This window comes from Phyllobates terribilis, unplaced genomic scaffold (genome assembly GCF_046119375.1).
Source record: "Phyllobates terribilis strain yellow unplaced genomic scaffold, ASM4611937v1 Scaffold_2__4_contigs__length_985480577, whole genome shotgun sequence".
Taxonomy (NCBI): domain Eukaryota; kingdom Metazoa; phylum Chordata; class Amphibia; order Anura; family Dendrobatidae; genus Phyllobates; species Phyllobates terribilis.
In genome coordinates this window covers 277923601-278067779 of record NW_027362762.1, presented here as the reverse complement: position 1 = coordinate 278067779, position 144179 = coordinate 277923601, and the positions used below count along the sequence as shown (strand labels likewise).

Here is a 144179-nt window from a genome sequence, read left to right as displayed (position 1 = left end):
GCCAGAGGTGTAATTGGAGCAACTTTAATATCTGTAGTAGTGACAATGTGGACAGAGCAGGAGAAATTGTCGTCCGCACAGCAGGGGAACAGCTGACGTTACTGAACCCCAATAACACGGCAGCAAGTGTTGACTGTGCAGACGGCACTTCCGAGTGCCAACTGGCGGTGTTGGAGCTCAGGGATTACAGTTCAGGTGGTAGAAACATGAACAGAACAGAAGACCTGGATACTTTTGCCAACCAATTATTTATTCTGGAAGAGGACTGGCAAATTCATGAGAGATCCAGGCCTTGTTCATTTAGAGAAAAGTAAGCCGGTCAATGTTATCGGAGGATAGTCGCATGCGACGGTCTGTTAGTACACCACCTGCGGCACTAAAGACGCGTTCCGATAATACACTAGCAGCAGGGCAAGCTAGCACCTCCAATGCATACTGACTAAGCTCTGGCCATGTATCCAGCTTACAGACCCAAAACATGAAGGGAGAAGAGCCGTCTGGGAGTACACTAAGAGGGCAAGACATGTAGTCTGTCACCATCTGACGGAAACGTTGCCTCCTGCTGACTGGAGCCGTCTGTGATGGTGTAGACATTTGTGGCGGCGGGGACACAAAACTTTGCCACATTTCGGCCATACTGGTCTTGCCTTGTGCTGAGGCGCTGCTTCTGCTCCCTCTTTGTGCAGAGCTTCCTCCACTGCCTCGACTCACTGAGCTGCTTTGTAAAGCACTAGCAGCACTGCTCTCGGTTGGAATGGAGAACATGATGGAATGCACCAGTGCGTCTTGGTACTCCCGCATTTTACGCTCCCGGTTCAACGGTGTTATGAGGCTTTGTAAGTTGTCCCGGTAGCGAGGATCTAGGAGGGTGGACACCCAATAATCAGCCGTGTTGAGAATGTGGGCGATGCGGCGGTCTTTTCTCAGGCACTGCAGCATGAAATCAACCATGTGCTGCAGACTGCCAACTGGCCAAGAAACGCTGTCCCCTGCTTGAGGCGTGATCTCTGCCTGCTCTTCATCACCCCACCCTCGCTCTAGATACTGACTACTAGAGCATTGTGTACCTCCCTCCTCTGGACAGATGTCTTCCTCATCCATTGACTCCTCCTCATCCTCCTCACAAAGTGTCCCCTGCCTAGGCCTTTGTGAGGAACCACGTTGCGCAGACTATAGAGAAGCAGATGGCATTTGTGACTCCTCATCCTCCACCTCTTCCAAAACCTCGTCCCTTAGTGCTTGCAGTGTTTTTTCAAGCAGGCAGATAAGGGGGATAGTCATGCTGACTAGTGCATCATCTGCACTCGCCATCCGCGTGGAATAATCGAAGGCACGCAAAACGTGGCAAATGTCCTTCATAGAGGCCCACTCAGTGGTGGTGAAGTGTGAACGGCGCGCACTGCGACTTGTTTGCGCCTGCTGCAGCTGATACTCCATTACTGCTGCCTGCTGCTCACACAACCTCTCCAACATATGTAACGTTGAATTCCACCTGGTGGGTAGGTCACATATGATGCGATGTTCCGGAAGACGTAATCGGCGCTGCAGAGCTGCAATGCGTAATCTTGCATTGCTGGAACGCCGCAAGTGAGTGCACTCTATGCGGACCTTGTGAAGCAGTGCATCAAGATCCGGATAGTCCCTCAAAAAACTCTGCACGATCAAGTTGAGCACATGTGCCAGACATGGGATGTGAGTGAAGTTGCCTAGGCCCAGAGCTGCCACCAGATTTCGGCCATTGTCACACACTACCATGCCTGGCTGGAGATTAGCTGGCACAAACCACACGTCGCTCTGCTGCTTGATGGCATTCCAGAGCTCCTGTGCTGTGTGGCTTCGATTCCCCAAAGAAATTAATTTTAATACGGCCTGTTGGCGTTTGGCCACGGCTGTGCTCATATTGGTCACCATAACAGGTAACCGTTCACGGGTCGATGTGGAGGTAGACCGTGACGGCTCCTGCAGCGCTGATTCAGAGGAACTGGAGTATGAGGAGGAGTCAATGTGTACAGACTGGATTCCTGCAATCCTTGGAGTTGGCAGAACACGTACAGCGCCACTCTCAAGATTTGTACCTGGCTCCACAACATTTACCCAATGGGCAGTGAGGGAAAGGTATCGTCCCTGTCCATGCTTACTGGTCCACGCATCGGTGGTCAGGTGGACCTTGCTACTGACGGCGTTTTGTAGCGCATGTTTAATTTTTCCCTCCACATGATGTTGCAGGGCAGGGACGGCTTGCCTGCTGAAATAAAAGCGGCTGGGCGCGTTGTATTGTGGGACTGCCAATGCCATAAAGTTACGGAATGTGTCAGTCTCCACCAACCTGAATGATAGCATTTCAAGGGCCTGTAGTTTAGCAATGCCAGCATTCAGAGTCTGTGCTCGGGGGTGGTTTGCCAAGTATGGGTGCCTTTTCTCCCATGCCTGTGCTAACGATGGCTGTAGACTGGCCTGGGAGTGTGAGGATGACTGGGAAAGTGGTGCTGTGGGTGGAATTACACTGTGTCTCTGTACAACAGTGCCAGAGGTTCTTCCATGGCGATCCTGTGAGGAAGCCGAACCAGCTGTGTGTGAGCTGGAGGAAGAGGCTACAACATGAGCTGAAGAGGTGGTAGGTGGCGCTGTAGGTTGGCCTAGGTCTTCAGTGTGTTTTTGTAACTCCACCACATGCTTGGTCCGCACATGTTTCCACATATTTGTGGTATTGAGGTTGCTGACACTTTTCCCTCTTTTCACCTTCTGATTACACAGCTTGCATTTGACAAAGCAAATGTCATCTGCAACTGTGTCAAAAAAGGACCAGGCACTGCAAGTCTTGGGAGCGCCCGCTTTGGATTTTGGAAGAGCCATGCTCCTAATGGGTGCCGAAGTGGAGGCTACAGGCAACCAAGTCTGCCCCCTCCCTCTCCCTCCTTTTTGGGCCGTTCGGGGAATCTCTTCCTCAGAGCTGCTCCCACCACCTTCCTGTCCATCACGCCATGATGGGTCAAGGACCTCATCATCTACACCACCCTCTTCAAACAACTGCTTCTCCTGGGTAGTCTCGACAGCACAGTACGCACCAGAAAGTGGCACCTGAGTCTCATCATCAGATGCGTACTGAGGTGTGCTGCTGACCATAGGCACTGGCCCACCCGCCTCTTCAGATTCAGAGAGACAAAACGGTTGCGCATCACTGCATACTACCTCTTCTTCAAATTCTCGAATGCTGCTTGGCTGGCCCCCTCTTTCCAAGCCAAGAGATTCAGAGAACAGAAGTAGAGATGGCTCCTGTCCAGGGCTCTCTGACTGCCTGGGCAATTTGGCAGGTGGTGAAGAGACAGATGGGTGCTCTTCAGTGCTCAGGACCTGAGAGGATCTGGAACTAATTGAAGTCGATGCGTTAGCTGCCATCCATCCGACAACGGCTTCAATTTGGTCCTCGCACAGCAGTGCGTACGGCTAGCTCCTACAAAGCTGCGCATAAAGGACTGTTCCCTGGTAAAACTGGGGAATGCTGAGTCACTGGTGCCCGCAGCAGGCACAGAATCCCCACGTCCTCTCCCTGCAGGCACAGAATCCTCACGTCCTCTCCCTGCAGAAACTCCACGCCCACGCCCACGACCACATGCCTTACTCCCTGCCTTCTTCATCTTGGTAGACTGATAAAGATAGGCAGAAAAGTACTAAGGGCTTAGTGTGCTTATTCCTGAACAGCTGCTAACAGGTATAAGAAACACTAATTTTATAAAGTGTGGACTAGACTTTAATATGAGCTAATGTGGCCTACACAACTGTAAAGTGGAGTGTTTGGTGAACTTTATTTAGGTTTTTTTTGTCACAAAAAGACACTGGATGTGCCTAAAGATGTAATAACGATAGTATCACAAACTTTTTGTAGCTATTACAATTTAGGAAGGTAACCTACAATGCAATAGATGAGGCTGCAAAAAATAGGCTAATACTAATCTGGCTGGGGCTGCAGGGCCCAATGCTGCAGAAAGGCTCCTCTAACTACTCCTATATAGTGTGTTTGGAACCAATTTAGCTGAATACGGATGGAACCACCACACTAATAGGAGAAATCAGGAAAAATTATGAATTGGCAAAAAATTACAATGCATGAGGCAGTGACACACACTGAGTGCACTACAACCAGACGTGGTTGAAGCACACACTACAGGGTGAGCTGCACTCACACACCAGACCTTGCAGACAGCGGTGAACAGTACAGATGCAGAGCACTGTGCACTAGCGCTGCAAGACCAAAAAAATTTCTCTATCTACTCCTATATAGTGTGTTTGGAACCAATTTAGCTGAATACGGATGGAACCACCACACTAATAGGAGATATCAGGAAAAATTATGAATTGGCAAAAAAGGACAATGTATGAGGCAGTGACACACACTGAGTGCACTACAACCAGACGTGGTTGAAGCACACACTACAGGGTGAGCTGCACTCACACACCAGACCTTGCAGACAGCGGTGAACAGTACAGATGCAGAGCACTGTGCACTAGCGCTGCAAGACCAAAAAAATTTCTCTATCTACTCCTATATAGTGTGTTTGGAACCAATTTAGCTGAATACGGATGGAACCACCACACTAATAGGAGATATCAGGAAAAATTATGAATTGGCAAAAAAGGACAATGTATGAGGCAGTGACACACACTGAGTGCACTACAACCAGACGTGTTTGAAGCACACACTACAGGGTGAGCTGCACTCACACACCAGACCTTGCAGACAGCGGTGAACAGTACAGATGAATAGCACTGTGCACTAGGGCTGCAAGACCAAAAAAATTTCTCTATCTACTCCTATATAGTGTGTTTGGAACCAATTTAGCTGAATACGGATGGAACCACCACACTAATAGGAGATATCAGGAAAAATTATGAATTGGCAAAAAAGGACAATGTATGAGGCAGTGACAAACACTGAGTGCACTACAACCAGACGTGTTTGAAGCACACACTACAGGGTGAGCTGCACTCACACACCAGACCTTGCAGACAGCGGTGAACAGTACAGATGAATAGCACTGTGCACTAGGGCTGCAAGACCAAAAAAATTTCTCTATCTACTCCTATATAGTGTGTTTGGAAACAATTTAGCTGAATACGGATGGAACCACCACACTAATAGGAGATATCAGGAAAAATTGTGAATTGGCAAAAAAGGACAATGTATGAGGCAGTGACACACACTGAGTGCACTACAACCAGACGTGGTTGAAGCACACACTACAGGGTGAGCTGCACTCACACACAGAGACCCTGCAGAAAGTGGTGAACAGCAGAGAACTGTGCACTAGCACTGCAAGGCACAGCGATTTATAAAGTAGCTTGGGTAAAGCAGAATAGACCAAATAGGTAGCTAAAACTGTCCCTCAGAACAACAGCGTCCTATCCCTAACTGAATTCACAGCAGAGTGAGCTCAAAATGGCGGCGGCGGCTTTTATAGTGCATCATGACATCATTTCAGCAGCCAATCACAGCCATGCCATTAGTTCAGATGCCTACATGCCTAACAGGATGTGCCCACACTTCTTAGGATCCTCATTGGCTGAATAAAATGAAAATGGCTCATTGCATTATGGGAACTTCCGATTCCGGTATACGATATTGCAAAAGTATCGGAATTAAGTATCGGAATTCCGATACCGTGAATATCGGCCGATACCCGATATTTCAGTATCGGAATGCTCAACACTACCCGTGAACCAAATCTGTCTCGTAGTGTAATTATATTTGGCCAGCGAGGAAATAATCAATCTCTACTTGACCTAGCTTGCTCAATTAGACAGCACATGCTAATACGTCAAATCCATAACCAACGTCCTCCTACTCTATCACAATCTGCCACCACACCCATACCAACAATGCTGAGCACCTGTTTCCTCCCCTGCACATGCCTCCAATACCTTACATCACTCCCTTGATGATGCTGAACCACAAGTGCTTTTGTACCCCAAATGTGTCAAAACCCTAAAGCGACACACCAGGAATGCAGCAGAAGCTGGAACTTTACTGGGGGTGTCTAAACCCATAGTGGAGGTGCTGGGCACCAAGAAGGGTAAGGCCAAAAAGGTTGCGATTAAGAAAAAGGTGGATGATGCAGCATGTATAGTAACAATTGCTTTTCACTGCTGGACCTGAGGGAGTAGAAAGATTGCAGGGTCAGCTTCATCAGATATCAGAGCCTCAGCACCAAAGACATGGCCAAACTTCTGCTGGACTCCATGTAAGTAACCTGGGGGCACTGAGAACTTACCATGAATATGATGAATCCTATGTGCTTCTTTTGTACAGATACTTGCAGCTGACGATCAGATATTGGCACATGGCACTGTAGGATATTACATGACTGATCAGACAAGGGTCTCTTCTTCTTGGTTACGGGGTCTCAGGTGTCTTTGTCCTGGGGGCTGATACTATAATTGAAAATCCACCGATGTCGACTTTGAACATGGTTACGTTCTTGCATATTATTGTATCAGGATTACAATGCTCATATTTACTGCATATTTCTATTTAAATCCATTCCATTCTTTACATTTATTTCTTTACATAGAATTTACTTATTAATTGTATATCATCATATAGATCTATTAATTAAATTGTACTTTGTTCATAGGACAACATCGTTATATTTGCTGATAAGTAAAAACTTCCTCAATTATAGACATTTTTTTAATAAATATCAATGTTGGCTCATTATTGGACCCCGACTTTGTCCATGCTTTTAATTTTGGCCCACTGTGTATTTGAGTTTGAAATTCCCAGACTCTAAACCATGATTTCAATACAATCACAAACTTAACTTCTTTAATATTCTGCTATCAATACATACTGCTTCTAAGGTTGGATTCTGCTGGAGTCTATAATCTATCCACACCTTTATATGCAGAACATTTTGTGCAAATGTTTGTAGATTATAGATAATAAAAATACTTGTTTAAACTTATTCCATTAAACTAACACAAAATACAGCAACTTATGTATTTATTTTAGTTGCACAGTGCGTAATGCATACATAATAGTTCAATAAATATAGAAAGATAAAAATAATTTGCAGTGAAATAAAGAGAAGAAAGGAAAAGAAAAGAAAAACAGATGACATGAAAGGGAAGGAAAAGAAGAAATAACTAGCTGGAGACTATAACTTTTAAAAAGGCATACCACTTGAAAGAATAGTCATCCTCGTCTATACTTCCCATCTGGCTTCTGTTCTTTCTGCTAACTTTCCTCCCCATACAATGCTGGTATTGTAGGTAACAATTTACTTTGCTTTTTCTTCGTTGCTAAAAAAACAAGACTACAAGGAGGACAGCAGTGTGTTAATTTTTATACTTTGTCTTATATACTACCTATAGAACACCCTCTTTATTCATAGATAACATAAAATACCCATCACTTTAGGACCAATTGTGTTTCTCAGCTTCTCAAATGAGTATAGTTAAGCTTATGCATAAATCTCCTTTATATAACATATGCGCACATCCGCATGCACTAGCTTCTCTTCCATTTCCTCTTACTCTCTCTTGTCCACATTGCTATTCTTCCTTCATTTCCTGTTACACCATGGAGTGTTTGCCTAGTCAAAGCCCAGACCTTGATCCAATTAACATCCTGTAGTCAGACTAATAGATTGCTCTTTACCAGAGGAAATCATATAACTTGAAGGAGCTGGAGCAGTTTTGCCTTGAGGAATGGGCAAAAATCCCAGTGGCAAGATGTGCAAAACTCATAGAGACTTATTCAAAGTGACATGCAGCTGTGATTGCCATAAAAAGGGGCTCTACAAAGTACTGAATTTAGGAGGATGAATAGCTATGCACACAAAAGTTTTCATTTTTTAAATTCTATTTGTTGTTTGCTTCACAAATACAAAGAAAACCAAATGTTCACAGTTGTAGGCATGTTCTTTACATGAACTGTTGCAAACCATCAAAAAACTGAAATTTCAGGTTGTGAGGTAGCAAAACACAAAAAATGCCAAGAGGAGTGAATACCTTTGCAAGCCACTGTACCCGCCATCTGTTGGGAGAAACTAATGTAACTCCCAGTCACATAGGCATCATCATCTATCCTTGCTACAATGGTGTATCACTGCCAGTGTGATGCAGTGGGGGGGAATTATATGAGTGGGAAGGTATGTATCTCCCAGACTGCGCATTGAAGCATATTGAACTTGCTGGAGTGCTTTGCAATCACAGACATAGTTGTGGTTGCAGGGCAGAATAAAAGTAAGTTTGGACTTGGTCAAGCTATTTGAGTAAGGCAGATTTTGTAAAACCCAGCATGGGCTTTTATTCTTGGAGTGGACTACAGGATGGCAGTGGGGCAGTCCACTCCCTCCTGCCCAGGTCTTACCAGTGACTCATGTCCACAGTTTTCATTTAAAAACCTGCATCAAAGGTTTGGGTGTGTCTGTCTTTAGTTTGCAAGCTGCAGAGGTGGAGGCTGTGTGCTAAAGAGGCCTTTGTGGAGTGAACACAGAGCCCCAGGAAGGCAAAGCTTCTGACACACTTTGGAGTAATATGAAGGTGCAATCGCCCACGGCAATGGTGTTTAATTTGTATGGACTATTGTGAACAACCCAGCTGTGATAAGGAGGATAAAGCTGCCTTCACTGTGTGAGTTATTTGGACAATAAAAACTTAAAGTTGGACATTCTAAGGTCACTGCCTGTTAAATCGCACTGTGTGCACACCACTGCACCACACGGTCAAAATATTTAACCAATGTGCAGAGAAAATCATGTATCGCACTGCGATAGTTTCTGCTCAAGGTGTCTATGGTGCAGTGCACTTTCTAGCCTGAAGAAAAGTTGAAAGAGTGGATCTCGATCTCCTGCATGTAAGAACAAAGAGTGGGCATCCTTTTCTGTGATAATGGTGCAAACAATCATTTTTGGAAAAGACAGCCAACTCCAATAGGTGGTATGGTTGTGACTGCAACATCAAAAACATAATGAAGTGAGAATTTATAATGGATAATAAGTGTAGCTCAACTGTACTTGAAAGGGTGCTCAGAAGTATGACAAGAACAAGAAGTCATATTAAATTGAGAATTTGTGTCTGTAAATACAAGTTAATATATAAACTTTCATTTTACTTACAACTTGGAGTGCCAAAGTTTATTCTCAAGTGAGAATTTAGTTGGCACAAAAGCTGACTACTTGGAGTGTATTCCTGTTTCTATGACAGACAATCAAGAATGAATATCTACCGGCACGATTACTTGGTGTATGACAAGCAGTAGAGGTGGAAGACTTTGATGGCGATGACACTGACTCGGTGGTGATAGGTCATACAGCCTGGCTGACTGAAAGTTGAGTGTAAATAGGAGGAAAACTTGAGGCTTGCTCAGATTGTTGGCCTGCTGGTTTTTGCTAAATGAGCAAGGGATGTTGCTTCATGTGCTGATGGAGAGTCACTGTTTTTTGTTTATTATCCTGGATCCTGAGCCTGCAGACCGCAAAATAACTTACACAAATCAGATGACAACACATGATGATTTTATTTCCGGAAGTGCGGTCCACCATGATACGCATGCCAGCAGTGTATGACTCCATCTATATGATTGTCCTGCATAGCGGTCTATTGTGACACACATGCAGCTGATACATTCCCCTACCTATGGGAACCCCCTGGTACGAACCTCAGTCTCATGCCATTTTCCTTGGTAAATCCTTATTTAATTTTTTACATGTGTGACTCTCCCTATTTATACCACCCCAACAAAGCACTAGAACTTTTACCCCTGAGGAAGCCACATGTATGTGGCGTGATGCGTAGGGTTGGCTACTATCTCCTTCTCCTACTGTATATTGGTTATTTGTATGGATAACGTATTATTCAAAATCTAATATATGTAGCTGTTATTTAGCCTTGTTGCATAATATGCTCAATATGCTCTGTGTTTTATAGAGTTCTTTATTATAATTAAGCATTGATTATTGGTATGGGTATTTTCCTATGGCTACTATCTTATGTCTGCTGCCTGCTATACACTTTCTCTTCTCCCCTACATACTGGCTTTCCTTAGTGTTTGAAACAGCATTCTGAGAGAGAATTTTTTTTTGTGGTGCCAGTTCACCATAGCTCTTAATTAGTCTTTCCAGGAGGGGTTTCTGACCTCCTTTCTGAACCAGGGCACACGTCTGTCTGACGGCATCTATTTACAGGTATTTTATTATCCTATTGTTAAATTATTATTTTTTCATATATATGTCTTATAGCTTTTATACTTATTTAGGTAAACACCCATAATGGCATTTGACTTTGAGGCTATGGAAACATCTCGGAAAAACAAATGTCGTTAGTTTTCCAAACGTCTGTTGCGTCTAGTTCCAATTAGTGTTGAGCCACCCCCGTAGTGTTCGAGTTCGGTTCGGTTCGTCGAACAACCGTGTGTTCGCCGAACTGTTCGTCGAACTGTTCGTCGAACACCTTCGAACACCGTTAAAACCAATGGCAGGCAAACAAAAACACATAGAAACACATAGAAAACACCTTCAAAGGTGTCCAAAAGCTGACAAACTGCTCAGAAGACATAACTAACACATGGAAAAGTGACAAGTACATATAGTCATGCGAAAATAAAAGAGGTGGAGGAGTAAAAGGAGGGGGAGACACAGATATAGGCATGTCATGCCCTTCTAAAATCCAAAAAGTGAGAAGCCGACACGGCCAGTGCCCTCCTGCCCGTGCCACCTCCGTGTCGCCGGGTTTGTGCCAGAGCCGCGGTGAACCCTGATGGCCAGCCCCCCTCTCCCAATACTGGTGCCTGTCCGTTGGTGGGTCGAGCGAGCCCCCCTGTGGTGGAGGCAGCTCTAAGCTTTTTAATTTAAATTGTCTCTCTAATTTGAATGAATACACTTTATATCCATTTACAAGGATCTATTGGAGGGCAAGTCTCATGCCAGCAGCCGCGTAATTCCAGCTCCAGTAGCGTCCACTAAAGCTGCTGCAGTTAAAAAGCTTTTATAAGGATCGAGCTCGGCTGTCCACCGCAAGGCATCCTACTGCCAGTCCCAGCCCCTATGCCTTGGGGTGCCTCCTGATGCTCTTCACTGAGTATCCCGTGGTCCCGAAGCATTTCCTTTGAAAAAATGAACTGTCCAAACTACAGGTGGTGTAGCTTGCTTAACAGCCGGGATAATCTGCTGACTAGCAGACCCTGCTACTAGGCACAAAGTATTTCCTGGGCTAGATGCAGTTAAAAATTTGTAATTAGATACTCTCGTTGGATGCTGAGAAAGCATTCCATAGAGTCTCCTGGCACGCCATATATGATTCTCTTAAAAAGCTTGGGGTAGGGGTCTAGGGGACCCTTTTATAGCCAAAATCACGGCCCTGTATCGCAATACGTCACCTAGGCTGAAGATAAATGGAACTGTAGCACCCTGAGGGCTCGGTTGCTACAGAGGTATTGCACCTCACCCAGAGGTGTGATATCTCACTCTCAGGTAAGGATGTAGTGTGGATCAGGACCCGACACCTGCATGCATTACACCACATTGCCGTGGGGCAGGGCGACCAATATGCCCCTGAGATGGGCACGACAGTCCCTGTCCCTGGCTGGAGTGGGGGGAGGGAACACTGAGGAAGGGGAACCCTGTAGTGCAGGAGCAGGGAGGAAGCAGTTCCTGGGTGCATTGAGAAGGGAGTATAAAAGGTGGGCACCATCTTAGTTCAGTGCAGAGAAGTCTGAGCAGAAGTGGCAGGGAGCAGGGGCTCTGCATGAGCTCTGCTCCGGAGGCGGGCCTAGTAACAGAGGCCCAGGCCTGGAAGAGGGAGAAGGAAGGAAGAGGAGCGGAGAAGGCTCCAGGAACGAGGCACCACATAGGGTCAGGGAAACTGGCGCCAAGTTTACCAAGAGGAGGCCCGAGGCAGCCGGACAGAAGGGTTGGTAAGAAAGGCCAGACAAAGGACACACAAAGGGGGTCCTGTGAAGCACTACAAAGTTATCTGGGAGTTGTCTGAGCCCCTCACCTGGTGAGCACAGTACGACGTGGGCAGCAGTTACCTGCAGACGTGGTCTGGATAATAAGAACTGTGAGTAAAGGCCCTGGACTGCATCACTGACTCCGTGTCATTACTGCTGCTGCCCTGCACCATCACCCCCATCCTCCGCATACACTGACCTGAGGCTATACTCCTCCCGTGGGGAGTTATGCTACGCTCTGCTGCACCCACAACACCAGCCTCAGCGGTCTGCCCTGGAGCGGCGGTTCACTCTGACCGCAATCCACGGGTGGTGTAGTCGGACATTTAAACATCAAAACCACATAAATAGTTCCGCCACTGGTTTGACCGCCCTGAGCCACGGAACCGGGTTGCCGCCACGGAGACTACAACCACCAGCATCCACCAAAAAGGGTCCGGCTCCGGGTGTCCCAAGGCCCAGGGGGCGCGTCAGAACATTTTCATCACCTTTCACAATCACCAATGGGACAAGGCAGGGATGTTCTCTGTCCCCTCTTTTATACATCCTAGTGACGGAGCACCTGCTCTCATCAATTCGCCATAACCCCAATATTAGGTGGATTGAGGTGGGAGGCACCGAGTACAAGTGCTCTCTATTTGCTGATGATGTCCTAGTATATATCACTCAATCACATATATCCATCCATGCTGTTATGGCTGAAATAGATCACTTTGTTACATGGTCAAATTTTAAAATCAATGCAGCAAAGTCTGAGGCCCTCGATGTCTCCCTCCCCAAATCCATATAGGATTCCATCCAGTCCAACTTTCCCTTTGCCTCGCCCTCACAGTGTATCAAATACTTAGGAATTCCTATTCATAGAGACCTCTCCCATCTATGTTATCTTAATTTTTTGCCCTTTATTGAACAACTCCATACAGACCACGGTTGGCAAGTTAGAACTGTAAGATTCACTACGTGAACCACTGGTGTTTTGTGGAAAAGCACATGTACACTGTGTTCCAAATTATTATGCAAAAAGTGTTTAGGAGTGATAAGGGAAGAATTTGTTTGTTTGTCAGTTAAACTCATTGATGGTGATGTGTGTCAGGGCTCTTTATATCACTGTAAGCAATTGCAGACACCAGTGCTAATTAGTTTGTCAGGTGTGTCCAATGAAAGGCAAGACTACTTAAGAAGGCTCTCTCACATTATTCAGCAGCCTACATCTTCTGCCAAAATGGGAAAGAAAAAGGATGTGTCGGCTGCTGAGAAGCAACAAATTGTGGAGTGTTTAGGTCAAGGCATGACTACAATCAACATTGTGCGATGATCAGGATGAAGTGTCTTGGCAATCAAGAAGTATGTAGCTGATTCACAGTACACACGTGTGCGTGCTGATAAGGGCAAATTGAGGACTCTTTCCTACAGGCAATTACGTCAGGTTGAAAGAGCAGCGGCAAAAAAGCCTTGTCATAGCAGCAGACAAGTTTTTGAAGCTGCTTGTGCCTCCAACGTCCCCCGAACAACAAGATGCAGGGTCCTTCAGAGGTTTGCAGCTGTGCATACGCCATCCTGTCGACCTCTTCTATCCACTTCACACAAGCAGAAACGGCTCCAGTGCGCCAAACATTACATGAAGACTGATTTCAAAACTGTTTTGTTCACGGATGAGTGCCGTGCAGCGCTCGATGGTCCAGATGGATGGAGTGGAGGATGGCTGGTTGATGGACACCCCACGCAAACACGGCTACAGCGCCAACAAGGAGGAGGTGGAGTAATGTTTTGGGCTGGAATCATGGGGAGAGAGATTGTCGGCCCCTTTAGGATCCCTGAAAGCGCTAAAGATGAACTCCATAATGTATGTGGATTTTCTCAAACAGCACTTCCTGCCATGGTTCAAGAAGAAGAACCGTGTATTTCACAGCAAGATCATTTTTCTGCATGATAATGCACCATCTCATGCTGCACATAAAACATCTGCATCTCTGGCTGATATGGGCATAAAAGGGGACAAACTTATGGTGCGACCCCCATGCTCCCCTGACCTCTACCCCATTCAGAACCTTTGGAGCATCATTAAAAGGAGTGTCTATGATGGCGGGAGGCAGTTCACATCTAAGCAACAGCTCTGGGAGGGTATTCTGTCCTCATGCAAAACAATTGAAGCAGAAACCATCCAAAACCTGACAAATTCAATGGACGAGAGAGTTCAGAAGCTCCTTTCGAACAAGGGGTCCTATGTGAAAATGTAACATCACCTAGAATAAAGTTTTGAGTTGAAAACTGTTTGATTTCAGTTTCTAACAACCTGCTAATGCTTATAATTTCAAAAATGACCATTTTTTTGGTCTTTATTAAAATGAAAAGGTTGATCGAAAGAGTGTGGGGGATCTAAGAGTGTGGCAACCCAGTAGTCATGATTACTTCGAATTCTGACAATATGAGGGTCATGCTGCAGGTAGTGCAGCAAGAAGGCACTTATGTGTCTTGCGCATCTCGGAGCCCCAAAATTATTTTCCGGGCTAGATGCAGCTAAAAATTATTTTTAATTTTAAATCTGGTGGAGCTTATTATAGATGGCCTAATAGGATCAGTGCTGCACACTGCTACAAAGCCCAAATTATTTTCCAGTCAAGATACAGATAAACATGATTAGTAATTTGAAAGCTTAAAACGGTTGGTAGGGTGATTTTAAACAATCATCAAGCTTTTACTCTCCCCAGGATGACACAGGGGTAGAAAAGTCGTTTCGGATCCATGATTTGTTCATCTTTATGAACGTGAGTCTGTCTACATTATCAGTGGAGAGCCGCGTGCGCTTATCTGTCAGCACACCACCAGCAGCGCTGAACACACGTTCAGACAGAATGCTGGCTGCGGGGCATGACAAGATCTCCAAGGCGTAAGTGGCTAGCTCCGGCCATTTTTCCAGATTGGAAGCCCAAAAAGATCAAGGGTCCAGTGACACAGTCGTGGCTTCAATGTTTACTTGGAGATACTCCTGTACCATCGTCTCTAGGCGTTGACTATGTGTCAGACTTCTTTTCTCCTGTGGCCTTGCAAAGGTGGGCTAAAAAAGTAGTGAAATGATTCCGCAAAATTGATGTTACCACCAGATACTGTGGTTCTGTTACGGTTTGAGTGCTGAACACTTGACGGTCCCACGGTTGGCAAGTTGGAACTGTGAGATTCACTACGTGCACCACTGGTATTTTGTGGAAAAGCACATGTAAGATTCTGCAACAGTCTCTGCTGATACTCCTGCATGCGTGCATCCCTTTCTATGGCATGAATAATTTCTGCAAATTTACTTTTGTACCGGGGATCTAACAGTGTGGCAACCCAGTAGTCAGGATTATTTCTAATTCTCACAATTCGAGGGTCATGATGCAGGTAGTGCAGCAAGAAGGCACTCATGTGTGTTGCGCATCCAGGAGCACCAAGTCCCTGTTGTGTTGGTGGCGAGGTAACAATCATGCTTCCTTCCTCTGTCCTCTCCCCCCAACCTCGCAAAACAGAAATGTGATCAAGGTCTCCCTCATCTGATGAGTCTTCCATCAGTTCGTCCTCCACTTCTTCCTGGGCTCCTGCACCTTCCTCACTAGTTTGGCTGCTACCATGCGCCCTGGTAAAACCATCTCCCCCACCCTCACATGCCTGCCGCCTTGGTGCTGCCGACCGTCTGGACCTTGCAGATGTTAGCCCTTCCGCATACAACTCCTCCTCCTCTACTTCCTCCACCTCCTCTTGTGCCACCACCTGACTCCGAATTCTGTTTAACATGTGCTCCAACATGTAAATCACCGGAATAGTCATGCTGATAATGGCATCGTCAGCACTAAACATCTTCGTCGCCATTTCAAAACTGTGCAGAAGGGTGCATAGGTCCCTGATCTGAGACCACTCCTCCAGCGTGATTTGCCCCACCTCTGAATCTCGTTGGCCCAGGCTATACGTCAGAACGTATTGCACCAGGGCTTGTCGGTGCTGCCACAGTCGCTGCAACATGTGCAGAGTTGAATTCCAGCGGGTAGGCACATCGCATTTTAGCCGGTGAAGTGGCAGGCCCAACGACTTCTGTAGAGATGTAAGTCGCTGAGCTGCGGGATGCGAACGGCGGAAGTGAGCACACATCGACCGTGCACTCTGCAGAAGGCCATCTAGTCTGGGATAGTGGGCTAAAAATTGCTGGACAACCAGGTTCAACACGTGAGCCATACAAGGCACGTGTGTGACATTGCCCCGGCGAAGGCCGCACCCAGGTTTGCAGCATTGTCGCACACGGCCTTCCCTGGTTTCAGGTCCAGTAGAGACAACCATTCATGAAATTGGTTCTCCAGAGCTGACCACAACTCCTCAGCTGTGTGACTCACATTTCCCAGACATTTCAATGTAAAAACCGCCTGATGACGTTGAGCCCTACTGCCAGCATAGTAAGGAGGTGTGCAGGATCCCTTCTGCGCAGTTAGAAAGCTTGTGGCATGACCAGACAGGCTTTGGGTGCAGGTGGAAGACCGAGAGGAGGTTGAGGAGGCAGAAGCAGTGGAGGAACTTTGACATAAAGAGGATTGACGCACAACTCGTGGGGACGGCAAGACTTGGACAGCAGCCCCTTGTCCTGCTGTCACCATAGTTACCCAGTGCCCAGTCAGCGACATGTAATGCCCCTGTCCATGCCTACTCGTCCAAGTGTCTGTGGTGAAATGCACCCTGTCACACACAGAGTTTCTCAAAGAAGCGGTGATGTTGTGTGTGACATGCTGGTGGAGCGCAGGCACACCTTTCTTTGAGAAGTAGTGCCGACTGGGCATCTGGTACTGGGGCACTGCGACGGACATAAGGTTTCGAAAATCCTCTGTGTCCACCAGGCGGAAAGGCAGCATTTCTGCAGCCAAGAGCTTGCAGATGGTGAAATTCAACCTCTTAGCTTTCTCATGGCTAGGAGGAAATGGTCTTTTACTTGTCCACATCTGAGGGACCGAGGGCTGGCTATTGTGCTTAGACGGGGTTGATAAGGGTGTCTCCGGCAAACTGCCGGTCTGTGAGGAAGATGCAGGCGGACATGTTAGGTTGCCTTGATCCAAAGGTGGTGCTATCGATGTCGGACAGCACTCAACACCAGCTGCTGTTACCCCCTCCAAAGAAAATGATGACCTGCCAATCACGCTGGCTGTTGCGGGTAAAGAGGTGGCAGGTCTGCGCCCCAAAACAGGTGTGACTGCTGTCCCCCCAGTCACAGAGGATGAAGAGGCCGCGGATGCACAAGATATGGCAGACGGTGGTTGGCCCGGCCGGCTAGGCCGCATTGTAGCACACTGAGCTTCCCACTGCAACTTATGCTTCATGTCCATGTGCCGGTTCATGCATGAAGTACTCAAACTATGTATTTTTTGGCCTCTACTTAGCTTTTGCTGACAAATGTTACAGATAACACGAGTTGGGTCATCTTTATCGATCTGAAAAAATGCCCAGGCTATGCAAGGCTTAGCACCCATGCGACCTGAAGAGCCACCACGACTTGTGGTGAGAGGCAGAGTTGTGTTTGAGGATGCAGTTGTTGACGTGCTTCCAGTACTACGTCTCTGTCCAGGAAGGCGCAACCTGACCTCGTCGTCACTAGCATCTTCCTCCACCTCCTCTGCTGACCTCATCTCTTGGCTGACTGTGGGTTGACAGTAAGTGGGATCTCCAACCTCATCATCATCACCCTGTGTGTTATCACACCCGTCGTCCTCAGAGCCAACCTGTTCCTGCCCTGACAAAAAACTAAAGTTGTCGCTCCAATCAGGTATTTGAGTCTTATCATCGTCTTCCTCATTGTCTCTACCAACAGGAGTTACAGTTTGGGAATGAGGGTCTACATTATGGTCAGAACCTTCTGCGTCTGGTCCTGGATCCGACTCATAAAGATTCTGGGCATCAGTGCAGATCATTTCCTCGTCTGGATACACAGAAGCGCAGGAGTCGACCTCTGATTCCCAGGCTATAGTATGAGTAAACAGCTCTGCAGACTCAACCATCTGTTCTACCTCATACTCAGACGGGCAGCTGGAGATTTGGGAGCTGTGAGGAAGCAAGTGCGATTTGGGTGACACCTCTGAGGACTGGAGTATTTGTGATGTTGAAGTTGATGTGGAGGAGAGCCCACTTAAAGGAGCACTTGATATCCGTTGAAGCACCTGCTGTTTTTGTGCCTCATCTGGAATTTGTAGCGATTGGCGTGGCCGTAAGAAAGGGATCTTATCACATTGTCCGCTAAAAGAAGTAGACATTTTAGTTTGGCTGGAAGATGGTCTTTCTTCTGCAGATGTTACTGTTGCTTTAACACCTACCCCACGGACACAACCTTTTTTCCCCTTCCCAACACGCCTATTCCCCTTTCCACCAGCAGCAGGCCTTTTTCCACTCATTTTGGTGGTTAACTAATTCACAACTCTGGAGTTGTTTGCACAAAAAAACAATGGATGGTAACCGAGCAGAGCTGAGTGGGCAAACTGTGGTATTAGGCCAAAACTATTGGCTGGGTTAGATGCAGAAAAAAATATATTCAGTTTGCAACCTGATGGAGGTCAGTATAGATGGACTAATACAACAAGTCCAACACACAGCTAGAAGCCCAAATATTTTTTCAGAGGTAGATGCAGAAAAAAATATATTCAGTTTGCAACCTGATGGAGGTCAGTATAGATGGACTAATACAACAAGTCCCACACACAGCTAGAAGCCCAAATATTTTTTCAGAGGTACTGTAGATGCAGATACAAATTATTTTTAATTTGCAACCTGATGGAGGTCAGTATAGATGGACTAATACAACAAGTCCCACACACAGCTAGAAGCCCAAATATTTTTTCAGAGGTACTGTAGATGCAGATACAAATTATTTTTAATTTGCAACCTGATGGAGGTCAGTATAGATGGACTAATAGAGAAAGTCCGACACACTGCTAGAAGGCCAAATATTTTTTCAGAGCTAGATGCAGAAAAAAATTATATTCAGTTTGCAACCTGATGGAGGTCAGTATAGATGGATTAATAGAACAAGACCCACACACAGCTAGAAGCCCAAATATTTTTTCAGAGGTAGATGCAGAAAACAATATATTCAGTTTACAACCTGATGGAGGTCAGTATAGATGGACTAATACAACAAGTCCCACACACAGCTAGAAGCCCAAATATTTTTTCAGAGGTAGTGTAGATGCAGATAAAAATTATTTTTAATTTGCAACCTGATGGAGGTCAGTATAGATGGACTAATACAACAAGTCCCACACACAGCTAGAAGCCCAAATATTTTTTCAGAGGTACTGTAGATGCAGAAAAAAATTATTTTTAATTTGCAACCTGATGGAGGTCAGTATAGATGGACTAATACAACAAGTCCCACACACAGCTAGAAGCCCAAATATTTTTTCAGAGGTAGATGCAGAAAAGAATATATTCAGTTTGCAACCTGATGGAGGTCAGTATAGATGGACTAATACAACAAGTCCCACACACAGCTAGAAGCCCAAATATTTTTTCAGAGGTACTGTAGATGCAGATAAAAATTATTTTTAATTTGCAACCTGATGGAGGTCAGTATAGATGGACTAATAGAGAAAGTCCGACACACTGCTAGAAGGCCAAATATTTTTTCAGAGCTAGATGCAGAAAAAAATTATATTCAGTTTGCAACCTGATGGAGGTCAGTATAGATGGATTAATAGAACAAGACCCACACACAGCTAGAAGCCCAAATATTTTTTCAGAGGTAGATGCAGAAAACAATATATTCAGTTTACAACCTGATGGAGGTCAGTATAGATGGACTAATACAACAAGTCCCACACACAGCTAGAAGCCCAAATATTTTTTCAGAGGTAGTGTAGATGCAGATAAAAATTATTTTTAATTTGCAACCTGATGGAGGTCAGTATAGATGGACTAATACAACAAGTCCCACACACAGCTAGAAGCCCAAATATTTTTTCAGAGGTACTGTAGATGCAGAAAAAAATTATTTTTAATTTGCAACCTGATGGAGGTCAGTATAGATGGACTAATACAACAAGTCCCACACACAGCTAGAAGCCCAAATATTTTTTCAGAGGTAGATGCAGAAAAGAATATATTCAGTTTGCAACCTGATGGAGGTCAGTATAGATGGACTAATACAACAAGTCCCACACACAGCTAGAAGCCCAAATATTTTTTCAGAGGTACTGTAGATGCAGATAAAAATTATTTTTAATTTGCAACCTGATGGAGGTCAGTATAGATGGACTAATACAACAAGTCCCACACACAGCTAGAAGCCCAAATATTTTTTCAGAGGTACTGTAGATGCAGATACAAATTATTTTTAATTTGCAACCTGATGGAGATCAGTATAGATGGACTAATACAACAAGTCCCACACACAGCTAGACGCCCAAATATTTTTTCAGAGGTAGATGCAGAAAAAAATATATTCAGTTTGCAACCTGATGGAGGTCAGTATAGATGGACTAATACAACAAGTCCCACACACAGCTAGAAGCCCAAATATTTTTTCAGAGGTACTGTAGATGCAGATACAAATTATTTTTAATTTGCAACCTGATGGAGGTCAGTATAGATGGACTAATACAACAAGTCCCACACACAGCTAGAAGCCCAAATATTTTTTCAGAGCTAGATGCAGAAAAAAATTATATTCAGTTTGCAACCTGATGGAGGTCAGTATAGATGGATTAATAGAACAAGACCCACACACAGCTAGAAGCCCAAATATTTTTTCAGAGGTAGATGCAGAAAAAAATATATTCAGTTTGCAACCTGATGGAGGTCAGTATAGATGGACTAATAGAATGATGCTATGCCCAAAAGATTTTACTTCACTACGTGCAGTAAAAAAATTGGTATTCTATACACAGTTGGTATATCTTGCAGCACAGATAGGCTACTCCACTGACTAACACACTCTGCAATAGGCCAAAAAGGATTAGCTTTGCTAGATTCAGCCAAATGCTGTGAAAAAAACTTGCACAGCACTGGCACAGACCTGCCTGGCAAAAACTGATAGGAACTGATGTAACCTAGTCCTGAAAAGGACTCCAATTACAATTAGTCTTTACTCCCACAACCTATCTATTTAAGAGCACAGACCTCCCTGATAAAAGTCGTAGGAAATGCTGTAACCTAGTCCTTAAAAGGACTGCAATCACAACTATTCCCTACTCCCAAGCTATCTGTATATTTGTGCGAAAATTGGCTTGAAATTAACAAGGTATAGCGCACACAGCAACAGCGGTGCCGTCTAACACGCAGCTGCAGCAGTGAGAAAATGGTGGCGACGGGGAAAATGGCTTGGTCTTATAGGGCAAGGACATGTGACATACACTGCCAATGACACATGCCCTTGCTTGTGTGAAAAAAAGCACTTCGCTCCGTGTGTGCACTGCTGATAGGCTGACAGATTGCACCTCCCCACTGCAAATGCGGGAAAGAGAGAAAAAAATGGAGATCTTCATTGTTCCTGCAGAGATCCATCCCCTGCCCCTCCCCCCACCCCGCTGTACACTCAAACTGCGTATTAACATTAATTTTCATCATTACTGAGAAATAATCCAGTTATGATTTTGGTGCACGAACAGTTATCGAACATAACCTCGAACAGCCGAATTTTTATCAAATTGTTCGTGTTCGCCGAACGGCTCGAACACCGCCCAAAACAGCTCGAATTTGAGATTGGCGAACAGTTCGAGTAGAACAACGCTCATCTCTAGTTCCAATGTTGATTTCCTAGCAGTTTCAGAAGAACTCTGTAGACTGCAGAAAACATGTATACGTGTGTGGTGGAACCCAAATAGCTTGAAGGAATATTCTAAACTGTCTATAATTCCCACTGGTTTGTGGGTGCAAATTTTCCCGGCCTGGGAATGCGATCAACAATTCAAGGAGACTTGGGAGATTGGTTTAATACAATGTTCCCAAATTATTTCAAAAATGCTCATTGATCATGATAAAACACTTTTGATGCAATTGAAGGAACAGATCAATAATAACTGTGAGACTAGGATTAACTTATTTGATAAGGTTTCACTTGTGCAACCTTTTCTTACTAAATTAAAAGAGTCTGTTGACCGTTATGAGAAAGAGATAATTGCTGGTAAAAAATGGAAATTCCTGAGAGATAAATTAGACTTTGATAATGAGATAGCCTTCAAGTAGACTCACTCTGGTAATAGAAGAACACGCTCCACTACAGTTAGGATTGACAGTAACATCAATGATGGAGAGGGTACCGGCTACCTCCAAGCGATTTTTTTCTTTTTTTTTGTCCACAGACGCCAGCGATTTGGAAGGTGCACCAGATGTGGGGGCGAGGTAGAGATCGAAGAATCACAAAAAGGACCAGACACAGAAATCTCTCACCCTTCCACAACCGCCTGAGGCGCAGGAACAGATGGCACAGCCGATCATCCAGCAGAATTTTGGATCATCATTCTGTCCAATCATGTATTGTCCAATGCTGAAAGGTCAGTCCTGGAAAAGGGGCTTACTTTTTCTCCAATGCAAACTTTGGACAAGTTTACCTTTATTAAGGATCTGTATTTGTTTTGCAGAAACTTGACCTTTAAGTTTATGTATCAACAACCTTCCGTGGATGTGGATGATCAGCCGTTAGACGAACGGCAAACATTTCGCGACCTTTTAGATCTATTGAAATAAAATGAGGATCCAAGAGATAGGAGAAAGTCAAACTCATGCCTTCCCTCACAGTCAACGCCCTCTTTTGGTTTTTTTCCCCACCATTCAAACCTTTTTTAGAGTTGTGGTACATGACGTTAAGAATCTAAATTGAAACTAAAATAGTAAGAACAACTTGTCCTCTGAAAAAAAACATGCTATAGTTTCCCTAAGCGTAATCCATTATCCACCATTAAATAGGCGGCTAAAGGGGGAAATGTAGTGCTTTGACCTATTGAATCCTTTCTTTCTGAGGCAAAGAGACAGATAAACAACAAAGAATTTTACATGACTCTTCCCTCGGATCCAACACCAACATTTAATAAGAAATTGGACTCCCTTCTGGAAGAAACATATAGACATGATATTATAGGTAAAGGTGAGCATGATTTTCTATTGACAGCAAAACAGGTTATTCCCACCTTTTATTTACTGCCTAAAGTTCATAAGTGAATTTTGGCTCCCCCGGGTACGCCTATTGTGACAGGCATTGGGGGTTTAAATGAGAGACCCTATGAATACGTTGATTATTATCTTAAGCCAAATGTGCTCAAATTGAGTTCTTATGTTCGTAACTAGAGATGAGCGGTGTTCGAATAGAACTGTTCGCCAATCTCAAATTCGAGCTGTTTTGGGCGGTGTTCGAGTTGTTCGACGAACCTGAACGATTTGCAAAAAATTCGGCTGTTCGAGGTTATGTTCGATAACTGTTCGTGCACCAAAAGCTTGTCCTGCATGTCTGGCGCTATTTAGAGCACCAATCATGCAGGGATTGCCTGCCACTCACTGTAATGCCACAGCCATGGTGGTTGTGGCATTACAGTGATTGCCCAAATCGATGGGAACAGTGCCAACAGTGAAACATGAAAAGCCGGCAATTCAGCAGCGGCATACACCGGTACCCGACAATTTAGAACCGAAAGAATAGAGCTTCACACATAGATTAGATAGATAGAAACATGTCAGTCACATATATATGAAGTACAGTGACAGTGTTGCTTACTGTACTTGTCATTTAGTGTAAAGGATTTATTAAAAAAAATAATAGTGTTTTCATGCACTGTCTCTTTAAAAAAGCCGGCCGGCAATTCAGCATCTGTACCCGACAATTTATAACAGAAAGAATAGAGCATCACACATAGATTAGATAGATAGAAACATGTCAGTCACATATATATGAAGTACAGTGACAGTGTTGCTTACTGTACTTGTCATTTAGTGTAAAGGATTTATTAAAAAAAATAATAGTGTTTTCATGCACTGTCTCTTTAAAAAAGCCGGCCGGCATTTCAGCATCTGTACCCAACAATTTAGAATAGAAGGAATAGAGCATCACACATAGATTAGATAGATAGAAACATGTCAGTCACATATATAAGAAGTACAGTGATAGTGTTGATTACTGTACTTGTCATTTAGTGTTAAAATAAAGGATTTATTTAAAAAAAAATTGGCGTGGGGTTCCCCGTAATTTTAGTCTCTAGCGGAGGTTAAGCAGACGGCTGGGGCAGATGTTTGAAGCCTGGGAAGGGGTAATACCCACGGAGCTTCCCAGGCTACTAATATCAGCCCCCAGCGGAATACCTAGCCTTTACTAGCTATTAAAATGGGGGACCCCCCAAAAAAATGACGTGGGGGTCCCCCCTATTTTAATAGCTAGCAAAGGCTAGGCAGACAGCTGGGGGCTGATATTAATAGCCCAGGAAGGGTGCCATGAATATTGGCCCCCTCCCAGGCTAGAAACACCAGCCGTCAGCCGCCCCAGAAATGGCGCATCCATAGGATGCGCCAATTCTGGCACTTAGCCTCGCTCTTCCCACTGCCCTGTAGCGGTGGCAGTGGGGTAATAGGGCTGGGGTTGATGTCAGCTTATAAAGCCAGCTGACATCAAGCCCAGGTTAGTAATGGAGAGGCGTCTATAAGACACCCCCATTACTAACCCCATAGTCAAAGTTAAAAGAAAACACAAACACCCAGAATAAAGTCCTTTAATTGAAATAAAGACACAATCCTTTATTGTTCTAAATTAAACCATACTTACCACCACGCCCATTCCAGCTGAAGCCAACGATCTCCTGCAATAAAAGTAAAATAATAAAGCAACCTCATCCTTACCTTTCCATGGTTCCCATGACAGCTTCAGCTCTGCTACATTGAGATGACAGGCTGGACCGCAGCAGAACGCTGCCATCCAGCCTGTCATCCCGCAGACACTGAGAAGCGCAGGCATGCTTGCGCTCCTCAGTGTCTCGCTGTGACGGCATAAAGATGAGCCGAGGTCATGTCCAATGAACTCGGCTCACCTCATGCACGTCACTGACAGCGTGGGAGAATACTCCTGCACTCAGCGCTTCAGCGTGAGAATTTTCCCACGCTGTCAGTGACGTGCATGAGGTGAGCCGAGTTCATTGGACATGAATGAGCTCACCTCATGCACGTCACTGACAGCGTGGGAAAATTCTCACGCTGAAGCGCTGAGTGCAGGAGAATTTTCCCACGCTGTCAGTGACGTGCATGAGGTGAGCTCATTCATGTCCATTGAACTCAGCTGACCTCATGTACGTCACTGACAGCGTGGGAGAATTCTCACGCTGAAGTGCTGAGTGCAGGAGAATTCTTCCACGCTGTCAGTGACGTACATGAGGTGAGCTGAGTTCATTGGACATGACCTCGGCTCATCTGGATGCCGTCACAGTGAGACACTGAGGAGCGCAAGCATGCCTGTGCTTCTCAGTGTCTGCGGGATGACAGGCTGGATGGCAGCATTCTGCTGCGGTCCAGCCTGTCATCTCGATGTAGCAGAGCTGAAGCTGTCTGGGAACCATGGAAAGGTAAGGATGAGGTTGCTTTATTATTTTACTTTTATTGCAGGAGATCGTTGGCTTCAGCTGGAATGGACGTGACGGTAAGTATGGTTTAATTTAGAACAATAAAGTATTGTGCGTTTATTTCAATTAAAGGACTTTTTTCTGGGTGTTGTGTTTTTTTTAAATACTTTACTAGAAATTCATAGTGGTCATGTCTAATATTGGCGTGACCCCATGAATTTCGGGCTTAGGGACAGCTGATAATGCCAAGCTGGCCCTAACCCCTATATTACCCAGTGAGCCACCGCACCAGGGCCCTGGATGAGTTGGGTACAGCGCCAGAAGATGGCGCTTCTATGAACGCGCCATTTTCCGGGGTGGCTGCGGACTGCAATTTGCAGCTGGGGTGACCCAGAAAGCTTGGGTCTCCCTGCGCTGCAGATTCCAGCCCCCAGCTGCCTAGTTGTACCTGGCTGGACACAAAAATAGGGCGAAGCCCCACGTATTTTTTTTTTTAATTATTTCATGAAATTCATGAAATAATTAAGAAAAAAAGGGCTTCCCTATATTGATGTGTCCGGCCAGGTACAAATAGGCAGCTGGTGGTTGGGGGCAGCCGGTTCCTGCCTGCTGTACCTGGCTGGACACAAATATAGTGCGAAGCCCCACGTCAATTTTTTTTAAAATTATTTCATGAAACTAGATGGTAGCCCGATTCTAACGCATCGGGTATTCTAGAATATGTATGCGGCAGACCCGGTGCAATCAGCAGAGCGGTGTTTAAATTTGGCGCCAAAATCGCTGACTGGTCGCGGCCAGCAACCGCGACCAATCAGCAAAGCGGTGTTGAAATTTGGCGACTATATCACTGATTGGTCACGGCCGGCGGTCGCGACTAATCAGCAGAGCGGGGTTTAAATTTTGCGCCAATAATGCTGATAGGTTGTGGTCGCGACCAATCAGCAAAGCTTTGTTTAAATTTGGCACCAATAATGGTGATTGGTCACGACCTCGACCATTCAGCAGAGCGGTGTTTAAATTTGGCGGCAACAATGTTGATTAGTCGCGGCCGGCGGTCGCGACTAATCAGCAGAGTGGGGTTTAAATTTTGCGCCAATAATGCTGATAGGTTGTGGTCGCGACCAATCAGCAAAGCGGTGTTTAAATTTGGCGCCAATAATGGTGATTGGTCACGACCTCGACCATTCAGCAGAGCGGTGTTTAAATTTGGCGGCAACAATGTTGATTAGTCGCGGCCGGCGGTCACGACCAATCAGCAGAGCGGGGTTTAAATTTGGCGCCAATAATGCTGATTGGTCGCGGCCGGCAACCGTGACCAATCAGCCGAGCAGGGTTTAAATTTGGCGCCAATACTACTGATTGGTCGCGGACGGCGACCGCGATCAATCAGCAGAGCGGTGTTTAAATTTGGCGCCAATAATGCTGATTAGTCGCGGCCGGCATCCGCGACCAATTAGCAGAGCGGGGTTTAAATTTGGCGCCAATCTCGCTGATTGGTCGCGGCTGGAGTCCGCGACCAATCAGCAGAGCGTTGTTTAAATTTGGCGCCAATCTCACTGATTGGACGCGTCTGGCGTCCGCGACCAATCAGCAGAGCGTTGTTTCAATTTGGCGCTAAGCTCGCTGATTGGTCGCGGCCGCTATTTAAATGTGGCGCCCAAATCGGTGATTGGTCGCGGGCAGCGTCCGCGACCAATCAGCAGAGCAGTGTTTAACTTTAGCGCCAAGATCACTGATTGGTCGCGTGCGGAGAGCGCGACCAATCAGCTAATCGTATTGGTGAGGACCGGGGAGCGCCGCTGTCTGGTCGGATACTTCCGTTGCGAGAAGCCGGGAGATGAGCGACTGCTCGCAGCAGAAGTATCCCGACCCGCAGCGCCGCTCCCCGGTCCTCCCTTGACACCCTAGCCGCTGATTTCCCCACAGTATCCGCATGGTGTTACAAAGATCCGGACATTTGTGTTAAAAATCGCTGATTGGTCGCGGGCGCTGCCCTCGACCAATCACCGATTTGGGCGACAAATTTAAATATCGGCCGCAACCAATCACCAATCTTGGCTCCACATTTAAACACCGCTGTGCTGATTGGTCGCCGACGCTGGGCGCGACCAATCACCGATTTTGGCGCCACATTTAAATAGCGTCCGCGACCAATCAGTACAGCGGTGTTTAAATGTGGAGCCAAGATGGGTGATTGGTCGCGGAGGATATTTAAATTTGGCGCCCAAATCGGTGATTGGTCGCGGCTGATATTTAAATTTGGTGCCCAAATCGGTGATTGGTCGCGGGCAGCGCCAGCGACCAATCAGCGATTTTTAACACAAATGTCCGGACCTTTGTAACACCATGCGGATACTGTGGGGACATCAGCGGCTAGGGTGTGAAGGGAGGACCGGGGAGCGGCGCTGCGGGTCGGGATACTTCTGCTGCGAGCGCCCGCTCATCTCCCGGGTTCTCGCAGCGGAAGTATCCGCACAGGCAGCGCCGCTGACATCCATGCGGCTAGGGTGTGAAGGGAGGACCGGGGAGCGGCGCTGACATCCAATTGGTCGCGGCCGCTATTTAAATGTGCGGCACAAATCGGTGATTGGTCGCGGTCAAGACGGCGACCAATCACTGATCTTGCCGCCAAAGTTAAACACTACTGTGCTGATTGGTCGCGGACGCTGCCCGCGACCAATCACAGATTTGTGCGCCAAATTTAAATATCAGCCTCATGCACGTCACTGACAGCGTGGGAAAATTCTCCTGCACTCAGCGCTTCAGCGTGAGAATTCTCCCACGCTGTCAGTGACGTACATGAGGTGAGCTGAGTTCATTGGACATGACCTCGGCTCATCTTTATGCCGTCACAGAGAGACACTGAGGAGCGGAAGCATGCCTGCGCGTCTCCTTGTCTGCGGGATGACAGGCTGGATGGCAGCGTTCTGCTGCGGTCCAGCCTGTCATCTCGATGTAGCAGAGCTGAAGCTGTCGTGGGAACCATGGAAAGGTAAGGATGAGGTTGCTTTATTATTTTACTTTTATTGCAGGAGATCGTTGGCTTCAGCTGGAATGGGCGTGATGGTAAGTATGGTTTAATTTAGAACAATAAAGAATTGTGTGTTTATTTCAATTAAAGGACTTTATTCTGGGTGTTTGTGTTTTTTTTTAACTTTGACTATGGGGTTAGTAATGGGGGTGTCTTATAGACGCCTCTCCATTACTAACCTGGGCTTGATGTCAGCTGGCATTATAAGCTGACATCAACCCCAGCCCTATTACCCCACTGCCACCGCTACAGGGCAGTGGGAAGAGCGAGGCTAAGTGCCAGAATTGGCGCATCCTATGGATGCGCCATTTCTGGGGCGGCTGACGGCTGGTGTTTCTAGCCTGGGAGGGGGCCAATATTCATGGTACCCTTCCTGGGCTATTAATATAAGCCCCCAGCTGTCTGCCTAGCCTTTGCTAGCTATTAAAATAGGGGGGACCCCACGTCATTTTTTTGGGGGGGTCCCTCATTTTAATAGCTAGTAAAGGCTAGGTATTCAGCTGGGGGCTGATATTAGTAGCCTGGGAAGCTCCGTGGGTATTACCCCCTTCCCAGGCTTCAAACATCTGCCCCAGCCGTCTGCTTAACCTCCGCTAGAGACTAAAATTACGGGGACCCCCACGCCAATTTTTTTTTTAATAAATCCTTTATTTTAACACTAAATGACAAGTACAGTAACCAACACTGTCACTGTACTTCATATATATGTGACTGACATGTTTCTATCTATCTAATCTATGTGTGATGCTCTATCTTTCTGTTCTAAATTGTCGGGTACAGATGCTGAATTGCCGGCCGGCTTTTTTAAAGAGACGGTGCATGAAAACACTATTATTTTTCTAAATAAATCCTTTACACTAAATGACAAGTACAGTAAGCAACACTGTCAATGGACTTCTTATATATGTGACTGACATGTTTCTATCTATCTAATCTATGTGTGATGCTCTATTCCTTCTTGTCTAAATTGTCGGGTACCGGTGTATGCCGCTGCTGAATTGCCGGCCGGCTTTTTTAAAGAGAGCGTCTTCTGAGCAGTTTTTCAGCTTTTGGACACATTTGAAGGTGTTTTCTATGTGTTTCTATGTGTTTTTGTTTGCCTGCCATTGGTTTTAACGGTGTTCGACGGTGTTCTAAGGTGTTCGACGAACAGTTCCTCGAACATCCCGGTGTTCGACGAACCGAACCGAACCCGAACACTACGGGGGTGGCTCAACACTATTCGTAACACCATGAACTCATTGGACAGTCTGGGAGGGCTCCATGTCCCACCAGTTACTCTTTTGGTCTCCTTGAATGTGGAGTCCCTTTACACTAATATACCACATGACCTGGGATTGCGGGCAGTGGCATTCTTTCTACAAGACTCAGAATCAATGGATCAAGTTATCCTTCATACTCCCATATAATTATTTTGTGTTTGACCGCACTTGCCATAGGCAGGTCTCTGGCACTGCAATGGGTGTGCGTTGTGCCCCCTCCTATGCCAAGCTCTTCCTTAGTTGGTGGGAGGGTGCACCCATGTATCCATTGGATTTGTTTTGGAGATGTGTCTATAGATGGTATAGATACATCAATGATGTCCTTCTGCTCTGGACAGGCCCTAGGATCTCTGTAAAGAGTTCATTTCAATTCTCAACTGTAAAACATTCAATATACATTTAACTTCCCATATTTCATCTACCTTCTTGAGCTTTCTAAATGTAAAACTTACCTTGGTCGGTCAGAGCATTCGCTCTAACTTATATAGAAAAATTACATCTACTAATAGTTTATTACATTATAGTAGCTGCCATCCAATGCATCTAAAGAAGGGCATTGCATACAGTCAATTTATTAGAACTAAACGTAGCTGTAGTAGCACTCTTGATTTTATTTCTCAGGCGGATGATCTTGCATCTCGTTTTAATGCCAGAGGATACCACATAAATGTTATCAATAATGCCCTGGGTTGAGTGAGACATCTTGAAAGAGTGGATCTACTACGATCTAAACCAAAAAAGGAAGACCGGGCTGTTCTATTGGTTACTATTTACAATAACCAGTGGAGGGATCTTCATAATATTCAAAATAAGAACTGGTCTATCTTCCTATCGGAACCAAAGCAGAAACAGATTGATTCGGCAAGGCCATTGCTTACGGCAAGGAGAGGAACCTTAAGGATAATCTTGTGAGAAGTCATTCTATATGCCCCACGGTCTAATTGGAAAGAAAGGGGTATTTCCTTAAAAAGTTCACATGCCTGTGGCGACTGCTCAATTTGTCCCTTTATGCCTTCTATCTATGTCTTTTCAAATCCAATGGATCATAGTGAATTTACGCTTGACAAGTATATTAATTTCCGGTCCAAAAACAATTTATGCTCTAATCTGTCCATGTCCACTTCTGTATATAGGCCAGACCTCACAAGAGGTGCGAAAAAGAATATAGCAGCATTTCTCCAATATTGCTCTGGCGGAAATACACCTCAAAGCCGGAAAACAACTCTCGACAGTTGCTATGCACTATATGCTACATCATTGGTGCAAAATTAGTGGAACTACTGTCTTTGGCTTAGATCTTGTACCTTCCAATACTCGGGGAGGAGACATAACTCTGGCATTATTATGCTTAGAATCTCGTTGGATCTACAATATGAATTGTGTATCTCATAGAATCATAGAATCATAGAATCATAGAATGGTAGAGTTGGAAGGGACCTCCTGGGTCATCTGGTCCAACCCTCTGCTCAAAGCAGGATTCACTAGATCATCTCAGACAGATGTCTGTCCAGCCTCTGTTTGAAGACGTCTATTGAAGGGGAACTCACCACCTCTCGTGGCAGCCTGTTCAACTCATTAATCACCCTAACTGTCAAAAAGTTTTTTCTAATATCTAATCTGTGTCTCCTCCCATTTAGTTTCATCCCATTGCTTCTAGTCTTTCCTTGTGCAAATGAGAATAAAGATGATCCTTCTACAATGTGACAGCCCTTGACATATTTGTAGACAGCTATTAAGTCTCCTCTCAGTCTTCTTTTTTGCAAGCTAAACATTCCCAAATCCTGCAACCGTTCCTCATAGGACATGGTTTGCAGACCAGTCACCATTCTGGTCGCTCTTCTCTGAACTTGCTCCAGTTTGTCTATGTCTTTTTTAAAATGTGGTGCCCAAAACTGTACACAGTATTCCAGATGAGGTCTGACCAAAGAGGAGTAAAGACCGATAATGACTTCACGTGATGTAGACTGTATGCTTCTGTTAATACATCCCAAAATTGTATTTGCCTTTTTTGCTGCTGCATCACACTGTTGACTCATGTTCAGTCTATGATCTATTAGTATACCTAAGTCTTTTTCACATGTACTGTTGCTTAGCCCTTTTCCTCCCATTCTGTATATGCTTTTTTCATTTTTATTGCCCAGATGTAGTACTTTGCATTTTTCCCTGTTAAAAACCATTCTGTTGGTTGCTGCCCACTGCTCCAGTTTATTTAGGTCTTTTTGAATCCTCTCTCTCTCTTCTCTAGTATTAGCTATCCCTCCTAGCTTTGTGTCATCAGCAAATTTAATCAGTTTAACCTCAATTCCTTCATCTAAATCATTGATAAAGATGTTGAACAATACAGGTCCCAGGACGGAGCCCTGTGGTACCCCACTTGAGACATTCATCCAGCTGGATGTGAAGCCATTTACAACCACCCTTTGAGTCCGATCACTAAGCCAGTTATGAATCCACCTAACAGTTGCCTGGTCCATTCCATACTTGGTCATTTTTTCAATAAGGATGGTGTGAGATACTTTGTCAAATGCTTTGCTGAAGTCAAGATATACTATATCTACAGCATTTCCCTGATCCACCCAGTCAGTGATTCTGTCATAGAAGGAAATTAAGTTAGTCTGACATGACTTGTTAGTTACAAACCCATGCTGACTCTGGTTAATCACTTCATTCTTATCCATGTACTTACATACATGTTGTTTAATAATTTGTTCAAAGATCTTTCCTGGTATAGAAGTCAGACTCACCGGCCTATAGTTCCCTGGGTCCACCTTCTTCCCCTTTTTGAAGATAGGAACAACATTTGCTCTTCTCCAGTCTTCTGGGACTTCTCCTGTTCTCCAAGAATTTTCAAAGATTATGGAGAGTGGTTCTAAAATTTCTTCTACGATCTCCTTCAGTACTCTGGGGTGTAATTCATCTGGACCTGGAGACTTGAACTCATTTATGTTAGCTAAATATTCCCTCACAATCTTTCTGTTTACAGATAACTTGGATTCCTCTATTCCTTTAAAAGGACAGTGAAGATAAGTTGATGTTACATTTTCTTTCTGAGAGAAAACAGATGCAAAATAGGAATTAAAAAGTTCGGCCTTCTCAACATCCTCTCTTACCATTTCTCCATTTTCATCCTGTAAAAATCCTATAGCATCTTTGACTTTTCTTTTACTTTTGACATACCCCCAAAATCCTTTTTTATTGCTTTTGACATCTCTTGCAAGCCTTAATTCATTGTCAGCTTTAGCTAACCTTATACGTGCCCTACAGGATCTGCAGACTGCATTATAATCTTCTTTAGATATGCCTCCCTCTTTCCATTTAATAAACATTTCTTTCTTTCTTTTTAGCATGTGTTTAAGTTCTGTGTTCATCCATCCTGGTTTCCTTAAATGCTTCCCATTCTTCCTACTTTTCGGGATTGTTAACGATTGTGCTTTGAGAATCTCATTTTTAAAAATTTCCCATCCTTCCTGGACATTTTTGTCCTTAAGGACATCCAGCCATTGGATCGCTCCTATTCTCTTTCTGAGTCTCTTAAAATCTGCCTTTCTAAAATCTAACCCTGAAGTTTGAGTCTTCACATGTCTTCCTCCTCTAGTTATCCAAAATTCTATAATAGCATGATCGCTGCCTCCTAGGGTCCCAGCCACCTTTACCTCCTCAACCATTTCCTCCCTGTTTATAAGGATTAGATCCAAAGTAGCAGATCCCCTTGTTTTCTCCCCTACCTTTTGGAAGATAAAGTTGTCAGCAAGAGAGGATAAGAATTTGCTTGACCTGTTAGTTTTACCTGAGAGAGATTCCCAACAAATGTCTGGATAGTTGAAATCTCCCATGACCACTACGTCATATTTTTTGGAGAACTTGGTCATTTGATACATAAAGAGTTCATCCATATCTTCAGCTTGCCCAGGTGGCCTGTAGTAAATGCCTACAATGGTGTCCTTTCCGTTGTTCTCTCCTTGTATTCTTACCCAAACAGTTTCCACAGAGCTCCCAGTCTCTGAAGCTTCAATCTCTGTGCAGATATACGCTTTTCTAACATACAATGCAACACCTCCTCCTCGTTTATCAAGTCTGTTTCTTGCAAATAAGTTGTATCCTTTTAGCCTTTTATTCCAATCATGTGTATCGTCCCACCAAGTTTCAGTGATTCCAATGACATCATATTCCTTTTCCTGCATTAGTAGTTCCAATTCTCCTTGTTTGTTGCCCATGCTTTGTGCATTTGTATAAAAACATTTTAGTTTGTGATTGGTTTCTCTTCCTCCCATATTTTTATTATTTAAATTGTTTTGTCTTTGTTCTTCCTTTCCACTTCCAGTAGCAGAGATCTCAATAGTATTTGTCAGCTGTATGGCTTTTTCTGGCCTTTTGCTTCCCTTCCCACATTGTTCTAGTTTAAAGCTCTTCTGATGAGTGTAGCAAGGCGACTTCCAAATACATGTTTTCCAGTCTTCGTAAGGTGCACCCCATCTCTAGCAAGTAGTCCATCGTATAGGTAATTCATTCCGTGATCCAGAAATCCAAATCCTTGTTGACGGCACCATCGACGTAGCCAGTTGTTCACCTGTAGAATCTTATTCCACCTCATTGTTCCATGGCCATCCACTGGGAGGATGGATGAGAAGACCACCTGCGCTCCCAATTCTTTCACTTTCTTGCCTAAGTCTTCAAAGTCACTGCAGATGGTTTCCAGGTCCTTTCTTGCGGTGTCATTTGTCCCCACATGTATTAGCAGGAATGGGTAGTGATCTGTAGGTCTGAAGAGTCTTGATATCCTGTCAGACACATCTTTAATTTTTGCTCCTGGAAGACAGCACATTTCTCTTGAGGTTATGTCTGGTCTGCAGATAGCGGCCTCTGTTCCTCTTAACAGGGAATCCCCCATGACCACCACTCTCCGTTTTTTCTTCACAACATTCTTCTTTCTCCATCCAGGAGGATTCTGAGGGCTTACAAGGTTATTCATTGCTGGCAAAGTCTTATTTTGCTGTGGCTTCAATGAGGAGCTATTATTCACAGGCTTCTACTAAAAATAAGGACTAATACATATATTATCCTACGTGTATTTGATGCATCAGTACTGATCTTATTTGGTAAGCATGTCAATTGACATCTGAAACAAATATTTGAATTTTATCTCTACTTGCTCTAAATAACGGTCTTGCTAACAAACATATTTTTCTTCAAATACTGATTAACTATGGCTGTTATTGTATATTACGTAAATCATGACAATGAGAGTTTTTCAGGATTTCATGTTAATTTTTGATTTTGTTTTTTTCAGTAGTCGCATTGGTGTTAGACTGTGTCAGTGTGGGCCTCTGTATATCTCTTCCCTCCCCCTTTTTTTCAGAGTGTCATGTTTAATTCACCTTAAAACATTTCCATGCTACATTGGTGGCCACAATGAATTTCTATGCTGCTACGGTATATTTACAAGATGTATTCTGTCATCTGTGACCTCTTTCTTGCTGGTCAGCGGCTCTTGCATCTCACCGAGGAGTGCACAGTATTTCCATGCGTTTCGATGTGACACGCAGAATGCCCTATCCCCTCTCCCTATTGTGTGAGCCGTGATGACCATGTCTACACTTCTGGTCATGCCGCTCACACGATTTTGCTGGAGGAAAAAGAAATTTGCCTGCGGCAATATGGCATCGCCGGACGTGCTTGTGCAGTAGCATCTCTCCGCATCAGAGAGATGCTACTGCATATGGGTGCATGGGGGAAGCCGTTTTACTGCATGTAAATTTCAGGTTTGGAATACAATTGCACAGGCAGTATTTAAAATAGTAGGCAGGTCACTGAAAGCACAGTGAGCTGTCATAAGAGCATACAGATGAATATGTATGCAGAGCACCAGTTAAACCCCCTCCCCGAAGGCCGCTCCGAAACACAAGCATATAATTATCTCCGAAATGAAAATAAATCTTATAAAAGAACCACAGCATGGATTTCATCTACAAAGGTATCATTTTAATCAGTGTAACAGCGCCCACCTGTCAGTATATATGGTTTACTGCGCACAGTCCTGCTGACAGGTGTTCTTTAAGGCACTGTTGCGTTTCCTTATTTTGTCCCAGAAGATCTTTTAGTAATGGGTTGCCTCTGTATCATCAACACCCTCATAATCAGCATACCTATCTGGTTTCACAGAATCATCATCATCATCATCAATGTCATCATCATCCCTGACTAGGCTGACAATTGCCTCTGTGTGGAAAATGTCCTGAGTTCCTATTTTTGCAGTTCTTGTGAATTAAGTCACAAATTGTTTGAATTCATGAGGACCTTAAAATTTCATGAAATTCAACTTAAATTTGATTAGTAACAGACTGATTCAATCATGTGTAATGGTGACGGACTCTCTTTAATGTACATCCTCTTGAAGCATGCTCTTTCTCTGTCCTCTCTTTCATACTCTCTCAGAGTGTCATTGTAATATTATGTTATAAAATTATCACTGAACTATTATTTGTGAATTTATCCATGGTTACTTCTTTGTTTAGCTTATGCAAATTGTATAGAAAAATAAAAATCACCACTATTTCCTCTAAAGCAATATGACAAATATGCATAACAATAGTGAAATCACATATTAATATCATACATTTGCTTTTACAGATTTAAAGGGAATCTACAACCATATTTTGGTCACTTAACTTAAATTAAGAGAAGCATGATGTAGGGGCAGAGACCTTGATGCTGATCCGAAGATGTGACAATGACCAAATGGGTGACACTTAGAAGCGTAGGGGTCGGCAAAGTGAGTGATGAGGTGACATGAAAATTTTCATTATTTGTTTTACATATTACATTTATTATTCTCTTGGAACTCTTCAGACCCCAGAGTATAATAAAGGACATTATATTCTCTGAAAAAATATGAACACAGGTGATTTTGAATGTTGCTTGATTCGCTCATCTCTAATGCTCATTGTTAAGCTGATATGATCTGTAATGACAATGGAGCACCATTATTGTGGCTGCTAATTCTGGTGTTCACTGGCAAATTCCTATTGGACTGCATGATGCTGCCAGTGGGCCCTCATACAACCCTTATAAAGTCTGTCTGTGACAGTTTAGTCTGAAACCTGCACAACTGCTGACCCATAGAGGTAATTTTGTAGGTCTTTGACAGTGTTCCTCCTAGCACGGAGGAGCAGATCCTTCTGCTGGGTTGGAGACTTTCAACGTTTTTTTCCGTCTCTCTTCACGTAACAGCATGTGTCCTGGTATCAACTTCCTGTTCTTGAGAGTGTTCTGGGAGACACATCAAACCTTCTTGCACCAATATTTATGAATATGCTATGCTGCAGGGCATGGACTATCTGTGCAATCTACGCTGGCTGCAGTTGCTGACCTCATGTTATCAGTAGTGATGAGGACACTAGAAAAGCACAAAATGAAAGAAGAATAAGGAAATGACGAGTGTCTGGGCTACCACCTGCAAAACCATTCCATTTTTTGGGGTTGTCTTGTTGATGCCTCTCCAGTGCACCTGTTATCACTTTAATTTGCACCAAAACAGGTAAAATTGATTAACAATCTCTTATGATTCCTGACTAGACAGACTGACCATGACGAGCATTTGCCAAATTTTTGGGAGCAAGGTAGTATATCATTCTTCCTGTGAGTAAAATATTAAACTGCTAATCCATTAATCTATAGAAAGCTATAAATATTAATTAAATATTTAAATATATATAAATAATTTACATCCAACATTTGTTTTCAAACAAGAAGTGCATACTTTATTTTCACAAAGAGTTGTAGTCTGCTTTTCATTAACCAGGGGAGGTCTATGCAGATTTTTATTTGTCTGACACAATAAATATTTGAGGTTGCCTTTTTTTGGCAATGCATAGGAAATAATAATATAGAAAAAAAAAGAAATGCTCCTTTCCTTCTTAATACTGTTGTCAGCAACCCAGAGTAGGACTCATAGCACAGTATTTTATGACACATACACACATAACTTACAGTATACACTCATTAAATGCATTATTATTTCTTGTGACTTCAAGTTTGGAAATAAACTTTCAAGGCTGCAGTATTCTCTACAGATTATATTTGAGGTTGGATAGGCACGCCCAGCTATGCTATGCATGTAATGTTGACTGTCCTCAGGCTTTAAAGCACCTTTCAAGAGCAAAATATCAATGTTTGGAGAATTATGTTCTTACTATTTGCTACTGTCAACAATGTGTATTATTGTTTTTTTTAATGTAATTATGTGTTTTTCTTTTTCTCACCTTACAGGCTTATATAAATTTTCAATAATACAATATTACACAAATCTGTTATTGTAAATCTAGTTAAACACTGAATAATTACAAAGGTATGTATGTGTCTTTGGTTCTTGCTCAGACCTGAGATAGTAGTAACAATGATCTATTATGAAACATGTAAAAATGTAAAGGAATCATATTCATTATTGGCAGTGACCATGATGCTAGACAAAGAGTACAGACAGTTCTTTGGTCTATGAACACAGAGATACCATTTATTTCAATTTATTATTATTATTATTATTATTATTAGTGATGTTCGACAGCCGCAACACAAGCGTTGATTGCCTGATAGGCAATCCCCGCATGTGTTGCAGCTGTCTAACCGCCGACTCAAACCTATTTTTCGAGTACGCCGAAGATACTCGGTTACCACACGAGCGTATTCAGATAACACCTTATCCTGAGCACATTCACTAATTATTGTCTTATTTGGTAAAACTGCATGAGCATTTTGCAGTGTTCTATAATTCAAATACTGTATGTATTTACATTGCACATAATACACAGGAACCCAATATTTTTTTTTATCATGTGATACTAATCTTGGCGTCAAAGTGGATCTGGACGCCAGTATTAAAATCAGATTTATAATGGTATTTTTTTTCTAAATCTTTAATAGTATTATCCTCATTGTCTCAAGCTAAACACCTAATACATTTTTCTCATAAGAGCAAATAAGATTTAACCAGCTGTAAAATATTATGTTCAAGCTATCAGTTTCGCTCAGCTTAAATTCTTATCTCTATCCAATGAATTTAGAATTTACTAAGCATTATATTTCTAATACTCTATCTAGTTTGGTTGACGCAATACTTTTAGACCAAGTGGTAGGCTAGCATGCATTCACAGAACCAATGCTTATATACACAACCCATATTACAATCCTATACAGTGTCTTCAAAAAGTATTCATACCTAGTGAAATTTCCCACCTTTTTTCACAATACACACACAAACTTAAATGTTTTAATTTGATTTTATGTGAAGGGTAAAGGCAATGGTTTTCACAATACAGCTACTATTTGTGAAGGGTATTGAAATGGTTTTCTAATTATTTTAAAAACATAAATCTGAAAATTAGGATGTGCATTTGTATTCAGACCCCCGAGTTAATATTTTGCAGGGTCACCATTGTAAATCTCTACCAGCTTTGAACATCTAGAGGCTGAAATGTTTGTCCATTTTTCTTTGGAAAATAGCTGTAGCTCAGTGAGATTGGATTTAGAGCATCTGTCTTGAAACAGATTCTCAATGGGATTTAGGTCTGGACTTTAACTGGGCCATTCAAACCCATGAATATTCTTTGATCTAAATTATTCCATTGTAGGTCTGGCAATATGTTTAGAGTCCTTGTCTTGCTGGAAGAAGAACCTACACTCAATTCTCAAGTCTTTTGTAACCTCTAACAGGATTTCCTTCAACTCTGTTCAGCTTCACTGTCCCTGCTGAAGAAAAGCATCCCCACAACATGCTGCTGCCACCACTATGTTTGACTGTGGGCATGATGTTTTCAGGATGTCGTGCAGTGATAGTTTTCTGCCACAGGTTTTCTGATACGTTTTTGCATTTAACCCAAAAAGTTCTACTTTGGTATCATATGACCAGAGCACTTTCTTCCACATGAAGCTGTGTCCCCTACATTGCTTTCAGAAAACTACAAGTAACAGTTCTTATGGCTTGCTTTCAAAAATGGCTTTCTTATTGTTACTATTCCATAAAGGTCAGATTTGCATAGTATATGACTAACCGTTGTCCTGTGGACAGATTCTGCCACCTGAGCTGTGGACCTCAGCAGCTCCTCTAAAGTGACCATGTGCCTCTTGGTTGCTACTCTAGTTAGTACTCATCTTGCTTAGGATGTCAGTTTAGGTGGACGGCCATGTCTTGGTAGGTTTGCAGTTGTGTCATATTCCAATCCATTTTTGGATGATGAATTGAACAGTGCTCCATAAAATGTTCAGAGTTTGGGCCAGTGGTATACCGCCAATGGCTGGAGGGCACGCGACTGCTATGGGGCCCATGAGCCAGAGGAGACCTGGTGTCACTGCCCGCACTGGGTCCTCCCCTTTGCTCATCAGTGCCCACATTCTGCCCATTAGCACCTGCACTGTGCCCCTACTTCAGCCATCAGTTCAACCAATGATGATGGAGACGCTTCCACCCTCATCATTCTGCCTCTGCGTCTGGCGTGACAGAGCAGCAGGCGCAATGTCATCATTACAGCAGGCCTGCTGTACTGAGATGTGTGTTGCTTCACACCACACGCTCTGGAGACCGGATGGAATGAGCAGAGATGGGTATTGTATTTATTTTTTAGATTAGAGACTTTTGGCCATAATAGAGTATGGAGGCCCACGGAGGGGCATTATAGCCTATGAAAGACCATGGGGAGTGCATTACTTTGTATAGAGGACAATGTGAAGTGCATTATATTGTATGGAGGACCAAGGAGGGTGCATTATATTGTATGAAGGACCAAGGCGAGTACATTATATTCTATGGTGGACCATGAGGAGTGCATTATACTATAAGGGGAATTATGGGGGGCGCATTATACTATATGGAGGACTATATGGGGCCCATTGTACCAAATAGAAGGCTATGAGGGGTCATTATAATATTTGAAGGGCTATGTGGGGGGCCATTATACTGTATTCAAGCAATTATACAGTGGGAAGGTTTGTGTGTGGTTCATCATACTGTGTAGAGGGCTTTGTGGGGCTATTATACTGTTTGTATGACTAGTGCGGGCCATTATATAGTGTGGAGAGGTGTGGGGCCATTATACTGTATGTAGGCCTATTATACTGCATGAAGTGGTATGTGGGGGTCACAGTTGGGGGATCATACTGTGTTGGGATCATCATACTTTGCCTTGGGAGTTGAGGTGGGGTACAGTAGGGCATCATACTGTGTTTGGGGGGGGCACTTTTGTTGGCATCATACTTTGTAGAATTACTATGTAAAGGCTGGAAAGTTGTGAAATAAGCTCTTCTTTGATCCTGACAATTATTTATTTATCTTTTTATTTTTTTATTTTTTTTGTTTGGGGGCAAATTAGAACTTCTGCTATGGGGCCTCATGATTTCTATGCACGACCCTGGCTTGGGATATTATTTTTATAACTTAATCCTGCATTACTCTTTTCCACAATTTTTTCGCTGAGCTGTGTGGTTGGTTCCTTGATTTTAATGAGGAGGATTTTCATCCCTGATGTGCTCAATCAAACCACAGAGGCCTTCACAGAAAAGCTGTAGTTATACTGAGAATAAATTATATTATATATTGGACTCAATTTACTAATTAGGTGACTTTTGAAATTGGTCACTCAGGATTTTATTTAAGGTTATCAGATTGCATGGCACTGAATACAAATGCACAACACAATTTTGGGTTTACATATTTAAAATATTTAGAAAACCATGCATACTTTAATTTCCTTTATACTTCACAAACACTTGGTACTTTGTGTTGGTATGTCACATAAAATCCCCAAAAAAAGAAATTTAAGTTTTTGCTTCTAATGTAAAAAATGTAGAAAAGTTCATGAAGTCTGAATACCTTTTCAAGGCACTGTATGCACCGAGTATCACGGGTGCTCGAGTGACATGCTCGAATCTCTGCCCCATATGCTTTGAGGCCAAAAATAACTCACTGTGATTGCCGGCCATGCACGAGCGATACCTGCATGTTTTTTTGGGGTGTCTAATAACCTTGAAACATGTGGGGTGGGGACTTGAGCATGTCACTTGAGCACCCGCGATACATGGTGCATACCTGAGTACCCGATGCAAACTCATGTAGTGAGCACTTGCGCTCAAGACTAAAGACAACTTATTCAGTATGATGACCTAATGTTATCAAATTCGGTGTCGTACCTCTGGGTTAAAAACTTTCACTATATCCCTTGATAAAATACTTGAGGGGTCTAGTTTCCAAACTGGGGTCGCTTGTGGGGGGTTTCCACTATTTAGGTGCATCATGACGTCTGCTCTCAACTCCAGCCAATTTTGCGTTCAAAAAGTCACACCATGCTCCTTCCCTTCCGAACCCTGCTGTGCGCCCAAACAGTGAATTTTCCCCACGTATGGGGTATTGTCATACTTAGGGGAAATTGCGCAAACGTTTTTGGGCTCCATTTTCTCCTCGTTGTGAAAATAAAAAATTTGTGGCTAAAACATCATTTTTGTGGAAAAAGTTTTATTTTTTTGTTTTTATGGCTCCATGTCATAAACTTCTATGAAACAACTGGGGGTTCAAGGTGTTCACCACACATCTAGGTAAGTTCCCTGAGGAGTCTAGTTTCCAAAATGGTGTCTCTTGTGGGGTGTTTCCACTGGTTAGGCACATCAGGGGCTCTCCAATTGCAACATGGCATACGCTAATTATTCAAGCAAATTTTACATTAATAAAGTAAAATGACGCTCCTTCCCTTCCGAACCCTGCCATGCGCAGTGGTTTTCCCACACATATGGGGTATCGGTGTGCTCAGGATTGCACAAAAAATGGTGTCCATTTTTTCCTGTTACCCTTGTGAAAATAAAAAAAATATATATTATTTTTTCTGAAAAAATGTAAATGTTAATTTAAATGTTAATTTTTTTCTTCCATATTCCAAAAATTCCTGTGAAGCACCTGAAGGGTTAATAAACTTATTGAATATAGTTTTGTGTAGTGTTGAGCGAATTTGTTCAGCATTTCAAATTCTTGTTCATGTTCGGGGTTTTCGACTTGTTCACAACAAAAAAATCGGCTCCGCCCATGAACATCCCTGAATTGCAGAGGGGTGCAGTTTTTAGAATAGTGTCACTTTTGGGTATTATCTGTCATAAAGGCCCCTCAAAGTCGCTTCCAATGTGAGAAATCGCTGGTCATCTTTTAACCCTTATAACTTCCTAACAAAAAAAAATTTGGTTCCAAAATTGTGCTGATGTAAAGTAGACATGTGGGAAATGTTATTTATTAACTATTTTGTGTGACATATCTCTCTGATTTAAGAGCATGGAAATCAAAGTTTGAAAATTCCTTAATTTTCAACATTTTTGCCAAATTTCCATTTTTTTCACAAATAAGCGCAAGTGATATTGAAGAAATTTTACCACTATCATGAAGTACAAGATGTCACAAAAAACAATCTCAGAATCAGGGGAATCCGTTGAAGCGTTCCAGAGTAATTACCTCATAAATTGACAGTGGTCAGAATAGTAAAATTGGACTGGTCATAACATGCAAACCACCCTGGGGGGGAATAGGGGTTAACATCACCATTGCTTACACAGGTTTAATACTATTTGTTTCAATATAAATTATTTCTGCTTTTGTAGGTAAATATATGATTTTGGACAATTTTTAAAACTCCAAAAAGATATTTTGAATATAAAAGAAAAAAAGTGTTTAATGTGTTTAAATGTATAATCACTTAATCAGATATAACCACTACTAGTGAGTATTAATAAATATTTTGTTTCATGGCGGGATTCAGGTCTATATGGTTTCTTGAGCAATAGAATGTGTGTACCTCCTTGAATCCAAAAGTGTCTACTGGATTTTTCAATTACACTGTGCTCCCATCATTGTCAGTATTTGTCCCATACTCATGTTTCCCTCATGTACCTATTCTCCCCATCCTTTTGATTGCCCTTCTATGATGGATTTATGGTTATAAGTATTGACAAAGAAAGAGTCTATTGACTAGAGGTGGTGGATAGCAAGGACACTGTCTTGCCATGACTCTTAGTGCCTTGACATATAGAAGAGAGGGAGAAGGTAAGCAGCAGTTGTTAATGTCAAGCAGAAGCTACAAAATCAAACTCAATTTTACGGTATATAAAGAGATAAAATCCTCTGATCTAAATGTACTATTACCTATCTACTATATAAATCACTAATAAAGCCATATTTGACAAATAGGATCCAGTTTTGGACTCCACATTTTAAAGAGGAAATTGGGAAGTTGGAGTCAGTTCATAGTCAACTAGATTATAACATGGGAATAAAGACCTCTCATATAATGAAAGGTTGGCCTTGTTTATCTTAGAAAAAAAACATTAATTTATATATATACAAATATAAATACATATATGGTTAATATAATAGCCTAGCACATGATTTATTCCTCCAAGGACATCGCAAGGAGCCAGGGAAGATAGCATGTGTGGAGGAAAGGTGACTCCAGCATCTAAATATTAAAGGTTTCTTTACAGTTAGTGTTTTCAAAATATGGACTGCTCTACTACAAAAGGTAGTAATGGCAAATCCTATATAGGCATTTAAAAAAGGACTAGATGCTTTTATCCTAACAAAGTGCATTGTGAGTTAAAATAATATAGAGATAGAGAATGTATTAATGGTGGAGAAAGGTTAAACTTGATGCACCCATGAAATTGTTCTACTTATGTAACTGTGTAACCAAGTTAATAACCAATAGCATGTGGAGCATTGGAATAAAACTGTGAATTTGATATTACTGGGGCCCCTCCTATAACGAGAGATTGGCCTTGTTTAGCCTGGAAAAAAGATCTAATTTATATCACATTGGTCCATAGAATATGGAGAATCCGATTATAATGCCAGGGTGTGTTGCTGGTTCAGCAAGCCAGTGTTAGGAGCACTGACAGTGTAGTAACACTGAGACAGAGCAAATCACAAAGTGGGAATCAGGTGAGGCAAGGAGCTCAGGCTGTTTTCCTCACACAGGTAACTGGCGGTAAAGTCCTGGAGAATACTGCTGATAACTGGAAACCAAATAGAGGTGTTAAGGAGGAGATGTCATCAAAAGTGGAGAGTGTAGAGTCAGCATTCAAGAGCAAAGACGATGTCCAGCTAAATAATATTGTGGGCGTAGATGTTTCTTTTGCTGAAAACTCGGTGGCAGATCACATCTTGATTGATTTTGGTGTAGATGGTTTTAAGGTGCAATCCGGAACTATTTCATTTTTTTTTCATGGAGCTAAGAACTGACAAAAAGGTAGTTAGTAACTACCTGCCTGTTTTACCCAGCGCCGACGCAAATGGTCACAGACTGCAGGTGCTGGCAATTCCACTGGCTTATTTGATCTCACAATAACAGAGCAACTCTTCTGGGCTGCTCTCTAGTAGTGTTGAGCCACCCCCGTAGTGTTCGAGTTCGGTTCGGTTCGTCGAACACCCGTGTGTTCGCCGAACTGTTCGTCGAACACCTTCGAACACCGTTAAAACCAATGGCAGGCAAACAAAAACACATAGAAACACATAGAAAACACCTTCAAAGGTGTCCAAAAGCTGACAAACTGCTCAGAAGACACAACTAAAACATGGAAAAGTGACAAGTACATATAGTCATGCGAAAAGAAAAGAGGTGGAGGAGTAAAAGGAGGGGGAGACACAGATATAGGCATGTCATGCCCTTCTAAAATCCAAAAAGTGAGAAGCCGACACGTTCAGTCCGCTCCTGCCCGTGCCACCTCCGTGTCGCCGGGTTTGTGCCAGAGCCGCGGTGAACCCTGACGGCCAGCCCCCCCTCTCCCAATACTGGTGCCTGTCCGCTGGTGGGTCGAGCGAGCCCCCCTGTGGTGGAGGCAGCTCTAAGCTAGTTAATTTAAATTGTCTCTCTAATTTGAATGAATACACTTTAAATCCATTTACAAGGATCTATTGGAGGGCAACAAAGAAAATGACGGCACTTCCACTACAAAAACTAGGTGTGATCAGGTGCTTACTAAGAGCAGCTACCTCCATATATAATGAACAAATAAAGAAGCACACTGTAACACTGAGTATATAGATACGAAATATGAAATATGAATAGCTTAACTGCTGTAGAAAATAGAAATAAATGAAAAAAATTTTTTGAAAAGTTTTTTTGCGCATGTAAATATGAAGTATGGAAAATGAATAGCATTACTGCTGTAAATAAATGAGAAATCTTAGCGCATAAATTGGCCAATTCATGTGTACCTGACAGCCGCGGTAAGGCGTTTCTCGATGTCAGGACCTATAATGTGAATACCTCTCTAAGAGACCTCCGTCTGCTTATGTGTGGGAAAGACAGATCCTGATGCATTTAAAACCACCTGCGGCATGGGGGTGGGGGTGGAGTGCTCAGTCAACGCTAAATCTAGTAACAAAGAAAATGACGGCACTTCCACTACAAAAACTAGGTGTGAACAGGTGCTTACTAAGAGCAGCTACCTCCATATATAATGAACAAATAAAGTAGCACACTGTAACACTGAGTATATAGATACGAAATATGAAATATGAATAGCTTAACTGCTGTAGAAAATAGAAATAAATGAAAAAAAATTTTTGAAAATTTTTTTTGCGCATGTAAATATGAAGTATGGAAAATGAATAGCATTACTGCTGTAAATAAATGAGAAATCTTAGCGCATAAATTGGCCAATTCATGTGTACCTGACAGCCGCGGTAAGGCGTTTCTCGATGTCAGGACCTATAATGTGAATACCTCTCTAAGAGACCTCCGTCTGCTTATGTGTGGGAAAGACAGATCCTGATGTATTTAAAACCACCTGCGGCATGGGGGTGGGGGTGGAGTGCTCAGTCAACGCTAAATCTAGTAACAAAGAAAATGACGGCACTTCCACTACAAAAACTAGGTGTGAACAGGTGCTTACTAAGAGCAGCTACCTCCATATATAATGAACAAATAAAGTAGCACACTGTAACACTGAGTATATAGATACGAAATATGAAATATGAATAGCTTAACTGCTGTAGAAAATAGAAATAAATAAAAAAATTTTTTTGAAAAATTTTTTTGCGCATGTAAATATGAAGTATGGAAAATGAATAGCATTACTGGTGTAAATAAATGAGAAATCTTAGCGCATAAATTGGCCAATTCATGTGTACCTGACAGCCGCGGTAAGGCGTTTCTCGATGTCAGGACCTATAATGTGAATACCTCTCTAAGAGACCTCCGTCTGCTTATGTGTGGGAAAGACAGATCCTCATGCATTTAAAACCACCTGCGGCATGGGGGTGGGGGTGGAGTGCTCAGTCAACGCTAAATCTAGTAACAATGAAAATGACGGCACTTCCACTACAAAAACTAGGTGTGAACAGGTGCTTACTAAGAGCAGCTACCTCCATATATAATGAACAAATAAAGTAGCACACTGTAACATTGAGTATATAGATACGAAATATGAAATATGAATAGCTTAACTGCTGTAGAAAATATAAATAAATGAAGAAAATTTTTTTTGCGCATGTAAATATGAAGTATGGAAAATGAATAGCATTACTGCTGTAAATAAATGAGAAATCTTAGCGCATAAATTGGCCAATTCATGTGTACCTGACAGCCGCGGTAAGGCGTTTCTCGATGTCAGGACCTATAATGTGAATACCTCTCTAAGAGACCTCCGTCTGCTTATGTGTGGGAAAGACAGATCCTGATGCATTTAAAACCACCTGCGGCATGGGGGTGGGGGTGGAGTGCTCAGTCAACGCTAAATCTAGTAACAAAGAAAATGACGGCACTTCCACTACAAAAACTAGGTGTGAACAGGTGCTTACTAAGAGCAGCTACCTCCATATATAATGAACAAATAAAGTAGCACACTGTAACACTCAGTGAATTGGCCAATTTATGCGCTAAGATTTCTCATTTATTTACAGCAGTAATGCTATTCATTTTCCATACTTCTTATTTACATGCGCAAAAAAATTTTTCAAAAATTTTTTTTCATTTATTTCTATTTTCTACAGCAGTTAAGCTATTCATATTTCATATTTCGTATCTATATACTCAGTGTTACAGTGTGCTACTTTATTTGTTCATTACTATTGGAGGGCAAGTCTCATGCCAGCAGCCGCGTAATTCCAGCTCCAGTAGCATCCACTAAAGCTGCTGCAGTTAAAAAGCTTTTATAAGGATCGAGCTCGGCTGTCCACCGCAAGGCATCCTACTGCCAGTCCCAGCCCCTATGCCTTGGGGTGCCTCCTGATGCTCTTCACTGAGTATCCCGTGGTCCCGAAGCATTTCCTTTGAAAAAATTAAGTGTCCAAACTACAGGTGGTGTAGCTTGCTTAACAGCCGGGATAATCCGCTGACTAGCAGACACTGCTACTAGGCACAAAGTATTTCATGGGCTAGATGCAGTTAAAAATTTGTAATTAGATACTCTCGTTGGATGCTGAGAAAGCATTCCATAGAGTCTCCTGGCACGCCATATATGATTCTCTTAAAAAGCTTGGGGTAGGGGTCTAGGGTACCCTTTTATAGCCAAAATCACGGCCCTGTATCACAATACGTCACCTAGGCTGAAGATAAATGGATCTGTAGCACCCTGAGGGCTCGGTTGCTACAGAGGTATTGCACCTCACCCAGAGGTGTGATATCTCACTCTCAGGTAAGGATGGAGTGTGGATCAGGACCCGACACCTGCATGCATTACACCACATTGCCGTGGGGCAGGGCGACCAATATGCCTCTGAGATGGGCATGACAGTCCCTGTCCCTGGCTGGAGTGGGGGGAGGGAACACTGAGAAAGGGGAACACTGTAGTGCAGGAGCAGGGAGGAAGCAGTTCCTGGGTGCATTGAGAAGGGAGTATAAAAGGTGGGCACCATCTTAGTTCAGTGCAGAGAAGTCTGAGCAGAAGTGGCAGGGAGCAGGGGCTTTGCATGAGCTCTGCTCCGGAGGCGGGACTAGCAACAGAGGCCCAGGCCTGGAAGAGGGAGAAGGAAGGAAGAGGAGCAGAGAAGGCTCCAGGAATGAGGAATGAAGGGATCCCAGGGGTGCGGACGGGCCAGTCGCCACCGCACGCCCGAATCCACCTGCGTGGAGGGGTCAGGCCAAAGGGGGAGACCGGTCCCCGAAACTAGTGGAGGCAGGAAATGACCCTCAGCTAGAAACCGGAGGCTGTGACATTTTATGTGGCGCAGCCCCTCGCTACACCCGCTAGGAAGGCACCACATAGGGTCAGGGAAACTGACGCCAAGTTTACCAAGAGGAGGCCCGAGGCAGCTGGACAGAAGGGTTGGTAAGAAAGGCCAGACAAAGGACACACAAAGGGGGTCCTGTGAAGCGCTCCAAAGTTATCTGGGAGTTGTCTGAGCCCCTCACCTGGTGAGCACAGTACGACGTGGGCAGCCGTTACCTGCAGACGTGGTCTGGATAATAAGAACTGTGAGTAAAGGCCCTGGACTGCATCACTGACTCCGTGTCGTTACTGCTGCTGCCCTGCACCATCATCCCCATCCTCCGCATATACTGCCCTGAGGCTATACTCCTCCCGTGGGGAGTTATGCTACGCTCTGCTGCACCCACAACACCAGCCTCAGCGGTCTGCCCTGCAGCGGCGGTTCACTCTGACCGCAATCCACGGGTGGCGTAGTCGGACATTTAAACATCAAAACCACATAAATAGTTCCGCCACTGGTTTGACCACCCTGAGCCACGGAACCGGGTCGCCGCCACGAAGACTACAACCACCAGCATCCACCAAAAAGGGTCCGGCTCCGGGTGTCCCAAGGCACACGGGGTGCATCAGAACATTTTCATCACCTTTCACAATCACCAATGGGACAAGGCAGGGATGTCCTCTGTCCCCTCTCTTATACATCCTAGTGACGGAGCACCTGCTTTCATCAATTCGCCATAACCCCAATATTAGGTGGATTGAGGTGGGAGGCACCGAGTAAAGGTGCTCTCTATTTGCTGATGATGTCCTAGTATATATCACTCAATCACATATATCCATCCATGCTGTTATGGCTGAAATAGATCAATTTGTTACATGGTCAAATTTTAAAATCAATGCAGCGAAGTCTGAGGCCCTCGATGTCTCCCTCCCCAAATCCATATAGGATTCCATCCAGTCCAACTTTCCCTTTGCCTGGCCCTCACAGGGTATCAAATACTTAGGAATTCCTATTCGTAGAGACCTCTCCCATCTATGTTATCTTAATTTTGGGCCCTTTATTGAACAACTCCATACAGACCACGGTTGGCAAGTTAGAACTGTAAGATTCACTACGTGAACCACTGGTGTTTTGTGGAAAAGCACATGTACACTGTGTTCCAAATTATTATGCAAAAAGTGTTTAGGAGTGATAAGGGAAGAATTTGTTTGTTTGTCAGTTAAACTCATTGATGGTGATGTGTGTCAGGGCTCTTTATATCACTGTAAGCAATTGCAGACACCTGTGCTAATTAGTTTGGCAGGTGTGTCCAATGAAAGGCAAGACTACTTAAGAAGGCTGTCTCACATTATTAAGCAGCCTACATTTTCTGCCAAAATGGGAAAGAAAAAGGATGTGTCGGCTGCTGAGAAGCAACAAATTGTGGAGTGTTTAGGTCAAGGCATGACTACAATCAACATTGTGCGATGATCAGGATGAAGTGTCTTGGCAATCAAGAAGTATGTAGCTGATTCACAGTACACACGTGTGCGTGCTGATAAGGGCAAATTGAGGACTCTTTCCTACAGGAAATTACGTCAGGTTAAAAGAGCAGCGGCAAGAAAGCCTTGTCATAGCAGCAGACAAGTTTTTGAAGCTGCTGGTGCCTCCAACGTGCCCCAAACAACAAGATGCAGGGTCCTTCAGAGGTTTGCAGCTGTGCATATGCCATCCTGTCGACCTCCTCTATCCACTTCACACAAGCAGAAACGGGTCCAGTGGGCCAAACATTACATGAAGACTGATTTCAAAACTGTTTTGTTCACGGATGAGTGCCGTGCAGCGCTCGATGGTCCAGATGGATGGAGTGGAGCATGGCTGGTTGATGGACACCCCACGCAAACACGGCTACAGCGCCAACAAGGAGGAGGTGGAGTAATGTTTTGGGCTGGAATCATGGGGAGAGAGATTGTCGGCCCCTTTACGATCCCAGAAGGCGCTAAAGATGAACTCCATAATGTATGTGGATTTTCTCAAACAGCACTTCCTGCCATGGTTCAAGAAGAAGAACCGTGTATTTCACAGCAAGATCATTTTTTTGCATGATAATGCACCATCTCATGCTGCACATAAAACATCTGCATCTCTGGCTGATATGGGCATAAAAGGGGACAAACTTATGGTGTGACCCCCATGCTCCCCTGACCTCTACCCCATTCAGAACCTCTGGAGCATCATCAAAAGGAGTGTCTATGATGGCGGGAGGCAGTTCACATCTAAGCAACAGCTCTGGGAGGGTATTCTGTCCTCATGCAAAACAATTGAAGCAGAAACCATCCAAAACATGACAAATTCAATGGACGAGAGAGTTCAGAAGCTCCTTTCGAACAAGGGGTCCTATGTGAAAATGTAACATCACCTAGAATAAAGTTTTGAGTTGAAAACTGTTTGATTTCAGTTTCTAATAACCTTCTAATGCTTATAATTTCAAAAATGACCATTTTTTTGGTCTTTATTAAAATGAAAAGGTTGATCGAAAAGTTTGGGGGATCTAAGAGTGTGGCAACCCAGTAGTCATGATTACTTCGAATTCTGACAATATGAGGGTCATGTTGCAGGTAGTGCAGCAAGAAGGCACTTATGTGTCTTGCGCATCTCGGAGCCCCAAAATTATTTTCCGGGCTAGATGCAGCTAAAAATTATTATTAATTTTAAATCTGGTGGAGCTTAGTATAGATGCCCCAATAGGATCAGCGCTGCACACTGCTACAAAGCCCAAATTATTTTCCAGTCAAGATACAGATAACTGTTACAACTCTCCTGTTAGTTTTTTTTTAGTTTGCTGGTCACATGACCATTTTGCCTATTTAATCCGGCTCCGCCCTCCTGGCTTTGCTGGACTTCATTTGTATTTACTACTGTTGAGCTAGCTTGTTGCTCTGTTGCCGTTCTCTGTTAGTTTTGCTAGGTCTTCTGACCCCTATGCCTTTTTGTTGTGTGCTTGTCTTTGACTGTTACTATTTCTGCTAGGAGGTGTCCAACTTTTCCCAGTCCCTAGATCTTGTAGGGATCCCTCCCTCACATCTATAGGTCTGCGTTCAGACTAGCCGAGGACTTTAGCGGGTCTGATCGCAGGATCAGGTTCCCCGTTACATCGTAGGGATCTAGTTTAGTTCTATTGTAGGGACAGATCTCCTCTCTTTCCTTAGTCTCTGTAGCAGATCACAACAGTAAGTCCAGCCATAAAAAAAAAAAAAATTTCTCTAAGGAAAGACCTCCAGTTTTCCATCATGGTCTCGGTGCAAGATTTGGCTCAACGCTTGCAGGGACTCTCTCTGGAGGTGACCAAGCTCCAACAACACGTGAGTAGCTGTTCTGGAGCGCATTTTGTGGAACCTAAGGTACGTCTGCCTGATCTATTTTTTGGCGAACAACAAGATTTTTTTTCTTTTAAAAATGCTTGTCTATTATATTTTCGTTTGAGACCCGGATCCTCTGGTGATGAATCACAGCGCATAGGGATCATAATGTCACTTTTGCGCAAAGATCCTCAGGGATGGGCCTTCTCTCTCCAACCTAGTGTTCCGTGCTTTAGATCAGTGGATAGTTTTTTTTCTGCTTTGGGTTTGTTGTACGATGATCCTGATCGTGTCTCATCTGCTGAGTCTGAATTAAGACGTTTGAGGCAGGGATCAGGTAATGTGGAAAAATATTGTTCTCACTTCGGTCGGTGGTCTGTCCAGGTGGGGTGGAACGATTCTGCTTTGAAAAGCTTGTTTCTTGCAGGGCTATGTGAAAGGGTAAAGGATTTACTGATTGCTTATCCCACACATGGAAACTTGCAGGAGGCAATGCAATTAAGCTATACGGGTGGACAGGAGACTGTGTGAAAGGGTTAATGAGAGCAAATCCTCTGCTATGTCAGCTTCGAGTCCTGAGAGGTTCTGTGCTGACAATGGAGAGCCGATGGAAATTGGGGCGATGGCACCCCGCTCTCAGGAAAAAGACCGCCGACTTTCTGAAGGCTTCTGTTTCTATTGCGGAAATTCTGGTCATTTTATTAAGAGCTGTGTGCTTCGTAAGAAGAAAGAAAAAAAAATGGTCAGTCATGCCCGTATTGCCTGTTTAAATTCTAAGGGAGTATTCCTATCTGCCACTACTGCTGCTCAGGATGAATTAATTGAATTTCGGGTATTTGTGGATTGTGGATCTACTCTGAATGTGATTGATGGGGGATTCTTGGAAAAACTTAGATTAGAACCTAAAACTTTGTCATCCCCTATTGCTGTGGTTTCTGTCGATGGCTCTCCCTTGAAGAGTGCTACTCACAAGGTCTGTGAATTTCCCCTCACTATTAATGGTATTCATCAAGAGAATTTGGATTTGGTGGTATTGGATAATTTGCCTTCACCAGTAATATTGGGGTTACCCTGGTTAAAATTGCACAATCCTGTACTGGATTGGTCTACCAATGAAATTAAGTCCTGGAGCCCTAAGTGTTATGACAAGTGTTGTAACGGGCGCATTGCTGCTGTGGATAGAGGGGAATTGCCTGTACCTATTCAGGATTTTTGGAGAGTTTTTTCTGAGGAGGAGTCGCAGGTTTTGCCTCCCCATAGAGACTATGATTGTACCATTGAATTTGTCCCTGGCGCGACTCTTCCTAAGAGTCGTTTATTTAATCTTACTATTCCTGAAAGAAAGGCTTTGGAAGAATACATACAGAAAAGCTTGGCCGCCGGTCACATTAGGCCTTCCAAGTCTCCTGTGGCTGTTGGATTTTTTTTTGTAAAAAAAAAGATGGCGGTTTACGTCCTTGTCTGGACTTTCGTGAGATTAATAAAATTACTGTACGCAATCCTTACCCACTGCCATTGATTCCTGATTTATTTAACCAGTTAGTGGGGGCCAAGTGGTTCTCTAAAATTGATCTCCGGGGGGCATACAATTTGTTGCGCATGAAGGAGGGTGATGAATGGAAGACTGCTTTTAACACTCCTGTGGGTCATTTTGAGAATCTGGTTATGCCTTTTGGTCTCACCAATGCTCCAGCATTTTTTCAGAATCTTATTAATGATATCCTTAGACCTTTAATCGGCAAAAATGTGGTTGTGTATTTGGATGACATTTTGATTTATTTGCCGGATCTGGAGTCTCATTGGCGGAGCGTACGTGAGGTATTACAGTTATTAATGGACAATTCGCTTTTTGCTAAGCTGGAGAAATGTGAGTTCGCTGTACAGAGAATTAGTTTTTTGGGCAACATTATCTCCAGTGACGGTTTTGAGATGGACCCGGTTAAAGTTCAAGCTGTGCAGGAATGGCCTAGGCCTATTGGTTTGAAATTGATACAGAGGTTTTTGGGTTTCGCCAATTATTACAGAAAATTCATAAAAAAAATTTCTATTATTGTCAAACCGCTGACCGATCTCACCAGGAAAGGTGCTAATGCGGTTCAGTGGACTTCTGAGGCCATTGAAGCTTTTGTGTTTCTAAAGGAGAGGTTCACCTCTGCTCCCATCCTTATGCAGCCTGATGTGACTAAGCCGTTTTTGGTAGAGGTTGATGCTTCTTCGGTGGGTGTTGGTGCGGTGTTGTCTCAGGAAAACAAGGATGGAGTACATCCCTGTGCCTTTTATTCAAAAAAATTTTCCGAGACTGAACTTAATTACGATATTGGTAATCGGGAATTGCTGGCGATTAAACTCACATTTGAACACTGGCGTCATCTCTTGGAAGGTGCTGAATTTCCCATTCAGGTTTTCACTGATCATAAAAATCTAATCTATCTTGATGCTGCCTAGCGCTTGAATGCCCATCAGGCTTGGTGGGCACTTTTTTTCTCGCGGTTTAATTTGTCCGTTACTTACATCCTGGGTACCAAGAATGTTAAAGCGGATGCTTTGTCTCGCAGCTTTTCTCCCATGGTCGGTGTTGAGGAGGAAGAGGAGACCATTTTACAAGAAGGTGTTGTGATTGCTGCTTTGGACTCCGTTTTGGAGGATGAGATTCTTAAAGCACAGGAGAATGCCCCATCTAACACTCCCCATGGGAGGTTGTTTGTGCCTAGGACCTTTAGGAGAGATTTGTTTGTTGAGTGTCATGAGTCTCGGTTGGCAGGTCATTCAGGAATTTCTGAGACCAAGAGACTTGTGGGTCGCAGTTTTTGGTGGCCTGGATGGCAGAAGGAAGTCATTAAGTGGGTGCGCCAATGTACTGTGTGTGCAAGATCCAAGTCTTCGCATGCTCCTGCTGAGGGGTTGCTTTGCCCTCTGGAGGTTCCTAGTGAAGCTTGGACACATCTGGCTATGGCCTTTCTTACTGACCTTCCTCCCTCTGAAGGTTTCACGGTCATCTGGGTGGTCGTGGACCGTTTTAGCAAGATGTGTCACTTGGTTCCCTTCATCAAACTGCCTTGCGCTAAGACAATCGCCAAGGCCTTTGTCAAGGAAATTGTCAGACTACATGGTGTTCCTACTGACATTGTTTCTGATAGGGGACCTCAGTTCGTGGCTCGTTTTTGGCGTGCCTTTTGTGACAGGTTGGGAGTTCATTTGTCGTTTTCATCCGGATATCATCCTGAGTCTAATGGCCAGACAGAAAGAAAGAACCAGGATGTTGAGCAGTTCTTGCGTTGTTTTGTGGCAGACAATCAAGAGGGGTGGTCTGAGTTTCTGCCACTTGCTGAATTTGCTCTTAACAACCATACATCCTCTTCTGCTGGATGTTTGCCTTTTTTTTGTTGTTCTGGGAGACATCCATCTTTTGGGTCATTTTCCAAATTGGTTTCGGCTGTGCCTGAGGAGGAGAGTTTTTCCGGTGATTTGGAGAGAGTTTGGACGGATGTGCGTGGTAATCTTCAGGAGGCTAACAAGAAATCTAGGAGGTACTTTGATAGGAAACGGCAAGAGGTTTTGTTTGCTGTTGGTGACATGGTTTGGTTGTCCTCTAAGAATCTGCGATTGAGGATTCCTTCTAAAAAATTGGGTCCAAAGTTCGTAGGGCCCTTTAAGGTACTTCAGATAGTTAACCAATCTGCTGTTAGGCTGGAGGTTCCTACGTCCTGGAGGATTAATCCGGTGTTTCATGTTTCTCTGTTGAAAAAAGCTGATGTGTTGGATGGTGACGCCTCTGTCACTGTTCCTCCGGTGGTGGAGGACGGGGAATATGAAATTTCCCGCATCCTAAATTCTAGACGGTATAGAGGGAGTTTGCAGTATCTCGTCGCTTGGAAGGGTTTCGGACCTGAGGATAACTCATGGGTGAGGGCGGATGATGCTTCTGCTCCCAGACTTGTCCAAGCGTTTCACAGGAGGTTTCCTGGTAAGCCTGGGCCTAGGGGATCCGGAGGATCCTCTTAGAAGAGGGGGTACTGTTACAACCCTCCTGTTAGTTTTTTTTTAGTTTGCTGGTCACATGACCATTTTGCCTATTTAATCCGGCTCCGCCCTCCTGGCTTTGCTGGACTTCATTTGTATTTACTACTGTTGAGCTAGCTTGTTGCTCTGTTGCCGTTCTCTGTTAGTTTTGCTAGGTCTTCTGACCCCTATGCCTTTTTGTTGTGTGTTTGTCTTTGACTGCTACTATTTCTGCTAGGAGGTGTCCAACTTTTCCCAGTCCCTAGATCTTGTAGGGATCCCTCCCTCACATCTATAGGTCTGCGTTCAGACTAGCCGAGGACTTTAGCGGGTCTGATCGCAGGATCAGGTTCCCCGTTACATCGTAGGGATCTAGTTTAGTTCTATTGTAGGGACAGATCTCCTCTCTTTCCTTAGTCTCTGTAGCAGATCATAACATAAACATGATTAGTAATTTTAAATCTGGTGGAGCTTATTATAGATGGCCTAATAGAATCAGTGCTGCACACTGTAACAAAGCCCAAATTATTTTCCAGCCAAGATACAGATAAACATGATTAGTAATTTGAAAGCTTAAAACGGTTGGTAGGGTGATTTTAACCAATCATCAAGCTTTTACTCTCCCCAGGATGACACAGGGGTAGAAAAGTCGTTTCGGATTAATGATTTGTTCATCTTTATGAACGTGAGTCTGTCTACATTATCAGTGGAGAGCCGCGTGCGCTTATCTGTCAGCACACCACCAGCAGCGCTGAACACACGTTCAGACAGAACGCTGGCTGTGGGGCATGACAAGATCTCCAAGGCGTAAGTGGCTAGCTCCGGCCATTTATCCAGATTGGAAGCCCAAAAAGAGCAAGGGTCCAGTGACACAGTCATGGCTTCAATGTTTACTTGGAGATACTCCTGTACCTTCTTCTCTAGGTGTTGACTATGTGTCAGACTTCTTGTCTCCTGTGGCCTTGCAAAGGATGGGCTAAAAAAGTGGTGAAATGATTCCGCAAAATTGATGTTACCAGCAGATACTGTGGTTCTGTTACGGTTTGAGTGTTGAACACTTGACGGTCCCACGGTTGGCACGTTGGAACTGTGAGATTCACTACGTGCACCACTGGTGTTTTGTGGAAAAGCACATGTAAGATTCTGCAACAGTCTCTGCTGATACTCCTGCATGCGTGCATCCCTTTCTATGGCAGGAATAATTTCTGCAAATTTACTTTTGTACCGGGGATCTAACAGTGTGGCAACCCAGTAGTCAGGATTATTTCTAATTCTCACAATTCGAGGGTCATGTTGCAGGTAGTGCAGCAAGAAGGCACTCATGTGTGTTGCGCATCCAGGAGCACCAAGTCCCTATTGTGTTGGTGGCGAGGTAACAATCATGCTTCCTTCCTCTGTCCTCTCCCCCCAACCTCGCACAACAGAAATGTGATCAAGGTCTCCCTCATCCGATGAGTCTTCCATCAGTTCGTCCTCCACTTCTTCCTGGGCTCCTGCACCTTCCTCACTAGTTTGGCTGCTACCATGCGCCCTGGTAAAACCATCTCCCCCACCCTCACATGCCTGCCGCCTTGGTGCTGCCGACCGTCTGGACCTTGCAGATGTTAGCCCTTCCGCATACAACTCCTCCTCCTCTACTTCCTCCACCTCCTCTTGTGCCACCACCTGACTCCGAATTCTGTTTAACATGTGCTCCAGCATGTAAATCACCGGAATAGTCATGCTGATAATAGCATCATCAGCACTAAACATCTTCGTCGCCATTTCAAAACTGTGCAGAACGGTGCATAGGTCCCTGATCTGAGACCACTCCTCCAGCGTGATTTGCCCCACCTCTGGATCTCGTTGGCCCAGGCTATATGTCAGAACGTATTGCATCAGGGCTTGTCGGTGCTGCCACAGTCGCTGCAACATGTGCAGATTTGAATTCCACCGGGTAGGCACATCGCATTTTAGCCGGTGAAGTGGCAGGCCCAACGACTTCTGTAGAGATGTAAGTCACTGAGCTGCGGGATGCGAACGGCGGAAGTGAGCACACAGCGACCGTGCCCTCTGCAGAAGGCCATCTAGTCTGGGATAGTGAGCTAAAAATTGCTGGACAACCAGGTTCAACACGTGAGCCATACAAGGCACGTGTGTGACATTGCCCCGACGAAGGGCCGCACCCAGGTTTGCAGCATTGTCGCACACAGCCTTCCCTGGCTTCAGGTCCAGTGGAGACAACCATTCATGAAATTGGTTCTCCAGAGCTGACCACAACTCCTCAGCTGTGTGACTCACATTTCCCAGACATTTCAAAGTAAAAACCGCCTGATGACGTTGAGCCCTACTGCCAGCATAGTAAGGAGGTGTGCAGGATCCCTTCTGCGCAGTTAGAAAGCTTGTGGCATGACCAGACAGGCTTTGGGTGCAGGTGGAAGACCGAGAGGAGGTTGAGGAGGCAGAAGCAGTGGAGGAACTTTGACATAAAGAGGATTTACGCACAACTCGTGGGGACGGCAAGACTTGGACAGCAGCCCCTTGTCCTGCTGTCACCATAGTTACCCAGTGCCCAGTCAGCGACATGTAACGCCCCTGTCCATGCCTACTCATCCAAGTGTCTGTGGTGAAATGCACCCTGTCACACACAGAGTTTCTCAAAGAAGCGGTGATGTTGTGTGCGACATGCTGGTTGTAACATACCTGGCGGCGTCCTTGCATAGTGGTCCATCTCCCACTGTGCAAGAGCGCGCACTTGATCTCCAGTCCAGGGTGTCTCTCTGGCTTCCCTCCATGCTGTCTGTTTGCTTCTGTGTCTGCTGCTTATGGGCGGCGCCCGATCACTTCCTGCTTTTTGTACCTGCTGCAGGCACACCCTTTGTGCGTCCTCAGCCTATTGCTGTCTGTCACCTGGTATTTAAACCAGCTGCCCCATTAACCCATGCCTGAGCATCTTGCCCTGTCAGTTGGCTTTTGTCTCTGACATGCCAGGTCCTGTCTATGTTACCTGTCTTGCAGTATCTGTTCCCATGTCTGTACTGTGTCCTATCTGTGTACCTTAACCTGCAGTCTGTACTCGTTCCTTGCCTGTTCGTTCCGCCTTCCTGGAGGCTGTATTTCCAGGCCAGTCTGAACACGCTCCTTGCCTGTTCGTCCCGCCTCTCTGGGGGCCGTATTCCCAGACCCGCTCCTGTATCCCGCTGCAGTGTCGGTCTCCTCCGTACACTCAGTTCCAGTCTGAACTCTCTCCTATCTTTTACCTGTTTTTTCTCTATGTCCGTTCCTTTCCTTTTTCTGCAGAGTCTGAACTCGTACCTACTCCTGCTCGTTGTCACTGTACTTCCGTTTGTGAGTTTGTGGTCCACTCGCTACTTCTCTGCAAGTACCCTGTGGGTATCTGGTTCTGCCTTTCCCTTCTAGTCTGTTCCGTGTGAACAGAGCCCTGTTCCTTCCGCGTCTGCGGTTTTCGCTTTGCTCTGCTCTGTCCACCGCGTCTGCGGTTTTCGCTTTGCTCAGCTCTGTCCGCCGCGTCTGCGGTTTTCGCTTTGTTCAGCTCTGTCCGCCGCGTCTGTGGTTTTCGCTTTGCTCAGCTCTGTCCACCGCGTCTGCGGTTTTCGCTTTGCTCAGCTCTGTCCACCGCGTCTGCGGTTTTCGCTTTGCTCAGCTCTGTCCACCGCGTCTGCGGTTTTCGCTTTGCTCAGCTCTGTCCACCGCGTCTGCGGTTTTCATTTTGCTCAGCTCTGTCCACCGCGTCTGCGGTTTTCGCTTTGCTCAGCTCTGTCCACCGCGTCTGCAGTTTTCGCTTTGCTCAGCTCTGTCCACCGCGTCTGCGGTTTTCGCTTTGCTCAGCTCTGTCCACCGCGTCTGCGGTTTTCGCTTTGCTCAGCTCTGTCCACCGCGTCTGCGGTTTTCGCTTTGCTCAGCTCTGTCCACCGCGTCTGCGGTTTTCGCTTTGCTCAGCTCTGTCCACCGCGTCTGCGGTTTTCGCTTTGCTCAGCTCTGTCCACCGCGTCTGCTGTTTTCGCTTTGCTCAGCTCTGTCTACCGCGTCTGCGGTTTCGAATTTGTCTCCCAGTCTGTACTGGACCCTACCCAGCTTGTGCTCTAGTCTGCCTGTTCCTGTATTCCCCGGTGTGGGTCAACAGCCGTGTCCGGAGTCTGACCTGGAGTAGACCCTGGTTCCTCTGCTCGGTTCCTCCCTGGTGCACTGGCGTCGTATGCCGTCGTGCGACCTTGGTCGGATCCGGCAGATACTTACTTACGCCCCTCCAGGCACTCTCCGGTTCATGGCACAGTGGAATCACTACATAAACACGCACATGCCAGTCAGTCCGGGCGTGTGCATTACAGCATGCTCAGGCCATGGTTCCCGTTGAGCCCCACGGCCTTCGCTCTCTGAGAAGTTTTCCAGCGAATACATGCATTAAAATAAATAAAAAAAATTTTTTTCCCTTTAGCTGAGTTCCAGGCGAATTACGCACCCGTCCAGATGGATCTATCTGCTCTCGTTCCTGCGGATCCGCTACGTTATTATGGGGATCCAAGACAAAGTCGTGCATTTGTGGAGCAATGCATGCTACCCTTCAAGTTCTACCCTCTATGTTTTCCCACCGATCGGGTTAAGGTGGCGTTCATTATGTCTTACCTGGCGGGTGATGCCTTGGAATGGATCAACCCCCTATATGAAACACAGGATCTGATCCTCCTGGACCTAATGGCCTTCCTGGTGGCCTTTCTAATGGTCTTTGATGATCCTAACCCGGAGGCTCCTGCTGAAGCTTCACTTCCCAATATCCCGGAGCAGCCCCAATGGGTAATGTGTGTGGGTAGCGCAATAGTCCTCCAGCCCAATGAGACTACTGCCCACCCAGAATCCTCACAGGGTGACTACGCTTTCCGGAATACTTCTCCCAACCTCAAGAGGCAGTCCAGACGTGCTAGGCGTAGAGGCAAGCCATCACGCCAGGGTCTGTCCTCCCTGAGACCTCCTGACCCCAACCTTGAAGTCCCTACTGAAGCTTCATCTCCCTGTATCCCGGAGAAGCCCCAACGGGTAATGTGCGTGGGTAGTGCACCAGTTCTCCTGCCCGAAGAGACTTCTGCCCATCCAGACTCCACACAGGAGAACTTCCTGCACCCGGCATCAGATGCTTCACCCACTTTAACCGGTGTGCATGTCCAAGGATGCTCCAAAGCTGTGGTTACCTCAGAGTCTGTGCACCTCTACTACCTGGCGGAGGACCCCCTGTTGCCTCCTGAATCCTCCGGGATACCACTCGATGACAAATGGAGAGAGACTTCTCTACACCCAGTACTCGATACTTTGTCCGCTTCGTCCTGTGAGCCTGATAATGGGTACCCCAAAGTGGTAGTTACCTCCGAGTCTCTACACCCCTCCGACCAGGCGGAGGACCTCCAGTTGTCTCCAGAACCCTTCGGGGTGCTACCTGGTAGCGAAAGGACAGAGACTCTCCTATACTCTGTACCTGATACCTCGCTCGCTTCGTCCAGTGAGTCCAACCTAGTGTACTCCGAAGCAGAGGTTACTCCCGAGTCTCTACACCCCTCCGACCAGGCGGAGGACCTCCAGTTGTCTCCAGAACCCTTCGGGGTGCCACCTGGTGGTGAATGGATAGAGACTTTCCTATATCCTGGATCTGATACCTCGCTTGCTTCGTCCAGTGAGTCCGACCTAGGGTACTCTGAAGCAGATGTTTTCCCCGAGCCTCTGCACTCTTCTGACCCGGCAGAGGACCTCCAGTTGTTTCCTGACTCCTCCGGGGTACCACCAGATAACAAAGAGACAGTGACTTTTTTTCACCCTGTACTTGATAACCTGTCTATTTCTTCCTGTGAATTTGACAAGATGTACCTCGAAGCAGAGGTTATCCCCGAGTCTCTACACCCCTCCGACCAGGCGGAGGACCTCCAGTTGTCTCCTGAACCCTTCGGGGTGCTACCTGATAACGAATGGACAGGTACTCTTCTATATTCGGTACCTGATACCTCGCCCGCTTCATCCAGCGAGTCCGACCTAGTGTACTCCGAAGCAGAGGTTACCCCCGAGTCTCTGCACTATTCCGACCCGGTGGAGGACTCCCAGTTGTTTTCTGAATCCTCCTGGGTACCACCAGATAACAAGGTAACAGGGACTTTTCTACACCTTGTACCTGATACCTCGCCCATTTCATCCTGTGAGTTTGACAAGATGTACCCCGAAGCAGAGGTTACCCCCGAGTCTCTGCACTCCTTCAACCCGGTGGAGGACTTCCAGTTGTCTCCTGAACCCTCTGGGGTGCTACCTGATAATAAGTGGAGAGAGACTTCCCTGTGTGCTGTTCCTGGTACTCCACCTGTTTCGTCTGTTGCTGAGGATGGCTGGATAGGAGGTAGCATCCTAGCTACCCAGATGAGACCAGTTTCTCCAGTGGACAGTGGAAGTGATCTACTTGAAGTAAAGGATTGGCCCTCGAATTCCCTGCGGAACATTCTGGCAGGCCTGAAGAAGAGGGGGCGTAAGGGGGGGGTACTGTAACATACCTGGCGGCGTCCTTGCATAGTGGTCCATCTCCCACTGTGCAAGAGCGCGCACTTGATCTCCAGTCCAGGGTGTCTCTCTGGCTTCCCTCCATGCTGTCTGTTTGCTTCTGTGTCTGCTGCTTATGGGCGGCGCCCGATCACTTCCTGCTTTTTGTACCTGCTGCAGGCACACCCTTTGTGCGTCCTCAGCCTATTGCTGTCTGTCACCTGGTATTTAAACCAGCTGCCCCATTAACCCATGCCTGAGCATCTTGCCCTGTCAGTTGGCTTTTGTCTCTGACATGCCAGGTCCTGTCTATGTTACCTGTCTTGCAGTATCTGTTCCCATGTCTGTACTGTGTCCTATCTGTGTACCTTAACCTGTAGTCTGTACTCGTTCCTTGCCTGTTCGTTCCGCCTTCCTGGAGGCTGTATTTCCAGGCCAGTCTGAACACGCTCCTTGCCTGTTCGTCCCGCCTCTCTGGGGGCCGTATTCCCAGACCCGCTCCTGTATCCCGCTGCAGTGTCGGTCTCCTCCGTACACTCAGTTCCAGTCTGAACTCTCTCCTATCTTTTACCTGTTTTTTCTCTATGTCCGTTCCTTTCCTTTTTCTGCAGAGTCTGAACTCGTACCTACTCCTGCTCGTTGTCACTGTACTTCCGTTTGTGAGTTTGTGGTCCACTCGCTACTTCTCTGCAAGTACCCTGTGGGTATCTGGTTCTGCCTTTCCCTTCTAGTCTGTTCCGTGTGAACAGAGCCCTGTTCCTTCCGCGTCTGCGGTTTTCGCTTTGCTCTGCTCTGTCCACCGCGTCTGCAGTTTTCGCTTTGCTCAGCTCTGTCCGCCGCGTCTGCGGTTTTCGCTTTGCTCAGCTCTGTCCGCCGCGTCTGTGGTTTTCGCTTTACTCAGCTCTGTCCACCGCGTCTGCGGTTTTCGCTTTGCTCAGCTCTGTCCACCGCGTCTGCGGTTTTCGCTTTGCTCAGCTCTGTCCACCGCGTCTGCGGTTTTCGCTTTGCTCAGCTCTGTCCACCGCGTCTGCGGTTTTTGTTTTGCTCAGCTCTGTCCACCGCGTCTGCGGTTTTCGCTTTGGTCAGCTCTGTCCACCGCGTCTGCAGTTTTCGCTTTGCTCAGCTCTGTCCACCGCGTCTGCGGTTTTCGCTTTGCTCAGCTCTGTCCACCGCGTCTGCGGTTTTCGCTTTGCTCAGCTCTGTCCACCGCGTCTGCGTTTTTCGCTTTGCTCAGCTCTGTCCACCGCGTCTGCGGTTTTCGCTTTGCTCAGCTCTGTCCACCGCGTCTGCGGTTTTCGCTTTGCTCAGCTCTGTCCACCGCGTCTGCTGTTTTCGCTTTGCTCAGCTCTGTCTACCGCGTCTGCGGTTTCAAATTTGTCTCCCAGTCTGTAATGGACCCTACCCAGCTTGTGCTCTAGTCTGCCTGTTCCTGTATTCCCCGGTGTGGGTCAACAGCCGTGTCCGGAGTCTGACCTGGAGTAGACCCTGGTTCCTCTGCTCGGTTCCTCCCTGGTGCACTGGCGTCGTATGCCGTCGTGCGACCTTGGTCGGATCCGGCAGATACTTAGTTACGCCCCTCCAGGCACTCTCCGGTTCATGGCACAGTGGAATCACTACATAAACACGCACACGCCAGTCAGTCCGGGCGTGTGCATTACACTGGTGGAGCACAGGCACACCTTTCTTTGAGAAGTAGTGCCGACTGGGCATCTGGTACTGGGGCACTGCGACGGACATAAGGTCTCGAAAATCCTCTGTGTCCACCAGGCGGAAAGGCAGCATTTCTGTAGCCAAGAGCTTGCAGATGGTGAAATTCAACCTCTTAGCTTTCTCATGGCTAGGAGGAAATGGTCTGTTACTTGTCCACATCTGAGGGACCGAGGGCTGGCTATTGTGCTTAGACGGGGTCGATAAGGTTGTCCCCGGCAAACTGCCGGTCTGTGAGGAAGATGCAGGCGGACATGTTAGGTTGCCTTGACCCAAAGGTGGTGCTATTGATGTCGGACAGCGCTCAACACCAGCTGGTGTTACCACCTCCAAAGAAAATGATGACCTGCCAATCACGCTGGCTGTTGCGGGTAAAGAGGTGGCAGGTCTGCGCCCCAAAACAGGTGTGACTGCTGTCCCCCCAGTCACAGAGGATGAAGAGGCCGCGGATGCACAAGATATGGCAGACGGTGGTTGGCCCGGCCGGCTAGGCCGCATTGTAGCACACTGAGCTTCCCACTGCAACTTATGCTTCATGTCCATGTGCCGGTTCATGCATGAAGTACTCAAACTATGTATTTTTTGGCGTCTACTTAGCTTTTGCTGACAAATGTTACAGATAACACGAGTTGGGTCATCTTTATCGATCTGAAAAAATGCCCAGGCTATTTAAGGCTTAGCACCCATGCGACCTGAAGAGCCACCACGACTTGTGGTGAGAGGCAGAGTTGTGTTTGAGGATGCAGTTGTTGACGTGCTTCCAGTACTACGTCTCTGTCCAGGAAGGCGCAACCTGACCTCGTCGTCACTAGCATCTTCCTCCACCTCATCTGCTGACCTCATCTCTTGGCTGACTGTGGGTTGACAGTAAGTGGGATCTCCAACCACATCATCATCACCCTGTGCGTTATCACACCCGCCGTCCTCAGAGCCAACCTGTTCCTGCCCTGACAAAAAACTAAGGTTGTCGCTCCAATCAGGTATTTGAGTCTCATCATCGTCTTCCTCATTGTCTCCACCAACAGGAGTTACAGTTTGGGAATGAGGGTCTACATTATGGTCAGAACCTTCTGCGTCTGGTCCTGGATCCGACTCATAAAGATTCTGGTCATCAGTGCAGATCATTTCCTCGTCTGGATTCACAGAAGCGCTGGAGTCGACCTCTGATTCCCAGGCTATAGTATGAGTAAACAGCTCTGCAGACTCAACCATCTGTTCTACCTCATACTCAGACGGGCAGCTGGAGATTTGGGAGCTGTGAGGAAGCAAGTGCGATTGGGGTGACACCTTTGAGGACTGGCGTATTTGTGATGTTGAAGTTGATGTGGAGGAGAGCACACTTAAAGGAGCACTTGATATCCGTTGAAGCACCTGCTGTTTTTGTGCCTCATCTGGAATTTGTAGAGATTGGCGTGGCCGTAAGAAAGGGATCTTATCACATTGTCCGCTAAAAGAAGTAGACATTTTAGTTTGGCTGGAAGATGGTCTTTCTTCTGCAGATGTTACTGTTGCTTTAACACCTACCCCACGGACACAACCTTTTTTCCCCTTCCCAACACGCCTATTCCCCTTTCCACCAGCAGCAGGCCTTTTTCCACTCATTTTGGTGGTTAACTAATTCACAACTCTGGAGTTGTTTGCACAAAAAAACAATGGATGGGAACCGAGCAGAGCTGAGTGGCCAAACTGTGGTATTAGGCCAAAACTAGTGGCTGGGTTAGATGCAGAAAAAAATTATATTCAGTTTGCAACCTGATGGAGGTCAGTATAGATGGACTAATAGAACAAGTCCTATACACAGCTAGAAACCCAAATATTTTTTCAGAGGTAGATGCAGAAAAAAAATATACTCAGTTTGCAACCTGATGGAGGTCAGTATAGATGGACTAATAGAGAAAGTCCCACACACTGCTAGAAGGCCAAATATTTTTTCAGAGCTAGATGCAGATAAAAATAATATTCAGTTTGCAACCTGATGGAGGTCAGTATAGATGGACTAATAGAACAAGTCCCACACACAGTTAGAAGGCCAAATATTTTTTCAGAGCTAGATGCAGACAAAAAATTATTTTTAATTTGCAACCTGATGGAGGTCAGTATAGATGGACTAATAGAGAAAGTCCCATACACTGCTAGAAGGCTAAATATTTTTTCAGAGCTAGATGCAGATATAAATTATCTTTAATTTGCAACCTGATGGAGGTCAGTATAGATGGACTAATAGAGAAAGTCCCACACACTGCTAGAAGGCCAAATATTTTTTCAGAGCAAGATGCAGATAAAAATTATTTTTAATTTGCAACCTGATGGAGGTCAGTATAGATGGACTAATAGAGAAAGTCCCACACACTGCTAGAAGGACAAATATTTTTTCAGAGCTAGATGCAGATATAAATTATTTTTAATTTGCAACCTGATGGAGGTCAGTATAGATGGACTAATAGAGAAAGTCCCACACACTGCTAGAAGGCCAAATATTTTTTCAGAGCTAGATGCAGAAAAAAATTATATTCAGTTTGCAACCTGATGGAGGTCAGTATAGATGGACTAATAGAACAAGTCCCACACACAGCTAGAAGCCCAAATATTTTTTCAGAGGTAGATGCAGAAAAAAATTATATTCAGTTTGCAACCTGATGGAGGTCTGTATAGATGGATTAATAGAACAAGTCCCACACACAGCTAGAAGCCCAATATTTTTTCAGAGGTAGATGCAGAAAAAAAATATATTCAGTTTGCAACCTGATGAAGGTCAGTATAGATGGACTAATAGAGAAAGTCCCACACACTGCTAGAAGGCCAAATATTTTTTCAGAGCTAGATGCAGACAAAAAATTATTTTTAATTTGCAACGTGATGGAGGTCAGTATAGATGGACTAATAGAGAAAGTCCCACACACTGCTAGAAGGCTAAATATTTTTTCAGAGCTAGATGCAGATATAAATTATCTTTAATTTGCAACCTGATGGAGGTCAGTATAGATGGACTAATAGAGAAAGTCCCACACACTGCTAGAAGGCCAAATATTTTTTCAGAGCTAGATGCAGAAAAAAATTGTTTTCAGTTTGCAACCTGATGGAGGTCAGCATAGATGGACTAATAGAACAAGTCCTACACACAGCTAGAAACCCAAATATTTTTTCAGAGGTAGATGCAGAAAAAAAATATACTCAGTTTGCAACCTGATGGAGGTCAGTATAGATGGACTAATAGAGAAAGTCCCACACACAGCTAGAAGCCCAAATATTTTTTCAGAGGTAGATGCAGAAAAAAATTATTGTCAGTTTGCAACCTGATGGAGGTCTGTATAGATGGATTAATAAAACAAGTCCCACACACAGCTAGAAGCCCAATATTTTTTCAGAGGTAGATGCAGATATAAATTATTTTTAATTTGCAACCTGATGGAGGTCAGTATAGATGGACTAATAGAGAAAGTCCCACACACTGCTAGAAGGCCAAATATTTTTTCATAGCTAGATGCAGATAAAAATTATTTTTAATTTGCAACCTGATGGAGGTCAGTATAGATGGACTAATAGAGAAAGTCCCACACACTGCTAGAAGGCCAAATATTTTTTCAGAGCTAGATGCAGAAAAAAATTATATTCAGTTTGCAACCTGATGGAGGTCAGTATAGATGGACTAATAGAACAAGTCCCACACACAGCTAGAAGCCCAATATTTTTTCAGAGGTAGATGCAGAAAAAAATTATATTCAGTTTGCAACCTGATAGAGGTCTGTATAGATGGATTAATAGAACAAGTCCCACACACAGCTAGAAGCCCAATATTTTTTCAGAGGTAGATGCAGATAAACATTATTTTTAATTTGCAACCTGATGGAGGTCAGTATAGATGGACTAATAGAGAAAGTCCCACACACTGCTAGAAGGCCAAATATTTTTTCAGAGCTAGATGCAGACAAAAAATTATTTTGAATTTGCAGCGTGATGGAGGTCAGTATAGATGGACTAATAGAACAAGTCCCACACACTGCTAGAAGGCCAAATATTTTTTCAGAACTAGATGCAGAAAAAAATTATATTCAGTTTGCAACCTGATGGAGGTCAGTATAGATGGACTAATAGAACAAGTCCCACACACTGCTAGAAGCCCAAATATTTTTTCAGAGCTAGATGCAGAAAAAAATTATATTCAATTTGCAACCTGATGGAGGTCAGTATAGATGGACTAATAGAATGATGCTATGCCCAAAAGATTTTACTTCACTAGGTGCAGTAAAAAAATTGGTATTCTATACACAGGTGGTATATCTTGCAACACAGATAGGCTACTCCACTGACTAACACACTCTGCAATAGGCCAAAAAGGATTAGCTTTGCTAGATTCAGCCAAATGCTGTGAAAAAAACTTGCACAGCACTGGCACAGACCTGCCTGGCAAAAACTGATAGGAACTGATGTAACCTAGTCCTGAAAAGGACTGCAATTACAATTAGTCTTTACTCCCACAATCTATCTATTTAAGAGCACAGACCTGCCTGATAAAAGTCGTAGGAAATGCTGTAACCTAGTCCTTAAAAGGACTGCAATCACAACTATTCCCTACTCCCAAGCTATCTGTAGATTTGTGCGAAAATTGGCTTGAAATTAACAAGGTATAGCGCACACAGAAACAGCGATGCCGTCTAACACGCAGCTGCAGCAGTGAGAAAATGGTGGCGACGGGGAAAATGGCTTGGTCTTATAGGGCAAGGACATGTGACATACACTGCCAATGACACATGCCCTTGCTTGTGTGAAAAAAAGCACTTCGCTCCGTGTGTGCGCTGCTGATAGGCTGACAGATTGCACCTCCCCACTGTAAATGCGGGAAAGAGAAAAAAAATGGAGATCTTCATTATTCCTGCAGAGATCCATCCCCTACCCCTCCTCCCACCCTGCTGTACACTCAAACTGCGTATTAACATTAATTTTCATCATTACTGAGAAAAAATCCAGTTATGATTTTGGTGCACGAACAGTTATCGAACATAACCTCGAACAGCCGAATTTTTCTCAAATCGTTCGTGTTCGCCGAACGGCTCGAACACCGCCCAAAACAGCTCGAATTTGAGATTGGCGAACAGTTCGAGTCGAACAATGCTCATCTCTACTCTCTAGATGAGGTGTGATTGCTGACGTCATACTGATTGTTAGCATGACATTGTCAGTCATACCATATTGTCAAAACAGAGCAGAAGAGAAGCAGCTTCTCTGCCAATGTGACGACATCGGAAGCTGCAGAATTGCCGGCACGAATGGTCATTGACTGCTCTGAGTCAGCATAAATAGGTGCAAGGCATAACAGGTAGGTAGTTAGTAATCACTTGCCAGTTAGTTCTTACGTCCATTTGAAAAAATATAAAGTCCCAGAAAACCCCTTAAACAGTGCCTTATATCTCTAGTGGTGGTAATGGTGGTGGAGAGCCCTATATGTGGGCATCTCTTGTTTGAGAATTTTTTAACACATTGCTGGAAAGCCTCTACTGCAGAGTGCAGACAGAGCTGTTGGAAGGTAAGTCAAGTACATCCTGTCACAAATCGACTAAAATCTACGTCTGTACAAGAAACTTCATAACCTTTGCATGTCGAAAAAGCAAGCTGACCAGCAAGATGACCAAGGCTCAACCTCTCTTTGCAATTGTCAAACTGTCTTTCAGCACCTGCAATTACTGCCAATTTGTTGTCATCAGTTCTAGCATCATCTTCATCTATGGCTTTCTATACTCTTCCTACTCTCAATCAATTGTTGTCATCAGTTAGCCTTTTGTGTGCCCAAGAAACATGTATTCAATCATTAGTTTGTGCTTAATCTGAACTTCCACATATCCAGATTCACCACAATCGATGCCAATTCACCTGGATTGAACTTGCTTTTGCAAAATAATCATGCATGCTCAGCCATAATGGAAGATATCAAGTCACCATTACACTGTGTTCAGAATTATTAAGCAAGTTGTATTTTAGAGGATTATTTTTATTATTGAACAACATGTATGTTCTCAATCAACCCAAAAGACTCATAAATATCCAAGCTTAATATTTTTGGAAGTTGGAGTGGGTTTTTTTTAGATTTGGCTATCTTAGGAGGATATCTGTTTGTGCAGGTAACTATTACTGTGCCGAATTATTAGGCAACTAAATAAAAACCAAATATAATTCTATCTCACGTGTTTATTTTCACCAGGCAAACCAACATCAGTGCACAAACTTTAGAGATAAACATTTCTGACATGCAAAAACAAAAAACAAAAAATTAGTGATCAATATAGCCACCTTTCTTTATGATGACACTCAACAGCCTTCCATCCATAGATTCTGTCAGTTGCTTGATCTGTTTTCCATCAACATTGCGTATAGCAGCCATCACAGCATCCCAGACACTGTTCCGAGAGGTGTACTGTTTTCCCTCCCAGTAGATCTCACATTTTATGATGGAACACAGGTTCTCTATGGGGTTCAGATCAGGCGAACAAGGGGGCCAATGTCATTATTTTTTCTTCTTTTAGACCTTTACTGGCCTGCCACGCTGTGGAGTACTTGGTTGCATGTGATGGAGCATTGTCCTGCATGAAAATCATGTTTTTCTTGAATGATACTGACTTCTTCCTGTACCACTTCTTGAAGAAGTTGTCTTCCAGAAACTGGCAGTAGGTCTGGGAGTTGAGCTTCACTCCATCCTCAACCTGAAAAGGTCCCACAAGTTCACAAGTTCATCTTTGATGATACCAGCCCATACCAGAACCCCACCTCCATCTTGCTGGCATCTGAGTCGGAGTAGAGCTCTCTGCCCTTTACAGATCCAGCCTCTGGCCCATCCATCTGGCCCATCAAGAGTCCCTCTCATTTCATCAGTCCATAAAACCTTTGAAAAATCAGTCTTAAGATATTTCTTGGCCCATTCTTGACGCTTTATCTTATGTTTCTTGTTCAAAGGTGGTCGTTTTTCAGCATTCCTTACCTTGGCCATGTCCCTGAGTATCACACACCTTGTGCTTTTTGATACTCCAGTAACGTTGCAGCTCTGAAATATGGCAAAACTGGTGGCGAATGGCATCTTGGCAGCTTCACGCTTGATTTTCCTCAATTCATGGGCAGTTATTTAGCGCCTTTTTTGGCCAACACGCTTCTAGCAACCCTGTTGGCTATTTGCCATGAAACGCTTGATTGTTCGGTGATCACGCTTCAAAAGTTTGGAAATTTCAAGACTGCTGCATCCCTCTGCAAGACATCTCACAATTTTGGACTTTTCAGAGCCCGTCAAATATCTATTATGACCCATTTTGCCAAAGGAAAGGAAGTTGCCTAATAATTAGGCGCACCTTATATAGGGTGCTGATGTCATTAGTCAACACCCCTCCTCATTACAGAGATGCACATGACCAGATTTACTTAATTGGTAGTTGGCTCTTAAGCCTATGCAGCTTGGAGTAGGACAACATGTATAAAAAGTATCATGTGATCAAAATACTCATTTGCCTAATAATTCTGAACACAGTGTATTTATTGAAATAAATCCACCCCTTCTAGGTGTAGACACAAAATGCTAAATTTCACCCCAGAAAAATTATTGTGCTGCATGCATGAAAATTTTGCTGCATCTCACCTTCTTTATCATCTTAGGTGAATTTTTTTTTGTGCCTGCTTCTGGGGTTACTCATTTAGCACCCTGGGCAAGAGTGGGCCTCTGTGCAGGTCAGGGGACAAAATGTAATTTTTTTTCAAAAACAAAACTTACCATGTTCCATGCATAAAATGTTCACTACATCTCAGCTTCTTTATCATTTTTGGTGATATTACATTTTTTTCTGCTTGCATCTGGGGGGGATTTTCCAGGTAGTAACCTCTGGTAACAAAAAGCAAACATTTATTTAGGAAATTGTTTGGCTTTGATTACTCTCTACTTTAGTAACATTTCTGCTACTTTTTATATATGCAAATTAAAATAGTGTCTTTTTGGAGGGTACATCTGCTGAGTGGAATTTCCCCAATAATACCTTGCGTATAGCAGACACAAAGGGCTAAGATGAAACTTAGCAGACCTAAATTCTTGGAATTCCATTAATGCAATTATCTTAGACAAAATTCTCTCTTTTTGTCTAAATTGCTAATGAAAATGGAACTTGTGAAGTTCCCTGTTAAGACAGTGCACAGCATTAATCTCCAGAGGAGACAATCAAGGTCCATGTTACATGCTGTAAATTGTGGAAGAGGAGCAGCAGCAAGAATATGTGGGGGTGACATTTAGTTGGCACAGGTAGAGGACAAGTCTGACAGTCAGAGTGAAAATTACAATAACAATGATGATGCTGGCCATAACGATCGACCATCACAATGTGGTACCGAAAGTGAACCAGCTGGCCCTCATTCATGCTGGCCAGCATGACAAGCTATAATATGGAATGTTTATGGGATGACAGGCATATCATTATGATGAACCAAAGGATGACTATTTTATAGCAACATGCTTTGGACCCTTGCTATAAAAGAAAAATGGGGGAATTTATTCATACTTCTAAAGGGGAGTACAATTTGGCATATTACGAGGATAAGTGACTACAGTATATTTGACATGATGTACCACAAATATTATCTTCCACTGCACCAACCTGACGCCCTTCAGGTCATACCTGCACTGTGTTATTTCTTTAGCAGCCATCCTATGACAAGTACTGGTCCAGTTAGCTATGTGTATACTGTCATGTTCAGCCTCTTGGGTACTGCCAGAGAGGGTATTCAGCATGGCAGGAGGCTTAATCACCTCCAAGTGGACCAGGTTATCCATCATAAGCATGGAAAACTAGGATTGTCAAAATAAATCAGGCAAATCAGGATCAGGATAAATGAGGATCAGTGCCAGCTTTCATTCACCAATGGCTGATGCAAATGATTTCATATTTTTCTGTCGTGCAGCTTATGCCACTGCCACACCAGCCACACATCCCATTTTCTTATGGTAAAATTATATTTTTTTTTCTAGGGATACCATCATTTTTTATCCAGGCCATTTTCATTAGCTAGTTGTTTGTTTGTTTTTTTCTGCTCTTCCACAATTCAAAAGCATTGTATGATTTTCGATAGCTGATATTCAGTTCATTTAAACTGAAAATGGAATTTGTTAGTTTTAAGTTATATCAGTGACCATTGTGTGTTTTCTTACTCAACAGAAAGGTAACAACAATATTGTTCACATCTGTACATAATAGCAAGTTAATGAACTGATCCTCTCCAAAAGAAGAAAAAATAGCGATATACTGTATGTTGGGAAATGGTAGGGGTAAGAGAGAGAAAGGAACTATTGTAAATTATTTGGAAATAGAAAGCTTTTATCAAGATGAGAAATTGTAAAACTACAGGAGTGGTGTATCTCTGCACCTGCACATTTGATCATTTAATCAGAAAAAAATGGAGACAATTATGTGTACATATTAGTGAACACCTCGAAGACATGAAATAAGGCAGAGATATACCACTTGCTCATAATGTTCACTAAAAACATAGGGGAGATGATAAAAGTATTTATCTTTGTATTATCAAAACAGTCCCCCCACTTATTAGGAAAGGTAATTAGGTTAAGAGAATTATCCAAAGAGAAGCAAGATGGATTTATTATATGGATTTGATTAAACTTAAGTGAATTAATGAGGAGCTCACCTCCCTTAGTTTTCTCTGATGCCTTCTTTTTTTGTTCTATTATTTACATTATTGTTCCTACTAGATCTCAGTTAGTTGGAGTACCATTTGTATAGGCACTCTTTTGCCAAGTTTCTATTTATCTTGTTATGCTGACTTATAATTCTACTTAACATGGGATTAAAAGTATTCCGACTCTCATTTCTTTATTGACCTGCATTTGGCGCTGTCATTGTTATTCAGGAGTGTTTGTTAGTGACCAATGTATTTATCTAAGGACATATTGTTTATTGATATCTAGTTGCTGGGCTGATTAAAGCCGTCAATTATTCAAATTATTGATTACTCCATAATGCCATCTATCTAAGGTGTACATCATTGTTATACGTTTTGAATGTCCTTATATTGCTTCTCATAACCAGCGTGCCAATCTAATTATCTCTCCCAATAACATTTAAAGTTTAAGAATTATGTGTCTCCGATATCCACTCCAAACTGTGTACATGGCCTCATCCAAGGCTGGTGTTTTGACACACAATAGGGTTGTGCAAGTGACATGTCCCTGGTCCCTCTCTCCAAATAATGCAGGGGTGCATGACATTTTTTGGTACAAGGGTCACATTGCCATACTGAACCAATCCCAAGTGCAGAATTTTTTTTTAAGGTCTATTACATGAGTACATCCCCAGAACCACCATCAGTACATTAATACATCACCAGAACAAAATTTTAAGTATTTAAGGAGGATTTGGAGAGTTTCTGCTCAGTTTCTACACCAAAAAATCAAATCTTCTCCAAAAAAGTTTTGACTCTTTCTAAGTTTTAACATAGCCATGAAATATGTTGCGGATTGCTATGTTGTGTACAAGATTAGAACTACAATCCATGCATGAATGCAGCAGCAGGACCACCATTATTACATGAATGCAGTACCAGAACCACATGCAGCACCAGTAACCCCCACCCCACAGCCCCTCGATATGCTATACCCCCTTTCACAATCCTTCCCTAATTGACCCATAATGTCCCCCATTGCCCGATAATGTGCCCTCATAGTGAAACAAACTTCCCCTCCTTCGCCCCCCTCAACTAAAATAATATATCAGTTAATCTTCAGCTTCTACTTGGAGCACTTAATGGGGCCAGGCGTCTCTGTTGCCTATGCGGCACCAGCACCCACAGAAGTGTGATGAGGTCACAGTGCTGCACGTCAGGGTGGAGTCTGATGGGCGCTCATTTACCCCAGTTCCGGCACCATAATGTTCAAATGTATTGAGGTCCAAAATACATAAATACATTTAATTTTGGCAAGAAGGCAGTGGCATCTCCCAGACTGGTCCATGGGCCATAACAAACCCTTTGGTGGGCCGCATGCGGCCCATGAGTGGTATGTTGTGCAGGCCTGTATCAATGCAACTCAGAAATTTGAGTGACTTCACCTCGATGACCGCTTCGTGTTTCACATGTTACATGCTAATGTGGACTAACATTCTTTCCACCATCGCCCCTCTCATCAAGGAAGTGATATTGATTCACCTGGTGTGTTAAATAGACCGGTTGAAGTGTACTCCGACGTGAAACGGCTGTAGTCTATTTTGCTTCACCCGTCACTTTCCTCCTCTCTCTGCTCCTTTCGTTGTCGAGATGTTTTTAAGAATTTCAATAAAGAATACTTTTTTACCTTCAATGTATTCACAAGTTCTCCACCCAAACTTAATTATAGTGCAGAGTCAATTCTCTCCTTGTTGTTACATTTGTTCTCGATCATCGCTTCCTGTTTCACACGTTACATGCTAATGTGGACTAAAGTGCTATCGATCATTGCCCCTCTCATCAAAGAAGTGCTATCACTTCCCCTGACTTATTAAAGTCATGTATGGAGCCTATGGAATGCAAAATACATTACATTCATTAACTCTGCAACTGCAGAAGTGAATCAACTCTCTCTTTCAGTGCCCTCCAGCCTGTCTGTTTTGCTTCTCTTTTGGACAGTATCCTTATAAACTTCAAAGCTATGAAGGGAAATGTGAGTTACAGTGGTGGCCAAAAGTATTGGCACCCCTGCAATTCTGTCAGATAATACTCAGTTTCTTCCTGAAAATGATTGCAATCACAAATTCTTTGGTATTATTATCTTCATTTAATTTGCTTGCAAGGAAAAAACAAAAAAGAGAATGAAGCAAAAATCAAATCATTGATCATTTCACACAAAACTCCAAAAAGGGACCTGACAAACGTATTGGCACCCTCAGCCTAATACTTGGTTGCACAACCTTTAGCCAAAATAACTGCGAACAACCGCTTCCGGTAACCATCAATGAGTTTCTTACAATGCTCTGCTGGAATTGTAGACCATTCTTCTTTGGCAAACTGCTCCAGGTCCTTGATATTTGAAGGGTGCCTTCTCCAAACTGCCATTTTGAGATCTCTCCACAGGTGTTCTATGGGATTCAGGTCTGGACTCTTTGCTGGCCACCTTAGACGTCTCCAGTGCTTTCTCTCAATCCATTATATAGTGCTTTTGAAAGTGTGTTTTGGGTCACTGTCCTGCTGGAAGACCCATGACCTCTGAGGGAGACCCAGCTTTCTGACACTGGGCCCTACATTATGCTGAAAATTTGTTGGTAGTCTTCAGACTTCATAATGCCATGCACACGGTCAAGCAGTCCAGTGCCAGAGGCAGCAAAGCAACCCCAAAACATCAGGGAACCTCCGCTATGTTTGACTGTAGGGACCGTGTTCTTTTCTTTGAATGCCTCTTTTTTTTTCCTGTACACTCTATGTTGATGCTTTTTCCCAAAAAGCTCTACTTTTGTCTCATCTGACCAGAGAACATTCTTCCAAAACATTTTCGGCTTTCTCAGGTAAATTTTGGCAAACTCCAGCCTGGCTTTTTTATGTCTTGGGGTAAGAAGTAGGGTCTTCCTGGGTATCCTACCATACAGTCCCTTTTCATTCAGACGCCGACGGATAGCACGGGTTGACACTGTTGTACCCTCGGACTGCAGGGCCGCTTGAACTTGTTTGGATGTTAGTCGAGGTTCTTTATCCACCATCCGCACAATCTTGCGTTGAAATCTCTCGTCAATTTTTCTTTTCCGTCCACATCTAGGGAGGTTAGCCACAGTGTCATGGGCTTTAAACTTCTTGATGACACAGCACACGGAAGACACAGGAACATTCAGGTCTTTGGAGATGGACTTGTAGCCTTGAGATTGCTCATGCTTCCTCACAATTTGGTTTCTCAAGTCCTCAGACAGTTCTTTGGTCTTCTTTCTTTTCTCCATGCTCAATTTGGTACACAAAAGGACACAGGACAGAGGTTGAGTCAACTTTAATCCATGTTAACTTTCTGCAAGTGTGATTTAGGTATTGCCAACACCTGTTAGATGCCACAGGTAAGTTACAGGTGCTGTTAATTACACGAATTAGAGAAGCATCACATGATTTTTCAAACAGTGCCAATAATTTTGTCCACCTCCTTTTTTAGGTTTGGTGTGGAATTATATCCAATTTGGCTTTAGGACAATTCTTTTTGTGTTTTTTCATTGAAGACAAATTAAATGAAGACAATAATACCAAAGAATTTGTGATTGCAATCATTTTCAGGAAGAAACTGAGAATTATCTGACAGAATTGCAGGGGTGCCAATACTTTTGGCCACCACTGTAAGTGCCACATTAAGGTTGCAGTGAGTTGCAGTGAGTTTCAATCTACTTTGATCGGGAGCACCATATTTCATTCTTTAGGGTGCCGATTCTGTTTAGCATTAAATAAAAACAGTTCCTTACAATTTTAGGCTCTTACACAAGCCCCGTGTTAATATTTAGGGATAATTTTGCTCCTCTATATCCCGTGACCCATCTGTATCCTATTTATACAGTAATTATGTTAAACTCTACACTTTAGGTATTTTTTCAAAATCACAAACTGTAAAGTTTATCGACATGTGTCTGCTTAATGAGGCTTTCCCATTTAAATAATATTGTATAAAAGAACCTACTTTTTTCCTTTTTCCAATTATGCAGATATACAGTACTTTCTAACAAAGTAGATATTTTTATATTTTTTTTATTTTTATTAGCATGTTTTCTTTCCACATTTTGAAATGATAATATGCATTTCTTGTTCTTTTACTTCAGTTACTTTGTTTACCAAAGTTAAAACATCAGCCAAGATTGGAAAAAAAAGTTCTGTTGTAGTTTAGAAACAGTTCCTATATGGTCTATAAAGTGTGTATGGTTTTGCACCTGAGACTCTTAATTCATGATTACCAGACTTAGTTCATGAACAAGACTCTAGTTTTTACAGGACAACTACATTTTTTTGTAACTTGGACATGCCTTTTCAGATGTAACAATCTTAATGTTGATTCTCATAAATTTATTAATAAACTACTAAGGAGATGAAGCTCTGCTTTTATTATATGGAACTAATTTATTTGTAGTTTTGTAAAGGCACTCAAATACAGTATTTGTGAGAAAACATATAATACAAGACAATAAATACTTAAAAGTATCTGTTTAAAGTTTGCTGTAAAATAAAGCTTTAGTGCGTTACACTGCAATTTATCTTAAGAATTTGGCTGTTTTGTGACCTCTTAGAGGAGTAGGTGATCATATAAGTCTATAAGTTTACTATAAACATGAAAATACTAATATTTTCTGGACACAAAATATCCTTGTCATTGAACATGTGACTATTTCAATACAAGAGAGGATATTTACAAATGGAAATACATTACTATACAATCAAAAGGCTTTAAAGTTAACAACTTAACCATTTTAGTGTGCACAATTAATCAAGGTCTCAGATAAAATATATACACATACAAAAATAACAAGAACACACCAAGTCTATGTTTACATCATGCATAATTCATACGTGAGATAATTGTGTATGTGTATTGGTCTGTTTATAGCAGAAACATATTTCAACATAGATCTAGAAACCTTAGCTCAGTACACACTGTACTTTTACATATTCAAATAGAATAATTGTACACGAGGCAAGCCAATGCTCATTACATGGCACCAATCAAAGTATATCAAAGGGTAAAATATATGATTATGGTAAAACAACCGGTGAATTTCACTGATCATGGTGGCAAATGACTATAGAGACAATTTTTTCCTAGCTGTCTGTTTTAAAAAGCATTGTCCACAAATTCCTATAGGTTTTCCTCCGATGTCAAAGATAAAATTACATTGATTGTGAGTTCTGGGGGATCCTCTAACACTTACAATAAAGGGTCATTGGCACACTTTTCATTGAGATGCCATTATGACTCTCACAGGCTTTACTTAGCTGGCAAGGATGCATTATTCACAGTTTTGCTTCAGGTGATATCCCATTGGCAATTATACAGTTCACGATCATAATTAAAAGCTATCTTAACCTTTCGGTGTTGCAGGATGCCATTCTACTTTCAACCGCTGACTGTGAGGTCATTGAAAATATCTTCATTACATTTAAAGCCCCCTTTAGGATGGTATTAGAAGTTGAAGAGATGTTTTCCAGTTTTCTGCATGTTTTTACACAAGCTAGACTTATGTAAAATAATACGTGCCCTTTTGTGATTATCACTTTTCCAAAAATTGGTCAGGGTACCAAGAAGGGACTTGTCCACCTGCGAGCAGTTAGATTTTCTAAAATGCATTTCTTCATAAATTTGGAACATATTTATCTACAGCTATTATAAGACTGACCTTAAATTAATGTCTCACAAAATATAAAAGTAAAAAACTATTCTGTCCCTGTGTCCATAGTGACCATTTCTACCTCTTCTTTGATTTCATGACATGTGCTAGATAGTTGCCATGAGTTTTATAGCTATTATTGTTGAACAGTGGACTTTAGCACATGTACTAGACCACCTGATAGTTGTAATTTCTGCAAACTCAGCTTGAAGATATTTCAAAAAGTCTTGTATGTACTGTAGAAGCTCTAGGATTTCTTCTTTAATTTAAACAATTTCATAGTATTAAATTATAATTTCTCTTTATAAAGTATAAATAACATTTTGTGCACATTATATTAACATATTTACAGAACTGTATATAATATAATATTGAAAACTCAAATACATCTCCAGAATTCCATATATCCCTGAGTTTTTACATGAATATCCTTTGATTAAGACAGTTCAGTGAGGCACTTCATATTACCATAGCAGTTAGGTTCAAGTTCACTATTAAGTGCCTAATGTTCTCCATTGTAAGAATCAATGGGTCTTGCCTGTTGCTCCAGAACTTCAAGGTAGTCAAGTTCTGAATGGAGATTTGCTTTGAGCTCAAAGTATTCATTTTTGGTTTGTGCTACCAGTACTTTTCTTGGCCTTGTGTACATAAGTGTTTCCATCAATTTTACCTCTTCGTGAGTTTTGGGATAATAAGTCTCTATTTCTGGTTGCAAATGAGCAATATTCTTTCTCAGATACTCAGCAATGCCAAGCTGCTGCATTTGTCTTTCTTTTTCAATGAGATTTCTATAAAGATAACTTGCATCCTGAAAAGACACAAATTCTGCTGATGGATCAGTGAACTTTATATTTGAAGTAGCTTGCAGTGAATTATTCTCCTTTTCTATGAGGCTACTAGTTATGTTCTTTGGATCGCTGAGCTGATTTTCTTCCCCCCGGCTTTGCTCTACATGTTTTGGTGTAAAAGGGGGAGTCTGATAAACTTGAACAATTGGATTGCCTATCCTTTGCTCACATAGTACCGAACCTGGTCTTTCTGTCATGTGATGTGTTGTTTTATGACCGTACATGCTGTACTGAATATGAACAGGACTATTTTCTCGTATTTGTCCAGTATCCTGTTTCTTTTTGTATCGTCGTTTCCTATGCAAGACAAGAACTATAATTCCTGCAGAACACAGCACAGCAGTTATTATGATAATTAAAAGTCCAAGTATTAAAACAGAAAGTGGTATGTAATCAGAAAGTGATTTTAATATGTTATCAACTTTACTAGTCATTGTTGATTCCGGTGTAAGATTATTGAAGTTCAATTGTGTTGGAAGTGCTTGACTATTTATCAATTCTGGACATAGTTCTTCTTTATCAAGGGTTTTCAGCTCCATCTTTGCTACATCTTTGGGAGACTGACAAAAGATCTCACTTATAACCGCCATTTTATGCACTTGTATCCATTCCTGAAGACCAGTTAAATTACATGTGCAGTCCCAAGGATTTTCTTGTAAATCAATCTGTGTCAACATCGTCAGCTCCTCTAAAATGTTCCTTAAAGGAATACTCATAAATTGGTTAGACTTAAGATTGAGTTTTGATAATGGGACCCCAGAAAATACATGTTCTGGTAAAGTTTCAAGAAGATTGTTATTTAAATAAAGCACCTTAAGTTTTGGCATTACAGAGAATGTTCCAGATGAGACTTCACTGATGGCATTATACTCCAGATACAAGTATTCAATGCTCAACAATCCAAAGAATGTGCCAGTGTTCAAATTTCTTAAATGATTACCATTTAAATACAATTTTTGTAACTTAGTCAAATTTTGAAAAGAATATTCCTGAATCATTTCAATTTGATTATTCCCTAAGTGAAGCATTTCTAAGGTACCATACTCTGAAAAATCTGATTTATAAATCCTATGGATAATATTTCCAGCCAAAATTAACTTCCTTGGATTTAGTGGTGGAGGACCCAGGTCTGACAAGCTTTCAATATTTCGCTCTTGACAGTGAATCAAAGTTCCAGAAATACTGTAACTAGAACAATAGCATGGGACAGGGCAGTATATACCTGGAAGACTAGTAGTTGCTTTTGTAAGAACAAATGTTTCCTTGGTTGGATTTTTTTGAAGTGAAGTAATTTTTGTTGGTAGACGACCATCAATTATTGATGCTGTTCCTAACAAAGACAATGGTACTGAAGGTTCTTCAAGATCACTGCTGGGAGTTGTGATACAGAACATTTCTTTTTTCAATTTTCGAAGCAAAGCTCCTTTCAAATCCGGTGGGTTAAAGCAGACCACATCACCTATTGTAGATTGTCTAGGCATATTTTCAAGCCATGTTTTTAGCTGCAATAAGTCACAGTTGCAAACCCATCTATTGTCATCTAATTGAAGTTCAATAATTCTCCCAATATGTTCTAAAAATCCAACATATGGAAGATTTTGTAACTGGTTTCCTCTTAGGTCCAAATGTGTCAATGGCACAAATCGAAAAATGTTTGCAGGTAAGAAATTAATAGCATTATCATTAAGTATAAGAACTTTCAATCTATTAAGCTTGCTAAATGTATTTGATTCGATTGTAGTGATAAAATTGTTGTCTGCTTGAAGAAATTCTAAGTTCTCTAGCCCCAAAAAAGTATTTTCTCGCAGTATTTCCAATGAATTGTGATTAATATGCAGTTTCTTAAGCATCCGAAGATCATTGAAAGCCCCAGGTTCAATTTCTACAATGTTATTAAAACCAAGGTGTAGAGATATTAGGTGACTGAAATCTGAAAACTCATTCATGTGTAGTTTATATAGGCCATTGTTCAAAAGATTGATCTCTAAGTATTGAGATGGAGGTGCTTCTATCTCTGTCAGTGTTGTGATATCCTTTTCCTCACAGTTCATTAATAAAGTTCCATCTTTTTCTTCACATAAACACACATCTTTACATGATCCCAAGAATAGTGCTTCAGAAGCTGAGTTTACTAATAATTTATCAAGAAAATAAATTAAGAAAACAGTGAAGATCATTTTGTCCAAGAAGGGATTCCTCCTAAAGAAAAAAAAAATAAAATAAAATAAATTATGACAAATTATTTGTTTGACAATCTTGATAAATACAGCCTTTACATCTATACTAATATATTCTGAACTGTGAACTAAAGATTGCAATAATTTTGTATGCCAAAATCAGCAGTGAAACTTACAGAGAAAAACTGTAATTGAAATGGTGACAACTGTTCTGTGTTTTGGAGGCACTCCTAGTTTTGGCGCACAAAAACTGATCAAATACTGATCAAAAATACTGATATGTGAATGAGATCTATGATATCTCTGGTATCCCTATTGTTAGCACATTTTCTAAACAAGTCTACTATGACATGATAAACCTTAATTATTTATCAATTTATACACATTAGTAAATTGCATTATCAATATGACATTTAATCTATAGTTTGAGTTCCCAAACCATGGTACATGTGCTTTAAGCATTAAAGCGTTTGTCCCTGAATTAAGACATATCACCCATCAACAGGATGCATTGCATCAGAATTGGTGGGTGTCTCAAAGCTGATTACCGGGATTTTTAAGGGTGCATATACATTTGCCATTTATCATGAATGACACATAAACGGTTAGTGTGGACAGGCTGACATCATCTTATGAACAAGCAAAACACTCTTTCTGTGAAAGCATGATCAGCCAGTCTAAGCAGGCTTTTAAACAACTGCCAATCTGAAAACATTTAGCCTGTAAGCCGTTGTAAAACTTCTGCAGGTTATGTAATGTAAATGTACCTTAAGAATGGACCTCAAGCAATAACACACTCACCTACCTTGCTTATAGTTATTAAGTGCTAAAGGGAACTTAACAGGTCCCCCATGGCCTCCAACCCACTAGAAATAGTGTATTTGTTCTTAAATATCCTGCCTAACCAGCCTGTTAAAGTGATTACCACATAAATACATGTTTAACCCCTTCATGACTGATGACGTAAATATATGTCATCAGCTGTGTCCCTGCCTTTGATGTGGACTCCGGCACTGTGGCCACATCTTTCCCCTCACTTGATGTCTGATATAATCAGTAAACAAATGCCTTTAACAACTGCAGGTGGATCCGAGATCCACCCACGGCTGTCAACCAATTAAATGCTGTTGTCAATCACTGAAGGCGGCATTTAACACCCACCAGATGGAAGCATTTCAAAAGTCCCGACAATCGGATCCCCCCATCATGTGAGTGGCACCAATGGGTTTTCTTGACAGCTGCGCTCTACAGAAGTCCCCCATGCCTGTCATCACAATAATCAATCACAAGATCTTGATTTTTGCTATATATAGCAGTGCTGGAGCATTGCTATGTATAGCACAGGCGATAGGAAGATCACAGATTCATGTTTCCTAAGGGGACTATTGAACACTGTAAAAAGTAAAAAAAAACAGTTTTAAAAATTATTTAAAAAAATAAAAAAACACAATTTCAAATCACCCCCCTTTTGCGTTATTAAAAATAAAACTATTAAAAAAAATACACATATTTGGTATTCCTGCATTCAGATATGTCCTATCTATCAAAATATAAAGTAAGTAATCTTATCAGCAAACAGCATAAGGAGACCATAAATCAAAACGCCAGAATTATGATTTTTTGGTTGAGGGGACATTTCAAAAAAATGCAGTAAGAGGCTATCAGCACATTGTATGTACCCCAAAATAGTATCAATAAAAACGTCGGCTCAAGCCACAAAAAAACAAGCCATCACCCAGCCCCAGAACCCGAAAAATAAAAATGGCAATAAGCTCTCGGAAAATGGCAACAAACTCAACACTTTTTTCACCACTTAAATAAAAAATAACCTATGAATGTTTATATCACACTCCTTAGGGCATGATAACATGATTTGCAAGAGCTGGCGTCAATGCCAGTTCTCTGCAAATCTCATACAAGCACGCAGCATTCCTCGCCCACGTCATTGCGTCTCTGAAGCTGGGTGTATGTGTCCCGGTTTCAGAGGTGAACTGCGCATGTCTGGAAGTGAAGAAAATGTCTTCTTCACTTACGGACATGTGCAGGGCGCCTCTGCAGCCAGGAAGCATACATCCGGCTTCAGAGGCACAATGACGTGGGCGAGAAAAAACATTTGTTTGAATGTGATTTGCAGAGAGCTGACGATGACACCAACTCTTGCAAATTATGCTATCATGCCCAAAGGGGTGTGATAACATGCTGTAAGGGCTGACTAATCTTGGGAAAATAATGTCTGATAATGATTAGCGAACTTTATAAAAACTTTTTTTAAACAGATATTTATTTGATAATTACTATAAAGGGCTGGTTAAGCAGAATATTTAATACCAAATACACAAATGCTGGTGGTTTGGAGGGCATGGGGAACCTGTTAGGTTCCCTTTAATTATAGGAAAACTCATTTAGGTTGCCCAGGTCAGGAAAGTATATACTATTTCCACTGTGATGCACATTCCTTCTGTGCTGCTGACATTACTCTTAGTGGTTCTTGATTGGTCACTTGGAGTAACAAAATGTAAAAGGTGATGTTGCCTTTCAGTTAAAGTTCGTCACATTTTGAATTAAAAGCAAACTGCACTGTACTCACTTTCATTGGATTCAGCAGTGCCACTGCGTCCGGTCTCTGGCATTTGGTGCGATGAGGATGTCATGTTAATAATGCTGCAGGCAATCAATAAACTCAGAGGATTTAAGTAGCCACTAAGCTCACTGATTGAGTGCAATGCCAAACACTGTGAGAAGCAGAGCAAAATCGCCAGTGAATCCAATGAAAGTGAGTACAGAGTCAATTGATCTTTCATACCAAATTTTACCACTTGACGAGCATTAACTGAAACCCTGGAATACTTTTTCATTCTGAGGAAATTTGGTCTGTGAAACTATGGCTACACTGGCTAGCAAAGTAGTATGGTTATTGTATTTCGTAGGTTTACTGTAATATTAATGGTATTGAGGCTGGTCAAATTCTGAGTACATGTTAGATAATATTAGGACAGTTTGTGTCCTAATATTTTACAAAAACACTGATCCTGGATATATTCTGAGCTCATGGACTGGTAAGCATATTTTTTCTAAGAAGTAAGCATTAATACACATGCTTAATATATTAGACAAAAAACATCATAAGTTATTAATAGAAGCACAGCAAACAGTAATATGCTGTAATCTGAGCAATCATATTCACAATTATGACTGATTCTAGCCTTAGGGATACTTGATTAAGATTTTCTTTGACGGTGGACAATTTTGCTTAGGAATGTTCAGAAACACTAGTCTACAGCAATATTCATCAAACACATAATCACATAAGTTTATGAAATATTGTTATCAAACCAGTTATTTGCCTGAATAACACAAAAAATAAATAACACAAGATGATATTAATAATATCACAAAGTACATTTCTTTTAATCAAAGTCATTTATACTAGATAAAAATATCGGTGCTATTATCTTTATGTGATTTTTTTTAATCACTTCACGCCATGCATCGTACATGTACGGTGCATGGCGTGTCTCCCCCTTTAGTGTGGGCTCCGGCGCTGAGCCCGCACCTTTTCAGGCACATGACAGCTGATCTGTTCAGCTGTCATGTGCCCCTAACAGCCGGGGGTGGAATCACGATCCACCCACGGCTGTTAACCTATTAAACTCTGACAGCCTTATTTAACATGATTGCTCCGGAAGCGCTTCATTAGCTTCGCCCATCGGCGACCCTGTGACATGATCACGGGTTGCCGATGGATTGGCATGAAAACCCGGGGTCTGCTGGAGACCCCTGTATTTGTCATTGCCGGGATACTATAACTATTGCCAGGATGCTATGAGCGCCACCCAGCAGACGGCGCTCATAGCATGTCAGCATTTCTGCTACACACAGGCAATCTGATCATTGCCTGCGTGAAGCAAAGGGGATCAGATAACCGCAATTTCTAGTCCCCCATGGAGACTATTGAAGCAGGTAAAATGTAAAAAAAAAATGTTTTAGAAATATTAAAAATATATATATATAAAAGTTTAAATCACCTTCCTTTCGCCCTTTCAAATTAAAACAATAAAAAAATCAAATATACACATATTTGGTATGGCCGCATTCAGAATCGCCCGATCTATCAATTTAAAAAAATAATAAATCCGATCAATAAACGGTGTACCGAGAAAAAAATCAAAATGCCAAAATTACGTTTTTTTGGTCGCTGCAACATTGCAAAAAAATGCAATAATGGGCGATAAAAACATCACATTTACCCCAATATGGCATCAATAAAAACTTCAGCTCTGTGCACAAAAAATACGCCCTTCCCCGGCCCCAGATCCAGAAAAATGGAGAAAATAATATCTCAAAGTAATGCAAATGACAAATTGGGATCACCATCTTGTTAAAAACCATACTTCATGATAAACATGTTGTCAGCCATATCAGCTTAGTACATAAAAGAACAAGCAGAATAATTTCCAGCAGTATATAAATTCAATGAAGAAAACTTAATCTGGGTAGTGCTGCATGATGCTAAGTCACACCTTATCCAGGGAAGGGTTTTGTTAAGTGGATTAGTAGACAAAGGATCCTACTGCTTTTCAGGTAGGAATTCAAAAGGTAATACTGTATGCATGTTGATAATATTGCTTAAATCGATATGAACAATGAAAACGGATGCGGATCAACCTGTGACTGACAATAGTTAAGAACAATGACAGAAAAAAATAAGTATTTAGTTAAAAGGCTGAAGAAAACAAAACTTGGTAACTAAGATCACTGAAGACAACATACTGCATGGGTTTGACTCCCTTGGGCATTTTTCGGCTGTTTTGTGTCACCTGTGTGATACTTTGATCTGATTTGTGGTTAAATCACTCTTTCAATTAATTTGTGCAAACACACATTTTTGTATAATATACTTTTGCTGACCATGATATGTACATGTACAGCAGAATAACCATGAAACTTCATATGCAACAACATGAAGGTTCATGGTAATTCTATGCCAAACTCCTCAGCAGTGCTTCTTATAATTTTGTACAATGTTTTAATGCTTTACTTATGCCCATTAGTTTGTGCCTTACACTATCCATGATAAGAAGATACAATAGATTATTAATGATTACCTGCAAGTAACTGGAAGTTATTTAATGGGGTTTTATCCCATCTCTGAATAAAACATCTGGGAACATCACCAGTGTCAAGTGCATGAGTATTCTTTTTCCCATTGATAGAAGGGAGCTGACTGGGCATGTGCAGTCAATCTTTATTATACCCTTCAAACCCCTTTAAAGAAAATCTGTCACCAGCACCTGAGGCAATAATGATATTGTTGTAAGAGAAAAAAAATAATTGCTATAAAAGCAGAGGGCTCATTTGTATCCTGTACAGTATCTGTGCATATTGACTTTTAATGTCATTGTTAATTCGACCTAATCATTGCACATGTAGGACATAGCATCAGTTAAGTTTATAAATATTGATCAACTATGAATTGACTGAGTTAAATTTATTAAAATTTACAGGTCCAAGTAAATTCAAACATGTGCAATTTGATTACTGCAGATCACAAGGATAAATGCCCAGCGCCATCTCACCCATTGCTGCCAGAAAATGGGCTCATACAGTACAGACCAAATGTTTGGACACACCTTCTCATTTAAAGATTTTTCTGTATTTTCATGACTATAAGAATTGTACATTCACACTGAAGGCATCAAAACTATGAATTAACACATGTGGAATTATATACTTAACAAAAAAGTGTGAAACAACTGAAAATATATATCACATTCTAGGTTCTTCAAAGTAGACACCTTTTGCTTTGATGACTTCTTTGCACACTCTTGGCATTCTCTTGATGAGCTTCAAGAGGTAGTCACCGGAAATGGTTTTCAGGTCACAAGTATGCCCTGTCAGCTTTAATAAGTGGGCTTTCTTGTCTTATAAATGGGGTTGGGACCATAGTTGTGTTGTGCAGAAGTATGGAGGATACACAGCTGATAGTCCTACTGAATAGACTGTTAGAATTTGTATTATGGCAAGAAAAAATCAGCTAAGTAAAGAAAAACGAGTGGCCATCATTACTTTAAGAAATGAAGGTCAGTCAGTGCGAAAAATTGGGCAAACTTTGAAAGTGTCCCCAAGCGCAGTTGCAAAAATCATCAAGCGCTACAAAGAAACGGGCTCACATGAGGACCGCCCCAGGAAAGGAAGACCAAGAGTCACCTCTGCTTCTGAGGATAAGTTTATCCGAGTCACCAGCCTCAGAAATCGCAGGTTAACAGCAGCTCAGATTAGAGACCAGGTCAATGGCACACAGAGTTCTAGCTGCAGACACATCTCTACAACAACTGCTAAGATGAGACTTTGTGCAGCAGGCCTTCATGGTAAAATAGCTGCTAGGAAACCACTGCTAAGGACAGGCAACAAGCAGAAGAGACTTGTTTGGGCTAAAGAACACAAGGAATGGACATTAAACCAGTAGAAATCTGTGCTTTGGTCTGATGAGTCCAAATTTGAGATCTTTGGTTCCAACCACCGTGTCTTTGCGTGACGCAGAAAAGATGAACGGATGGACTCTACATGCCTGGTTCCCACCGTGAAGCATGGAGGAGGAGGTGTGATGGTGTGGGGGGCTTTGCTGGTGACACTGTTGGGGATTTATTCAAAATTGAAGGCATACTGAACCAGCATGGCTACCACAGCATCTTGCAGCGGCATGCTATTCCACCCGGTTTGCGTTTAGTTGGACCATCATTTATTTTTCTACAGGACAATGACCCCAAACACACCTCCAGGCTCTATAAGGGCTATTTGACCAAGAAGGAGAGTGATGGGGTGCTACGCCAGATGACCTAGCCTCCACAGTCACCAGACCAGAACCCAATCGAGTTGGTTTGGGGTGAGCTGGACCGCAGAGTGAAAGCATCAAGGCCAACAAGTGCTAAGCATCTCTGGGAACTCCTTCAAGATTGTTGGAAGACCATTTCCGGTGACTACCTCTTGAAGCTCATCAAGAGAATGCCAAGAGTGTGCAAAGCAGTCATCAAAGCAAAAGGTGGCTACTTTGAAAAACCTAGAATATAAGACATATTTTCAGTTGTTTCACACTTTTTGTTAAGTATATAATTCCACATGTGTTAATTCATAGTTTTGATGCCTTCAGTGTGAATGTACAATTTTCATAGTCATGAAAATACAGAAAAATCTTTAAATGAGGAGGTGTGTCCAAACTTTTGGTCTGTACTGTATGTCAGTTGTAGTCATGAGCTTCTTTATAATACCTTTCAACTATTAAATCATGTGGTATAGTGCAGCCTATCAAGGGGGAAAGGCATAGTGACTGAAAAAAATTGTGAGCAGGCAAAGCAGCGGCTAGGTAGGGATAGTAGGTCAGAGCACACAGGTCATCATGATACATAGGGAGATAAAGGCCTAAATCAGAGTGTGATGAATAACTGCAGCACTGAAGTACATTGAAATTGGGAGTGGTAATGTAGGTCTGTGAATAGCAATAATACACAGCTTCAAGTGATTGGGAAGTGCTGGACCTGCTGAGTCTGTATGACTGTGAACTGATTGATTCAGTATAGACTACAGTACAGCACCTTAAAGGTAACCTGGCAGGACAAAAACACTATTAAACTGCAACTATGGGGTTAATCTGCAGGTTAATAGTATAATAAAGCCATGCAGGTACTACACTAAAAGCTTGGCTGCATTGGCGAAAATAACGTTATTCCTCCCAGCAGCTTTGGGCTTTCAGTCATAGACACATGGCTGGCGAAGGTTCTATCACCACTCAGTATAAAGTGACCGGCTGCTACAACCACGCCTCGGCACTGACTGACAGCTGGCTATGCACTGATGCACTGTAGAGTCGGCTGTCAGTCAGTGTCGGGGCATGGACTCAGCTGCACCGACTGTTCCTCTATGACTGAAAGCTGGGGGCAGCAAGGAGAAATAAAGTTCATTTTCTCCCGGAAGCTGGGCTTTCAGCTATTAACTTGCAGATTAATCCCATATCTGCAGATTAATAGGATTTTTTTACTTAACAGGTTCTCTTTAAAGCACAATTGTTTTCATTTTTCATGTACTACAAACAAACAAGAAAGGAAGTTTAAATCATTGTTCAGTAAAGTATTGAAACAAATGCTTGTTTGTCCTTGAAAGCCATAAGCAAAATACACTTTGTTTCTTTTTTTTTCCCTAAGAAAGAAATTAAAAGACTCATGTGAAAATCGCACTTGGATATAATTGAATGAGAAGATTTTTTTCTCTTTTTATATTCACTTCAAAGCAACAAAAAACATTCCATCAAGACAAAAGTGTAAGAACATACAATTTAACCCCTTCATAGCCTTTGACATAAGTTTACGTCATGGTCTAGAAGGGGAACATTATCTATAATGTAATTTACATCATGGTGATCATGTGGGCACAGGAGCTATGCCCGCGCGATTGCTGCCAGGACCCCAGTGTGATAGCCAAGCTCTGGCTGTCACTGCCAGGAGCGGTGCATGAACTGCCGCAGGCCATTAAACCTTTAAATTAAGTGATCAATTGCAATTGCAGCATTTAGGAAGCTGGAAGAGGTGGGGGGCTTCCTCTTCCACTCAATCTTCACCCATGCGATGTCATCATGGGCTGCTGATCGTAGTTATGGCAATTCAATGTCGTCATGAAGACCTCCTCCATAAAGCTCTGTCAGCGAAGAAATAAAAAAGGTAAAGCTCTCAGATTACAGCAATTTTTTAAAAGCATTTTGTAGTGTGTGACAGCAGTCAAACATAAAACCGATATGAATCTGATATTGCTGTAAATGCACCGACCTGAATAATAAATCCATCTAATCACTTATACTGCACAACGAAAGGTGTAAAAAATAAATAAAACTAGTTCTTGACCAGCTTTTGATTTTTTTAATCTGCCTACCAAAAATCAAAATAAGGCTCGGCTCACATTTATCCTGTGCTTTACGCTGAGCGCTTATGCCTGGGTTTAGTTGTAAATCTTTGAAATATGTGCTTCAGACGGAACCATCAGTAGAAGATTCCCTATACTGAGGCAGATGGAGACACCTGCCTATGATCCAGTGGTGTACATCTTTTTAAGCATGCAAAAAGGCTCTGTTGACCACAGTTTTGTATACGTCTGAAAAGAAGGACACCACTGAACTGAGGCCAAATGGACTCCAGAGTAACTCTACTGCCTCATTAGCGAATGGATCCCTCAGGGGTTTCATCTGAATCACGTTTTGCAGAGATTTAAGTGCTCAGCGTAAAACAAACGATAACTGTGATCCAAAATGTAATGTAAAATGTTCCCAAAAAATGTTTCAACTCAATCCACAAAAAAACTCAAGTTCTTACTAAGGTCTGTCATCTGTCAATGGAAATACAGTATATGGGGCTTCCACGTTACTGGTGGCACAAAGGCTTTTGAAAAGAAAATAGGCTTCTCACCCCCCAAAATTAATCCAGTGAATTCTGCACTCCCAAATCTCATTACCACCTCCCTTCCGAGCCCCACAGTGTGCCTAAACCACATTTAGCATCCACATGTTTTGCATTTCTGTAGCGATGAGAGCCCGCTTCATTTGCAGGGTGCATGTCTCCATAAGCAGGAGTCTGGCACAATATATGGGCACTACAATGTACTGGGCACTAAAACGTACTGGGCACTACAATGGAAGATTTTCAATTTTTACATTCATTGCTGCTTGTTTATGTAAAACACCCATGAAGTAAAAATTGTCTCTACAGCTGTAGATAAATTCCCACAGGAGTGAAATGTCTAAAATCAAGTCACTTCAGGGGGATTCTGATGCTCTGCCACTTAGGGGATCTGCATGTAGAGTCCACAAATTATTCTATGATAATTTGTTTTCCAACTGTCGAATAGCTCTCCTTCACTCCCAAGTATCGCCTGTGGCTAAGCAGTAATATAAAGCCTTTTATGGGGTAATGGGGTATTTCCACGTTCAGCAGAAATTGTGTGATAAATTTTATTGCCAGTTTTCCTCATATCCCAATGTGAAAATGTAAAGTATTGTGCTAAAACAAAATTTTTGTGATAAAAATGTAATATTTTTTTCTTCACTGCCCAATGGTATTAAATTCTGTGACAAACCTGTGGTGTCAATATGATCACTGCACCCTTAGATCCATTCATTGAGAGGTGTAGTTTGTAAAATGTGGTCACTTATGGAGGGGTTCTTCTGTTCTGGCACCTCAGGGGCTCTGCCAATGTGACATGGCACCCGCAAACCATAGCAACAAAATCTGCTCTATAATATGGAGCTCTTCCTTTCTGAGCTTTACACTGTACCTGAAATGTATTTCCGGATTACATGTAGGGTATTGGTTTACTTAGCAGAAATTTCAAAACAAAAATTTGAGTTCTATTTTTTCCCATTAGTTCTTATACAAATTAAAAATGTGGGGCTAAAATAACATTTTAATGGTAAAAATTTAATCATTCTTTCTTTACAGCCCAATGGGATACCATCCTGTGGGGCACATGTGATGTCAGCAAGCTCACTGCACCCCTTGAAAAATTTATTGAGGAGTGTAGTTTGTAAAATGGGTCACTTATGTGGGGTTTGCTTTTTGGCACCTCAGGGGTTCTGCTAAAGTAACATGGCACCCTTAAACTCTTCCAGCAAAATCTGCACTAAAATATTGTGCTCCTTCCCATCTGAGCTATGCACTATGCCTCAAAAGAATTTTCTACCCAATATATGTGGTATTTGTGTACTCAGGAGAAATTGCGTAAAAAATTGTAATCTTCCTTTTCTCCTATTACCCCTTCTGAAAATTAAAAAATTAGGGTCAAAGCAGCATTTTAGTGGAGAAAATGGTATTTTTCCATTTACTCATCCCAATGTTGTACAACTCGCGTGAGGTTTAAAGATGCTCGCTACATATCTAGATAAATTTCATTACAGGTGTTCTTTCCAAAATGTTGTGTGATTTTATTCTGTTTAGGCATGTCAGGGGCTCTTGAAATGTGACATGGCATCTGCAATCTATTCCAGTCAAAATAGCGCTACAAAAATCAAATGGTGCTCCTTCCCTTCTGAGCCTTGTCGTACACCCAAACAGAAGTTTTCCACCACCTATGGGGTATCAGTGTACTTAGTAGAAATTTCACAACAAATTGTATGACCCATTTTCTCCTGTAACCCTTGTGAAATTGAAAATTTTCGGGCAAAATATTTGAGGGAAAAATGTATTTTTTTATTTTCACAGCTCAACATTACAAAAATTCTTTGACGCACCTCTGGGTTCAAGATGCTCACAACACTTATAAATAAATTCCTTGAGAGTTGTAGTTTCCAAAATGGGGTCATTTGTGGGGGGTTTTCCACTATTTAGGCACATCATGGGCTCCTCAAATGTAACATGGCATCCACTACCTAGTCTAGCCAATTTTGCGCTCCAAAAGTCAAATGCCACTCCTTCCCTTCTGAGCCCTGCCGTGGGCCCAAACAGTAGTTTTTCACCACACATAGGGTATCAATGTACTCAAGAGAAATTGCACAACAAACTGTATGGTCCATATTTTTCTGTTAGGCAGTGTGCCCACTATGCATTTTTTAAGCATTTCCACAGCGGCAATTCCGCTGCAGAAATGCTTAAAAAATGCTTGGTAGAAGGTCTGCAATGTTCCCCAATGATAATCCGCATGTGCTGTGCACATGCTGCGGAAATTTCCATTGCGGATTATCTTTGCGGAAAAATCCGCAGCACTACCAATTATTTTGCGTAAGCGCAGCGTTTTTGCCGCTATTGACTTGCATTGAGTTGCTTAATATCCACATGACTACATGTGCACATGCGGATATTAAGCGATTTAATGTGCGTATGGTACCCGGGTCTGGAGAAGAGGAGATTCTCCTCCAGACCCGGGTACCATAGTACCTGTAAAAAAAAAGAATTTAAAATAAAAAAAAAACATTATACTTATCTTCTGATGGCCCGTGGTTTTCTATCCGGTACGTCTTGGCTCCCCGGTGGCTCGTGATGGTGTAAAAGGACCTTCCATCGAAGGTCCTTTTACACCACCGCGGGCCACCAGGGAGACCGGAGAAGGAGACCGTGGGCCATCGGAAGGTGAGTATAATGTTTTTTTTTATTTTTTACCATTTTTATTCTTTTTTTTAACTAACTTGGTCACACTATATAAAATCCATGCCGGTTGCATGGATTTATATAGTGTGACCAAGTTGTCAAGCACTTTTCCAAGTGATGCTAAAATCACTATGAAAGCGCTTGACAACTTGCATTCGAAATCGCATGTGCAAAACGCGTGACAAACGCTTGTCCCTGGCTGAAAAAATGCATGTAAAATCCGCATGCACTTTTTCTGCCAGGGAGATGCAGAAACGCTCTGGAAAAATCCGGAGCATTTCTGCATCGTGGACACATAGCCTTACCCTTGAGAAAATCCAAATATTTTTTATGCTAAAGCAACACTTGTGGGAAAAAGTAACATTTAAATTTTTTCCTTACAAATTGATTTAATTCCTGTGAGCACCTGAAGAGTTAATAAACTTATTGAAAGCAGCTTAGAGCACTTAGAGGGGTGCAATTTTTAAAATGGTGTTACTTTTTGGAATTTTCTGTCACATAGGCCTCTCAAAGCACTATAAATGTAATGCTGTCCCTAAACAAATTGGTTTTTTAAATTTTGTTGGTAAAATGAGACGTTTCTAACTTTATAAAAAAAAAGATGTTTAAAAAATTATGCTGATACAAAGTAGACATGTCTTAAATGTTACTATTTTATGTGATATAACTATCTGCTTTAAGGGCATAACGATTAAATTAAAAATATTGTGAAATTTTTAACATTTTCACCAAAATTTTGATATTTTCACAAATAAAAGCAAAAAATATTGACCTAAATTTACCACTAACATACAGTACAAAGCATCCAGAAAAAACTTTCTCAGAATCACTTGGATACGTTGAAGCATTCCAGAGTTGTTACCACATAAAATGACACTGGTAAGAATTGTAAAATTTGACCTTGTCAGTAAGGTGAAAACAGGCTTGGGGTGAAGGGGTTAAATATATTTACTGCAAAGATACCAATCTCCAATATTCATTGCCCGTTTACTGCCCAAGAGATGCCTTATATAGCAGATGCAAAAAGAACAGCACACCTATACAATTCAGGGGTGTTCCCCCTTCCTTAAGCACACGCTGTGTGTCCCATATCTGGACTATATATTGATGTAATTAAAGATATATACCACTAGATGAATACCACTCATTAAATTCATAACAAATAACTATACATGAACACATGAATAAAACTACATCTAAGATGAAATCTATCATATTAACATTATAGAAAAAATACAAAAATATCTCTCAAATGTAGTCAATAAGAAATTCTATAAAAATGTGTTCTGGAATCTAGAAAAAAGTATGGCAATACCGTAAAATACAGAATCTGATGAAAATTAGCCCTGGTCCAAAAAACACTTTTGTTTACAATGCATTAATAATAAAATATACTGCATTGGTTTTGTATAGGTGAAAGGTGAGCCCCTCAGAATTGTGTCTTTTGGTAGACATCATGTTCCCGAGTCCAAAACTGACTACACAAATATACTGTAGTCTGTTGCATAACCTTTAGCCAATGTTCCTACTTCTTGGCAATTGTTTTTACATGGTCCATTTTTTTTGTTAAGGAGAATTAGTGTGCTTTAACTGCAAATTTACCAACAATTTATTACAGTAAATCGAGACATATAACTGTGCAGTGTTTAACTTGTCAAATAGTTGACACATATACTCCACACCAATATTACGAGCAGGCAGTTGTTGAATTATCATTTTTTGTACATTACATGTGTTATGTTCTGCTACCAGAGCTAAGGAAAGAGAGGAGATCTGTCCCTACGATAGAACTCAGCTGAATCCCTACGATGTAACAGGAGACCTGATCCTGCGATCAGACCTGCTAAAGTCCTAAGCTAGTCTGTACGGAGACCTATAGATGTGGGGAAGGAATCCCTACAAGTACTAAGGACTGGGAGGAATATGGGACACCTCCTAACAGAAATAGTAGCAGACAGACGAACAAACAAAATATATAGAACATAGAGGTCAGTAGACCAAGCAAACTAACAGAGCAAGACACAGAGCACAGGCTAGCTAGAAAGTAGATATACAATGAAGTCCAGCAAAGCCAGAAGGGCGGAGCAGGATTAAATAGGCCAACAAGGTCATGTGACCAGCAAAGGGAAAAAAACCTAAGAGCAAGGTTCTAACAGTATCCCCCCTTCTAAGAGGATCCTCCGGATCCCCTAGGACCAGGCTTATCAGGAAATCTCCTGTGAAACGCTCTGATAAGTCTGGACGCGGAAACATCATCCGACCTCACCCAAGAATTATCCTCAGGACCGAAACCTTTCCAGGCCACAAGATACTGCAAACTACCTCTATACCGTCTAGAGTTAAGGATGCGAGAAATTTCATATTCCCCGTCCTCCACCACCGGAGGAACAGAGGCAGAGGCGTCACAATCCGATACAACAGCTTTTTTCAACAGAGAGACATGAAATACCGGATTAATTCTCCAGGAGGTAGGAACCTCCAACCTAACAGCAGATTGGTTGACAACCTGAAGCACCTTAAAGGGCCCTACAAACTTGGGACCCAATTTCTTTGAAGGAATCCTCAACCGCAGATTCCTAGAGGACAACCAAACCATGTCACCAACAGCGAACAAAACCTCCTGTCGTTTCCTATCAAAGTAGTCTTTAGATTTTCTGTTGGCCTCCTGAAGATTACCACGCACATCCGTCCAAACTCTCTCCAAATCACCGGAAAAATTCTCCTCCTCAGGCACGGCAGATCCCAACATGGAGAACGACCCAAACGACGGATGTCTCCCAGAACAACAAAAAAAAGGCGAACAACCAGCAGAAGAAGATGTATGATTGTTCAGAGCAAATTCAGCAAGTGGCAGAAACTCAGACCACCCCTCTTGATTGTCTGCCACAAAACAACGCAAGAACTGCTCAACATCCTGGTTTTTCCTTTCTGTCTGGCCATTAGATTCAGGATGATATCCGGACGAGAACGACAAATGAACTCCCAACCTATCACAAAAGGCACGCCAAAAACGAGCCACGAACTGAGGACCCCTATCAGAAACAATGTCAGTAGGAACGCCATGAAGTCTGACAATTTCCTTGACAAAGGCCTTAGCGAGAGTTTTAGCGCAGGGCAGTTTGACGAAAGGAACCAAGTGACACATCTTGCTAAAACGGTCCACGACCACCCAGATGACAGTAAAACCCTCAGAGGGGGGAAGGTCAGTTATAAAGTCCATAGCCAAATGTGTCCAAGGAGCACTGGGAACCTCCAAAGGACAAAGCAACCCCGCAGCAGGAGTATGTGAGGACTTAGATCTAGCACATATAGTACATTGACGCACCCACTTAATGACTTCCTTCTGCCATCCAGGCCACCAAAAACTGCGACCCACCAGTCTCTTGGTCTCAGAGATTCCGGGATGACCTGCCAACCGAGATTTGTGACACTCAACAAACAAATCTCTCCTAAAGGTCCCAGGCACAAACAACCTCCCATGAGGAGTGTTAGAAGGGGCATTCTCCTGTGCTTTAAGAATCTCATTTTCCAAAACGGAGTCCAAAGCAGCTATCACAACACCTTCTTGTAAAATGTTCTCCTCTTTCTCAGCACCGACTATGGGAGAAAAACTGCGAGACAAGGCATCCGCCTTAACATTCTTAGTACCAGGGATGTAAGTAACGGAGAAATTAAACCGCGAGAAAAACAGTGCCCACCTAGCTTGACGGGCATTCAGGCGCTTGGCAGCATCAAGATATATCAGATTTTTATGATCCGTAAGAACCTGAACGGGAAATTCCGCACCTTCCAAGAAGTGGCGCCAGTGTTCAAATGCGAGTTTAATAGCCAATAATTCCCGATTACCAATATCGTAATTCAGTTCAGTCTCCGAAAATTTTTTTGAAAAAATGGCACAGGGATGTAATCCATCCCCGTTATCCTGAGACAATACTGCGCCAACCCCCACAGAGGAAGCATCAACCTCAACCAAAAACGGCCTAGTAACATCAGGCTGCATAAGGATGGGAGCAGAGGTGAACCTCTCCTTGAGATACACAAAAGCTTCAATGGCCTCAGAAGACCACTGAACCGCATCAGCACCTTTCCTGGTGAGATCAGTCAGAGGTTTGACAATACTAGAAAAATTTTTTATGAATTTTCTGTAGTAATTGGCGAAACCCAAAAACCTCTGTATCGATTTCAAACCAATAGGCCTAGGCCATTCCTGCACAGCCTGAACCTTAACCGGATCCATCTCAAAACCTTTGCTGGAGATAATGTAGCCCAAAAAACTAATTCTCTGTACAGCGAACTCACATTTCTCCAGCTTAGCAAAAAGCGAATTGTCCATTAATAACTGTAATACCTCACGCACGCTCCGCCAATGAGACTCCAGATCTGGCGAATAAATCAAAATGTCATCCAAATACACAACCACATTTTTACCGATCAAAGGTCTAAGGATGTCATTAATCAGATTCTGAAAAAATGCAGGAGCATTAGTAAGACCAAAAGGCATAACCAGATTCTCAAAATGACCCACAGGAGTGTTAAAAGCAGTCTTCCATTCGTCACCCTCCTTCATGCGCAACAGATTGTATGCCCCCTTAAGGTCAATTTTAGAGAACCACTTGGCCCCCATTAACTGGTTAAACAGATCAGGAATCAATGGCAGTGGGTAAGGATTGCGTACAGTAATTTTGTTAATCTCACGAAAATCCAGACAAGGACGTAAACCGCCGTCCTTTTTTTTTACAAAAAAAAATCCAACCGCCACAGGAGACTTAGAGGGCCTAATGTGACCGGCGGCCAAACTTGTCTGTATGTATTCCTCCAAAGCCTTCCTCTCAGGAATAGTAAGGTTAAATAAACGACTTTTAGGAAGAGTCGCTCCAGGGACAAATTCAATAGAACAATCATAGTCTCTATGGGGAGGCAAAACCTGCGATTCCTTCTCAGAAAAAACTCTCCAAAAATCCTGAATAGGAACAGGCAATTCTCCCCTATCCAAAGCTGCAATACGCCCGTTACAACACTTGTCATAGCATTTATGGCTCCAGGATTTAATTTCACTGGTAGACCAATCCAGTACAGGATTGTGAAATTTTAACCAGGGCAATCCCAATATTACTGGAGAAGGCAAGTTATTCAACACTACCAAATCCAATTTCTCATGGTAAACACCATTAATAGTGAGAGGAAATTCACAGACCTTGAGAGTAATATTCTTCAAAGGGGAACCATCCACAGAAACCACAGCAATGGGGGATGATAAAGGTTCAGGTTTTAAATTGAGTCTTTCCACGAATCCCCCATCAATTACATTCAGAGTAGACCCGCAATCAACAAACACCCGAAATTCCATTAATTTTTTCTGAGCAATCGTGGAAGCAGCTAAAAATATACCCTTGGAATTTAAACAGGCAATACGGGCGTGACTGACCTTTTTTTTTTCTTTCTTCATACGAAGCTCACAGCCTTTAATCAAATGACCAGATTTTCCGCAATAGAAACACAAGCCTTCAGAAAATCGACGGTCTTTTTCTTGAGAGCGAGGTGCCACCGATCCAATCTCCATCGGTTCACCACTGTTAGTACACACATTCTCATAACCAGAAACTGACATAGCATAGGATTTGCTCTCATTAACCCTTGCACGCAGTCTTCTATCCACCCGTATAGCTAATTGCATAGCCTGTTGCAAATCTTCAGGTGTAGGATAAGCAATTAGCAGGTCTTTAACCCTTTCACTGAGCCCAGCAAGAAATAGACTTTTCAGAGCAGAATCGTTCCACCCTGTTTGAGTAGACCAACGACGGAAATGAGTACAATATTTTTCCACATTACCTGATCCCTGTTTTAAACGTCTCAACTCAGTCTCAGCTGATGCGACACGGTCAGGATCATCATATAATAGTCCCAAAGCAGAAAAAAAACTATCCACTGATCTGAAGCATGTATCACTAGGTTGCAAAGAAAAGGCCCACTCCTGAGGCTCTTTGCGCAAAAGTGACATTATGAACCCTACGCGCTGGGATTCATCCCCAGAGGACTTAGGTCTCAAATGAAAATACAATAAGCAAGCATTTTTAAATGAAAAAAATTCTCGGTGTTCACCAAAAAATAAATCCGGCAAACATACCTTAGGCTCCAAGAAATGTGCTCCAGGACAGTTACTCACGTGCTGACGGAGCTCGGCCACCTCCAGAGAGAGTCTCTTCAGGCGATGAGCCAAATCCTGAACCGACACCATGATGGAACAGAAAAATCTTTCCTTAGAGAATTTGCAGGCTGGACTTACTGTTATGTTCTGCTACCAGAGCTAAGGAAAGAGAGGAGATCTGTCCCTACGATAGAACTCAGCTGAATCCCTACGATGTAACAGGGGACCTGATCCTGCGATCAGACCTGCTAAAGTCCTAAGCTAGTCTGTAAGGAGACCTATAGATGTGGGGAAGGAATCCCTACAAGTACTAAGGACTGGGAGGAATATGGGACACCTCCTAACAGAAATAGTAGCAGACAGACGAACAAACAAAATATATAGAACATAGAGGTCAGTAGACCAAGCAAACTAACAGAGCAAGACACAGAGCACAGGCTAGCTAGAAAGTAGATATACAATGAAGTCCAGCAAAGCCAGAAGGGCGGAGCAGGATTAAATAGGCCAACAAGGTCATGTGACCAGCAAAGGAAAAAAAACCTAAGAGCAAGGTTCTAACAACATGAACCCTAGCATTTCTGGTCGATTTCATATTTTTCCTGAGTTGGCTACAAGTGATAAAAAAGTTTTGGACACCAGACTATAGCTTTTCCATTTAGCATTGAACAAAGATCTTGATACTCCACAAATATGGATAATTTTCCCACAACCACTTGTGAAAAAGTCACTGCTTCTTCTGTTGGTGCTGTCTGTGTATTGAAAACCTAAAATACAGACATATACCTCTCAAAATGGATAAGGTTGAGACCATTTTTACCATTTTTTAGCCTAAAGTGTTTGTCAGTGTGTAGAGTGTTATTAAGCAGACAGTTAGGTATTTATTACCAGATACTATCCCATTACCTACATCCAGCTGCCCATTGTGTTGGATTGTCAATGCAACTCTCTTCTCCCACTCTTGACACACTGATAGCAACACTGCAAAAGAAATGCAAGCACAGGCTTCCAGTATCCATTGTTTCAGATGCTGTACATCTCGTATCTTGATGGTATGGTGTGGTATATGGGGTACAAAGATAGTGGGGCCATTCTTCATCAATGGAAACCTCAATGCCAATGGATATCTAAAATTGCTCCATGATGATGTGTTGCCCTCTTTATGCACCAAAGATGGCACGTTCCCTGAGTTTTTCCAACAAGATGGTGCACCATCACATTATGGGTGTCAGGTCCGAGCATTCCTACATGAACAGTTTCCTGTAAAGTGGATTGGTCGTTGTGGGCCAGTTGAATGGCCACCAAGCCCTCCCGATCTGACCCACTTAGACTTTTATCTTTGGGGTCATCTGAAGGCAATTGTCTATGAGGTGAAGATACGAGATATGCAGCATCTGAAACAACGGATACCGAAAGCCTCTGCTAGCATTTCTTCTGAAGTGTTGCTACCAGTGTGTCAAGAGTGGGAGAAGAGGGTTGCATTGACAATCCAACACAATGGGCAGCACTTTGAACACATTTTATAAGTGGTCATAAACTCGTAAAAAACTCCTGAAAGAATAAAGTTACGTTAAAACCAAGCACACCATTGTTTTTCTTATGAAATTCTCAATAAGTTTTATGTGTCACATCACCCACTTCCCATTGAAAAAAATAAAGTTGTATCCAAAATGGCCGACTTCAAAATGGCCTCCATGGTCACCACCCATCTGGAAAAGTTTTCCCCCTCCCATATACTAATGTGCCACAAACAGGAAGTTGATATCATCAACCATTCCCATTTAATTTAGGTGTATCCATATAAATGGCCCACCCTGTAGAATAATAAATGTCTTTTATTTTTTAATAGCAATCAAGGCTTATTTGATTCTCTGTAAACAATTCTCTGTGGACAATTTTGAACAAACTTTCCGAAATCAAATTTTTTCAGATTCACTCATGCTTACTTACCCTAGACTATTCTAAACTCATATGTGTACTGACATTAACGGCACAAGAAAAACAAATATGCAAAATACCTGTCCATATAAAGTTCTATTCACACTAGTTTTAATGGTTTCTGTGACTGATTCCTTTTTTAATAGATCACAATTGACAATGACTGTAATGGTATAAAAAAAAGCAGAATAGCTACTAAAACATCCAATATAAATCAATAAAAAGTCACTTAAGAAAAGTTACAGATTCTCAATAAATACATTGTGCAAATACACGATTAAGGAATTCCTTGATCCTAATGTAGTGGGTTTGTGCCCCACAGAAAAACATTTGGATATCCGCTTGAGGAATAAAAATAGTATATAAATATTAAATCCTTTTTAAAGTTGTCTCTATCCATGGAACTACATTTAATGAGTGCTGTTTTATCTTGACAGCACAGGCTTTCCAGGAGCTATTTTGTGCTTTTTATATAATAACATCTTATTCTTTCTAAATTTATACATATGGCCAGCTATCCAGTGACATCTGAAACAAAGATCACACACATTTCAATGCTGTCTATGTGATGCTCTCCCGCTGATTCCTAGCTTGCAGCAGGGATGCTCACTTCTAAAAGTGACAGGAAAGAGGACAGAATTTATCATTAAAACACTGTTACAAAGCTCACACAAAAGGTGGCTAGGCCTTTCCGGATCTCGTTAGAGCAAGCCTTTAATGTAAGCAGAAGAATTACCTTTAAATTAATTTCAGAAAATCTCAACATAGCTTTTTTTCCAAAGCAAATGAATCATTTTAACCTCATGCTTAAAGTAAAGTGCACCATCGCCATAGTCTAAGCGTATAAAACAAGACTTCAATAACCAAATGAAAAAGCAGGATAATCTGATACTCTATTGTAGGTCACTACAAAGGACTGTATGAATGTCTGCTGCTGCCGGCAGGAGAAGAGAAAGAACATGACATTTTTAAAAACAGTGGAAAATTTCCTTTCAGGCACAAGTCGCATAGCAGCTAAAGAAAAGTAACTTTAAAATGTTTTTACTTTTTATTTATATTTTAGAAAAGCTAGGGCATAACATCAATTTCTGATTCTGTTCACATTAAGTATTAATTTAAGGTGAAATATTGCAACATAGTTATGTCAAAAATGTCAGTGTTTATGTGTTAGAAGTACAGCACTGCTATTAAAGGGGTTGTCTCATGAAACAACAGCTGCAGGGGAAATGTTGCAGTATATTCCAATCATCCGCATGAATCATGTATAACGCATGAGGGCCAGGTTCTTGAGCACAGAAGCCGTTTGTATTTGATGGCTATGGGCACATTACGGGGGCATTATTTCATCCAAATGCATGTACTTTTGGGTAAAAAGCATTCTTTTTTTTTTTTTTTTTAATTTCTGGACTGTTTGGCTCCTACAGCTTCTATGTACTAAAGTACATAGAAGGCTGAAGAGTAAGTTGACAAACATTTAAGCTGATCTATAACTAAATCAAGATTTACCATTAATATTACCACAAATCAGTTTATTGGACTGTCATTTGTATTAAAAAGTTTTACACTCAGCAGCAAAAGCATAAGAAAAAGAGAAAATTGTTGATTCATATGCACTTTTAAAATAAATAATCTTTATGACAACCCTCCAATAATCTGCTTGTGTATCACCTAGCCAATAAAAATGGATAAATTATGTAATGATTTTTATTCACTTATGTAAATATAAAAGTAGGATGTTTAAATACAGGGGGCGTGAGTGCAGAATATGTCTAAGCACCATATTTGTCAAAGTGCCTACTTGTTAAACATAACAGTTAGATTTGGTAAAAAATGACAATCTATGCAAGATATTCAAACAAACTTATTTCCAGTTCAGTTAAACTACAAAATGTTTTTCTTCCATTTTTTTGATTCATAAATGTATTAGCTGCTATTTCTTTTCAACTTTACGGAATTGTGTCTACATCAGTCCCTCTCTCCTCCCCTCTCCCATGTGCTCATATGCTCTTCTCACAGTCTTAAAACACTCAAAACCATCCACTCCAACCATACAATACTGGAGACATTCTCACACGTCATTGAACCATCTTCTCGCCCTGTCTATTTCCTTCTCCTAGCTGCAGAAGACAGACCCCAAACTCTGGCCCAGCTTGTACTGTTGCCTTTAACTCCTTTTCTGCTGCACAAAGCAAAATTTACTAATCTTATAAACATTAGTTACAAGTCTTCTCCTGTCTCCCTTATGCGTGCCTTCTGGAACTCCCCTACATTCAAGACATCTTCCTTTCTATCTTAACCTTCTGGGTCTCACTGATGCCTGGATTAATCAATTGTACATCATCTCTGCTGCTGGTCGACTGTATGGTAAGCAACATTTTTCCATAAACTCCATTTGTCAAAATGTGTTTTTCAAGTTATCCCCTCACCTACATTCTCCTCTTTTGGGATCCACATTGTCAGACTTTTCCACCCCTTTTCCCTGTGAGTTGTGGATGTGCACTACTATCCTGACAAACCCAAACAGTTCTTGGATCATTTAGTAGCCTTGTTTCCATGTTTTCTATCCTGTGACAAATCCAGTCTCAACATGGATGACTTTAACATCCCCATTGGTAATCCACTCTCCTCTTCTGATATCCACAATTTATCTTTCATTTCCTGTATAGGTCTTTCCAGCTTAATAACTTTATTGTGCATGTGGATGGATATACACTGGACCTGGTCTTTCTTTAACTATGCTCAACATATTATAACACTCCTCTCCAGCTCTCTGACTACAACCTTCTTTCCTTTATCATTAATATTTGATGCATCACTCAGGACAACCTTAAATGTAGCACATATGAAGATCTAGATGCCAAAAATATCCAGCAATTTTTGAAAAAAAATTGCCATCATTGGCCCAATCTTTTCTCTCCTCATGTCCCAACTTAGCTTTTATTCATTAAAATAATACACTGAAAAGTGCTCTAGATGAAGCAGCATCCCTCACACACAAAACACACTGAAACACTTGATGGCAACCCTGGCATATGTTGTAAGCACATTTCTTCCAGCAGTGCTCCAGATATATTAAACATCTGTGAAGAAAATTACATTTGGCAGAAGACTTCACCCACTATACATTGATGGCCAAAATATATAACTCTACCCTTCATACTGCCAAGCAATCCTAGTTCACCACCCTTATTACTTCATTATTTGATAATCCAAAATGACTTGTCACTTTTCATTCCCTTTTCAGTCCTAAAGTGTTTACCCATATAACCAAACTCAGTGCTGACAACCTGACCCCTTGATTCAAAGAAAAAAAAAATAACCAAATCTGACATGAAATTTTCTCCCAATCCCCTAATAGCATGAATCTCCTGCCCACTCACACTTCATCAAGTTCACTTTCTGCCTTTGAACCAGTCACAAATGGATTAAACTGTCTTCTTCACACCTTACAATCTGGTTTCTGCTCTGTTTATTCAACAGAAATTGCACTTACTAAAGTCTCTAAAGATCTACTAACAGCTAAATCTAAAGATCACTACTCTGTTTTGATTCTATTCAATCTCTCTGTAGGATTTGACACTATGGCTAACCAACTGCTCTGCTCTATTGGCCTCAAGGATACTGCCTCTCTCTTAGTTATCCTCCTATCTCTTTGACCACCCCTTCTGTGTATCAGTTGCTGGCTCTTCATTCGCTCCTTTTTCCCTTATGATTGGGGTTTTTCAGGGTTCATTACTAGGTTCTCTCCTCTTTTCTTTATACACCACCATTTTCGGGCAAGCCTTCAGCAAAATTGGATTTTATTATTATTTATATGATGATGATCCCCAAAACTACAAATCTTCTCCTGACATCACCCCCATACTACTACAAAACACCAGTGATTGTCTGTCTGCTGTACTAACATTATTATCTCCCTGTATTTGAAACTGAATCTTTCCAAAACTGAACTTCTTGTGTTTCCGCTCTCTTCAGACCTTCCTTAACCTGATATTGACATTTCTGTGTGTGATTTTACCATTTCTTTCATGCAGAACATCTGATTTCTTGTGGTTATATTTCAATGATATCTTTATTTTCCCTTCCTACATTTACTTACTCACATGTTTATGTCACTTGAACCTCAAAAACATCACCAGAATTGGTTCTTTTCGTACCTTTCAAACTGCAAAAATTCTTATTGTTTTTCTTATCCATTCTCATCTGGACTACAGCAATTAGGTACTAGTCATTCTCCCTCTTATTAAACACTCCTTTCTCCAGTCTATACTAATGTAGACACCATGGTCATATTTCTGCCTAACAGCTTCACCGATGCCTCCACACGATGACAATCATTGCACTAGTTGACCACCATTATAGAATACAACATAAACTTATCACACTCACCCACAGAGTTTTCTACAGTTCACCCTACATCTCCTCTCTCATATCCGTCTACCACTCTACCAATACCCTCCATTCAGCTAATGATCTAAGATTGAGATCCTCCATAATCTGAATTTCCCACTCCTGTCTCATAGGCATTTATAGTGTCACACCAGTTCTCAGACAATCCAGCATCCACAATTTTGAAACGTGCCTTAACCCCTTCAGCCCCGGGTCATTTTCAGTTTTTGCGCTTTTGCTTTTTGATCCCCTTCTTCCCAGAGCCATAACTTTTTTATTTTTCTGTCAATATGGGCATGTGAGGGCTTATTGGGATAAGTTGTACTTTTGAACAACACCATTAATTTTACCATATTGTGTACTGGAAAATGGGAAACAAATTTCAAGTGCGGTGAAATTGCAAAAAAAGTGCAATTCCACAGTTGCTTTTTTTTTCTTTTTTTTTACCATGTTCACTAAATGCTAAAACTGACCTGACATTATGCTTCCCCATGTCATTATGAGTTCATAGATACTAAATATGTATAGGTTCATTTTTATTTAAGTGGTGGAAAAAAATCACAGGGGCACCAAAGGCGAAGGGGCCCAATAAGCTGCTGAACTATCTTGTGTATCATAGAGTCAGCGGCAGCATCAAAGCTTAGTGGAGAGGAAGGGACTCTGCCATACTCTGCAAAAGACGTTTGACAGAGCCTTCTTCCTTTCCTCTTGTCGATGTTGCTGCTGATTCTAGGATGCTAGAGACTCACAAGACTGCAGAGAGAGTCACATGGTGTGTGTCCTCTCTCTCCCCCCATCTGCATGGCCATGACATGGAAGGGAGCTCTTTGTACAGAGTCTGCAGGCTTTACAGCATGCAGACTCCTCTCTTGTCAATCTGCACAAGGTGGGTGAGGAGAGGTTGCTAAGAAGGGAGAGACACTAGTGCTTAGCGGCTCACTGTAAATACCACTCTTAGCTCCTATAAGGAGTCAGCATTGGGACCTTGTACAGTTACAGTGCAGTGCACAGATTTTAATACATCACCAGTTAAAACCTAAACCAAGCCAAAACTATCAGTTCGCAAAAAAAAAACATGATCATGTCAACTACATCATTCGCTCGCATTGGTCAGTGTGCTGTCTGTATGGCATGTGTTTTACAAATGGACATAAAATGGACATATAATGTGACTGTTATATTTTTTTTAATTCTTCATGATCTTAAAGTGGTGTTTTTATTTATGATGGTGTGTACTATGTACAATAATAATGTGTAAATGGAGATGAGCATATTTTATTATATTGTGCTTAATGTGAATATACTGTACTTATTAGTGTATGTTCACATGGCCGTCTATTCTTTTATGGCAGAAAATTGGGACAATTATGCTAATGACACTCGGCTCAAACTCTATCAGAGTTTGAGCCGAGTGTCATCTTAGTGTTATCTGAATCTCTCGCATGAGAGAATCACATCACAGGTGCAGAGAAGATGGAGACAGTAATTTCTCCATCTTCTCCATTGTCTCTATGAATGTACATATGATGACATCCGAGTGCAGTCTGATATTTCACACGCGCCCATAGACTTGTATGGGTGCACGTGATCCAAATATCGGAGCCAGTTGCAGTATGCTGAGATTGTTTTCTCATGCCAAATCAGCATGAGAAAATAATCGCAGATCTGCACTGCCCAATAGTATAACATTGGACCGAGTGCTGTCTAATAAAATATTGGATAGCACTCGACCATGTTGTATGCTCCTATACGATCCCTAAATGTGGGAGTGACTTGATAGGGTGGTGCCCAGACACAAGTCCTGCACAGGGGTCCTTCACAGTCAGTGTTCACCCCTGTTTACGTCAATAGAGCATGAAATAGTAGATTAAGTTTAATGTATAATTATACAAAGTGTCATCTATTATTTCTTATTTGACATACTGATTGATTTGTGATCTTTAAACAAAAGTAACACAGGCAGAAAGTAAATAAATTTCTGAATTACTACAGCATTAATTAAGAAACATTGTTTAACACCCATATCAAGGAGGGTGTTTTACTGCATAACAAACTAAGCAGATTAACTTTCTTACTCCATTCTGCCACAGCTCGTTTTCACGTTCATAATATTGTTGTATGCCTGCTTTCTGGAAGCCATATTTTTTTCATTTTCATGTTGTCATAGCAGTAGCTTGTCTTTGCATAATAAGTTGTAATTTTCATGTGGACATAGCAGTAGCTTGTCTTTGCATAATTAGTTGTGATTTTCAATAACACTAATTAGGTATACTATACATATAATATAACATAGAGGAGGATTATAAGTAAAAACAACAATTTCATTATTTGTTTTTTTATTACTTTTCCACAAAAAATGTATGTGACGATAAAGCTTCTAATCTTAATCAGCCAGACGATTAGATTTGTTAAGCCAAGAGAAATACACTATTGTGTTTGTGTTGAATTGTGAATGTATGTATGTCTGTTATTATGCTAATTTCATATTATACTAATCTGGCTAGTTTATTTACAAGAGCCCCCTGCTATACCAACTATGTAAATTGATTAACTCAAACAATGAGACCTGAACCCTGTGAGTAATGCCCTCCCAAACCTCTTACCTGTGGATGTGTACTTAAAATGACATGTGCCTCTGTAGCAGAGAGATTTGAAATAGAGAATTGAAAAATACTTTACAAGGATATTCAAAGATCTGACTCTCTCAGACCATCAGTTTGGTAGCATGGCTTTAGCTAAAGAAACACAGATTTGGATTCTACATGAATCCAGCCTAAGGGTATATTGCCTTGACTGGAAAGATACGGATCTGCTCCATTGACCATCGGAGAGCCCATGGATACATTTGGGGAGACCAGGTTGGGATGACAAAATCACCTGGCCCCATGGATATGTTGTTTGGGGTTGCCAGGTGGGACCCTCCGGTCGCCTGGAACCCATGGAGACATTCAGAGAAGCCAGATTGGGACCAGCCTGTCATATGGCCCATAGAAACTCTCGGAGAGGCCAGGGTGGGACCCTCAGGTCTCATGGCCTTGTACCTAGATGGATTGCTAGCTTCCTAAGCTTACCGCTACCTTCTCTCTGTGGGTGCCCACCAAAAGCGGGGTGCCACTGGTTGAGGTAGTTGGCCCTGGAAGTCCCAAAGTCGCAGCTGTTCTATCCAAGGTGGGCCAGCGGAAGGGTGAGGACTGTGTAATGTTATACCATATTGAGTATTAGCTGGGACTGTTCTATGTGTTTATTGTCTGTTTTGTGGTTCAATAAATTATTGCCACACTGTTTTACCCTCACCCTCTGTTGTCTGAGTGGTATTATGTTCACGGGTGACCCTGTATCTTCACATTTTGGTGGCAACAGTGAGATACTACTCAGCCCAGTGGATCTGGGCAAGCTGCAAAGTGACTGCTGATAGCACACACCATCCAAAGGGATCCACAACCAGGGAGGCATGTAGACAGACCCAACAGGCCATAGGTGAGGCATGCACAGCGGGTTTTGGATGCCACCTTGTCCAACCTCACCAGCCCGGCCTTGGGAGGAGGACCGGAGAGGATATACAGCAGCAACAAGAAACTAAAACTACAGGAGCTGTGCCAGCTTCAAAGGATTAATCACCAAGCCACCGACACTCATCGGATTTAATCCCGAAACCACAGGATGCTGAGGACGGCATGTGTGGATGCAGTGGATACCAGTCTGTTTTTGTCAATTATGTGTGGAGTTTGTTCGCAAGGAAGACATGGAATATGCTCTGAGGAAACGGGATGATGCAAAGTTTTGTTCTCATGAAGGTGAGACCTGTTACATTCTTGTCTGTGCTTAAAGACCTGCTGATGGACTGTGCCAAATAGTGGAGAAGGATGATTGGGATCCTATTATGTCTGGCTGATTAAGATTAGAAAGCTGTGTCATCACATTGCTCCCTCACTCTTAATCAGCCAGACGTCTAGATTTGTTAAACCAAGAGAAATACACTATTATCTTTGTGTTGACTTATAAATGTATGTGTACTTCTGTGGCTGGTTAAGAAGGACATACAATTATTTGTATCATTTGTATAACCCTGATTGTTGTCTTCTCTTGCTTGTGCAACAATGATGTTTGTTACTATGCTAATTGCACTAATTGCATATTATACTAAAGCCAGCTGAATGTTGATTTAAGAGTCCCCTGCTATACCAACTATGTAAATTGATTAGCTCAAACAATGAGACAGGAGTGAGCCCTGCACCTTTACCTCTGACCTGTGACTGATGACCTTAGCCACATATGTAAATATAAAAAAGGGTTTTTCTATCCTGCTTTGAAGAGATTTAAATCAGAGAATTGAAGGACAGTTTACAAGGAGAATCAAGGATCAGACTCTCTAGAGACCATCAGCTTGGTAGCATGACTTCAACCAAAGAGACTCAGATTTGGATTCTACATGTGTCCAGCCTAAGGTTATATGGCCCTGACTGGAAAGATACATATCTGCTCCATTGACCATCAGAGACCCAATGGATACATTTGGGGAGACCAGGTTGGGACGATGAAATCACCTGGTCTCATAGATATGCTGCTTGGGGTTTCCAGGTGGGACCCTCCGGTCACCTGAAACCCATGGAGACATTCAGAGAAACCAGATTGCGACCAGTCAGTCATCTGCCCCCATGGAAATGCTCAGAGAGGCCAGGGTGGGACCCTCGGGTCTCCTGGCCTTGTACCAAGATGAACTGCTAGCTTCCCAAGCATGCCGCTACCTTCTCTCAGTGGGGACCCGCCAAAAGTGGGGGGCCACTGGTTGAGGTATTTGGCCCTGGAAGTCCCAAAGTTGCAGCTGTTCTATCCCAGGCAGGCCAGAGGAAGGGTGAGGAATGTGTAATGTTGTACCATCCTGAGTATTAGCTGGGACTGTTCTATCTGTTTATTGTCCATTTTGTGGTTCAATAAAGTATTGCCACACTGTTTTACCCTCACCCTGTGCTGTCTGAGTGGTATTATGCCCACGGAAGATCCCGTGTCTTCATAATGTACGGTATATTGCTGTTTGTGTCACTTTCTCAGGGAACAATTACTTCTTTATGTTTTCATTGACGTAACAAATTTTTTGTTTGACACATGGTAATAAAAATTAGTATCACGCTTGGCAACATTTTCATCAACATTATTTCTAGAACTTTTTTATTTTACTTTTTTTAAGGGAATTAATGTTACAATGTAAAAAGTACCCTACATTTCTTCCTTGGGTCAGTGTGATTACAACAGCACCAAATTTCTAAAAACTTTTTTTAATATTATATAACTTTTTCTCAATTAAGGTATGCTCAGAAGGGTTGGATATATTTTCAGTTTTTTTTCCTAGACATATTAACCCCTTCACCCCCATGAGATTTAACGTTTTTATGTTTTCCTTTTTTCTCCTCTTCTTCCAAGAGGCATAACTTTTTGATTTTTCCATCCACGTAGCCATATGAGGGCTTGTTTTTTGTGGAATGAATTGTAATTTTGAATGACATCATTCATTTTATTTTGTAATGCACTGGAAAGCTAGAAAAAAATGCAACTGTGTTGAAATTGGAAAAAAAGTGCAATTTCACAAATAGTTTTTTGGGGGAGGGAGTGGTTATTTAACATGTTCTCTATACGGTAAACCAGACCTAGCAATATAATTTCCCAATACAGTAGTATTACGCAGATACCAAATATGTATAGTTTTTTTTATTAAAGTGATGAAAAATTTGGAAACTTGTAAAAAAACATTTGCTTGCGTGGCAATTTTACATGACCTGTAGCCTTTTCATTTTTTGGGAGATGTGGCTGTTTGATATTTGATAGCTTATTTTTTGCACCCTTAGTGGACATTTTTACGAATACCATTTTGGGGTAGATACGATGTTTTGATCGCCTTTTATTGCATTTTATTACAATGTTGAAGCGGCCAAAAAAACATGATTGTCTATTTTTTTCTTGCTATGCCGTTTAGTGACCAGATTAGTTTACTTAAAATTTTTATAGATCAGACTTTTAAGAACACAGCAATGCCAAATATTTTTTTTTAAGTTTTAATGGAGCAAAAGTGGGGTGATTTAAACCTTTGTATTTTTTTTATTTTTTTATATTTTTAAAAACTTTTTTTTTATAGTTTTTTACTGTACTTACTAGTCTTCTTACTAGATTTGAAGCTGCGATTGATCATTTGTGCAATACATAGCAGTGTACCAGCACTGCTCTGTATAGCTAAAATTATGATCTTTGAACTCCAGCTACAGGTTTGTTTTCACAGGAGAATCGCCATGACAAGTGCGGAGGATGTCAGCAGAACTCTGGCTGTCATGGCTGAATGACATAGCACACTGCGGGTGCGTGTTGAATTTCAAAGATTGCCCATGCCTGTTAAAGGCACATGTTGGCTGATTAAATCACGCACTAAAAACGCATGAGCAATTTTTATCTGCAGAATTTCCACACCCAACACAAGTCTATGGGGAAATCTGCACAGAAAACTCAGCATACCCTCAAGAGAAATTGACATGCTGCAGATTTGAAACCCATACCACTAACTTTGCATTAAGAAGAAGCACAGTGGGCAGGAGATTTCAATAAATCCCATCCACACTGCTGGAACTGTAAAATACCTAGCGTCAGAAACTCACCCAAAACTCATTGTGGGTAAAAAGTCTTACATTGATGACAGACTTAAATACATGAAATATTGTTACTGCATTGGAAATAAGTGAAATTTGTTGACAGGTAAATGTTGTGTAGGTTGTTTCAAGGTTATATCTTTCTCAGGATGAAAAAGCCCTCAGGTTATTTTCATTGAACAGGTGTTTTGTAGCATGACTATGTTCACTTCTGTTTTAAGAAAACAGATCCCTATTACCAACAGGTATAGTGCGTTGTCACTATAATTTTACGTTTCTCTTCTGACGTTTAGGCACTTTTTGATGTTTTTTTAACATCATAAGTTTACATGGAACAATTTTCTTATTGCTTAGAACACATAAACCTCAGGTTAAGAATTTGATGTATGTGGTAGGTTCCTCAGAATATGCACAAAAGACACAACCATTGTATCACTCAAAACAAATTATGGAAACAATGTATTAATTCTCTGTCCTAACATTTGCAAACCAAATATATTACCACATACTGTTAAACAATTTTACACAGAAATTTGTATAGTAAAATGATTTCCCCGGGAGATCTCCATCTGGGTTGCTGTTCTTTGCCATTACAGATATAAGCATTACAATATTACAGATCTGCTCTTTTACATTATTTGCAACAAAAGTTTCCTAAATTGTTTTTGGAAAAGACATGTCCCGTTTTTCACCAGCTAATTGAAATGTATTGGCTACTTCCATTTAATATGAAAAGAGATGGAAGTTTATTGTCCTGCATGAGATGTTTGTATTAGGGTCAATACATCTCCTACTTTTTAAGCCGGGTCATTAAATCTGAATATCAATTTGACATTCTGTTAATAGGAATGTCTCCTATATTGATCTATTTTTTCACATATTTCATAATAATTTACTCCTTAAGCAATGTAAGCAAATATGTGTGCCAAGTCTACTGATGCTACACCTGAAGAAGAAACATCTTGTTTTATATTGCCTAATGATCCATTGCTTACCTCCTCAGTCACAATCTGTTATCGATTTATGGAAAACATTTGAAAAGCCGTGCTATGTTTACAGGATATACATCATTTATTTAATTAGAAAAATAGCCCAAATACTATAAATTGAGCGTAGGCAAGGGAAAATAATCCCCCCCAACACCCTCAAATACGGACTCCAAGGCAACATTTTTTTACTAAGAGAAAAACAGAGTCATCATGGTTTTTTAGAAAGAGACACATATTTTATTAACACAGTTAAGACAAATCTTATAATCAGAAAAACAAAAGAAAATTGATGAAGAACAAGTGAAAAGGCAAGGTGGACAATGAATTATCCACATAAGCCCAAACGGACCTGCCCCAATATTAGATGCTATAATCAGAAGTAAGCACAACTCTTGTAGCTAAAAATAAGAGGGGATTTCTCCACGAGAAAAATGGAAAACCCGCTGCACCTAGAATTTCCAACCAATACGATTAAAATAGCATAAATGATGGACCAATAATTTATCTCAATGGAATAACAAAATTGAGGGACTGTCATTAAATTTAAACGCCTAGTGGCGCCCTATAGTATAATGAAAAACAGGCATCAAAGACAGACCCATCAATTAAGGTGCAGCGTGCATATTAATGTAAACTGTAGAGTTGGACAAATAGAAGAGCATCTCCACATATTCCCTCCCATCCCCCAATCGCCCACTCCTACAAAATAAAAGGAGGGGAGAGTGACCTCTTAGACATTTCAACATAAAGTGCCATAAAGGGCATGACACTCAAATAAACAATGGGGGAGATGTTACTCTTACCAGGGGTGGTGGTGGTGGTGGGCAGTCAAATGGGCTTTGGGACAAATAGTACGTCCCCCGACGCGCGTTTCGCGGCGATTACGGCCGCTTTCTCAAGGGGCAGTGCAGATAGAGAGGGACAAGCACCCTTTTTAAATCATTAGTGCCGGTCACGTGAGCAATCACGTGACCGGTCACATGTGTGATGGGGGCATGCACTGGTGCCCTAGCGACGCGACGCCGGCGCATGCGCCCGCCGTAACCCGCGCCAGGCCACGCCCCCAAGCCGTCAAGACATCATCGCGCACGCGCGGGCACGCCGCTCATAGAGCGGAGGTGCCCGACCGTGCGCGGACGTCATAATGACAGCCGGAGGCGCGCCCACCAGCAGGGAGGCCGGCGCATGCGCACCACGTCCCAGGGCAGCAGTGCATACAACAAAGTAAATGTACACAAGAACCAAGGAAGGCAAGGCAGGAATTAAACAGGAAATTTCCTATCATGACACCATATCCATGACAATTTATCCATCAGGCCCTTTTCTTTGTCTTTTTCCATATTTCTGTCATCCCATCCTTAATTTCTATGGAGCATCTACATCACATAATCATATTGAAATAAATGAAGATTGATCCGATAGGGTGCTAAGAGAAGAGTTATATTGTTATCTAAAAGAAAACTGAGAAATGTATACAGTTAAAAACACAAAATTAATTTAAAACCAAACAAAAAAGGAAAAACATGAAGACAGATATAACCCCAGACAAACATATATATCCCTCGAACACAGTGAGGGTAACAGGGAGAGGGTGAATTGTATAAATTAAAATTAAAATTAAAATCAACCAGAAAAGACCAACATCACAAAAAGGAGGAAAAAGAGAGGGACTCATTAAGTCCACGGGGCGACAATGTCCCAAGTGTTACTATCCACTTAGCTTCAACCTGCGCCAAAATCTTTTTGACATTGCCGCCCCGTGAACCCAAATGTATCACGTCTATCTCCCGCACTTTGAAACAGCGAGGGTCGCAATTATGGACAGCCCTAAAATCCCTAGGAATACTTTTAAGTTCGCTAACATCGGTCGCTGTCCTGGCCGCACCAATGTCGCGCACGTGCTCACGCACACGTATTCTCAGTTCTCTGGAAGTAAGGCCAATATAGATTAGGGGGCAATCACATATGGCATAGTAGATGACATTACTAGTGCCACCCTACCACTATAAGGGCCGTCCCCGTCGGGCAATTCCTGAGGGCGAGGCGGATCTGCTCCTCTGACCTTAGATTTGAGCATCAGGCCGTGGATTTGAGGCTCAGATTCCAACAACGAGGGTACAGTAACAGATGTATCAAGCATGGATATGATAGGGCTAGACGAACCCCACGTAACAACTTATTATATTCCAACGTTATTAGAGGATCGGAGACCGGACAGGCAAAAATTCGGTATATTTCGAATTATAACCATGAGTGGGAGAATATGAGGAGGATTATGACCAAGCATTGGGACATTTTGGCAACCGACCCCTCCCTGGGACCAATTCTTGGGGATCGTCCCCTTATGACACCGAGACGGGCCAAGAATCTTAAAGATTTATTAGTGTCGAGCCACTATGTTCCGACACAACCAAATCCCTTTGGCTCTCGTGGACCGACCCTTGGAACCTTTCCCTGCGGTCGTTGTCTTGCCTGCACCAATGTCGCGCGCTGCAACACGTTTACGTCCTCAGATGGCAACAGACTCTTTAAAATAAGACACTATATTTCATGTGGCACTAGTAATGTCATGTACTATGCCATATGTGATTGCCCCCTAATCTATATTGGCCTTACTTCCAGAGAACTGAGAATACGTGTGCGTGAGCACGTGCGCGACATTGGTGCGGCCAGGACAGCGACCGATGTTAGCGAACTTAAAAGTATTCCTAGGCATTTTAGGGCTGTCCATAATTGCGACCCTCGCTGTTTCAAAGTGCGGGGGATAGACGTGATACATTTGGGTTCACGGGGCGGCAATGTCAAAAAGATTTTGGCGCAGGTTGAAGCTAAGTGGATAGTAACACTTGGGACATTGTCGCCCCGTGGACTTAATGAGTCCCTCTCTTTTTCCTCCTTTTTGTGATGTTGGTCTTTTCTGGTTGATTTTAATTTTAATTTTAATTTATACAATTCACCCTCTCCCTGTTACCCTCACTGTGTTCGAGGGATATATATGTTTGTCTGGGGTTATATCTGTCTTCATGTTTTTCCTTTTTTGTTTGGTTTTAAATTAATTTTGTGTTTTTAACTGTATACATTTCTCAGTTTTCTTTTAGATAACAATATAACTCTTCTCTTAGCACCCTATCGGATCAATCTTCATTTATTTCAATATGATTATGTGATGTAGATGCTCCATAGAAATTAAGGATGGGATGACAGAAATATGGAAAAAGACAAAGAAAAGGGCCTGATGGATAAATTGTCATGGATATGGTGTCATGATAGGAAATTTCCTGTTTAATTCCTGCCTTGCCTTCCTTGGTTCTTGTGTACATTTACTTTGTTGTATGCACTGCTGCCCTGGGACGTGGTGCGCATGCGCCGGCCTCCCTGCTGGTGGGCGCGCCTCCGGCTGTCATTATGACGTCCGCGCACGGTCGGGCACCTCCGCTCTATGAGCGGCGTGCCCGCGCGTGCGCGATGATGTCTTGACGGCTTGGGGGCGTGGCCTGGCGCGGGTTACGGCGGGCGCATGCGCCGGCGTCGCGTCGCTAGGGCACCAGTGCATGCCCCCATCACACATGTGACCGGTCACGTGATTGCTCACGTGACCGGCACTAATGATTTAAAAAGGGTGCTTGTCCCTCTCTATCTGCACTGCCCCTTGAGAAAGCGGCCGTAATCGCCGCGAAACGCGCGTCGGGGGACGTACTATTTGTCCCAAAGCCCATTTGACTGCCGACCACCACCACCACCCCTGGTAAGAGTAACATCTCCCCCATTGTTTATTTGAGTGTCATGCCCTTTATGGCACTTTATGTTGAAATGTCTAAGAGGTCACTCTCCCCTCCTTTTATTTTGTAGGAGTGGGCGATTGGGGGATGGGAGGGAATATGTGGAGATGCTCTTCTATTTGTCCAACTCTACAGTTTACATTAATATGCACGCTGCACCTTAATTGATGGGTCTGTCTTTGATGCCTGTTTTTCATTATACTATAGGGCGCCACTAGGCGTTTAAATTTAATGACAGTCCCTCAATTTTGTTATTCCATTGAGATAAATTATTGGTCCATCATTTATGCTATTTTAATCGTATTGGTTGGAAATTCTAGGTGCAGCGGGTTTTCCATTTTTCTCGTGGAGAAATCCCCTCTTATTTTTAGCTACAAGAGTTGTGCTTACTTCTGATTATAGCATCTAATATTGGGGCAGGTCCGTTTGGGCTTATGTGGAAAATTCATTGTCCACCTTGCCTTTTCACTTGTTCTTCATCAATTTTCTTTTGTTTTTCTGATTATAAGATTTGTCTTAACTGTGTTAATAAAATATGTGTCTCTTTCTAAAAAACCATGATGACTCTGTTTTTCTCTTAGTAAAAAAAAAAAAAATCATTTATTTAATATTGCTGTATAGTCTAATAACTGGACAAGAACACAAGAGCTCATTACAGTATTTCTATTAAACACTGAAGACTACTGTATGAAAGATTTACATAAGAAACAGGGAAGTATGAGATTTAGAAGTCATAACTAACCGCAAAGGATTAAGGTATTATCAAAATATTTCCTTCAGTAATTATTATAAACCCGTTTTTTGCTAGATAAGTTGTACTTTTGAAAAACACCAATCATTTTATCATGTGGTGCACTGGAAAGCGGGAAAAAAAATTCTAAGTGGATTGACTTTGTAAAAAAAGAGCAATTCCACAATTGTTTTTTTTTTAACATGTTCAAAACTGACTTGGCAATAGGATTCTCCAGGTTAGTACGAGTATGCAGATAATTAAGAAAAAACATTTTTGCTTTTGTCGCCATTTTCAAAGTCCTGTAAAATTTTCAGTTTTTGGGATTTGGGGCTGTGTGAGCACTTATTTTTTGCGCCCTGAGCTGACGTTTTAACTGATACCATTTTGGACTAAATATGACGTGTTACTTGCTTCTTGTGGCATTTTATTGCAATGTTGCAGCAGGAAAAAGATTGTAATTCTGGCGTTGAATTTTTTTTTCTCGTTTTGCTGTTTACTGATCGGATTCATTTATTTTATATTTTGACAGATCAAACAATCAAACTTACAAGCACAGCAATACCATATATGTGTATTTTTTATTGTTTTACTTTTAATGAAGCAAAAGGGAGGGGATCTGAACTTTACTTTTTGTACGTCACCTATCGGTGAGGGGTTAAAGATTTGTCTACTTTTTTTCCTAAATGTATATATAACTAGAACAGGATGTATAGCGCTAATCACAGAAGTGATCCTCAACTTCAGTCCTCAAGAGCCACAAACAGATGTTTCCAGGATTTCCTTACTAATGCCCGGATGATAATTCCATATTAAGGAAGTCAAGAAAACATGACATGTTGGTGGCTCTTCAGCACTGGAGTTGGGAAACACTGACCTACCGTGTCAATGAGTGCTTTATGAAAATGGCGCCAAAAAAGGGTCCGATGACTTACTATATTATCAATCGATGTGCACTTTGGGCACAGTGATTGGCTGTCACATTCATGTCCATAGATGGCACATTATTGCTACAGCCAAGGAAACAAAAAACAGGGGTGGGGAGATCAATGATAGAGCAGTGGAGGATATAACAGATTAGTAATACTTCTTTTATTACATTGTGATATTTCTCTCCATTGCCCATTTTCATTTTCCTTTTTTCAGCACAAACTTGTCTTTAATAAGTTTTAGCATATAAGAGTAAAGAATAGACATTGAAACGCAAGAAATAACTAAATAAGCAGAATGAACATCTTCAGCATTATTATTAATGCAAAAAACGTTATTCGGTTCCTCCATTTCCGGCTCTAATCTCAATAATACCTCCTTTATGTTAGAGCAAAAGGAAAAGTGATAAAAACTAAAAAGAAAAAAAATGCAGAAGAATAGAGAGAGAAAAAAAAATCGGGGCACTCTAGTCAGGATGAAAAACGCATATCAAATTTGAATGAAGTCAATATGTAGAGATGGGCGAACCCAAACGGTAAAGTTCGGGGTCCGTAGCGAACACCTACTGTTCGGTCACGGACGCCGAACACAGACTTCCTCTGGAAGTCCGTGTTACTGTTCTGGCTCCAGTTCGGGTTCAACACCTGTCAGCATGATGCCACAGCGCTCTGACCGCGGTAATGCTATTACCGCCGATCAGAGCCTGTGTTTCCTGCGCTGTCATGCAAGTGGCAGAGTGGGAAACCAGGGATATTCGACTCCCCCATTCGGGGTCCGTGTTCGGGTACTGTTCTGGTATCCAAACACCAACTTTTAATAAACTGTTCGGCTTTCAGCTCAATTAGCCGAACCCGAACAGTCACGGGTTCACCCATCACTATCCATATGTCTTTAGTTATCAGAGTTTCCTTGTACATTAAAAAATTCATTGCAGTCTTTGGTCTATTATTCTTTTTCCAGGACAAACCATATCAATGAAAAGTTCTACAACCTTCTATCACACCTTTAGACTTCTTCAGTATATTTATGTTGGTATTTTGTACAGAACACCAGTCTTAATGAATCGCCCACTTTGCGTTTTAAATTCCTTAGCATTTTTTAAAGTGAACCTGACAACTGATCTGCATGTATCAGACAATGGCTGTATAATCTCAGTCAAGCATGTTTGACTCTGAAATGCGGCAAAGTTTCAGGGAAAAACATTCTTTTAATGGCCACCATGTACTAAGGTAGGTTCCTGACGGCTTTTCTCCCTCCCCCTGCTGTGAATTGACAGGTCTCTGCCTATTTGATTGTATAGAGTCCTATCAATCAGTGGCAGCGGGTCAGAAGAAGCCACTGGGAACCTCACAGTCCAAATAGTTTGCTACACGAGTTGGTCCATGGAGGCTATTAAAAATATGTTTTACTCTGAAATACCTCAATGTTTCAGAGTCAAACATACCTGGCTGAGATCATACAGTCAATGTCTGATACATGCTGCCCTTGGATTGGGCAGCATGTCTAAAGTGTCAAGTTCTCCTTTAAGGGGTTTTACTATCATCACAATACTATCCCAATATGTAGTAGGTGTAGTAATTATAATAATATTAGCATAAACCTCCAATTAGAAATGTAGTATATGGTAGTTCTTCTGATTTGCTATGCCGCTTACTCCATGTGCAGGGCATAACAATAGCTAACTGTCCATGGCTGTGACCACTAACTAAGTGTAACTATATGAGTGGTCGAAATGATGTATATCTAAGCTACTACAATGCCCTGCATATAGGGTAAGCGACATAGCAAATCATAAGACCTATACTAAATTTCTAATTGGAGGCATTTGCTAATATTATGATTAAACCCACTACATATTGGGATAGGATCCTTGAGAAAACGAATCCAGAGCCAGTCCTATTCTCAGCTGTAAAGTGGACACACTTGAAAGCAGTCTAAGCAATGTTCTATAAGCTAAACAGCATGGCCTTCACACTGATACCAACGTTGTACTAATTTAAACATGTAGAAATTATAGTGTGCAATATAAGCAGAGATGTAATCCATCCTTAAGTGTAGAACTAAGTGATTATAATTAAATCAGAGAGCAAACATTTCTTTGCTTATCATCAATATAAAACATAAAAGAGAAGTGATGGCTTCTCCTGATCCTTTGCTTGTAAATGGAATGTGTTGTGGCACAGAGTTTGGACATGTTTATGTTACTGCAGAAGTTTATCAACTGCCTGTAAGAATGAAGTGGTGTTGGGTGACTCAGTATTGGGCGACTATCTAGTTTCCAATTATGGCCACAATCAGTAAGTGAGGTTTTTCTGGTTCACTTCAGATGGGAAAATATAATGGATGACTTAGAAAGAAACTAAATTATAGTTATCTATAGTTATCTATATTGACATATTAGTTCTGTGATGTAAACTTCCTCAGCTCTCAGACGTAGTATTTTATTTTCTTAACCTCGTAGGTTAAGCCTATTTGGGCTTTATGACAAAGCCTAATTTTTTCATCTTTTCACATTCAAGTAGCCACAGTATTTTTATCTTTACTTCGACATAGCCATATGTGGGCTTGATTTTTTTTCCCGGATGAGCTGTATTTGTCAGTTACAGCATTCTGGGGTTCGTATAACTTATAAATTTGTGTTTTTTTTCCTGATGTAGATGTCGTTAGACTTCTAAACGCATCTATAAAATACTGCATCACTACCATTCCTGTCTCCTGCAATCCTCCTTTGGGTTTTCATCAACAGCGCAGAGGACCCACTTATCCTTACTTGGCACTTTACCGGTTTTCCAACCCGAGGGGCTGCAGCAGTTGACATTTCGAAGTCCCATCAATCATTGTGTATTACAAAACCAAAGCAGGTGAGCAGCTCCTTTCACCTTACTGTCCTTGATCATCAGATAAGACCCTATTGAATGTTTTGTTCCCCAGCCTTTGCTACTTTAGTACAATAATGTTTGAAAAAAAAATCTTTTGTTTTTGTGCCACCATATTTTGAGAACCATATGTTTTTCAATTTTCTGTCAAAGGAACTGAATGAGGCCTTATTTTTATGTGGAAAAATATGTAGTTACCATGAAGTTTCCAAATAAATTCATATTGATCTTTAACAATAACCAAAGGATTGTCATAGTTTCATTTAGAATCTGAAGTGATGTTAGTTCCCGAGCCATCAAAAATTCACCTCCTTCTCTGTCATTGTTATAAACTATATATGCTTGAGCTGTTGGGTTGAGGCAAGATACTAATAGGAGAATCATTAAAGGAGATTTACCAAACAAGAATGTGCCAAAAGGCGCATCAGACGCTTTAGGCACTTTTTTGACTATCTTAAAAGAAAGTCAAGTCTTAGAGAAGGAATAAAATGTTATTCAAGATGTATCATTTTAGCTTATTCCTAAAGGGTATTTTCCAAGATAATGAAAATTAATCCCACATGCAACAATAACTGTAAACTAATGAAATATAGACTCACCAGTTTACTCCTCTTAGTTCCAGCAACTTGTTCCTGGTGCTTCATGCTCATCTTTTGTTTATATTAGCTGCAGCTGTGACATCCTGTTTACCCAATGTGACTGCTGCAGCTAATCACTAGCCTTAGTGGTATGTGGAACAAAGCTGCGGAGGCCAGTTATTGTCTGAAGTGGTCACATGGGCCATATGAGCTGTGTCATCTGCACCCAAGGTAAACACATGAGTGGAGAGCATCGGACATGAGCTGCTACAATTTTGTGGACAGATATTAATGAAAGACAAAATTATATATTTTTTTTTTATTTTTTCCAGCATGGAAATCTTGACCACTAAAAATGCAGTGATGACACCAGAAATCAATAGGAGAATAGAAATGGACAAAACAACAATGGAGTTACTGGACAAGTGAAAATTGAGGAACATTTCACTAGCGACGAAGACACAACTTGTACACAGTTTGATCTTTTCTGTGATAACATACGGATGCAAAAATTAGATGATAAAGAAACAGGACAGAAGAAAAATTGATGATTTTGAAATGTGGTGCTGGAGAAGGATGTTATCAATACCATGAATGGCAAGAAGAACAAATAAATAAATTTGAACAAATCAAGCCAATGATGTCACTTGAAGCAAGGATCACCAAGCTACGACTTGCCTACTTTGAACACATCATGCGAAGAGAGGAATCACTACAGAAGACATCATGGTTGGAAGCAACAAGACACGGAGGAAGACCAGCAACCAGATGGATTGATACTATCAAAATAATGGTGGAGAAGACCCCATTTAATCTATCTAGGCTAGCACAAGATCGATCATCCTACAGATCATTTATTCATCAAGTTACCATGGCTTAAGATTGAGCTTAAGTGTAGCATCGGCGTCTCTGCCTCCTCCCAGGCAGAGACACCATCCCTCTCACCTCCTCTCTCCCCGCGCTCGCCGCTCTCCTTCTCATCCTGCTGTCGGCGCGCGCAGTCCTGTAGCATCGGCATCTCTGCCTCCTGCCAGGCAGAGACACCGTCCCTCTCACCTCCTCTCTCCTCGCGCTCCCCGCTCTCCTTCTCTTCCTGCTGTCGGCGCGAGCAGTCCCCCGGGCACTGTGCTTAGGGCGTGCGCGCTCCCTCCCTCTTAAAGGGGCCCCGCTAGCCGTCCTAAGGAGTCCCAGGCCAATAGCCAAGGGTCCTCCCATATATAGGGCGCCTCCTCCAAAATGGAGGTGACCGAGCAAAGTTGTTGCACAGTTACTTATCTCTGCTTCAGCCCTCAGGTTCCGCTGCTAGCCTGACTTCTCGTCCTGCCTGCCAGCCAGTTATCTGCCCGTTACCTGCTGAGTCTGCCAGCCCGCTCACCTGGAGCGCTCACCTGTTACCTGCCTGTTACCTGCCTTGTCTGTCAGCCCGCTCACCTGGGAGCACCCGCCTGTTACCTGTCGTGTCCGTCAGCCCGCTCACCTGGGAGCGCTCTCACCTGTTACCTGCCTGTTACCTGCCTTGTCTGTCAGCCTGCTCACCTGGGAGCACCCGCCTGTTACCTGCCGTGTCCATCAGCCCGCTCACCTAGGAGCGCTCACCTGTTACCTGCCATGTCTGTCAGCCTGCTCACCTGGGAGCACTCGCCTGTTACCTGCCTGTTACAAGACCGTCCATCTAGAGACTTCTGCCTGTCACCTGCCGTGCCTACCAGTTCATCCTCCAGTACCACTCGCCAGCCTGCCTGCTGTGTCATCTGCTATACCGGTCAGTCCCTGCCTTCTGACCCGTGGGAGTCACCTGCTCTCTTACAAGGTAGTCCCCAGAGTAGCACCTGGTCCCTCTGCTCGGTCCCTCCCTGGTCACGGAGTTGCTAGCCGCCATACGACCAGGGTCGGTCCGGGTTGATACTTAGTCACGCCCCGCTGGGTCCCTCCTTGCACCACAGCACAGAGGTTCCACCACCCGGACCCTTAACAGTTTGCTCGGGCCATGGGACCCGGTGGCACCCAAGCTCCCTCGCTCTCTGACCTATTCCAGGAGGTTTCCCGTCAGAGATCCCAACAGGAAACCATCCTAAACTACCTGCGGAGTGTCAACTCCCGCCTGGACACACTGAATGTTCCACATACGTCTGCCGCGACTCGTACGACTCCTGCTCCGGCAGTGCCACTGCCCACCAGTGCCATGGCATCCAGCCCCGGTCCCCGGCTTTCTGCACCTCTTCGTTTCGGAGGCGACCCCGCGCTAGCTCGGGGTTTCATAAATCTGTGCACCCTGCTCTTTGAACTTTTGGCACACCAGTTTCCCTCCGATCGTGCCAAGGTGGCCTTCATCATGTCCCACCTCTCTGGAGAAGCACTGGCATGGCTGAATCCCCTGTGGGAGAGAGGGGATCCCCTGGTGTCCGATCTGTTGTCTTTCCTCGCTGCATTCCAGAAAGTCTTCGAAGAACCTGGACGAAAAACCTCTTCAGCCTATTCTCTGCTTCGTATCCGCCAAGGGAGTCTCACCGTGGGCAAATATGCCATATGGTTCCGTACCCTCGCATCTGAGCTCACCTGGGACAATGAGGCCCTGGTGTCCATTTTCTGGGAGGGCCTTTCCGGTCGGATTAAGGACGAGTTAGCCGGACGGAACATACCTACCACCCTGGATGACCTGGTGTCGCTAGCTACCCGGATTGATGTCCGTTTCCTGGAGCGTGCTAAAGAGACTACCCGGGAGTGAAGATTTCCTCGTCTGGCTCCTACCTTCCAGAGACCTGTCTCTCAATCAGCCACTTCCCGGGCACGCTTGCCCGAACCTATGAAGGTCGACCTGACCAAGATGGTTGAATCTCGCCAAGAGTCTCGCTGAGCCCAGGGGATCTGTTTTTACTGTGGCCGTAAGGAGCACTTCATCCATTCCTGCCCGGTGAGGCCGGGAAACGCCAGAGTCTAGGACCGCTCGGAGAGGTCATCCTAGGCAAAAGTAAATCCTCTCCTTCCCTGACTTTGTCTGTCTCTATCTCCTGGGGAGAGAACCGCTATTTTGAACTTGCACACCTAGATTCCGGAGCTGCTGGGAACCTCATCTCCCAGTCCCAGCTAGAGAGATATCACATCCCCACCAAAGCTCTGGCTGAACCTTTGGCTGTCTCCGCCGTGGATGGAGGACTTCTTCCGGTATCCATCCTGCTCGTCACTGAGCCTATAACCCTGCAGGTGGGAATGCTGCACTCTGAGAGGATCTCCTTCCATGTACTTTCCGGTCTCTCTCACTCCCTATTGCTGGGTCTACCCTGGCTGCAGAGACATGAACCGGAGCTGAATTGGCAATCCAGCGAGGTTCTCCGTTGGGGGCAGGAGTGCCAAGGGACCTGCCTGGTCCCTGTCCGCCCGGTTTGCCCTCCACTCACCCCGGCTAATCTCCCCGGTTTACCGGCACCTTACCTCCTATGCAGATCTCTTCGATAAAAAGGATCACTGCCACCTCATAGGCCATATGATTGCCCGATCGACCTGGTACCCTGAGCCACTCCGCCCTGTGGGCGTATTTACCCATTGTCATCGGTCGAAACCCGGGCCATGTCGGAGTACATTGAGGAGAATCTGGCTAGGGGATTCTTCCAGAAATCTACCTCCCCGGCAGGAGCCGGATTCTTCTTTGTCAAAAAGAAGGATGGCTCGCTACGTCCCTGTATAGACTATAGAGGACTCAATCAGATCATGGTCAAAAATAAATACCCCCTGCCGCTCATCTCCAAGTTGTTTGACCGCCTTAAGGGAGCTAGGATCTCTTCCAAGCTGGATCTACGTGGGGCGTATAACCTGATCCGGATCCGTCAAGGAGACGAGTGGAAGACGGCATTCAATACCCGGGACAGTCACTACGAATACCGTGTGATGCCTTTCGGCCTCTGCAATGCTCCCACCGTCTTCCAAGAATTGGTCAACGACATCTTCCGAGATCTTCTTTACTCCTGCGTGGTGGTGTACCTGGACGATATCTTGGTCTTCTCTCCGGATGTTCCCACACACCGGAGGGATGTTCGTCAGGTCCTGCTTAGGCTCAGGCAGAATCACCTCTATGCAAAATACAAGAAGTGCCTCTTCGAGCAGACCTCTCTTCCATTTCTGTGCTATGTTATCTCTCAGACAGGCTTGCGAATGGATCATGAGAAACTCTCTGCTGTCCTAAAGTGGCCCCGTCCGGAGGGGTTGAAAGCGATTCAGCGATTCCTGGGCTTTGCCAATTACTATCGTCTCTTCATCCCTCACTTCTCTTCCCGGACAGCTCCCATATCTGCGCTCACCCATAAGGGAGCAAATCGCAAGGTATGGTCGCCCGAAGCTGAGGAGGCCTTCCTTTCCTTAAAGCAAGCCTTCTCCTCTGCCCCAGTACTGCACCGTCCGGACTGCAACAAACAGTTCTACCTGGAGGTTCATGCTTCCTCCTCCAGAGCCGGAGCGGTGCTCACTCTAAACTCTTCATCCGGGAGAATGGTAACCTGCGGTTTCTTCTCCAAACTCTTCTCCTCGTCTGAGCGCAACTACTCCATTGGAGATCGAGAACTGTTAGCCATTAAATTGGCGCTGGAGGAGTGGCGCTATCTGCTTGAAGGAGCTCTATACCCGGTGATCATCTATACGGATCACAAAAATCTGGCATATCTCCAATATGCCCAAAGACTCAATCCTCGTCAGACCCGGTGGTCTTTGTTCTTCGCCCGCTTCGACTTCGTCCTACATTTCAGCCCTGCGGACAAGAATGTCAAAGCCGACGCCTTGTTCCGATCCTTCCTGTCCTCCGATCAAGAGGAGGAGCCTATGCACATCATCGACCCAGTGATGCATGTGGCCCCCTTGGATCTTGCTCGTCTTCCGCCCGGTAAGACGTTTGTAGCAGTACCAGATCGTGAGAAGGTTCTTCACTGGGGTCATTCGTCTTAACTAGCCGGCCATGCTGGCCAAAAGAAGACCTTCATGCTCATTACCAGGCATTACTGGTGGCCTACCCTTCACAAAGATATGATAGACTTTTTCTCGGCCTGTTCATCCTGTCCCCGCAACAAAGTTCCAAGACATCTTCCAGCCGGCCGCCTCCTGCCTCTTCCTGTACCTGCTGCCCCGTGGCAGCACATTGCCATGGACTTTATTACTGATCTCCCAGCTTCTGCCGGTTGTACAGTCATTTGGGTGGTCACCGGCCGCTTCTCTAAAATGGCCCACTTCATCCCTCTGCCTGGTCTCCCGTCTGAATCTCAGTTGGCCAAGTATTTCTTCCGTCATATCTTCCGTCTCCATGGTCTACCTCTCCACATTGTGTCGGATCCAGGGGTTCAGTTCACCTCACGTTTCTGGAGAGCTACCTGTAAGCTACTGGATGTCACCCTGGATTTCTCCGCCGCCTACCATCCACAGTCCAATGGCCAAGTGGAGCGAATCAACCAAATCCTTACCAGCTAACTCCGGAACTTTGTTAACGCTCACCATACCGACTGGGTGGAGCTCCTACCTTGGGCCGAATTCTCCTACAACAACCATGAGAGTGAATCCACTTCAAAATCCCCGTTCTACGTGGTCTATGGTCAACTTCCTCGGATTCTGTTTCCCATCTCCGCCTCGGTGGACAACTCTGCCGCGGAGGCTCTTGTCAGCGAATTCTCCACCATTTGGGAGAATACCAGGTCCGCACTTCTTCAGTCCTCCGAGCGGATGAAGAAACATGCTGACAAGAGACGTCTGGAGCCGCCTCAATTCCGCCCGGGAGATAAAGTCTGGCTCTCTTCCAAACATGTCCGACTCAAAATACCCTCCTATAAGTTGGGTCCTCGGTTCATCAGTCCATTCAAAATTCTTAAACAGATAAATCCAGTGGCCTACAAGTTAAAACTCCTGGCCACCTTATGGATTCCCAACTCCTTCCATGTATCTCTCCTCAAACCAGTTGTGTTTAACTCTTTTTCCAAAATTCCAGGTACTCCTCCTGCTCTGGTATCCACTGAGGTCCCCCGGGCACTGTGCTTAGGGCACGCATGCTCCCTCCCTCTTAAAGGGGCCACGCGCGCCGTCCTAAGGAGTCCCCGGCCAATAACCGAGTATCCTCCCATATATAGGGCACCTCCTCCAAAATGGAGGTGCCCGAGCAAAGTTGTTGCACAGTTACTTATCTCTGCTTCAGCCCTCAGGTTCCGCTGCTAGCCTGACTCCTTGTACTGCCTGCCAGCCTGTTATCTGCCCGTTACCTCCCGAGTCTGCCAGCCCGCTCTCCTGGAGTACTCACCTGTTACCTGCCTGTTACCTGCCTTGTCTGTCAGCCTGCTCACCTGGGAGCACCCGCCTGTTACCTGCCGTGTCCGTCAGCCCGCTCACCTGGGAGCGCTCACCTGTTACCTGCCTGTTACCTGCCTTGTCTGTCAGCCCGCTCACCTGGTAGCACCCGCCTGTTACCTGCCGTGTCCATCAGCCCGCTCACCTGGGAGCACTCGCCTGTTACCTGCCTGTTACAAGACCGTCCATCTAGAGACTTCTGCCTGTCACTTGCCGTGACCACCTGACAGCCTACCGGGAGGCACCCGCCTGTCACCTGCCGTGCCTACCAGTTCATCCTCCAATACCATTCGCCAGCCTGCCTGCTGTGTCATCAGCTATACCGGTCAGTCCCTGCCTTCTGACCCATGGGAGTCACCTGCTCTCTTACAAGGTCATCCCCAGAATAGCACCTGGTACCTCTGCTCGGTCCCTCCCTGGTCACGGAGTCGTTAGCCGCCGTATGACCAGGGTCGGTCCGGGTTGATACTTAGTCACTCCCCTCTGGGTCCCTCCTTGCACCATAGCACAGAGGTTCCACCACCCGGACCCGTAACATTAAGGCTGTTAAAAAAAATGGAGTGCTTTGAAACTATGAAATTCACTTTATTAAGGGATTTATCTTCATTCTTGTAAAAAATGCATGTAAGTAGCTGTTAAATCCTTGAATTTTCACAGTCTTTTGCCTGCCATTAGCTGAATTCTTATTAGAATATAATTATTTGTTGCACAAATGATACTCATTGTATAAGTCCATGTAGTTTGTTGAGCAGTAAATAGTGGAGGACAAACTAGACAGGTTGATTAAATACTCAAAGAACGAGAGTTGACCTTATTTCACCTTCTTCCTGACCTCTGGATGATGACATGAACCACAGATGTGAGTATAAAAAGGATCCCTATCCCTCTGAGAGGAGACTCTGCAAAACAGCAGCCAGGACACCATGACTTGATCAAGAGGTATAACAATTTGACATTCTACAGGATGTCAGTTTAAGGGACCATTGCCCTATATAAAAAAAAACAGATCTGCTCCATTGACCATCACAGAACCCATAGAGACATTTGGGGAAGCCAGGCTGGGACCCTCCGGTCACCTGGCCTCATGGAGATGTTTGGTGTAGCCAGGTTGGGATCCTCCAGTCATCGGGAACCTTGGATATGATCGAAGAAGACAGGATGAGACCCTCCGGTCACCTTGCCCCATGGAGACTTTCAGAGAAGCCAGCTTTGGATTCCGGTCACCTGGCCACATACGTCAATGGATTGTCAGCTTCCTAAGCTTGATGTTACCTCCTCTTTGTGGGTGCACACCAAAAGCTGGGTGCCACTGGTGGGGGTAGTTGGCCGGGCAAGCCCCAAAGTCGCAGCTGCTCTAATCCTGGCAAGTCAGCAGGAGGGTGAGACTTGGTAATTTGCATCATCTTGGGTATTTGCTGGGACTGTTCTATATGTTTATTGTCTGTTTGGTGGTTAGCTAAAATATTTCCACACTGTTTTTTCCTCACCCTGTGTTGTCTGAGGAGAGCGGGCGTTCCTTGGGATAAGCCTTGGTCCATGTGGTCTCAGGTCAGTGAACGAGAGCACCCACTGACCCCGTGTCTCCACAAACTGATTTGCAGTTTCATAACTTTCCTTTATGGTTTAAAAAATGATTAAAAAATTTTAATTACTCTTTAATTATTTTAGATGTATCGCTACATGTGGGCTGATGTTTCATTATTAAATGAAAATAAAATATCTGAAGGGAATCTGTCACCAGATTATTCCAACTAATCCAAGAGTAGCCTATTGTAGAGGCTGAGACTCCAACTCCAGTGATTTGTCACTTGCTGGGCTGATTAGTGTAATTTTGAATAAATCACTTGATTATCATTAGAGGACTAGTAGACCTGCTGCCTGGTAATCCTCCATGTTCTTGAGCTTTGTATAACCCAACTCTCACCACTGATTGGCAGCTTTCAGCCCATGTACAATGTACACAGAAAGCTGCCAATCATTGGTGTGTGTGGGATTATACAGGGCTCAACATGGAGAGAACTGTTTGATCTTCAGCAGATAAAACAGTGATTTCAGCAAAATGACATCAAGCTGCTCAGTAAGGGACACATTGCTGGAATCATGGTCATTTGTCCTACATTATGCTGATAGGGTAGCAAAAACGTGATGAAAAAATTCATTCTAAAAAAGCTTGTAAAGTCATAAAATAAAAACAAGCCATACTACCCTTATAATTCCGCTACTGCTTCAGTTGTAATATGTCACAGAGCAAATCTTTGCACATTCCCATAGGACATCACATGCATCCAGCTACATGATTGCTGCAGATAATTGGTGACAGCAGTCATGGGGCTAGACAGCACCGATCAACCACAACATTGTATAAGAAACACAAAAGTCAGCCTAATATGCACCCCAGTTGCAGTGAAATACTGTATGACCCCAATTGTTCAAATTATGGTTCAAGAGGACCAGTTTTTATTTTGTGGCTATACATTTTAGAATTTTGTTTTGTATTAGCCATCTGAAACCATAGAGAGATAACTTCAGAAGCTCAATAAAGAAAACAAAATTATAATCTCTCTTTTTATAATTAAAGAGCTTTCCACATTGGCGTTATTGATCCAGAGTGAAGCTGATCGTCCATTGAAAAATTGTTTTTAATGGATTCAATTAAATCACTGTTGTGACGATACTGCAGGTGGTCCAGAGAGTGAAATTACACCGAGGTACTGGAGTCTAAAGATAACCAGAATAAAGAAACCAGGATCTTAACTGGAACTCATCAGGTGGAGGGTTTTGTTATGGATTTTGCATTAGGCCCATGAGCTTCAACTCATGCTTCCTCATTCAACTTTGTGGTTTATAAAAGGAAAGCAAGTCATAAACTATGATCTATTTCTGGTGCCTCTTTTTTCAAATTAAAATAAACATTTCAGAATTATAAATGATGACATGAACTTGGCTAAAAAGTGAACTGGAAAATTGTACCAGAAATAACGAAAATGCAAGTGACTAAAGCTGCCCATACACATTACATTAAAATATATGGATCCCACTACACTTGTTGACATTTTTCAATAATTTAATATATTTACAGGGCCTCATGATGGCCATCCAGACGTCAGAGGAAATGAGGAATTGTATGATAGATTTTAACATTTTTCTCCAACTTTCCATGCTGAAACATTTATATTAATAGTGAGGTCAGTTGAGATGGTTCTCCACTTTTAATATTTAAAATGATTTCTCAAGGGGTTTTATCATCCTCCTTGTAGGAGTACACTGTTCCCTAGCTTCTAAGCTTCCTACTTGGTGGGAGATTGTGCACTCCTGCTTGATTGACAGTTTGGACTAGCACCTTAGTTGCCCCCCTGGCCTCAATTGTGCACTCCTCCAATACTACAGACAGAGACAAGACTGTATCATAGAGCAGCATCAGTGGACTACTGTGGTTCTAATGCTGGCTGATTCCTGAGCTAACAATGTGGTCGAGAGTCAGGGTAGTGCTTACAAGTTCTATCAGAAAGAGCTTGTAAGCCCTGTGCATGATTGACCACTTTTGTTAGAATTAAAATTAATTAATTCTTGAGAATGGATATGATTTTTAATAAAAAGTCAATTACAAAGTTGCTTGTTTATTTCAAGCGTTTAAATTTTAGCCAATAAAAGAGTAGCCTATAATGTTATCAATGATTAATGGGACATATTTTCTCTCCATACTAATACAATTAACATTTATCACTAAAAATAAGATCTCACCATTAAAGTTCTCTTGATGCATTCAGTTTTCAAATACAAGTTCATTAACAAATATGCTGAAGAAGCAGAAATGTCAAGTATCAGTACCTTCCCTATAAGACATTGCTTAATTCTAAGAGACAGGAATACCAATGTGTAGACAGCAAAGTACACAGATGACACTAGAGAAATAGTTTTTTTCCTCAAGTGAACAGTTATTCTTCATACCTTCTCCCTCTGAACATTGTTCTCACAGAATCCCTACCAATTGGGTCTCTGCAAGGTGAATTAATATCTCCTGAGAACTGATGCACTGATATTCTCTGGATTTAGCCTCTTATTAATAAACCAATCCAACAGTCTGCTCATGACTATTTAAAAATTAATTTTCGTGACTTTTTTACCATTATCAGACTATGAAGTTTTCTGGAGAATACGTGTTCTCTTATGTAGTCTACATGGACTACTGTACAGTCGTACAAATAGAGATAAGATAAGATTATGAAAGAGCGAAGTGATGTTGAAAGTATAGTTGTTGGCTTCTCTTCTAAGACAAGGATATAATGTTTTCCAGATGGTAATGCATGCATTAGAAATTGTCCACTAATAGGAGGGCAGATTTAAGAAGGTTACCACACAAAAAAATGCAGTAAATTGTCCATAAAAATTATTATAATTTTAATTGAATAAATAACGCACAGGCAATTACATACATATTACACAATAACCAAATTTAGTAGCTAGGATCAGGTGTTAAAAGTTATGACACCCACAAATAATATGTATTCTGGAGTAGGAAGAGTATGTGTAGACCCATTTATATTTTAAAGTGCTAGTGCTTAGATAAATATAGTACAGCAATGCCAGCTGTATTAGCAACCCATATATAGTACACCAGCAGAGCAAAAAAACCTTAATCAAGTAAGCTACAGCAGACATAAGGCCAATACAAACTCTTACCCATAATGACCCAGTGTTGGATGTCACCGCAGCCTCAATGAGCATTTGTCTTCCTTGAGGAGCTGTGACAGCTGTCAACCCCCCCAGCGCAAAATGCATATTGGGGCTGCTGCGGTGACACCTAACACTGGGTCATTATGGTTAAGAGTTTGTGTTGGCCTTATACCCGCTGTAGCTTACTTGATTAAGTTTTTTTTGCTGTGCTGATGAACTATATTGATAACTAATGCAACTGACATTGCGGCACTATATTTATCTAGGCACTAGCACTTTAAAATATAAATGGGTCTACACATACTCTTCCTACTCCAGAGTATATATTATTTGTGGGTGTCATAACTTTTAACACCTAATCCTAGCTACTACAGTAGGCAATTGTATAATATGTATGTAATTGCCTATGCATTGTTTATTAAATTAAAATTGTGATAATTTTTATGGACCATCCACTCCATTATTTTGTGTGGTTGCTGATGTTTGGGAGTGTCCAGAAAGTATATGGGCCCTGAGACTGATAGGCACTGGGCAGTTTTTCACATGGTTTTATTACTATGGTTTCTGTTGTATAGATATTGTTTCAATTTTGATTTAAGAAGGTTTTATCGTGTATCTAATTAATTCAACTTCTACTAAAATAGACTGTATAGCACTTCATATTCATAATGGTTGGAAAACTTGTGATTCTAGGACACAAATAATTACACATTTTCCATTAGTAACAGATTCCTTTTGGCAATCTTGAGCTGAAGAGTGTTCATGATTACATAGAATAAAGAAGCCACCATAGACGTATATGGTTTTTATTAATAATGAACATATTAAAGTAATTAGTAGAGCTGCCTTCTAAGGAATACACGACCTCTTAATTTGCCAACTCGTCTTTTCTCAGTTAAGATACCAAACACCCAGCATCAAATAGGATGTTATATAAGGACATCTAATAACCCAAAAATGAATACGAAATTACTAACACATATTGCCTCAAGGCTTTTAACTCTGTAGATATACACTGTACACATTGAATATGAGGTTGGAAAATTAATCAGTCTTCAAGTTTAAATGCCTATAAACCATAGAAGTCATATCAATTATATTTTAAAGTTGGACCTTTGAAGTATGCACTAGATATAAAAAGGGTTAAACCAAATGCAATACTAGTTGAGAGCTTTTAAATGAAAATTACACTTGCCTAATTCTTTATATTACATTCTGAGAGCTTGGTTTTGGAGCAGTGACAGGCTCTTATTTTGTTTGCTAGATTTCTTAATACTGAAGTTTTTAATTTCACAAAACACATTTCTGATTTTAATTAAAGTCCAGCAGGGGCTGAAAAAAAATGGTAAACAATTGGAATTGCAAAGGACCTCACATTAAACTGTTCATACAGGATGTATATAGAAGGTTCGGAGCAGATAAACAGTGTGTGCATGCGGACAGAAGAAAATTACTGCTGACTTTCAAGTCACAACATACTTCAAGCTTGATTTGACCTATTCAGTAAGACTGATGTATTTATACTTTTCTACCACAGACTAACATTGACATTTGCAGAAACATCTTCTGTTCCTGAATTCAAGTTTTATACTTAAGTACAACTCTGGATGTGTAAGGATTCATTTTCTCATATGCAGCGAAAGGTGAAAATTTGCACAGGTAACTGACGTATAAGTAGCTGTGCATGACTAATGGCCGCACCACACCTCGCAGTCATGAAACCAAACAGGCATTCTGTACAAGGGGAATTAGCCCACAGGCATTTCTGACTTCTGGTCCTACTTATACTAGCTGTATCAAATGTGTGCCCAATACTAATTAAATGCTTATAGCACTTTATCTATCTATCTATCTATCTATCTATCTATCTATGTATCTATCTATCTATCTATTTATCTATCTATCTACATTTATCTATCTCTATCTTTTAATCTATCTATCGATTGATCTATCTACGCATATCTACCTACTCCATATTTATCAACTTCAAATCTATTCATCTATCTATCCCATATCTATCTGTCCATATATCTATCTATCCCATATCTATCCATATATCTATCTATCCCATATCTATCTATCTATCCATATATTTAACTATCTATCTATCTATCTTTTAATCTATCTATCGATTGATCTATCTATCCATATCTATCTACTCCATATTTATCTACTTCAAATCTATCTATCTATCTATATCTAACTACCCCATATCTATCTATTGATCCATATCTAACTATCTATCCAACTACTCCTTATCTATCTATCCATATCTATCTATCTACTTATCCTACTTATCGATCTATCTAGCTATCTACCCCATATCTATCTATCTATCTATCTATCTATCTATCTATCTATCTATCCATCCATGTCAAGCAGAACTGAGTTTTTCCACTGGTATACATATTCTGTATCATCAATGTATTTTTAGTCAGTGAGTTACTACATAGCACAAAAGAACAAATGAAAAATTCAGTCTTGTTACCTCTAGAGATCTAGTTGAGTTAAATGTGTCATTTAACTGTTTCCTTCCAGGTCATTATGAATTTTGGAAATTGACAAATATCTAAATGTGTAAAATGTAGAAAAGTCAGATAAATAAAATAGATGGCATATAAAATACTACAATTGGTATAAGTAAATGTCTGCCATATGAACTACAAAATTTCAATCCGAAAATTGTGTGTAAACAAGCGATTAAATTTAAATGATCAAGATAGAAAAATGTGGAAGAGCTGGGCTGTCATACAGTAGTTTCAGGGGGTTACCTGCTGTTCTAGATTAAGCCACAACTATCACACAGAGATATCACCAGGGGTTATGCTAATTTCCAAGTTCTGCTATACCAGAAATATATATGGAGTACTTCTATTGTGTAATATCTATTGCATTATCACTTTCCTGTCTAATTAGGTAAAAGTAAGTCTGTAAGATCAGGTATACTCTCCTAAACAGGGTGCTATTGCTCAGCAGGTACTGATTTTGTATCTATGTACTAAAAGAACAAAGCTGAAAGTCACCTAGATAATCCATAATACATACATGATAACTATTCCAGTATGCCATAGACTATATGGTATAACAGTATATACAGTATAACCATACTACTGGACTATACATTATATACACGTTAGAAAACAATGAAGTTGCATCCTGAACTATATTTTTAATAGTTTCTACAGTATCACTATACTACAAGATGATAAACTATGTCCAAACTGCTAGATTATACAGTATTTCTATACTACTACTGGATTATACAGTATATACCTATACTACTAGATTGTACTGCATATCTATGCTACTAGACTATACAATATATCTATACTATTATATTATACATTATATTACTACTAGATTTTATAATATATACTACTACCAGATTATAGAGTAGATATTACTTTAGTATACAAAATATAGTAGTATTAGATTGTAATTTATATATACTATTGGATTATGCAATTTATCTATACTACCAGATTATACAGTGTATATTACTACCAGATTATACAGTATATTTATATTACTTCCAGATTATAAAGTATATACACTACCAGATTATACAGTATATGTATACTACAGGATTATACAATATATATTTCTTCCAGATAATTCAGTATATATTACTACAGATTATACAGTATATATTACTACCAGATAATTCAGTATTACTACAGATTATACAGTATATATTACTACCAGATAATTCAGTATATATTACTACAGATTATACAGTATATATTACTACCAGATAATTCAGTATATATTCCTACAGATTATACAGTATATATTATGACCAGATTATACACTCGTAGCTCTGTGTGCTCACATCTCCATCAGTACTGTACCTCTGTGTAATGCCATCACTCTTATATACAGAGCAGCTTCTTACCTGTGCAGATGTAACTCTATGAGATCAGATAGTGAACAAGTCCCAACAGCCTAGACGTCTTCTTTCAAAGCAAAATCTTTCAGAAGGGAGAACATTATCATCACAAAATGAACTTTGCTGCAAGCTTGAACATATCCACAGAGCTGCGAGCAACCCACGGAGCCGGGCTCCTACTGCAGATCTCGCACGCCGTCAGCTAGTGGGTGATGCCGGGGCTGATCGGGGGACAGGCATGCCCGGCTTATTTAATATTCAGAGCAGATAGCCAGGCAATCTTGAATTTACTTCACGAGCTTAACCCTTTGAATTCTGCAGGGCAGCACAGAGATATATGTGACAGATCCTTCCATTGGGCTGCAGGAGTAGTGTCAGTTCTTCTCCTCCCTTCTTTCTAGTCTTTCTTGTTAGCTCGGATTACTATTAGTCAGATTGTTAGAAGCAGGGAATGGGCGTAAGCAATGAGATTTCTTGGCTTTTGCCTGAGCCTTCAAGCCCTTCCCAGTAAAAGGTTTAATGTGAGAGTGTCATTTTACATAGCACTCCACCTCGTTATCTCTGTAAGTCTTCCTCTCTGCTGCCATTCTATTATTAATGCCACATATATAGGAGACGTGCACATCCCTTACTTGTCACATTCAGTCTACTGCTGGGGGAAAGGGAAAGGGATAGGAAGGAATTACACTAATATCTGCTGTAGTCCAGGAGTTTCTACATTCTGATGTCCTAATACTTGGAAGAATTAGTTAGAACTCTGTGTTCTGTATTGTTATTTTTGACAACATGAAAAATAGTATTGTTTGTCTTAAGGGACTTATGTGTCAGTAAAAGGCTACAGTTTCCTCCAGCCATCTTTTAATAACATTACCGCAACTCTTTTTGTCACTTTCTGTCATATTTAAAGGACATTTCAAATGGCTTAAATGACAACTGGCAATTGTGCCGAGGTTTATTTGTTCAATGGCATAAAGTAATATCTGATGTAAAACCAAAGAAATGATCATAAGCTGGTATACATGCATTGAGTAAGAGCACATTCACACTGAGGCCATTTCACAGAGAAAATTTAAACAAAAACAACAAATAAAGTATATACCCTATAATAAGTAAATAAGTAAACAGGAATAGCACTATTTTGATCATAAAAGCAGAAAAGCCATCCCACCGTAACAAGATGAACCTAATCAGGACATCCTAGCCTGTCTCACCTTATGTCAGCCGACCTCAATGTGAATAAGGGCAGAGCAAGAAAGGGGCGGCGACTGTTCAGCCACCTGGTCATGGGAAGCTATGTAGATAAATGCGTAGCTCAGAAAGAGGGGCCATTGCCCTTGCTAGTAGAAAGTACAAAAAAGTACAGCAAAACTAAAAGAATGAGCTAGTCATGTATCTATATAGCTTCCCATGTACAGGTGAATGAACAGTTGGGGCCCCTGTCCTGCTCTGCCCTTGTTCACATTGAGTTTGGTTGACACAAAGTGAGATTTTAATGCTAGAGACAGGCTAGAACCGTCATGAGTAGTGTTGAGCATTCCGATACTGTAATATCGGGTATCGGCCGATATTCGCGATATCGGAATTCCGATACTTAATTCCGATACTTTTACAATATCGGATACCGGAATCGGAAGTTCCCATAATGCCTGCGCTCTGCAGTGTCTGTGAAGGATGACAAGTTGGATGGCAGCGCAATCCAGCCTGTCATCAGAATGCCATCCCAGCGGGGGAGAATTCTCCTGATTGTTTAAAAGCCGGCGGGCGGTATAAAGCCGCCGGCTTTTAAACAATCACACAGCCCCATACTGCTTCCCCGCAGCCTCCCACCCCGATCCTCCGCTCCCCTCGCCACCTCCCATCCCGATCGTAAGTTAGGACCGGGCGGGGAGCGCAGCTCCAAGGAGCGGGGAGTGGAGGACCCGGGCGGGGAAGCCGGCAGTGAAAAGACTTCACCGCCGGCTTTCCCGTTCTGTGCTGCGCTTTCCCGCCGGTTATTTCAAATGAACAGCTGAGGTATCAGGTGATGCCGATCAGCTGTTCATTTGAAGTCGCCGCGTTGCCCTCAGAGGGTTCATGTGAGTTCATGCTTGACTGCATGAACTCACATGAACTTTCCCACGGCCGCACAGGTCAGCCTCACCTCCCAGACCCGTCATGATTAGTGTGTGTGCGGGGTGTGTGTGCGGGGTGTGTGTGCGGGGTGTGTGTGCGGGTGTGCGCGGTGTCTGTGCGATGTGTGCGGGTGTGTGCGGTGTGTGTGCGTGCAGGCAGACATAGGCCGATGTGACACTACTACTCCCATCGGCCTATGTCTGTCCCCCGTCCACTCCTGCCAGCAGGATCAGCTCGATGGGAGCAGTAGTTCCCATCAGACTGATCCTGCTATTTAAATTGCCCTACTGTGTCCCCAATAAATGTTAAATACATGTCATTGGTGGCCAGTGGTTACCTAAAAGAAATTAGTTCATACATTACCTGTCCCCGCCGATCGCCACCTAAAATAAAGTAAAAAATAAAAAACTACACATATACTCACCAAGACACCTAATTCCCCGAAGCCATCGATCTCCTGTAATAAAATATAAAATAATAAACCACAACCTTATCCTTACCCCTACGTAGCAGTCCACGAGTGTCCCACGAAGATCTCCAGTTCAGAGCAGCCACATAGAATGTGACCGCTCTGAACCGCTGCCGCCGCTAGAATGATGGGGCCGTAAGGGTTCACCAGAGTTCAGGCAGCGCTGCTCCGGTTAGCTTCTTTACTGCCCTGCTGTATCGTGAGAAATTCCCACGGTACAGCAGTGCCGTAAAGGAGGTCTCCGGAACTGCGCTGCCTGAATGCACTCCGGTGACCTCAGTCAGTGGCTCCCGCTGCCGGGAGCGGACGTGTTCCCGGCAGCGTGAGCTTACAGCAGCCATGCACAGCTGGCACCATCTCCAGATGTGACAGCTGTGCATGGGAGATCAGCGCAGGAACGTGGACAGGTAACTATTATTTTTAGTAAACTAAGAATTAAATAAAATTGTGTGTTTTATTTCAAATAAATTATTTTTTTCTGGGTGTAGTGTGTTTTTTCTTTTTAACACTTTGTAGGTTAGTAATGGGGGTGTCTTATAGACGCCCATCATTACTAACCTGGGCTTCATGGCAGCTGGCGCTGACATGAACCCCACCACTATAACCCCCTGCCACCGCACCAGGGCAGCGTGGAAGAGCGAGGCTAAGTGCCAGAGTTGGCGCATCCTATGGATGCGCCATTTCTGGGGCGGCTGACGACTGGTGTTTCTAGCCTGGGAGGGGGCCAATATTCATGGCACCCTTCCTGGGCTATTAATATCAGCCCCCAGCTGTCTGCCTAGCCTTTGCTAGCTATTAAAATAGGGGGGACCCCACGTCATTTTTTTTGGGGGGGTCCCCCATTTTAATAGCTAGTAAAGGCTAGGTATTCAGCTGGGGGCTGATATTAGTAGCCTGGGAAGCTCCGTGGGTTTTACCCCCTTCCCAGGCTTCAAACATCTGCCCCAGCCGTCTGCTTAACCTCCGCTAGAGACTAAAATTATGGGGGATCCCACGCCATTTTTTTTTAAAATAAATCCATTATTTTAACACTAAATGACATTTGAGGAGTTAATAAAGATGCAGTCCCTAAATTATTATTTATTTTTTAATTAATTTTTCCCAAAACTTTTGACGTGGGCTTCGCCATATTTTTGTATGCCAGCCAGGTACAGCATCCAGCTTCTATGAACGCGCCATTTTCCGGGGCGGCTGCGGACTGCAATTTTCAGAGGGGGGCAGAAAGCTTGGGCCTCCCTGCGCTGCAGATTCCATCCCCCAGCTGCCTAGTTGTACCTGGCTGGACACCAAAATAGGGAGAAGCTCCACGTTTTTTTTTTTTATATTATTTCATGAAATTCATGGAATAATTAAGAAAAAAAGGGCTTCCCTATATTGTTGTGTCCAACCAGGTACAAATAGGCAGCTGGTGGTTGGGGGCAGCCCGTTCCTGCCTGCTGTACCTGGCTGGACCCAAATATAGTGCAAAGCCCCACGTCAATTTTTTTTTAATTATTTCAGGAAATTCATGAAATAATTAAAAAAAAATTATGTGGGGCTTCGCCCTATATTTGTGTCCAGTCAGGTACAGCAGGCAGGAACGGGCTGCCCCCAACCACCAGCTGCCTATTTGTACCTAGCCGGACACAACAATAAAGGGAAGCCCTTTTTTTCTTAATTATTCCATGAATTTCATGAAATAATTAAAAAAAAAAATACGTGGGGCTTCGCCCTATTTTTGTGTCCAGCCAGGTACAACAAGGCAGCTGGGGGCTGGAATCCGCAGCGCAGGGAGGCCCAAGCTTTCTGGGCCCCACCCGCTGCAAATTGCAGTCCGCAGCCGCCCCGGAAAATGGCGCGTTCATAGAAGCGCCATTTTCTGGCGCTGTACCCAACTCATCCAGGGCCCTGGTGCGGTGGCTCACTGGGTAATAAAGGGGTTAAGGCCAGCTTGGCATTATCAGCTGGCCCTAAGCCCGAAATTCATGGGGTCATGCCAATATTAGACATGACCACCATGAATTTCTAGTAAAGTATTTAAAAAAAACACAAACACCCAGAATAAAGTCCTTTAATTGAAATAAAGACACAATTCTTTATTCTTCTAAATTAAACCATACTTACAGTCACGCCCATTCCAGCTGAAGCCAACGATCTCCTGCAATAAAAGTAAAATAATAAAGCAACCTCATCCTTACCTTTCCATGGTTCCCAGGACAGCTTCAGCTCTGCTACATCGAGATGACAGGCTGGACCGCAGCAGAACGCTGCCATCCAGCCTGTCATCCCGCAGACACTGAGAAGCGCAGGCATGCTTGCGCTCCTCAGTGTCTCGCTGTGACGGCATCCAGATGAGCGGAGGTCATGTCCAATGAACTCAGCTCACCTCATGCACGTCACTGACAGCGTGGGAAAATTCTCCTGCACTCAGCGCTTCAGCGTGAGAATTTTCCCACGCTGTCAGTGACGTGCATGAGGTGCGCCGAGTTCATTGGACATGACCTCACCTCATGCACGTCACTGACAGCGTGGGAAAATTCTCACGCTGAAGCGCTGAGTGCAGGAGAATTCTCCCACGCTGTCAGTGACGTACATGAGGTGAGCCGAGTTCATTGTCGGCTCATCTGGATGCCGTCACAGCCAGACACTGAGGAGTGGAAGTATGCCTGCGCTTCTCAGTGTCTGCGGGATGACAGGCTGGATGGCAGCGTTCTGCTGCGGTCCAGTCTGTCATCTCGATGTAGCAGAGCTGGAGCCGTCGTGGGAGCCATGGAAAGGTAAGGATGAGGTTGCTTTATTATTT

General features: G+C 42.5%; 1 protein-coding gene across 3 annotated transcripts; it reads right to left on the bottom strand.

The window, feature by feature from the left end:
• Positions 1-78541: 78541 nt before the first annotated feature.
• On the bottom strand, positions 78542-139355 carry SLITRK6 (SLIT and NTRK like family member 6). Of its 3 annotated transcripts, XM_073664100.1 has the most exons (3): positions 138823-139355; positions 137416-137496; positions 78542-82870 (listed from the first exon to the last, which is right to left on the bottom strand). In XM_073664100.1, exon 3 carries the CDS (start codon positions 82846-82848, stop codon positions 80326-80328), a length of 2523 nt encoding a protein of 840 aa, XP_073520201.1. In that variant the 5' UTR covers positions 82849-82870; positions 137416-137496; positions 138823-139355; the 3' UTR covers positions 78542-80325. The 3 variants fall into 3 exon arrangements, with proteins under 3 accessions (XP_073520201.1, XP_073520199.1, XP_073520206.1); XM_073664098.1 differs by lacking the exon at positions 137416-137496 and having other exon boundaries at positions 138823-139353; XM_073664105.1 differs by lacking the exons at positions 137416-137496; positions 138823-139355 and adding an exon at positions 84010-84155.
• Positions 139356-144179: the final 4824 nt, after the last annotated feature.

Excerpts from the sequence above, each read along its gene's own strand:
- SLITRK6 (XM_073664100.1), bottom strand. The coding sequence starts at position 82,848 with ATGATCTTCACTGTTTTCTTAATTTATTTTCTTGATAAATTATTAGTA.